Below are 141,537 nucleotides of genomic sequence, written 5' to 3'. Positions count from 1 at the left end.
TAACTAGTAACTGATTTAGACTTTGAATCATTACCAAAAAAAAGATTTGGATAAATCTAATGAACTCTAAAAATCAAATTAAATTAAAAAACTACTCATTTCTCAAATTTGTTCTATTTTTTTTTAATTTTTTGTTTTTAGTCTAAATTATAAATATCTTTTACAAAAAATAATTTTGTTGAAATCATATAGAAATACTATGAACTAAAAACTCTTTCACTTAGATATTAATCAAATATATATTTAGAACGTTAGATTACTGAATGATTGGTTAAGTTGAAACAACCAGTGTTTGTTGATAGACACAATCAACAATTTAATTTTTATTTGTTTAGCTACACAGTATACTATACAACCATATAAGTTTTCTTCTAAAAAAAGAATGATTGTGTAAATTAGTTAACTCAAACCTTGATTTGATTTATACATGATGTTTTTTTTTTGTTTAAAGGGAATAATTATCACAACTAATCATCGAAATCTCAAATATATTTTTTAATAAAATAAATATATGAAACGAAATCACCAAACTTATTTTTTATAAGGTTAGTTTAGTTAAATATAAAACCAAAAAAAAATGAATAAATATATTTTAATTGATTTATTTCTTTTCAGTCTTGAAACAAGCTAAGCTGATGATTCACGTCCTTAATTATTTCCTCCTAAAGTTGCAAGTGAATTATTAAGCCAACTAATAAATGAAAAAGTAACTTCCAAAAACACAACTGAAATTTCCCTTCGCTTTCGGCCCCTAATGTGAACGTTGCGAGTAAAGAGAAGACGTTCCAGAAATGACGAAACAAACACGAACTAGGACATCTAGAAATTGAGTTTGAGTATCCCATATTTGAAAATTTGGTAATTCTATTCGGAAGTGTTGGGAAACAGCAGCACCATTTATCCTCTCTCCTCTCGGTACAATCAAAAATAAGTTTTGGTTGCTTGGCCAGTAGTTTGTTATCCGAAAAAAGAAAGAGGTTTAGGTCTTTTTAATCTCAAGGTCTGGAAAGCGCTTCTTTCCCGTATTCTGTGGGACTTTCATTGTAAGAAAGATTCTTTATGGGTTCCGTGGGTTCACCATTACTATTTCAGAGGGAGCGATGTGTGGAATTACAATACTTCTTCATCAGATTCAGTTTTGATAAAGAAAATCATTCAAATAAGGGACTTTATTATCTCTAAAAGCTAAGTACGTAAGAGGTCAAAAAGAGGATTCAATCTTCGAGCACCAATGAACAATTGCTTGTTGACAAAGTCTATGAATACATTAGAGGTGTCAAGCCTACTATTAGTTGGTGTTCTGTTATATGAAACCCAGCAATCCTCCCTAAGATGTCTTTCATTTTGTGGCTTGCTAAAAAGAACCGACTGCTTACTCTTGACAAAGTTACTTTTTTGAACAAGGGTTCCCTCTGTCCTTTATGTTCAAATGAGGTCGAGTCAAATGCTCATTTGTTCTTTTCTTGCAGGAAATCTCTTCAAGTTTGGGTTCACATTCGTGATTTGGCTCCTTTCCACCGGCGTTTCACTTCTTTACAACGCATTACTGACTCTTTAATTAGGGACACATCCACATCAGGTGTTCAAGGAAAATTACGTTGTCTGGCTATAGCAACTACAAACTACAGTCTACTGAACAAGCTGATTTTTGAAGATTATCAATTTTCTGTAATAAAGATTATTAGCAAAATTAAGTTTCTTATGTATAGACAAGTGCACTTGTTGCATTTGTTTTAACATCTTGATATAGGTCTTCTTGTATTAGGGAGACTTTTGATTTTCTTTAACGGCGGGATATGCCCCGTTTATTGTTGTATCATTTTAGGTTTAATATAATTTACATTTTTCCAAAAAAAAAATAGGCACTCAGCCGAAATAGAAAAAAAAACAAGAGTAGAGAATAAAAAAATAATACCAAGAATTTTTTAGGTAAAAAATTGTTAAAGGTAAAAATTACCGAATCAAATTCATAAATATCTTTATATTTACAATTAAGATTATAATGTCTCTCTTAATACAAGATAATATCTCTCAACCTCACCCAATAAGAATGATTTATAATTTTTCTCAACTCCTATCAAGTGTGGTAGAAATTAGAACTTTTTTTCTTACTATCACTCTTATTTTGTTTCTCTTTAAACGAGATGAGATGAAATATTCAAACTCTTCACAAATCTTTCTATTTATAAGAGAGAAGTGTGAATTTCTTAAAGAATAATAAATATCAATAAATGAGTTACATGTGTAAGTGTCAAGGTTAGAAAAATCAATTTCAAATCTTTGAAAAGTGTTCCACAACTTTTTATGCTTTTCAATTTTTTTATGTATTTGAATTTGTATGTTTACCGACGAAGAAATTTCCAACAAGAAGATATGAACCTAAACATCTTTAGGCCATCTAATTTTTATTTTAACATGCAGGATATCCGGTTGATGTTGTCAACATTCGTGAAAAACCTAAATAACTAAATCGCCATCCGTATGCGGAAAGCACGGCCAAGAGAGCTAATTTCCAAGAAAATACTTTGCCCCACAAATGACCTTTCCTCTGTGTATATATAATTTATAGTTTGTCTTTCACTTATTTTTTTTTTCATATGTATGACCCAAATATATTTTAAATGAAAAATAAGACAACTTTTGTTTGTCCCATTTTCATGTTATTAAGTTTTCCATCATATTTCTCCTTGCTCCTGCGTTAATTCGCTGCTTGATTTATAAGGTCATAATAGTACGGCAGTGGAACTTAATTAGCTGATAAAATTCTCCTTAGCATAATTAAACTGATTCTATAAGTGCTTTAATTGACAAGAATAGACACCGTTGTCATGCCCCGTCAGGTTTGCTCGTGATTGGATGTCAATTAGGGCGAGACGTGAAAGATGAGTTACAGTACTCACATGGAACGTGTATAATTAATGAACCATGTGGCTACAAAACCGCACTTAAAAAACGTTGCACTTAATTGTCAGTACTGTCTCATATATAGCGTTTAATTACAAAGTCAAGATTAATTAACGTGAACACAAAAGGCCCTAGTCAAAATTCCATGACCTTGCATTAAATATTGTGTATCGTGTTCATTCGGCAATTGTAATTCATCTTATAATCTAATAATTCAGACTGAATATATTCTCGTTTGAGTGTGTTGGATTTAAGTTGAGAATCTCCAAATTACGAATTTTACCAGTCAGATCCACCAAATACACCCTAAGTTGTCGTGTCGCCTTGAGGCTGACGATAATTAATGTTTAAGCCAAAATTAATCATGAGATCACTTGTTACAGAAAAATTCTAGTTACCGAAAATTTTACTAAATTTTAGACAGATGTGCACGCGTTTTCATGTGTACATTCGAATTTATAAGTTAACACTTCATTGAAAATGACATGTTTTTCAAATTTGGATGTAGTTTCATGTTTATTACTCTTTATCCTTAATTAGATCATTTTAATTTATTTATGTTTTTTAAGAAAAATAGTTAATTTAATTAATTACATTAATATATTAATTAATTGTATTATATATTATTCTAAAATTATCTTTTTTTTATTTCTCTATCTATCCACGTAGGAAAACAATTAATATATCTAAAAATTATTTTTATATAAAAATAGATAAATAAATTTTTGAAAATAATTTTATAATCAGGGACACAGGAGTGAGTAAATGAATGAGGACTGATTGGGATAATTAAGGAGAATGGATTTGTGATAGCTAGGTGTTGGAACTATTCGTGTCATTCAAAGTATAGGTAGCAGTGTTAACAGGCTAGCTAGGCTCAAGACTTGGATGGGAACAGGGATTTAAGTTTTTAAAATTGAGCGGCGCAGTTTTAATGGACGAGATATAAATTACATGCTTGGAATGTTGAGGGTTTCTGTGTACTAGCTCCTTAATAAATTGGGTAAGTGTGTTATATAGTAGTAGTAGTATTGCACAATTTTTTTCCTATCAGTAGTATCCTTGCTTTTGTGATATTTGAATATATATAACGTGAGGTGGCAGTGTGTCATGCGGCTTGCAATGAGGCTTATAATCCAAAATAAATTTATGAGATCTGAAGCCTATAAATTAAGTATATATTCTGGTCTTGCTAAGCTCTATATTGAACTTCAGGTTGTGCATTTGATTTCTAAAAGACAATGGCATTTCAACTTTAGTTTTTCCTATTAGTTCAATAAAGAAACCGGAAGACAAAGCTAAAGGCTTACATTTATACACCAAAAAAATTTAATTGTACATAACATAGAGTCGAAGGTGGGTATTAGTATTTTTCATTTTGTGGGCTACTTGTACTTGGTGTGAACCAATTTAAACAATTTAATTGTAATTATTAGTATTACTTTTCTGTTATAAAAGTTAGTTAGATCTAACTAACTTCATTAGTTATAAAATAGAAAGGTGTGAATAACATAAATACAGTGAGTATACATCTTTTTGTACAAAAGCCTAAATCTTCTCTCTTTCTCTCCATAACTTGTTCCAGTGATTGTGGGTTCCTACTATCAATAACTCTAACAAATTGGTATATAGAGTCTAGGTTCAAGTGCAAATTTGTGTAGCTGTGAAAGAAAAGTAAAGATCACAGTAAGGAGCAACAATGGTAGGCAACAGTGGTGTTCCGGAAAACCTTCTAATTCTTGATGGCAAGAATTGGGATTGATGGGTGGCGTAGATGAGAGTCTTGTTTAGATTTCAAGATGTGTTTGAAATTGAAATTGTTGAAACTGGAATTAAAGAACCAGGTGCGTGCAGGTTCCATTGAATCACGGAGAGTAGAGCACAAAGAAGCAATCAGAAGAGATGAGAAAATGTTGAGTTAGAAGTATGAGGTGAAATCTCACATCCGATAAAAGTGAAAAAATTAAACAGTGAGGAGAAGACTCATAAACCCGAACCTTAAGGTTTTGTAAATAGTAGAGCTCTAATAACAAAAAAGGTATGGGAAATATTCTGATAAAGAGAAAGGATGATTACCTTGAGTTGTATGATCAACATCAAAGATTGATGCTTAAGTCTCCACTATCTAATAACAGAATCTTTCAAACTACAATTTGACCTGTAGAGGTGAAGTGTTTAATTGCAACTGAGGAGATCAAGGAGAGCTGGCTATGGCATCTCGGGTTTGATCACTTGAACTTTAGAAGCCTTAATCAATTAAGGTCTAAAGATATGATGATAGGACTGCCAAGGATTGTTGTACTAGAAAGGGTGTGTGAATCATGTATGATAGGCTAACAATCTAGACTCAGCTTTAATTCCTATTTGCTCACTTAATTAGTTGCAAGAACATTTTAAAAAAATAAATTAAAATCTTGATGAACGGGAATTAAAAAAAATGTTTTCATGTGTTTAAAAGTCCAATGCGACAATCTTAATTAAGTGGTGCAATCTACTGCAATATGGACGAACTGCACTTGTCCTTTCTTTCATTATTTGTTGGTTTTGGTGCAATCTAGTGCAATCCTGAACGCTTTTCTTTAAAGCGACAATATTGTCTTAACAACTCTAGATGTTATTATGTTACTACACATATAAGATGTGGGCACTGAGCACACTTGTTTGTTACTATTTGTTAAAATTTACTAGCAATTTTATTTTGTGTTTCTCTTGCAGTCATATCCTTACAGAAGCATGCACTTCCTCTCTCGGCCAGTGACATATAGTAGCATTATATTTGTACGTAAAAGCTCGTTAAGCAACTCAATAATGCTCTTTTAATTTATATATAGCCCATGCTGCCCATCAGGTAATACGAGGTAATTAATTAAATTGCAGTTCAACACGTTGAACGTGGCTATATCCTTGTATTCGATCTTAATCAATTATGCTATTTTATTGTCCTTGTTCCCACTACTTTAAATTTCTACATCTAATGCTTCTGTGCCTCGCTTTAATGCTGTGGCACTGTCTATCGAATTCTGGCTTGATTAAGTTAGGTTGAGAAACCGCTCAAACTATGGCTAGCTTTTTGAAGCACAAATTTGTACTCTTCCTAAAAGATAATTAGTAGTATTATTTTTAACGAGTGATTTTTAGGTGTAGGAATTAATTAAAACATAATTACATGAACATGATACAAATCAGTGATTAAAAAAAAAGAAGCAAAAACAAAAAACTAACAGTGGAAAATATTACGCAAGTTGTGGAGAGGTTATATGTTCTATATATAATTAGTGGAGGGTGGTGGGTTAAATTAAGGGCAAAAATTTACTGGCGGCGTGTATTACGGTTAAGTAGGTTAAAACAGAAAATAAAACATATATGCATGGCATGGTGATAATCATGACGTTTAACATTCCTTTCCACACTCATTTCGGGCTAGAGAGATGTTTCACCCTTCAACCTGATCTGTTTCATACTTTCCCTATATAAAAAAAGTTTTCTTGGAGTTTTTGAATTTCAATTCCTCTCTTTCTCTCTCTTCCTCTTCGGAGAAGAGAGAGAAAAGAGATAATTAAACAACAAATACATTTTTCTTGAAGAAAAAAAGGATATATATATATATATATAGGGTGATTATATTGATTAGAAGGGAGAAATATATATAAGGTTACCCATCATAAAGAGATGGAGGGGATCCAACACCACTACGCTCGATCCTGCTCCTATCTACACAAGGTGAATGTGAAGAGCATGAACAACGACAACAAAATGTGGGTTGCGAGGAGCACCACTACTCCCTCAGCTTTGTATTCCAATGAAGTAGCATCTGGAGAACATTATGGCCCACAAATGGCGGTGACCAAGCCATCGAGCACATGGTGGTGGAATGAGGCTGAAAGGAAGAGAAAGCGTAGAGTGTTTAAATACAAGTTGTACGCAGCAGAAGGCAAACTCAAGCATTCTGTCAAGAAAGGGTTTCGCTGGTTAAAGATCAAATGCATCAAGATCGTAAGCAATCTCTAGGTCTACAAATTGAGCAAAGGGGCAATGAAATGAAATGCATGCATGCATGGGATGGGATGGGATGCAATAGGAGATCATCTTTATCTTTGTGCATGCATATTTGTTATCATTAAGAGATATATATGGTGGACTCTACCATATGGTTTCAAATGATGAAATACAAATTCAAATGTTCTTAATTTATTGCATGCATATGCTTGTGTTATCTTTATGTACATTTCCCCTCCTTTTGAATTAGCTCTTCCAATTAATTTGTATGTTTTTCAGCTTCTCTTCCTTCATTCAATATATGATCCCTTACATCTCATGATGATATATATATAATTTATCTGGGATTGATGTCGAATATTAACTTTATTGATATTGATGGGATTCAGAAAATTAATCTGACTGATTCTGTGGGACATATATATATGACTCTAAGATTTTTCATGCCAGAGCATTGCGATTGAAAAGTATTTGTATATTACTTTTTCTTCATATTATTGGCAGTTTTTTTTTAGCTTATTGGTGGCCTTCTATAGGTCAAATTTTAGCTTGTCAATATACATTATTATAATTGTTAACCAATTAATGTTATAAAGGTACCGATTAAAAAATTAAAAAAATTATTATATAAATCATACAAAAACATAAAAAAAATTATAGAGAACGAAATTTTTTGTTTCTCAATAATTTTACTTAAATTTCATAACCAATATTTTTAGAATAATGATTAGTATTTTTCATATATTATGGGTCTTATCTGTTGATACGATTATTGGTGCACATCTATACGAACATTGGGACTTGTTGTTGTTCCAATCTATACAAATGGCATTCTAGATTTTTGGAATAGGCTACGAAAGGTTGGAATGAGATGTCCAAATCCACAAGGAAAATCGGGCAAGCCCAAATTTAACTGGCTAAGAATGTTAGGGTGTGTTTGAATTCGTGGCCAAGTCAACTCAGCAGTGACAATTAATTACTTCTATGGTAAATTCATCATGATTAATTTTCTACCACTAATTAGCCAAACACACTATTAATAAATCAAGCCAAAGCAACCGATGAAAAATGACTTTTCATAATGGATAAGTAAAAATTAAAATAATATTTTTTGACACATGCATTTAGCTGAAGTTATAATGGTAGTTACCCTGCCACCCTAACATATTTTACCCATTACTGGTTGGGAAATAATTTATAACTATTAATAAAGACAACTGTTCCTTTGGTGTACATATTTTTTTTTATCTCTAAATTACTCCTTTTATCTTTCATAAACTTTTAAAATATGAATGCTGTCACTTTTCTTAAAAAAACTATTATCATTATTTTCTTTAACTATTTTTTCGTTTTTTTTTTCTGTTTATTTTTAAAAATAAAGATAAAGGCACAAAATATTTCTCTTTCAACCAATAATTTGTAATTAGAAAAGGTAAAAACAAGTGAATTTGACGGACAATTTATAGTTTTTAGAGGCTAATTTGACATTTTAATAGTTTTAGATGTTAAATTAATACTATATATTACAATTTTAGAAACCAAAATAACTTCGTTTCTTGTAGGAGCCTCTATAATTGTCTTCTAGCCTGGGATTCTGTTGGTACTTTCTTCTAGCACAGGGGTTTAGTTTAGTCAGAAATTTGCTTCTCCTAAAGTGAAGGATATACGGATCCCATGAAGTTGGAAAAATAAATGCAGGGGTGCAGATGAATCTTATCATGATTTTGTTTTTTTGTTAAAATATGATAGTCTTTATACTTTAAAATTCCTAGTTTTAGTGTCTGTATTTCGTTATGGTCATTTTGATCTCTTGAACTTTACTTTTTAAACAAAGTGTTTTAATTTAGTCTTTCAGGATAAATACTATCAAGACTTTTTTTTTAAAAACATTCTTTTAAAAGTTTAGGAACAAAAATATTCAATGGTGAGTTCAAGTACTAAAATTAAGAATCATACATAATTTTACAAAATAGCATAAATATATTTCCACTTTTTTTTTTTATCTAGCCTTATTATGTATATTGAACGCAATAACTAAAAAAGTATGTTTAATTTTTTATTTCTTAAAGTAATCATGAGTTTGGGTCCAAAGTACTCCGTGCTCATATATGTAGACACTAATAAAAAGGTTCTATAAGAACAAGCTAGCATTCAAAGTGAGTAAATAAATATATTTTATTTTTAAATTTAAATAAATCAAAGTAAATTAAGATTACAATACACTTTCTAAATGAAATTGAAAATAAGTATACTCTTACTTTAAAACAAACGTATTTTTTAAATGCTCGGAAAGTAAATTTTATTATCTATATTAATCCTACATAATTCGACCAAAATTATTTTATGTTAAAAATAGTCGTGATCATTGAAAAAGCATAAATTTTGTAAAAGCATTATTCGTAAATGATTGATCACACTTTGCCAGCTGTTTAATTGACTTAAATAAGTATATCATATCGTAGTCAACAGAGATTAAATATGAAACACGAATCTAATCTTAAATTTACGAAATCATAAAGGTACAGTTATAAGAATATACTAACATAACACGCGATGCAATCCCTCTAGTGGTACTATTTTATTGCAACCATTTTAAAGAATGATTATTCAAAATAAAAATAAATCAAATATGTTTCTCAGGTTAAGTTACTACGTACCCTACTCCATCATTAGGCTGACGTTAATGGGTATTTGTGTTTGGCGAAATTAATAAATAAATTAATTAAAAATTACAAAATTATTATTTTTTATTTGTAGAAACCATTAAAGAAAATATCATAGATTTACAATAACTTACATATCTTATTCAATCAATTAATTTAACTCCCTTAACAAATTATAAAATTAATTTAAAACAAGACGTTGAAATGTTGATATATTAGGTAATTAAATTTAAAATGCTTGGTAAAACTAGATACTAAACTAACTGATATGATAAGTGAACAAGTGTAAAAAAAGACATTTGATTAATTGACCATAACTTAAAAATGGGTAACTATATATATGTATAATTTTTTATATTTTAAATTATTTATCTTCTTAAAAATTAGGATATCAATGTTTTCATTTTATTCTCATTTTAAAATATTTTTAATAAATTAAATGAGACATTATAAATGAATTATATTATAATTTGGATGATTTATGCTATAAAAAATTATATTTAGTGAGAAAGAGGCTGAAAGAGTTTTAAGGATTTTTAAACATAAAATAATAAATAAAGATTTATAATAAGACTGTAAGGATAAAAAATAAAAAAAATAAAAGCTCATAAGTTTAAACATTTTACGAAATAAAAATTTAAAAATACTACAAATTAAATAAATAAACTTATTTATCAATTAAACATTTTTCTTACTTTAGTTAAATAAGTTAGAATGTGATTACTTATTTATCCTGTGAAATACACTTGTACACTCTCCGGAGGGTTTGGTTTAATTTTTTTTCAAAATTTTATTCTTTTCAATTCAATTTTTATTAGAATTAGAAAAAAGGTAATTATTTAATGATTATTCTCTTGGATAAAAACCGAAGCAAAACTTTTTTATCCCTCCATTATTTGTTTGTTTTTAATTTGATCCCTCCACGAAGACCCAACCCAAGTGGCACACCCCTCTCTTTCGCTCTCTCAACAATCGCAGATTTTTCATTTTTCTCCCACTTTTCTTGTATCTCACTCTCACTCTCAACTCTCAGATCTTCTTTACATTTCCATGCTTTAGTTATTTTCTCGGAGGAATAGAGAGGCAGAGCAACTAAGGGTTGTGTTGCCCCTTTTCAGAAATTGTTGTATTAATACCAAAAAGTATGTGCATTGGATAATGGGTCTATGAAAATAACTCAAAAAATTGTTACTTTCAACGCAATTGTGGTTGCTGATTCTCGTGCAGCAAGGAGCTCTTTCATTTTGAAAATGGGGCTCTGATGTCTGGTAAGATTTCGATTAACTGTTCTTTATCGCTAGTTTCTTTCAAAATGTTTATTGATTTTGGGATTAGAGAGTTGGGTTTTGGAGTTGAGGGAACCTAATTGTGAAAAAATGTTAACTTTCACTGGTAACTCTATGCGGGTTGATGATGTTGTTGTGTTTTGCCTGTGATAGGAAAACGAGAAATGGAGATGGAGAAAAAACGTTCCAAAGGAAGCTTCCTCAGCTTGTTTGATTGGAACTCCAAATCTCGAAAGAAGCTGGTCTGGAACGATCCTGGTAATATTAATGCTCTTTTTTTTGTCATTGTTTGCTTGCCATGTCCACCTATTGAATGAATGATGAATATTCTTCTTCAGTGCTTTTGTTGCTCTCTTATGTGCCTATTTTAAATGTTTCTGTTGCAATAATGTAGAGGTTCCAAAGCAAGGGAAGGAAAATGTGGAGAACTTACCGAAGTCACAGCTCACTAGGGTGTGAATTTCTTCCACTTTTTGTACTCTGCTTGTTATTTGTTTTAATTTTTACACTTTGGTATTGTTTGAATAAACTTCTCTACAAGTATTTATAGGAGAAGAAAATAAGAAGGAAAAATAAATTAGGCTTTTCTCATAATAAGTTTAAATTAACTTATGCACCTCAGCTTTTGGAGAAGTTAGACAAGAAAGCTTCTATAAAAGTTAAGTTTACATGTACTTGTGAAGAAATTTATCAAAACAGGACCTTTATGTGTTGGATTATTTGATATTAATTTGCCTTTTGATTTATTGCAATTGTTTCAGAAAAAGGTGGATGAAATTGGAGAAAGTCCAAGTAACATTCAAAGTTGTGATTTCGACAGCACCCTTTCAATTTGTAGTGATGAAGGATGTGGGAGTAAAGCCCCTGGGTTAGTAGCAAGACTCATGGGTTTGGACTTGTTGCCAGCTGCGGCAGTCACTGAGCTCTCCTGCACTTCATTGTATGGCTCTAAATCTCATGGAGCTTCTCATTGTAATGAGGGTGCTCTTCACTCAGCGGATGACTTTTGCCCTGCAGACTACATAAACACACTGCTTAAGCCAGAGAAGTCTTCTTTGGATGCCATGGAATCAAGGGCACGAAAAGTGGAAAGCCTTCCAATAAAGAGATTTCAAACTGAAATGTTGCCTCCAAAGTCAGCTAAAACCATTCCAGTTACTCACAATAAACTGTTGTCTCCTATCAAGAGTCCTAGTATTCTGCCACCAAAAAATGCAGATCACGTAATGGAGGCAGCTGCTAAGATAATTGAGGCAAGCCCTCGGCCATATTTGAGGAATAGAACAACATCAACCGAGCCTTCATCTGTTCCCTTGAGAATTCTCAATTTGAAAGAGAGATTTGAAGCTGCACAATATGCATCCATGCCTGGAAAGCTTGTGAATCTGAGCAATGCCTATCCTGCAAATGGCAGGCTTAGTGAGAGGAACAGTAATTTGTATAAATGCACTTCAGCAGTCAAGGGTTCAAGAGGTTCAGAAAAGAATAGTTCTTGCCATTTAGCCAGTAAAGGAAAATCAGTTTCACTTACAGCCAAAAACAATGCTCATAGTAGAGATACATTGATTTCAAATGATGATATTCCATGCATGAAACAGAAAGAGAAGAATGAGATAAAGTCAAATCAACTCTCAAGGAGCCACAAACCTAGTACACAAAAAACTATGCAGCAGAGGCCTTGCTCAAGCCGGAATAGCAATGTGCTTGGGCAGAACAATCAAAAGCAAAATAGCATGACTGCCAAGGGTAAATCAACTTCAAAAATAGATTCTAATAAGCTAACAACACGAGCTTCATCTTCAGAAACTTCTGGAATAAGGAAGACAACGAACAAGGGTACTATAACTGCAAATATTCAACCTAAAAGGTCAAGCACTAGGGCAACTGACAACCAAAAGCAGTTTTCAAGATCCAAAACAGTGAGTATTTCCCAGAAGAAAAAGATTAGCAAAGATGTTCATGAGGGAAGAGGTCCTGATAATGCAGTAAATAATTTTGGAAGTAAGTCCATTAAATGCAATTTTACGACGGATGGAAGTTTTGATCAGGATGCATTTAACATGATAGAAAGCAAGGATGTTATTTCATTTACATTTACATCTCCCTTGAGGAGAACTATGCCTGAGTCATCATCCTCTACCGAGCAAGTGATGGGAACCAGAAATAGAATTGATGTCAACTCTCTTGGGCATAGTGATAATCTTTATCCCAAAAAATTATCATTATCTCCGCCAGGGCAACCTATGATAGATAGTGATGCTTTAAGTGTCCTGTTGGACAAAAAGCTGCAAGAATTGGCATCTAGAATTAACTTACCTCAATGTACCTTGGCCAGAGAGGGGTCTTCTACTGGTTTGAGATCTAGTGTGCAAGATCAAGTTCCCAGTGTGTCAAGCACCACGCCTAAGGAACAAAACAAAAGCTTTTGCAGTGACCTGTCTAGTGATAAACTGGATAGCATGCATAACTCTCATTATTGTTCAAGTGATGATCCAGTGCTTAACATGAATCAGCAACTGCAGGTATCTCATTTCATTATGTTTTCAGCTTCATCTATTACAGTTTTCAGTTCAAGTATTATCATTGATATAGCATGTCAATTATACCTGCCATCCATTAGTCAAGACAATAATATGTTGAGGTTGAGAAAAGGAATGTTGGGGATGCAGATCACAAATTTCCGTTGATTTGTTTGAGATGGTCCTAACATAATTTATAGAAACTGATTTTACAAATTAGGTTATTTGCTATTTTAAATAATCTTTGAACTGAGAAGAATCCATTTGCTTATCTTTGTATTCAATCACTGTGCAGACATCAGAAGTAAGTGAAGATCCTAGCTGCAGTAGCAACAGTGAAAGAGGAAATGATCTAGTTTGTTGGCATTCCACTGCTGTTGCAGGTTTTGAAACTCCTTTTGTCTGCGAAAGTTACTTGGATAGTGAAGACAGTGCATATGGTAATGTTTTAATCTTTATCTATTCAATGCTGGTGAGCAAAATTTGTTGCAATCTTAAAAAACAAAACAAAACAAAAAAACTCACAATATGTCTAGCTTTTACTTTTTCAGTAAGAAATTTCATCAAGCTTTCAAAGAATTGAGGAATTATTTTTGCTTTTTGTGGGGAAGTGGGTAACTCTTGAACGACCTTTGCAGATGGTGTGGAATTATTCTGAATTAATTTGGAGTATTTTATTATTATTCTTTTAGAATAAAATGTCAAATATCCTTTATGCTGTGTGTGTGTATTACAAATTTGTTATATATTTGTCATTCATCAATGTTGGGTCATAGAAACAATTTGTTGCATTGTCTCAGCATGAATGCACTTATCTATGAAGTTGTAATGCCCATCAGTTTCTTCCCTTTCTCTTTTCAGGCAGCACAGTTTATTCATCCACACAAGATGAAGAAGTATCTAGTTTTTCCCAGATAAGCGAACCTGTATCACTTGAAAGTGAGGTGAAAGGGTCAGAGGAAAGCTCTTCCCCATTGGGGGGCGGAAAAATGACCATCAAACAAATAAGTGAAATATCAAATTCTGTTGATTTTAAAAGATCAAGGAACACGGTACTTGAATACGTACATGATATTCTTTGCAATGCAGAGTTCATGGCAGAAGAATTTGTCATGGGTCAAACAAGTGCACTCATAATGCCAAATGTCTTTGATCTGTTGGAGAATCAGCATTATGGAACAGAAAATTTCGGAGAAGAGTACTCTATGCTTGAAAGGAAGGCTATATTTGACTGTGCGAGTGAGTTGCTGGAGTTGAGATGTAAGGAAGCTTTTGTTGGAACATGCAAAGCATGGTCTGGATGGATGATGTTAATTCAGAGGAAGAGCTGGATGGCAGAGGAACTGTACAAGGAATTGCTGGGTTTTAGAAGCATGGAAGAGGTAATGGTGGATGAGCTTGTCACCAAGGACATGAGCTCTGGATGTGGGAAATGGCTTGACTTTGATGTTGAAGCATTTGAAGAGGGTTTAGAGATTGAGGGGGACATACTATCTCATTTGATTAATGAATTGGTTTCAGATTTGTTACTTGTCTAAACCCCTCCCTAAGTGGCTTCCATTTTTTGCAATGTATATCATGAGTGTGAACAAAAGGATTGGTATCATTAAAATTCTTAAAAAGAAACGCGGAAGCGTCCGTAGAATATAATTTAATCAAATCCCCTTTAGTGTTTTCCATTTTACAGTAATATTTTTATGACTTTTTAGCAGTAGAATTCCTGTTGAATGGTGAGTGTTATTGCATTGGAAAATTTATATGCTGAAAGTTAATGAAGTTCCCTTTTCAGATGTCTTGTTGAAGTATTTACACAATTATTTGAAAAGATTGATAGTTTGATACAGGATTCATAGTATTGACAGAAAAAACAGTGTTCGAGAATAATGAAATACAACCAGGGGTGCAAGGGAAATGAAGTGGAGATAGTTAGATATAAATGGTAAAAACCTGTGTGAATATACGATGATATTCGTGGATGAATTCTAAACCTGTGTTTATATATGTCAATACGTGCAGTTTCGATTGCCAAGGGATTCAATCGGTCTTGTTTCTAATTGTGGCCATAATTTGTTGCTAAGCCTCAAGCTTATGGTTGTATACTCCCTAGTACTTATATAAATGAAAAATATTTTAATTTAATTAGGCAAAATCAAATTCACTTAATAATATCTTCTGAATAGTTCATTTTGTTTACACTCCTTCACACCTATTGTGAATGGTGTGAACAAACTATTTCTCTTTATATCCTCTACATTCTGCCTTGTCACTGCTGCAGCGAGTAAAAGACAAAATCAAAGTAGGACTAACCAACCAACATATCATGTTTCCAAATGGGCCCATGGCTCACTTGGCCTCAAACATTATTAATAATCACATTATTAAGCATATGAAGGGTAAGATTTTATTTTGATCGAAAATGACACCATAGATGGACCAATTGGAGCACTTGGCACATGGCTTCTCTCGTGTGAGAAAGAGCCGGTCTTCTACACTTTGATGTTTGTATTGAGTGGAGTAGAGTGAGGATGGGAAATAGGTTATCCACGTTATTTCGTATATAATTGGTATGAGTTTCATTGTGTGATGTACAATGTCATCAAGCCTCGTATGCCATAATTGTGTGTAACAACATAGCACGTGGTTTCTTCATTATTTCCTTGTTTCAACCTTGAGCCTTTCCCTTTCCCTACTTGTAAGTTGTATCATGATCACATCGGTGTTACTTATACACCTTGATCTCTCGCTTTCCTCTTCTCAAAATCACTCATTGCTCAATGGAAGAATAGTAAGATTAAACTATCTTGAACGAGTTGGAGTCACCATATAATATATACAACTCCAAACAAAATGTAATATTTTTCATTTTATAATTTTAAATAAAAATTTATTAAAAGATAATAAGATTTATAAATATATATTTTCTATTTAAATTTTATTGAACACAATTTTTAAAAATTTTAATTTAAAATTTTTCAAACATAAAAAGTCAATAACTATATATGAAAAATAAATTTGTACCAAAAAATATACATAAAACAAATAAAAAAAAATCAAGAAAGCTAATATTCTCCCCCATGCCTTCAGCTTCAATGTTTTGAAATTATCTAAAGCTTGCACATACTATAATAAGCATACTAATACAATTAAATTTTGGAATTTCATTTGTTTGAGTTTCTTCCATCCTTTATTTCTTCCCAGTTTAAGTTTGATTCGGCTGGTATAGATGTTAGGTTTGTTTTGTTTCTTTTGGGCTTGTTCCGCTTTGCATTTAGAAGAAAATTACTGTGAATGAAATTAGTACACATTTTGGGCAATTGCTTCCTGTGCTTCTTTTCTTGCTATTTCCACATCCATTTTTCGAATATTCCAATGCTGTCCACCATGGAACCTCCGTCTGAAAGTCTAGGCCCTCCTCCATCACCATTCACCGCAGTTGCTTCTGCCACCATAGGTGCCCTCCATAGGTCACCGTTCATTGCTTTTGCGTTGAAGCAATTGTTCAAGGTAAGTTCCATTTTTTTTTAGATCTGGTTATAATTCCAAATTGAAGAATCCGGAATAAACAACCAAATTGAGCACTTCTGGATTGCCCATTTTAAAATTATGCATACATAATTTCGAAACAAGTGATTCCGGAACCAAAAAATTAATTTTTAATAAGTTAATTTTAGAAAGCAAACATTGTAATAATTTAATTTTTTTAAGAACTAATTAAATAATTAACAATTTTAAAGTTCTAATAATACAATACATATAATCTAGGTGGATAAAATTGAGAATTTTCCTGTTTATAAATCACTATAATAGTAGTTGTTAATTCCTCACTTACGAACAACTTCGGCAAAGGATGATAATCGTATAGTTGACTTCTTATCTCAATTTCGATCTATTTTATATTTGTATTACTTCACTCCAGAGAAAAAAAATTATAATAGAAGATACATCAATATCAAAGTCAACATCATAAACATAATTGTTTTTGGTTAGAGTCCAAATCAATTAATAAAACTTTCACTTTTGTTTCACATCTATTTGTTTTTCCACTAATTAGCTATTTACGTGAACTGCTTGAATGAAAAATAAAATTTATAAAAACAAACACAATGAAGAAATAGGAATATCGATAATATCAATAAATAAAAATTTAAACAGGACGTGAAAATTCTAAAAAGTAGTTTGATGGACGATAATTTCCAATAGTTTTAGTTATATGCATTTTTAGTGTTAATTTTACATTATTGATTAAATAAAAATTATAAAATTATTGTTAATACAATTTTAAAAATAATTATTATAAAAAGTCAATAAAGTTGTTACACAAAATAGTTTATAATTTGTTGCAACCTCAAATTTTTTTTATTTTTATGGGTAAGAATCCAACTTAAGTAAAAAAAAAATTACAATAATTCACATACATTACTTAATTAACTTATGTAGACTTCTTTAATTTTTAACCTCATGTCTATTATCAAACTAGGATCACTGCATTTGAAAATGTTTATAAATTATTTTAACTTCAACACTTAAATAATCTAAGACTATTTTAGTGTATCGAAAGTAGTTCCTTAATACGTTAATACGAGAGAAAAATATTTATAACCTATTCGTAACCTTAATTCGTAAACCATGAGAAGCATTTTCGATGTACTAATACATAAGTTGAAGGATATAACTCAATTTCTAATTAATTGACTTAATAAAATGTACTCTATTACACACAATGGCATTGAAGGATATAAAACAAGAGTAGGAAGGGTAGTTTAGGGACGTTGTAATATCTGTTGTTGTGTTCTGTTAATATTGTTATAGTATTTATTTATTGTCATCGTTATTTTTCTGCACTGGTCGTCGTTGCAGTTGCAGGCTTTTGCACCTTCCTCTCTCTCGGGACAAGAGAGCAGAATAATGGAGGAGCTCCAAACCCCAAGCTATAATGGCCAAACCGAAAACCCAGACACTCTCCTCTTCGAAGACATTGACAGCACCTGCTCCACTCCCTACGTCAGCGCCCCTTCCAGTCCCGGCCGGGGACCCATCTCCGCCGCCGGAGGAGGGTTCTTCTACAGTGCTCCGGCTAGCCCAATGCACTTCACCATAACCGCCGCTTCCACTTACACACACTCAGCCTCTTCTTCCTCGGAAAAAAACTCTGGTTGCGATTTTGAGTTCTCGGCCCGGTTCGTTTCTTGCGGGTTTACTGGTTCCGGTTCGATGAGCTCGGCGGACGAGCTGTTCTTGAACGGTCAGATCCGGCCCATGAAGCTCTCGACCCACTTGGAGCGGCCGCAGGTCTTAGCTCCCTTGCTGGATCTCGAAGAAGAGGGCGAAGAAAACGAGGAAGTTGAAGCCGGTGTACGGGGTAGAGATCTGAGGCTGCGCGACAAATCACTCCGCAGAAGGACCAGATCCCTGTCACCTCTTCGGAACACGCCGTTAGAGTGGACGGAGAACGAGGAAAAAACGGAAAAGAAGGAAAACGTGGACCCTTCCGTTTCGAGCGGAAGTGGAAGGAGTTCCAAGAGGTGGGTTTTCTTGAGGGATTTCTTAAGAAGCAAAAGCGAGGGAAGGAGTAATAACAAGTTCTGGTCCACTATTTCCTTTTCCCCCGCCGCAAAGGACAAGAAGCCCCAAAATCAGGGAAATGGGCCGCAGAAGCCCAAGAAGGTCGCCGGAAAGCCCACTAACGGCGTCGGGAAGAAGCGAGTGCCGGCGGCGTCGCCGCACGAGTTGCATTATAAAGCCAACAGAGCGCAAGCGGAGGAGTTGAGAAGGAAAACTTTTTTGCCTTATAGGCAGGGCTTGCTTGGGTGCTTGGGATTTAGTTCCAAAGGTTATGGTGCCATGAGTGGCTTTGCTAGAGCCTTAAACCCCGTCTCTTCCAGGTAAAAAAAAAAAATGTATAGATATCATTGTTGGTGTTATTTATGTTTCTTCTATCGTTTTTGGAAGCTTTACGATTATCACTTCATATTGTATCTTCCATTCCACGCGGTGCATGAAACGTGAGGTTTCTTTTTTCTTCCTTTATGATCCTTGCGTAGATGCTCATAAACAGTGTACAATTTTTTAAGGGTACTCGCAGCATGTTATTTTTCTATTTGCGCTTGCTGTGCAGTTACTCCACTCGAGTTTATATGTATTCACACTAGCTAGCCATTTCTAGTTTTGGAGGAACTTGAAATCTTCCATTTTGATATCTTCTCAGCACTTGAGAAAAAGAACTTGCTCAGTTTTTATTTTCTATTATTTTAGTTATGCTTACAGCGTGTACTTGTACTATCACAAGAGAAAGAGAAGCGTTACACTAATAATAGCGTGAAGGGAAGGTCCCAGAGGAACAGTGTAAACACAGTTCAAAGATGTTTCTAGTCTAGCTCTAATAAGCAGACCCACAATTGATGAAAGATGGTTGTGTTTGTTTGCATCTTTCGTGTCCTAAACTTTTTGTTGCTTACGCAAATTGTGTATCTGTCGGGACTCGGAATAGGGTAAACAGAGGAGATGCCCAAGTTTGCCCCTTATAGGATTATCTGGTTGGGGTGGTTGGTGGGCATAAGGTGTTGCAAGTAACACACTATACTTATTATGGCCTTGTGATATTTGACGTAATTCTATTGGGTTCGGTTAATAAAAATAAGAGGTTGCAAACCTATGTGCGACAAGGTGCTTCTTAAGATGCGGACATAAAGTAGATTGAGATTATTTCATAATGAATTGCCAATAACTTTGAATGGAACCCATATAATGAGTAAAGGCTAACAGATGTATATATTTTTTTCTATATTGTCTTTTTTATTCTACCATTCTGATGTTTGTTTCCCTCAGTTTTCTTATTCAAACATATTAGTAGGAAAAGTGAGAGTGAAGATAAAATGTAGTTATAACGTACGTTAACTTTTCCTGCTAGTCAGCTACCAGTACCATCAATTATTTAGATTAACTACCAAGGATTATTGGGTGATCGGAAGATTTAGAAATGAAAGTCAATGAGGCCGGGCCCAAGTACTTGATAAGCTTTTTTTTTTCTTTCTTTGATGTCACTCTCGATCCATTAATTTTTAGGCTTATTTTATTTTGATACATAAGTTTTAAATATATAATTTTAGTCTTTTATATTTTTTTAAATTTTATTTTAATATTTTTTAATAAAAATTTCATCAGCTAACTTTCAATTTTAATTTTCAAATTTAATGTGAAATAATAACGGTTAAAAATGGTGACTATCTTTATTTTATTCTTTTTTTTTTAAAAAAAAACCCACTAAAAACACTTGACGACACCACTCACCCACAAAGTTCTCTTTCTCTATACCAGAATTTTTCAATGCTAATTACTCCTCTCTTGCCATCTCTAATATGTCACTCATTTCACCACTTTCCCAACCCCAATTCCTTCATGTGAAATACTCTCATAAGAGCCTAGGCGCACGCACGAAGCACCAACATGGAAAAATTCCTTGAAAACTGTTGGATGAATTTGTGGATAAAGATGGACGATTTCATGATCAGAGTTTGTGTTTTGAATTCAATTTATGAAAATCTTATCTAATCTTCATTCGCCATGGGTTCTAATTTTTTGATTGCACTGATTTTGCCAACTTTGTACTATTCCAAATACGGTACGCTTTCATTGTCCAACGTTACATCTACTATACAGTGTCGAATATCCTAACAAACAATAACGCGGGAGAAAACGTGCTTCCCACCTAAATCTATCTGTTCATCTTAACGTTTCCTTTGAATGACCTACCGCTACCAGCCTTACCTGTACCTAGGATTCTTGTATTCTGCCAGTGCCTCCACGCTCATTTTACCCCCTTCCCTTTATATATATATATATATATATATATTTGACAATGTTTAAATATTTGTCTATAATTCACTTAATTTTTTTTCTAGTAACCACAAAATAATGATCATTTATAAAAACACTATTTTTTCATCCCGTCTTTTATTAAAAATCGAATCATAACGATCTATCTATCGAACAACTAAATAAATAATATCTTAAATATAAAAATCCTAATGATGTCAACCTAGATCCCAAATAGTTCAAGTTTTTTTTTTTTGAATAACAATTTTAGCTCGGGTGTTGCTAGGTGCACCCGACACTTAAAGTGAAATGACAAAAAATACTCTTAATCCGTAAGCCATTTAAGTTGATCCGTAAAAGGCTTACGGATCAACTTGATTCGTAGAAGTCTTAGCCTTTTACGGATCAAGTTCATCCGTAAGACTTCTATGGATCAAGTTGATCCGTATTGTTCCGTAAAAGGCTTACGGATCAAGTTGATCCGTAAGTCTTTTACAAATCAACTTGATCCGTAAGTCTTTTACGAAACAATACGGATCAACTTGATCTGTAGAAGCCTTACGGATCAAGTTGATCCGTATGCTTAATATCAACATACAGATCAACTTGATCCGTATCAACCTTACGGATCAACTTGATCCGTATAATTTACGAACCACCCTCACACATACCCATCACAAATGCAAAAAAAGCGCAGGAACAACAGTTTTATTATTTTTTAAAAATGTTGGGTGCACCTAGCAACACCCTTTTAGTTCTTATACCTTTAAAAGTATATATTTTAGTCTTCATTTGGGTTTTAAAATAAATCATAACGGCTAAAATTATATTTAAATCCTACAATAACTTTTTGTTTGGGCAAAAATGGGGTTAGTGTCGCAAAACACGGACTGTAGCCGAAACCCTCGAGATTATGGTAGTAGATCTCTTTTTGTCTGTTTGCGGGCAATAGGGGAAAGTGTAGTGTGATGTTGAATAATATCATAGCATAATAAGGTGGGGGGCCCTCCACTTCAACCTCCTCTGTGGGACTTATACCTTATAGAAACAGCACTAAAAACATGGTAACGTACTAGTTCAGTTCAGTATGATTGGGATTTGGGATGAGATGAGATGAGATGGATAGCATGTGAGTTTTTCCTCACCCCAGGGCCAGCTGGTACTAGGCCCTAGCCATGTCCCAATATACGTAATTTTACTTGTAATTACTGTATTTTTGCAAACAAAGACAAAATAATGGTGCCAACGGAATAAGAGAGGTAGCCCGCAAAGCTCCCCAGCCCCAAAAACTAGTGGGGCAAAGAGGAAATGAATCCAGTATTGTAAAAATGTCAAATATTATATTTTTCATTTTCTTTCAACAATAGATGTTCCCAGTAAGAATCTTTTTGGATCTGAAATACAGCGAAAACGAAAATCCTTACATTTGATTAACATTGAGGATCAATCTCACACACCTTAACACATTTTTTAATGTAGTGACTGGAATTTATTCAAATTCACATTTTGATTATTTAAAATTAATTCTACCAAAATCTTAGCAACTGCAAATTGTACGACAGCTGCTGATATTGAAGCACGAACATGATGGAATTCAAATGCAACGGCAATGGTAATTTGTAACCTATCATAAATAACAAATTGTATAGGCAACAAAAGTATACATAAAATATATTGGAAGCCCGCACCCACCCTAGGGAAACATCTCTGGAGGCCAAAATTTGTTTTTACATTATAAGAACCAAAAAAATGACTAGTTGCTATTGACGTCTAATACTAGATGCTATGAGTTTAACCTAGCTATCCAGGTGTTATTAACTTCATCTCCTTGATTGACTGGTTCATAACATAAAGACATGCTGGCAAACAAGATTTCTGCTGTTTGATTTAGGGAATGAAAATATTAGAATTAAAATCCTATGAGACTCACAAAATTTCTTTCCTTCCTTCCTAAACCAAACACAACCTTTGGATAAAGAGAGTTTTTCTTACATGTGGGCTTGTAAGAGTTTTTTGACAAGGATAATCACATTTCAAGACAAATGCTAGCGATAAAACCAGCTCAACAGAATCACAAATGCCTTAAAAGCATTAGTTAAGAAATTTAAAGTAAAAATGTTTTTATTAGGAGACAAAAAATTGTATTGTCCATGATCTTTTTTACGCTCTCCTATGATTTACACAATATTTTTTCCTTTTAGTTTCTTAACCAATGTCCTAAGGACACTAGAAAAAAAAAAGGAAAAGAAAGGGCTATAACAATCTCTAAATTAAACTTGAGCCTGAAGTCAATATACGTTTTGAATATGATTTCTCAGATGCTACTTTTGCTTTAGTTTTACGACTCAGTACATGATCAGTGCAAAAATGCGCGTGAAAGAGTGCATATTTATAGGAAACGGTCATCAAGAAAACTAGGGTGATAACACCTAGAAACTCAGGAATTACAAATCATATCTCCTCGCTGAACTGAAAGAAATGGCTCTTCTATCACAGGAAGATCAAGCAAAGATAGATAAGATGTTCTTCTTGAGAGTGAATTCATCTGCTTTTGCTGGGCTGACTGACTGCATCAGAAGACAAAAAAATTCAAACATGGATCAGACGAGTAATCCAAATTACTATGCTAAAAATGAAAGTTTTTTTACTTGTGCTAATTGATTACTTAGAATGTTATAAAACCATCAGACCCTTAACTAAACCTTAAACAAACAAAAATTACGAGAACAGTGCCATCATTTACATACATCATCACAAGTAGCACCGTACAATGAAAGGATATATTCATTGCAAATTGAAAATTTAATAAGCATTTGGAAAATTGAAATCAAGAAAATTGAGTACCTAAATCAAGAGACCAGCTTATAGTATGTATAATCTGATATTCATAAACCTAAAGGATCGACTTTGGTCCCAAGCATCTTATTTAAAAAATATAGTGAGTTGTAGAAAGTTACATAAAAAAAAAATCATTATCTTGTTGCTACACACAGTATATAGTTTCTTGTTGGTTCAACAGAATTAAAGAGCAAAATATATAAGAGGGCATGCCCAGAAACTTGCAATCATAAGATTTGATCTGTAACTAAAAAATTTGCATGTTCTTCACTAGAAAAATACTGAATTAACACAACTATATTGTTTTTAGGCGGTTGCTTCATGGTTTTATGTCAGTGGACATGGGACCTCCCATCCCATGGAGTGGAACCACGGTCCAATGAATCTGACATGATGATATGCACGTTTCAAGTGATCATAGTAGTCTCAGATACATTTGTGATATTTAACATGAAAATGTGATAAATTACCTTCTCAAGCATGCGCTCAAGACGTTGAATTTCATTCTTTGCATAGTCTGCACCCTTTTCCATACCCTTCTTAGCAAGTTTTAAGTAAAGGTCGCCATGTCTGGTACAAACAAAAAAGACATCTAAGAAAATCATACAAATAAATATTTATAAATTAAAGATAGACGTGTGGGTAAACAGTTAGGGCCTCACAACACAATTCAAAATAAAACCTAAGCAAACCATAAAGCCGTTCAAACCTGGCAGAAGAACCTTTAAGCTTCTTAACTTCCTCCTCAAGCCGGGAATATACTGCCTTCTTCTCATTACTGTCGGCACTCACAAACTCCTTCACCAAGTCATCCAGAGATGCTATTATACCAGCCTACACAGAAAGAATAATTCAACCATTCAGATATGAAGTATACCATTATGGTTTCTATGATTAGTAAACACATGTTTAACTAACTTTAGAAGTAAGCTGCCCCTTCCCATCACGGTAGGTACCACATTTCTCATTGATGAATGCTACAAAATCATCCAAATCACGGCCACCGTCATAATTTTCACCAGCTTTGTTGCTCTTTGGGAAAAACTTCAGTGTAGGATAGCCACTAACACCATATCTGTATTGGCAAATTTTCTAAATTAGGCACATGCATTTCTTAAATATGATACCAACCTAGTTTAACTAGAAGATAAATCAAAATATGTCACTGTACTCACTTCTCAGCCAAATCTTTATACTTGTCGGCATCAACATTGGCTATAACTACATCTTTATCCAGGTTAAATGCTGCAGCAACTTTTTCATAAATCTGAAGAAACAGTATAAACTTTATAAGGATAGACCTTGACATAGTTACAATCACAAACAGGTGAAACTCTACAATAACCATAAGCTATAATAGAAGTCTAAGGACTGAAGAACATCCTTACAGGGGCAAGGGCCTTGCAATGACCACACCTGGAAGACATAATTAAATTTATCAAGAAAAATATTGAAAAATTTGAAAATGAAAAAAATCTAACTATATAATAAAGTTTTGACAGATCTCTATGGTTTATTCTATACTTACCATGGTGCATAGAATTCCACCAGAACATCTTTTGTTTCATCGAAGACAACCTCATCAAAGTTATTTGGAGAGAGAACTACCACACTGGATGCAACAGAAGCTATCTTCACATTTGTACCTGCATTAACAAGATGTTTGATGTCAATGCCAAATCAACTTAATATTATGCAAAGAAATCTTTGAAGAATTGAGAAACACTATAAGTGCTAGAAAAGTGCTAATAACATACTCTCCATTCTCTAACTGGAGTTATAAGGTTGGCTTGGTGGTTGGGAATGGGGGTTTAAGAGTTGAAGGGAGAAGGGCTGAAGAGGGGGAAGAGGTCATGGGTTTGAATCCCCCCCCACCAACATTCTAACAAAAACTAACAACTAACATTGGCTGATAAAGAAAACATATTCTCTAATGCACTCCTCATACACTCTTTATTATTGACTAAAATTTATTAAAAACTATAAAATCATAAGTGAGACACAAAATTTTGTTCAAAAGAGAGTGCTAAAGAATGAGTTGCTAGAATTTCTCAAAATGCCCTGCAGAACAAAGAATGCATGACAAGCTATCATGAGCATATTACAATAGAGACACTGAACAGGGTGGCAATAAAAGAGGAAAACAACATGGGATGGTTATATTATATTTCCAATTATTAGGTACAAATGCATGAATGCACCTGCATCATTTCGTTATAAATAGATGCAAGGGGATGCAGGTTAGCTTTCCCAACACGAGCACAAAAAAATAAAATAAATAAAACCTTCTCTTCAACATTCTTGAAAAACATTTATAAGTTCAACATTTCAGGGAGTGCATGTTTATTGATACTCCTCAAATCTCCTCACCAAATAAAAAATAAGTAATTCAAAATATGCTAAAGTCACAAGCTTGTTTCAAAATACACATATTGACATCATGCAAATTGGCAGTACAAGATAAACACCTGCTTCAATGTTCACAAACGCAGCAAGGGCTTCTGCAGTACGTGCACCTTCATACCTAGAGAATTCAATCAAATGTGGATATCAGATGCAATGAACAGCTACAAGTTAAGAACAGGAACACATTTCTAACATTTTCTATGGTACAAAAAAAAAGTGTGAAAGTAAAGGAAATGGGCAAAGTGCTCACTTTTTAGGTTCTAGAGATCCCTTAGGAAACCATTGAATGGTAGGGTAACCAGATACCCCATATTTACCGCAAACGCTTTTATGTTCATCACAGTCCACCTATCAAAATATCCTAAAAATATAAATACACTTTTGGTCCTAAAATAAAATAAATTACATTAAATCTCATTCAAAAAACGACAGTGACCAACCAACCTTGGCAATCAAAACGGACTTCGTTTTCTTAAAACTCGCTCCGAGCTGTTCGTACTCCGGGGCAAGCCTTTTACAGTGTCCACACCTGAAACGAACAAAAAAAAAAAAACAATTTGCATTTCATAATTCTTTGTAATGGAAATAATAAAATGGAGGCGCGTGAGATGAGAGCAACGCGATTCGCGCGTACCAGGGAGCGTAAAACTCAACGAGAGCGGCGCGATCCTTGCCAACCTCGTTTTCGAAGGTTTCCTCTGTGAGTGCAACGACGTCGTCGGCTGAAGCCGATGAGAGAAACATCATCAGAGCAATGGCTGCAATGCCCAGCATCATCGTCGTTTTGGAGCTCCACATTGTTCGCTTAGCTTTTTCTCGTCGATCTCTGTCGATATTTTATGTGAACGATCCTCGCCTACCTCTCTCTCTCTCACACACACACACACTACTCTTTCTTCAGCGTAAAGGGAACATCAACGCAATTAGATCAAACCCGTAAAAAATTAAGATGAAGTCCAGTAACACATTATTTTAACTCACTCTTTTTAACGTTTTTTTTTTTTTACTAACCAAAACAAAACAAAAAAAATATGAGTGAAGTTTTTTTAAATAAGACATAAAGATTACATATTTTTATAAATTTTAGTCAAATTTAATCAATAAAAATATTATATTAAAGTATAGACAATTTTAATTATGAATTTTCAAAATATTAAATACATTCATTTTTATATCTGATATTTATTTTATAGAATAAAATAATAAGAAATTATATAATATTACTCGTGTCTTATTAGTTACTATTTTTCAAAATTAGAACTGAGAATTAATTAAATGGATTAATTGTTTCCAAAATGTATTAAAAAAAAAAAACTAAGAGGTATATGCAATTTCTATGTGGTGCCTAACAAATCCTCTTCCTACCAAGTTGCGCCAATCATAAACTATTTTTTTCTTCAAAAAGTTGAAATGTGGTTAAGTAAAAAATGGTTTTAAGTAATAAAATGATTTTTTTTTTATCCCTATCAATCAAACTCAAGTATCAAGAAATTAATAATAACTTACACATATTATTTAACTAATTAAGTTAAATTCCCTTGAGAATAATTTTGACATTGTGTTTAAAGTCAAATTAAAGTTGTAGATTTTTCTTGAATAAATTTCTGTATAAGTATTTCTATAAAAAAAACAATAAGAATAAAAAATATTTTTTCCCATAACCTAAAAATATCCTATGAGAAAAACTATTTTTTATCTACAAGTACTTATAAAAAAACTTATTCAAACAACAGTATATTTCTATTGTGATTAGTTGTTTTTTTACAGGATGATTAATTGTTAATTAGAGTGGTATTTTACTTACTTTTTTAAAGTTATTTTAAAATTAAAGTTAAAAAAAAATCAAAGAATTTTTTTATACATGTTTTAAATACAATTTGATAATTAAGATATTGTTTAGCTTAAAAGTCATTGTTCAATAAAGTTAAAGTCTGAAAATATGTGAATGTGACATGAAATTATTTATAATCTTTGATATTGTCTTATGCTTCGATTCAACGACAAATCTTGCATCTGAAACTCCAATACAACACCAAGTTTATATCTACCATTACTAAAAAAATTGTAGCATCAATCATTCACGTCGAATTTGATGAAAAGGAAACAAAAAAATGGCATAACTCAATGTAAATTCTTATTCGATGACTTTACTATTAATCTCAAATAAAAAGTTGAACACACACTTGTCAGCCTTCTGCAAGGTTTTTTTGCCTTTTGGGTTTACTAGTCTCTAATGTTGTGATTCATCTAGAAAAGAGAAATAAAATAAATAAAAATAGAAGAAAAATATTTTTTAAAAAAATAGAGTAAAAAAAATAATATATTTTATTATTTGATTTAAAATAAATATGTGAAAAATATCGTGGAAACAAATAAATAAATAAATAAACTAACTAAAATATCATATTGCCCTCAAAAGTTATGCGATACTTAAAAAATAAATTCATAAGGACAAAATGGTACATCTATTGTTAGGAGACAAAGTTTGTACGAGACTCACCACATTCAAACTTAACTCTTTCACTCATCTCTGGAACAAAACTATCAAGTGTTATTTCTATCTTTTAAAAAATATTTTAGATTCTTGTACCGAACACAATCTAAATAGGCTATAAGTTATCTACTATGTAGGACCGGATCAAGAAACCTATTAAGGGGATAACATTTTTCTTTTTCTTTTATAATTATTTAAATATCTAACTTAAATAAATAATATTTTTTAAAAAAAAATACTTACTATTTATACACAAAAATTAAAACTATTATTTTTAAAATGATAACAACCCTTAATTGCTACCATAATAACAGTAAAAACACAATTCATTTTACATAATTCTACGGTAATTATCACTTTAGTCATCTGAATAATAATTATTATTATACTAAATTATACATAATTTTATACTAATTCATTTTAATCATTAGTATTTATACTAATAATAAATAAAATACTTTCATTTATACAAATTTTATTAGATATTTTACTCTTTATTAGTTTTTAAATTTTTGTTACTTCTCCTAAAAATTATCCACTACTCTCATATCCTTAGTTTATTTTTTAACTTCTAATTTTTTTCTTATTTATTTTTAATTAAAATAGGTAAAGACACGTATTTTATTGATTTTTTTTCATTTGTTACTATATACAAATTTGTACACACTACAAATATCAAGAGAATTTAGTATCCTTCTTTTTGTAATTAAAGTGTTATATGTAGTGTCTAAATTTTTATTTAGGGGACATTTGATATATGAGAAATTTTTAGTTTATTAGGAGTTTTAAATTAAGAATTTTAATTTCTCATAGTATGTATTTTAAAAAGTAGTTTAACAACTATATACTTGAGGAGTTTATAAAATTTATTAATTATTAGTATATAACAATTTTCCCTTTCCTTAAAAAAACAATTTTTTTTCTTTAAAAAATAGCATTTCACTAAGACTAGCAAATGAAATGTACTTCGTCGGAAAAAAAAAAACAATGAAATGCACGTTTATAAAAATAACAAAAAAAGGGGTGTTGCGAGAATCGAACTCACGACCTCTCGCACCCGAAGCGAGAATCATACCACTAGACCAAACACCCAATTTGTTCAATCAAAATTTGTAGTTTGTAAAATTCAATAAATATTTGTGAAGCCTTCCTCCTTCTCAAGTCTTCAACTAGGGTTTCATATCAGGCTCTGAGTGTGCCCTTCATTCCTATCAATTATCAAACAGCTTCGGTGATCATCGTAACTACCTCTACATTTGTTTGTTTATCATTTCTTTGCTCGTATCAATGTCTAACACCAGCAACAATGTAAGTTCAGAATTTGGAATCTACCCCCCTGTTTCATCTCCACCATCCCTCGATGGTTTTGGAGAATTCTTTTTCTTTTTTCAAATTATTAACATGATTAACTTGAATCAGGTCGCTGGGGTCGACAACACGTTCAGAAGAAAATTTGATCGAGAAGAGTATCTAGAACGAGCACGGGAGCGCGAGAGACAGGTGCGTTGTTAATGTTCCTTCTATTCCCATTTCTGCTTCTGATTTTTGAATAGTTTAGGTTGTTTGATTTTTCTTGTGTGTGTGTGATTTTGTACAGGAGGAGGAGGGTCGAGCGAAACCTAAAGGTAAATCACCCAATTCGTGATCGAATTGGAATTGTGTTTGCTTTGAGTAACAACTAAAACCGTCTTATTGGTGCAGCCAAAGGTCCTCCCGTGCAGAGGAAGCCCTTGAAACATAGAGATTATGAAGTGGACCTTGAATCCCGCTTGGGCAAGACTCAGGTATGCCACTAAGCTCGATGCTCTAGTAGCTCTAAATGAATGCCAAACATCTATAGGATTCTGAAAAATATACAAGCATTGAATTTTATCCCATGATTTTGCTATTCTTCTGTACTGATAACATGCAATCTTTTGCAGGTTGTTACGCCGGTTGCACCACTAAGTCAGCAGGTACCTGTTTTTTAAGTTTTTCATATTTGTTAGATTTCTGGTTATCACTAGTTATTGTATTCAGACACTTTTTGGATTAGAAAAATGTTGTTCTTTTCTCTTTTTGACTTCTTGTCAAATTTCAAATTCCTGTGGATGACCTTAACTTCTTTTGTCAGGGGATGTGTTAGGTGTGATTAAGTGTTTAGGATGAGAGTGATGCAATCATGCAGTTACACATAGGGACACTTCTTTTAGTGAATGTCAAAGTTTTACAGATTCATTTTGAACCCTAAGTGATGCAGTTAATCAAATATTTGTTTCATTCATGTCTAGTCAACTATTGCCATAATTCTGGCTATTAATTTCCAGGAGAGGAGACCCAAGACATTACTGAACTCTCCTTATTTTAGGCTGGCATTTTATAGTATAGCACTGTTAGAAATGCATATTGTCAATGTCAATACCCATGAACGTTATCCACTCTTTTTCCTGTGACCCATGAGAATGCCTTTTGGTGCACAATTTGCATACAGTTCCCAGGTTCAGTTGAATTATGGCTTTAGTTAGTTTTGAGACCCCAACTGGACTTATTAGTATCTGATTTTAGTGAGAGGTTAACTGAAAGTAACTACACTACACAACACATGAAATAAGATGGAAGAGGTAGAGACCCGGAAATTATCATTGTTGCTGCCTCTGGCTTGAGGAAAATTTTTCAACCTTGTTGGTGTGTGAGCTGTGTATATGCACCAAGGAGTACTAGGAATTGGACTTATTAAATGATTTCACAGTTTTTGTTTTTGCTATCTGGATGATCTTTTGTTACAAATATCATGTACAAATTTTGGATTTAAGTATGTTTATTGCAGGCTGGATACTACTGCTCAGTTTGTGAGTGTGTGGTGAAGGACTCTGCAAACTACTTGGATCATATTAATGGAAAGAAACGTATGTCTTTTTGGCATTTTCCTCTGATTTTTTCTCTGTAGTTTCTATAATTGCTTTTGGTTTGCTCATATTCATTCTTATGTTGTCCCTTAGATCAAAGAGCCTTGGGCATGTCCATGCGAGTAGAACGTGCTTCTCTCCAACAGGTGCAACTTAATATTGCCTTCTATTTCTTATGAAGTCAAATGACAGATCCAATACCTTTGGCATGCGTGCATGACTGTGCCTTTGTGTGCCATTTAGTTTACATAGTTTTATATGTGCCTCTGCATGACCAGTAAATCGTTTGATGAAACACAGGTTCAGGAACGATTTGAAGTTCTTAAGAAGCGTAAAGATGTTGGCAGCTTCACAGAGCAAGGTAAAGCCTTGTATAAGAGAAGGGGTTGGCTGTTATCTTCGTAGAACCATACAACTCTCTCTTTTTATATATATTTATATATATTTAAATAAGTATTATATGATTCCTTAATCACCCAAGTAAAAAAAATTAACTATTTTCATGGCTATGTAATATTTTGATTATTTTAGGAGAGTAATATGTCTTTTTTTTTTAAAGTATTCATGTGGAATTTTAAATTTTTTGGCATCCTGTCCATACCAAGATCCACCACTGTTTAAGCTGAACTTGGTTCTTGAAAATGGAAATTAACTAGTATTTTTTCACAGATCTTGACGAGCGGATTTTAAAACAGCAGCAAGAGGAGGAAGAAAGAAAGCGACTGCGTCGAGAAAAGAAAAAAGAAAAGGTAGTGTCTGTATAGTCGTTTAATTTTAGTTAGAAATAGGCAATAGGTTTGAATAAACCTTTTTTCTATCCTCCCTTTACCTTATCCCACTACCATCAAGTACAATTAGTTTTTTTAATGTTATTTACTTATTATAACTGCTAATAATTGCATCCATCTTTCTAAAAATGATTTTTAATGTTATTTTAATAAACAAAGATTGCTTTTGTTTTTCACAACTTAGCTAATAGCATGTGTTAAATTTTGGATTCAGAAGGAGAAGGCAGTTGAAGAACCTGAAATTGATCCTGATGTTGCTGCCATGATGGGGTTTGGAGGTTTCCGGTCATCCAACAAGAAATGATAGCATTCTGCATGCGGAATGAACTGCGTATGAAATTTTGGAACAATTATTCTGCAATGATAAGCTGAAAGATTATTCTGTGGAGAATCGTTAAATAGTTGGGCTGCGGTATCTTCCAGCCTGATTTTGGGTGTGGCTTAAAGATTTTTCTGTGGAGAATAGTTAAATAGTTGGGCTGCTCAAACAGTAGTATGGGTGCTGGTGCATTGCGTTATATTCAATCATTTGATTCGGTTGATTCATGTACATTTCTTCTGATAGCTAACCTGATGTATTATTATACAAGCTTGATATTTGTAGTCTCTACTATGTTTCAAGTAGGAAGTGACAACTTGCCGTACCTAATGGAAACCAATTATGAACATTCGATACAATTCTATACTGGGATGTAGCTTTTCGTGGGTATTGTCATTTTGATTTAGAAATATGACTGCAGTAGGCTTCCTTCTGAATGATCGTTCGATTATACATGCTTAACTCATGATCAACATTGTTGCCAGCCAGGATACTGGAACATGCATTTGTCAGGGTTATTCCCTAATTTTTTTTGTACATCAAAAGAGAGACAACTTTTCTTGTCCCTTTCGATGCTGGAGAACATTTTTGTGTCTTTAGTAAATATCTCTTTTAAAATATCTCTAATATATTAACGTGACCAAGTGTTACAAGACTTGTTTTTATTTTCTGGAATATGTTTGTCCCTAATATATTAACGTTACAAGATACATGCACTTAGTGCCTTAGTGGGTTTTTATTTTCTGCACGTCGGAAGAATTTTAACAAAGTGTGACATTTTTTCAATTTTTTAAGCTACTGAATGTTGGATTTGTGCTTTTATATATATAAGCACGAGAAAAGCATTTTGCCTGGATATTACAACAGCAGCATTCCTCTAAATTTTCTTTCTTCCTGTTCTTATAAATTATTTTTTGAGAGAAGGAGCATTGATTTTCAGAAAATTCAAAAATTCTTTTGCTGAATACGATCATAACCAATAGATTGTCGTATCATGCGAGACTAACACAATCAAATTCTTCTATCAATACAATGGGAGATGTTTTCTCTCTAAGAACAAGACTTGCATACTTCAATCCAACTTATTTTGAAAACTTCTTTGTATTTTCTTTTCCTTTGTGTTTGTTGTATGCATTGTTGTACGTCAAACTCTAAAATTGTATTGTTATTATTGTTCGTTTATTTAGTTTGAGGTATGTTTGTTCTCTCTTATTTTTTTCTAACAATTACCTACCCTGCTCCCACTTGGTCACGTGGTATAGTATAGCTCAACATCTGGAAGAGAAACAAAATATGAGACTCACTGATTTCAAATTTAATTTCACTCAAAACCAGCTTCACCATGTCAACTTATTTTCATCTGCGTCCCCTCCCTTAAAATCTCACTACCAAACATAGTGTAATAAATTTGATCAGAGGAAAAATATAACCTGACTTTCATCCATTGTGAAATGCTAACAATTTTCTCTTTAATCTGATATTGGTTGAAATTTGTTATAAATTACAAATTTTTGTAACTCCCACTTATAAATCACATGAAATAGTTATTAAATGAGAAATGAGACTAACAAAATTTATAATTTTCAATAAATTTTAGTGAATAATAAAGAGAGTATTAAAAAGTGTGTCACCTGAAAATGTAAATACTATTATTCACTGCCTACTTTAGGGAGTTCGAATCCTGTCCTGTATTTCCCACAAAATTAGATTGTTTGTTAGTATTAAAATTTTGATTGTGCTTTAGCAGCACATTCTCTCTCCTTTCTGATTGCTATTCAATGACCAATCACCAACTACAGTATTCCAGGATGTTTGCTAGACGAAAAAACGAGAGGTTTCCAGGTGGGATAGAGTTCCAATTCTCTCCTGCAGGATTTTATTTGCAGCTGAAATCTATCACATTCTCTCTCTCGTCCATTTTGATGAAGACATGGTTGAGCAAATTGGTAAATGATGCTCATAAAGTTGTTGACTTCATGAACAGAGAACATAACATTATTTGGGTCTTCTTGGACCAATAGCTAAGATCAGTGACAATGAAAAAAAGGAGAGAGGATTTATTCTGAAGAATAAAAATGCATAATAAATTATAAGTGGAGATGCGGGGTATCGATCCCCGTACCTCTCGCATGCTAAGCGAGCGCTCTACCATCTGAGCTACATCCCCATGTGTTGTTTGAACACGAAATATAATATTTTAATAGTTCTTCATGGTGATGCATAACTTGCCACCAAACACGCTCAAACAATTTCAGGATTCATTCACCTGCTTAAAGTTTTGTTTATTTTCCCAAATATTTGTAAAACAAGCTCTCATTTTCATGAGTATAACCATTGGCTTTTGGTTTTTTTAGGTGGGAACTACATATCCTTTTGCTGCCATACTATATTTCAGGTGATAACAGTCGTACAATTTAAATTTCAATAATATACTGATGTTCATTCAACCCATTTGGGGATAAATTGAAATAGAAATAAGAGTTAAAAAATGTAATAAATGATATGTACAAAAAAGTATACCAATTCTTTTTCTTCACACTCGTATTGCGGTTGTCTTCTGATTTGTGTAATCATTCACTCAGTAATAAACAAAAATAAAAAAGCAAGTGACGTATTATTTTAATTTTAATACCTAAAAAATGTGAGAAATTGAAAATAATCGTACTCTATTTTCCTACTGTAATAATTCAAATCAACTAAAATTATTATTGAAAGTCGCTTAACACTTTGGAACCCAAAAGAAGAAAGCATTCGATGACTATCTTCTAAATTAAAAATTATGCGGCAATAAGAAACTTTCAATTCCAACTATTCGTATAAAGTTTTTTAGTCAAGATTAATTATCTACTTAATGATGCTTTCAATATTTTGGCATTCATTTTATGCACCCAGCTCTTCATTGATTTGATCATTTGTCTCAAATCTCAAACAAATAGCTAAGCAAGGAAAAGTTGTTCTTTTTTTGTTTCGCTGACGTAAATGTAGAAATCAAGTTTCAGCATGCCTAATAATTCGGGCCACCTCAATTTTTCACCTAAAAAATCATCAATCACCACAAATCAACTGAAATTTGCTCAGCACATCATCGACAGTGTAGGAGGGTGGGGAAAACAGGAGAAGGTTCCCAGTCATTTTATATAAATAAAAGTTGAAATATACTGCAATTTCTTTAACAGCAATTTTGTCCCAACAACACCTCCAAATCTCAACTAGAGAAACAAACTTCTAGAAATGAGGTACCAAGCCATCTCTTGCTAAGGGACTATTTGATGTACTGGGAAACCCATTTGAAACCATCCCCATAACCCATTTTCTTCACAATACTGCACATGAATACCTCCATGGGACGGACATTTGAGTCGGCCAAGTTTACCTTACCCTTGCCTGTGGTGAAGTTAGTCAGGCCCAAATGGTAGCGCAATTCTTCTTCTGAGGCAGCATATGGAATATCTATCTTGTTCCCAAGGACAAGAAAAGGGACACTGGCTAAAGATTCATCAGAGAGTAGAGCATCCAGCTCTTTTTTTGACTCAGCAAATCTCTCCTTGTCATAAGCATCAACCAAGTACACCACTGCATCCACCTGAATCAAAGATAGATTCAAGTTATTCATGATCATAAAAATTAAATAAATAACAGGATAATAATAGATCTCGAGCAAGAAAAATTGGTTTAGTTAAAATATCACATAATACTAAATCAGAAACTGCTTCAGAAATCAGAAGCAGATATGTTTTTATCAGAATATCAGACACTTTAGCACACCCTCTTAAGTGAAAAAGGCGCTATCAGCAAAAGCTATCACCATGGTTTCTGCCACATATGAACCAAATAAAGTAATAAACATTGTTTTTTAATATATATATATATATATATATATAATAAGAAGGCATAAATTCTTTGGTTTAGCTCTAGTCACATACATATTAATCTTTTAGAACATTCTGCAACAGAGAGTAGTTTTTACTTTGCAATTAATCACTGTTTTGTCAATTACACTACTGAACAAAAGATTAATTTTTTTTATCTAACAGCTAGAAGTAGTTCACAGATTCTAAGTGAAACCCCTCATGCAGCTCTATACCTGCAATCACTACCAACACATATTAGCATGTCTAGCTATGTAAACAACAACAACAACACCCTTATCCCTTATGCAAGGTCAGCCACATGACTCACACAACACCGTTTGGCTCAGTTAAAGACCAAATCATGTCTAGCCATGTAAACAAGAGAGGGAAAAAAATTGTATTTGGGGAGCAAGACTAAGATCTTAATATATCTAGAGAATGCCTAGTGGCATCCAATCATATGTTCTCATACAATGCATGGTTAAGATAATCTCTCTCTGAATCTACACTCGCCGCAAACCTATACAACAACAAAGCCCCATCCCACTAGGTGAGGTTGGCTACATAGATCACATGACATCATTTGGTCAGTTAAAAACCAAAACTTCAGAAATATTATACCACTTGCCAGAAAACTATGTTAAGGGCAGAGAGAGAGAGAGACCTGGGCATAGTAATCTTTCCAAACTCTTCGAGCAATCTGATGACCCCCTAGATCAAAAGCTTTAAACTTGATCTTCCCAATACTCAACTCCTCCGATGTAGGATACTGGGTAGGCTGATGCTGGACTAATCTCTGCAAAACCAACTCTTATAATAATAATAAAAAAAAAAGGTAAACGATTGGGGAAACAAAAAAAAAAAAAAAAAAGTAAAACAAAACCTCATCTTTGAGCATGTGAAGCAAGGTAGTTTTGCCAGCGTTATCGAGGCCCAAGAATAAGATCTTGGCCTCCTTCTGCCACAGCCCGAGCGACGCTAGAATCCCATAAAACCAATCCCACAAAAACATTGCCTTTGGTTTCTCGTATCTTCTATCGACGATGGACCTAGATAAAATATTGATCTCCGCGAACTGAAACAGAAATTGAAGTTTTGTTTTGGGTAGGAAGACCTAATCTAACCCCAAAACCAGAGGAGAGAGAGAAAAGAAGTTGGTTACATTTGATGCAACTTGCAAATATTAATGTGTGGGTCGGGTCTCAGACCCGTCACTGCCTCACCCGGTTCGGTTCAGAGTATTATTTATTTAATGATATTTTTATTTATTAATAATTTAGTCTCATTTAAGATATAAAAAAAGTGTTAGTTTTTCTTCAAATAGAAAGTATTAGTTAATTTTTTTTAATAATGTTTTTATTTATTAATTCAGCCAAAAGATAATTATTTTATTATGAATTTAACTTTTATTATAATAAATAAAAATATTTTAATCAAATAATGTTATTCTAGCATGAAAGTTAAAATAATTATTTATTTTTTAGAATATGTATATTATTTTAATGATAAATAAAAATGAGTCAGAAAAATACTTCTGTTTTTTTTTACCAAAATGGAAAAATACTTCTTAAGCTATTCATTATCCAATTAAATCACAGGTGAATTCTACTTTTTTTTTTCTGCATAACAATAGATCCTACAATCAAAAGTTATGAGACTAATTCCTAAAAAAATAAAATATTAGTTAATGTAAAACTTTTTTCTGCACATTGTTCTATTTACACAGTAAAAAAATTGAACTCTGATATATGCTTAAAGATCAAATTACTTGTCACTTATATTACACCTTGTGAATATTTTAAAGTAAACATTTTGATTAAAGTTAATTTAAAAGTAGATTTTAATGGCAATATATTTTTTTCTTGTACTTTTGGTCAATTTTTTTTTTTATTTTGATTTGGTTTTGAACTTCCCTACTAACAAATAAGGTTAACATTTAAAGACCTAATTAGTGTAACTGAAATCAAAATAATTAAATTCGCATAATTACAATGTGAGAACAAAAAATATAATTAAGTCAAAGATAACATATCAGTGTTTTTTTAACTTGGAGTATTCTTTGATCGAGAATTAAGCACTAATTGGAATATTCTTAATATATAGTTTTTTCACTACACAACACATGAAATAAGATGGAAGAGGTAGAGACCCGGAAATTATCATTGTTTCTGCCTCTGGCTTGAGGAAAATTTTTCCACCTTGTTGGTGTGTGAGTTGTGTATATGCACCAAGGAGTACTAGGAATTGAACTTAAAGACTGAAACTCCTAAAAAAATAAAATTATTTGTCAGTTATGACATATATAACATAATATGATATAAAAATTGTGTCCTATCTTATAATAATAATATCAAAATGCCCACCGCTTTGAAACAATAAAAACCAGAAGCCCAAACCTTGACACCGCCAACAGATTCTACCAAATAATAACCCCTCCATTTCACTGCTCAAGTTGGCCGTAAACCACAGGCCAATTTCACAAGCTATTATTAACACGAAGTGTATACAACAAGTTTTATAAATCAAGAGAGATGAGAAGATATATATTGAATGATTTTATTTTTCTGCACCAAAATAAATTAGAGTGAGTAATGTAATAAAATATAAAGTAACAGTAAATTATAAAAATGTTATATAAAGATTAGATTTTAATAAACATTCAATTACATATTATGTTTGCTAGTTTTTATAATAATATCTTAAAAGCAACTATAATTTTTAATTGATTAAAGATAAAATTTAGACCAATAATTGGTTTGTAGTTATCGTTACTATGGTAAAAATGAAGTTATTCATATACCATTACACTAGTCAAAGCGTAACAGTGGCGACTCACTTATATTTATTTGTTTCTTCTTTAAGTTAACAACTGAAGCTGTGACAGTTTCAGATGAGTGAAGCAACAACAAGAAACGAACGGCGGGTTCTGGTGGCGGTGGACGAAGGCGAGGAAAGCATGTACGCTCTTTCTTGGAGCCTCAAGAACATAATTTTCCAAAATTCCAGCGATACCCTTATCCTTCTTTACGTCAAGCCCCCTCATGCCGTTTATTCCCCCTTAGATTCCACAGCCAGGATAGATCATCCTGAAACTCCAGGTATTCTTTCTGTCTCATATTCGAATTTTAATTATTTAGTTGTATAGAATATTTTTATTATAATAATTTTATTTGTTTCAAATGAGATTGTCTTGTCCTCTCTCTCAATCTCAATAAAAATTGTTACATATTCATCTATTTGTTTAAGGATATTTGTTTTCGTCGGACGTAAGTGCGGCCATCGAGAAGTATGGCCAAGAAGTGGCAGATTGCGTGTTAGAGAAAGCAAAAAAATTGTGTAAAGATCTCCAAAACGTATGTGGCTTTGCTTCCTTCATATGCTCTTCGAGATTCAACAATTATCTATCTTATTCTTATCATCGATCATACTCTTTCTCTGGCTAGTTCTAGTTCTGACTCACTTACTTATGAGTCTTGAATAGGTCAAGGTGGAAACCCGGGTAGAAATTGGAGACCCAAGGGACGTGATCTGTGACATGTCTCAAAAGTTGGGTGCTGACTTGTTAATCATGGGTAGCCACGGCTATGGAGTTGTAAAGAGGTAGGTACCAAGTTACTTTTAGAAAAATTAATTAAAATTCATGACTGAATAATTTACATGTTATTTTTTAAAAGTTTGTCACTTAATTTTGTGATATCAGAATTAATTAGCAAGGGAAAAACATTTTCCATTACTAAATTTGATTATTATTATCATTAATTTTAGCAGTATATTCCAAAGTATCCTTGTTTGTTTCAGAATATATGTGTGTGAATATATAATACAGTGAAATGTGTTTTGGGAATTACATGAATTACAGGGCTTTCCTTGGAAGTGTGAGCAATTACTGCTCACAGAACGTGAAGTGCCCAATTTTGATAGTCAAGAAGCCAAAACCATCTGCTGGTGCTGGAAAATGATCTGCCAATTCTGTTATTTTTATGTAGAATTTAGTTTTGTCAGTCACTGTTTTGGGTATGTGTTGTTTTTCCCTGTAGTGTAGCTAGTTCTTCTAGGAGGATCTTGTCATGTGGTTGATATTAAAGCACCAAGTAGAGGCTTTCTTTTCAGTCTTAGAGAAGATCTTTGAGAATTGTGGATGTCCAAGTGCGTAGTGTCTCAATTTGGGTCAATTCGAACTCATTGTATCCCGAGTTAAACTAAGCCTCTTGCAGTTAGAGTTAGAAAATTATCGAGGTAACTTCAGATAAATAAATAAGCATACTAACTCGTATTTCAGATATTTATTGACATAATTAGATTTTCAAAATTGTAAATTTTAAAAAATTTGGCATGCATCTATTTTCACCTCCCACCCCCCTTTTCTACTAATTTGGTCCAACTGATCTTTTTAGTTAGTAGTCTTTTAATTGAAACGTTTTCCAATGTGGTCATATCCACTAACACTATCAAAAGAAAATGCAAGCTTATATAATCATTTGCCAAGAATATTCTGACGTGTTTTGTTAGCGTGTTGCTAGTGCCAATGTGCGTGGTTCTGGAATTCCACATAGAAGGCCTATTTTACCATCTCAAATGCTAACATAGAGATAAATGAAAGAGAAAGAAATTACAAGTTCACGTTGATTTTATGATATAAAATATGGATGAATAAGTATTTTATTTTCCCCCATTCAACTTGATTCCACGGTTTCACCATTCATTTATGCAAAGTTTATATAAGTTTTTAAATTTTTTGATATTCATAGACCTTTTTTTTTCTAATTATAAAGTGTTCAAATTGCAAAAATTAATCTAACTCCTACCCTTCATTTTGTATGATTTTTTTAACTCTTTATGTAGCGTGTACCTGAATTTCATGTGGTAAAAAGAAAACGTATTTATTGTATTTAACGACAAATATATCTAATGTTGAATATGTTTTAAAATAAATAAGAAGTTATTGCAATAGTGTTCAAACTATAGATATAGATAAATTATAATGTGGTCTAAATACCAAATTGTCTGTATTATCCTTGTTGTATTGACAAATTTTCAAGGATTTTTTTTCTCTCAAAATAACCTCCCAATTAACTTTATTGTATAAGATGACAAGGAAGTTAAATTTTACCTAAGTCAATTACCAATAAAAATAATAATATTGATGCAAGCATTATGATTTTTTAATTCTCCTAAAAAAATATTTATACAAGTAAAATATATTTTATATTTGCCTCATAATTCCAGCAAATACCTTTTATTTTTGTTTTAAAAAAAACTCATTTTTATTTTTTTTAAACACCACCTTTTTCTGTTGGTCTGCTTTAAAATATTTGACAACATTAAATTTGAGTATATTGTTGTGAGGGGACTCTCATTCACCTCACTTATCTATTGAGATTTTCGTAGGATTCAAAGGTAAATTTTTGCTTAATTCTTTGAATGCCAAAGAGACATACCGTGTTATTCTAGGTTGCATCAGAAGATCTGGATTGCTAAAAAAAACTTTACTCATGTTATTGTTTTTAAAATCATTAGATATTGTTACACATTATTCAGTAATATAACTTTTAATGTAATAAATCTAGACACATCCAACATCTCATGCATTTAACTTAAGTTTTTGGTTATTTGTCAAAATGAGAAAATTAGGTATATGCTGCCTACATATTGGTTTGTTTGAAAGTAGATGTGTTGAAATTAAACAAGGTTTTTAATTAATTCGATAATAATGTTTTTTATAAGGTAAAAAATATTTTCATTGAATTTCGAACTTATTGCTCACACTTGATCATATATACCATTGTGCAAACATGATTTTGCATTGTTAAATAATAATAGATGTATTATTTTTACAATATGTTCACATGCTACACCAGAAAGTAACAAACATGTGTTTAATTACTTTAAAGCAAGTAAGGGAAAACAAGAAACTTTAGTTATGGGTAAGAAATTTAACCATTGATACCTCAATAAATGCGTAATTTTTATGAATATGTACATAATAACTTTTGATTTCCTCGTCGATCAACATTACATATTTTACCTATTCTAAAGCAAAAAGAAAAATCCATAGATCAAGAGTGAAAAACTCTACTAGAAAAATGGAGTCGGGGAAGAAGAAGAAATCGAAGACTTAAGGTGAGGAAAATCATGGGGTAGGAAAGATTTGAAGTGAGAGACAGTGGGGGTGGGAGGAAAGAGGAAGGATATTGAAAAGGAAAGGAGGAAAAAGGAGTGTGATGTGATGAGATAGTTGAAAAAAATAAAATAAAAATTAAAAGATTCGAGAGTGAAAAAATGAAAAACAAAAGAGACGTCAATAACTATGTATTATTAATAAAGATAATTATCTTTTTATATTTTCTATTTCAAAATTATCCTTTAACATATGGAATTATTTTATTTTTTCATAGACGTTTAAAATGTAACTGTTGTTACTATTCTTTCAACGGCTTTTACTTTTTTTCTTTTTATTTTAAAAAATACATATAGAGACTAGTAAATACATAAAAGCATATGCATCCCATGAATTGCTTCTTGCACTAATCAGAAATGTAAAAGGTTACAATCCGAAAAGCTAATCCAAAATATAATATTACATTTTTTTCAAAAAGTAAAAGAAGTGCAGAAAGCAATGTATTAGGTGTAGGAAGCAAAGAAACTCCCTAAATAGAGCTGTTAAACGGGCCAGGCCCGTTGGATAGTTAAACTTGTTCCATTGCTGGCAGCTTGAAGCATAAGCAGCAGTAACAAGTAAGCATTTTGGTCGTCTTCAATTCGAGCTGAAGGTGGAGTACCCTCATAGAATCCTTGTTTGCATTGTTTTGTCACACGCGACAGAGCATGTCCCGTTTCCTAGGAAAATCCCTTAGGACTAAGGGGCCCTTGTTTCTGCACAAAATTTTGGGAATCTCGTCCGAGTCGCATAACATCCTGGTTTTATCAAGGTATCGCCGCCACTTTTCACATTCCCTTCCCCACAATACTTCAAATTTGGTTCCAAGTACCGGGTCTCTCCAAATTCGGTTCTTTGCCTCTGAGGCCGCTGCTGCCACCACTGAACCCTCAACCTCCGATGGGCTCACGGTCCAAGGAATTCTGGCCAATAATTGGAACATTCTCGACGAAAACGACGGCGATTGGAAGAGTCATGCCACCGCCATAGCTCAATCTATTCACTTGATCAAACGCCGTTTACATGTAAAATACTTTTTTTCCTCTTAATTATTAAGCATGCTTTAGTTAATTAGTACTGATTGGTCTTTGTTTTAGTTCCAAATTTTTATTGTCTGTTTCGTAGAACTTGATCAGAAGTTTTGTGGTGGCAGTGGGAAAAATTGAAGGTGAGGTTGGATATGTTATCATTCCAGCTGAGTAAGGAAGACCTTTGGGATGATCCGGTGCGTGCAGGTAAAATAAGCCGAGAGCACGGTTCGCTCTTGGGAAAAATGAAAGAGGTAAATGCATTTGAACAAGAGTTGCTTGAGCACATTGACATGATAAAGCTTGCGCGCGAAGAGAATGATGCGGATTTGGAATCGGTGGGGACTCACTTCATCTTCTCCTAGGCATGTATTTATCAGTTTTGTTGCTATAATCTTACATTGAAAGGATTGCAATGCTTAATAATCTCATTCATGTATCGCTTTGATTGTTGCTATATTCTTACATGGAAACATCGTATTGAAATGTTAGATAATAGATAGGGCTCAACATATTACGAGGTAGATCTAATTGAGAAGAAACGTGTGTCATAGTTGGAAATGCCAAAAGCTTGCTCAAGATTTGTAGAGTCAGATAGATCCTTTCTTACTAGTAGATGCTGATTTATATATTCATGCATGGAGTGTTTCCCTTTTCAGGAATCACTGAAAGCGTTGCTTAACATGAGAAGAAATGCAAAAGAGAAAGAGCTAGAGGCATTGCTTTCTGGGGAGCAAGATTCTTGTTCGTGCTACATTGAGGTCATTGCCATAGACATTTAAACGTTTCTGTTATTGCACAATTGGTACTTTAATCTTTATTCATGGCCAAGCCAGCAATCTAGGTCTAAGAACATAATGTTGGCATGCTTCACTTGAATATATTGTTACTTCATAATTTTTTCGCTTTCCAGCATTAGTAAAGCAGTGAACATGGGCTGTGGTTATGTATGTGTGTGTCTGTTGAAGCTTACTGCTTTATAATTTAATATAGGTTCAAGCTGGTGCTGGGGGTACTGAGAGCATGGACTGGGCTGCGATGGTCATGCAGATGTATAAGTCATGGGCACAGCGACGTGGATATAAAGTAACTGTAGTGGATGAAATGCCTGGTGAGATTGCAGGAATCAAGGTTCTTCTTCATACCATCCTTCATAACTCATAAGTTACTTTAAAACTATTTTGCAATTTTTCATATAAGTCTTGCATGCCTGGATGCATGACCCATGGTTACCTCCCCTAAGGTGACTGTTGTTTCTGATTTTCAAATTTTAAGTTGCCTAACTTGCATAGCATTTAAACTTCAAGCAAAATTACCATTAGGATTCCATTTCCATTTGGAGCCTCTAGTTTTGCCTTTGAATCTCATTCCCTTATATCGAAGGGAACTTCTAGTTTCTGAATATATGGGCCTATTTGTTTTTCAGCGAGCTACCATCAAAGTAGATGGTGAGTTTGCATTTGGATATGCCAAAGCAGAAATAGGAGTGCACAGGCTGGTGCGCATATCACCTTTTGACAGTAATAAGCGCCGGCATACTTCATTTGCCGCTGTGGCAGTGATTCCAATCCTTGGTGATGGATCTACCCATGTACAAATTAATGAATCTGATCTTCGAATTGAACGATTTCGTGCTGGTGGTGCTGGTGGCCAACATGTTAACACAACTGAGAGTGCTGTAAGAATAGTTCATATTCCTACAGGAGTTACTGCAACTTGTCAGAATGAAAGGTATGAAATATGTGCACTAATTCATGTATTGATTGAGTTGTGTTATTAGATTTTGAATTTGGGTATTATTGAAAACAGATCGCAGCATCAGAATAAGGCTTCAGCAATGGCTGTACTTCAGTCAAGATTAGACCAACTGGAGATGGCACGCCAGGCACAGTTCAATGCACAACATACACAATCTCTCACCGACATAACATGGGGCAGTCAGATTCGTAGTTATGTTCTCCATGTAAGTTTGAGATTGTACATGCCCCCTCCTTTTCTGGCAGGTTTTGGCAACCTTAAAATTCTAACATTAATTATAATAATAATAATCACTAATATTATTTTATCTATGATGCAGCCTTACCGTATGGTGAAAGATCTTAGAACTAACTATGAGGTTTCAGATCCTGACTCTGTCCTTGAGGGAGATCTAGACAGTTTCATCTTAAGCTATCTGTCAGCTTCTTTGGATAAAGATGATGATGCTTAAATCATTCGAATTCTCAATCTATGGCAGCATATTGTTTATTTAGTGCTGTAATGGGTATATGCTTGTGCATGTTCAGCGTCTGAGGTAAAGTCAGCCGTCCTTTCAGTTACTGCCTTTCCTCATCAAGGCTTATCATAATATAAGGAAGCCTATTTGGCTTGCTATGGTATTTTTTGGGTGACAAATAAATGAATGCATACCATTGAATTTTGAATATGGAATTATGATGCTTAAAAAGCTTGATTTTATTTGGCTTGCGCAGTCAGAATAACTTCCCTATGACCTCTGATGCAGCTGACCATGATTATTGTTCTTTAAGATTCATTTATTTGCATATAGAACTCGTATAGAAGGTACGTGAGATTCGTATCCTTTTTATCTCAGGAATAAACGATGCAAATAATAATTGAGGATGGCTTGCCAAATCTGCTCTAGGAATTAGTGGATAAACTTTTTGTAATTTATTTTCAAAATCATGACTCTCAGACAAAAAGAAAGCATCTAAATCTGATTAAGAGCCCATGAATATATGGATGAATTTGTTTTTCTGTTGTTATACTAATGAATCTAACGGCAAGTATCTTTTATTTGTTTATTTTTCCCCTTTAAACTGAGAAATATCCACAAAGTGGCCAAGTGGTTAGTAATCTTAAGTTAGTGGTTAAAGGGGTTTATGTGATGTCAGGAGTTTGATTTAGTGTGTGTCTGGGAATGTGTTGCGTTTTCTGTTTCACGCTTTTGAAGACAACATTCCATTTTACCAAGCAGTGAACATGACTGGAGGAAAATGTAACTTACGTTCAACGGGCATATAACGTGAGTACAAATAATGTGTGTTTGGATTACAGTTACAAAGTTAAGTTCAAGGACCGAAATGTCCGATAATTAAAGTGGAGGAAATCAATATTGTATAATCTCAATTGGAGAAAATTTAGAGAAGTTATTTTCGACAAAATTTTAACAAATAATCCTAAGGACAATTTTTTTTGTTCTTTTTTATGTTTAAAAAATTACGTCACAAATTTCTTTTTTCTAATACAGCCGTTGATATTGCAATCAGAAACAAACATCGTATTGAGTTCATCCATGAACAAAATGAGTAACGCATGACTACCAAATAAAGCAAAAACAAATGCCTTAAAAACATGTCAGTTAAATATTTTTTAAAAGAAAAAAAGAGAAAATGATATCACCATGAGGTTGATGGAAAGAAAAGGATGAAGCTGAAACTTTTATAAAAGAAAAAAAAAACGGGTGACATTCGTATAAAGGTTTAAACATGTGTTTACTTTTTAGTAAAAAAGAGTTATATATTGATAGTGTGAAAATTTTTACATAATTATTTAATCATAAATTATCGTGTATGATAAATTTGTTGATTTTTAAAATAATTATCTAAATAATTTAAATGATGATTTGTGATTAGATGATGTTGTAGAACTGTTTTATATTTTCAATGCATTGATGTTAAACTCTTTTGAAAATGTCTATTGCTTATTTTAATTTTATGTATTTTTTTTATCTCTACATTTAATAGAAATAGTTTGTTTTTATAAAAATGAAAAAAATATTTTCGTATTTTTAGAAACTAAAAAATAAATAAAAGCACACCGACTAGCCCAATTTAATACCAAAACAAGCCCATTTTCAACACTCCTATTGGGCCATTGAACAGCCCATTACAATGTATTGCATTTTCACAACTGTCTTGTCTTCGTTAAACCAAGAATGTTTTGTTAAGATTCTTTCCTCTCATCGAAGCCTTCAAGGCCTCTTTATCTTTAATTTATTATTGTTTATACTTCATAGCTATTTATAATTCGGTTAGATTCAGTTTTACCGTTATTGCCATCTCATGGATTTCCAGAAGAAGAGGGTTCAGTTTCTAGCCTTTGTCGCTGCCATCATTGCTCTTAGCATCACAGGTACCTACCTAACTTTTCATTGCCTATTATTCAATGTATTATATTTATGCAGTCACAATTCAATTTCCTTTTTTTCCCCCCACTTTTTGAAGCATTTGACATTCATGTTATCTAATTATAGACATTAACCAGATTCATAAATATAGCAGACATCACATGATTTAACTCCTGCATCTCTACCCTGTTTAGTTGAGTAGAAAATAAGGGAAAGAGAAAGACCACCAAAAACAAAATTCGGATCCTTTTTTTATAGTTCGAATGTTAATTACTCGTAATCTCGCACCAGGCTCGATTGAACAGTGAACAATATAATTGCTTACTTATATTCGTATTATTTTTTTGGGATCAATTAATGACTTTAATTTGGGGGAGTTTGCATAATCAGGTTCTTTTTATTTTTAGCAATATCTAAATTATTTGCAAATGTTGTTGGGTGAAGTAAGGAATCAGTTTTCTGACCATCAAATACGCTGTTTTGTTATCATTCTGGGACTACCATGATTGTTCCCATCTTGGTAACATTGCTTAGAGGAAAGTTTACATACAAAGACTTCCCAATTGATCGAGGACACAAATCTGTCTTTTCTAGAATGGATTATTTTGAGATTGTTTTGTGTATATATATTTTGTTTTTATTATGTCATCATTAAGATGACAGATTTGCCTCCACTAAAGTAATAGGGTTAAAAGATTAAAATAAGTAATTTCAGTCATTGAAGACAAAATTAATAATTAATAATTAATAATTAATATTTCAATGCATTCATGATTTGTGACACGAGTACAATTGTACATGTAATGTCAACACTTAGAACAGCCAAATCCTAATATGGCAACTTGTTCCTTCCTATAAATTTAAGAATTGAAGTACAGTTGTTTTCGTCTTTAACTGTGGAAGCCCTCCAGAAACAGTGTCTGCTTATTACTTGCATATAGTAAGGTAGCTTGTTGCTCAAGCCTCAATGCTCATAACTATGCAGCTGAAAATGTTTATTTGTATTGCTTATTATTACTCATGACAATAAACACTTATGCTGCTATTTCAGCTGAAAAATGCAGGCAGCTAGTCGGCGAGAAGGCGTCATCCCAGAGTGGAAAGTTTACATTCCTAAATTGCTTTGACATGACTTCTGGAACATTAGCATGTAGTGTGAAGGAAAGTGTGAAGTTATACTGCTACAATATTAGAGCTGCTCATGTTGAAGGAGCAAGGCATGATGCAATGAAGTCTGCCCTTGTTGATGCTTTGAAGCAGGGAATGTCACAGAGTGCTTCGGCAAAATATGCTAAGAAAGAAGGTGACAAGGCAGCAAAATTGGCTTCTCGTAAAGCCAGGCGCATTATAGGTCCCATCCTCTCTTCAGGGTGGGATTTTTTTGAAGCTGTGTACTATGGTGGTACTCTCACTGAAGGGTTCCTCAGGGGAAGTGGCACTTTGTTTGGTACTTATGCTGGAGGCTTCCTTGGGGATCAAAGGCTTGGGAGATTTGGTTACCTTGTTGGAAGTCATATGGGTAGTTGGATTGGAGGTAGAATGGGGCTAATGCTATATGATGTGGCTAATGGAGTCCATTTCTTGTTGCATTCTGTTCAATCACTTGGAAGTGAAGTTCAAAAAACTTCAGCTGACTATCAAGAAAATTAATCCTGAAGCAACTAGAAGTTCCTTTTTACGTGACACTTCTGTTTATGTTCAGCTCTAGAGGTTTGAGTGTTCTTAAATTTTGAACCTACTGTCTTTCATAGCTACGAAACATATGAAGATTCTCAACTGATAATATATATGAAAGAGATAAGTTTGCACTTTACAACATTGTCATTTTCTTACATTTTGATTGGTTGTATATGTAATTTTACAATAGTGTTTATAAATTGGATTTTCTTCAACTTTTCTGCTCAGGTGTTATATATAAAAAAACACGCTTAATTCATTTGAAAAAAGGGTATAAAACATTCTTTTGCCTTCTTAATTTTCAAACATATAATGCATATTTCACTTAACAGATTTTCTTTTCTACATGTTATATGTCATTGCTTCTCCTTTTCTCTTCTTGGCCAACCTTCCATCATTACATTTCTTAAATTCAAATATCGGAATTCTTGGTAAGTAATTTTTCAATTAAATTGTTAAGGAAATGATAATATTTATATGTAAGAGAACTTACATCGTTCCATACTCTTGAATAATAGTAAGATACAATTATATTGGAGAGAAAAAAATTGTTATGAGATGATTATGATTAATGGGTAGCATTTGACAAGAGAAACGAGTCGAGTATAGTAAAAGGGACATGTTTCTCATATAACAAGGCCAATCATGTTTTGAGTTTTAAATTTCTTATGAAATGTGTTTATATTTAACAATTGACGATATCTTGAACAAAATTATTTTTTAAGAAAAATATTATGGGTAACTAAAAATAATGGTTGGATTTGGTAACTTTCTAAAATTGTTTTTTTCTCTCTCTTTATTTTACCATATTACATTCATATTATTTTAGAACCATAACTGATAAAAAAAGTCAAAAACCATAAACAATTAGCAAAGACAAAGGAAAAATGTGCGTTAGCAATCCCTTTTAAAAATACTTGTCAATATCTATAATATATACAATACTTTTATATAAAAGAAGACTTTTAATGTCGATTGATTTCGATTTTTTAGATTAGTTTTGGGGATTTAGAATTGGTTGAGAGAAAATAGGTACTTTTTAAAACAATTTTGAAACCATTTTTAGAAACTCTTTTTGTCAGCTTGTGGGCTATTCAAACATAATTACAAGATCACATGACTACACTTTGACAAATCACATAATTAAAATCACTTGCTACACATTTACAACATATACTATCATATACATATAGATATATGTTGTCATAGTCAGTTTGACAAAATCAATTCATAGAATTATACTTACATTAATTGCCACATTTATATACCGTGATAGTTTAAGTAATCAATAAAAAACAATTAAATATCTAAAACATTCTAATTAGGGTGAGGTGGTAGCGGTTATGAATGAAGTAACTAGGTAAATAATGCCTCAAAAGACTCAAAGTAATATCCTATGTAGAAAAGGAATCTAGATTGTCAAATCTTTGCAATTTCAAAACCATAAATTTAAAAAAACTATAACACATGATTCAAAAATATTAATTAGACAAAACTAACTATTTAAGTTGTGAAAGAAAATTTACCTCTGCAAAAGAATCAATAATGGATACACAAGTGATGTTCATCATGTGTCTCATGACAAAATAATCACACTCATGATTGTCTCTTTATTTACATCCTATAAATTAACACAAAAATAACCAATAAACAAAAAAAAAAAACAAAACAAAAACTCAAAGCCGACCCTGGTCTTGATTGGAGGGGGCGATGGCGGGGTGCACATGACTAGAAGGAATCCATTCTTAAAGTATTTTACATAGTTTTCATAAATAGATTAAAATTATTGTTTCATTTTATATATTTTATTATTCAAATTAAAATATGGCATGTAATTAGACAAAATTATTCCTTTGACTGTAACATTATAGTGAGAGAAAAGAGGCTTAATTTTTAAAATTCATGGTACCAAAAAATTAAGAGCTAAAAAATACAATTTAGTGCTCTATGAATATCGTTGACTAATTTTTTATTATACAATACTTATTATCTCTTATATTAATTGATTTCTCCGCTTATTTCTCAATGATAAAAAAATTAATCTCTCCGAAAATATACATTAATTAATTGTTAAGGGTGTAATTGGAAAAAATATTAAATTGTTCAAAAACATTTATGTTGTAAAACGCCAATCAAAATAAAACAAAAATAAAGAGACCAGAAAAGAAGTTGCTAACAAAATATAAAAGTATAAAAATAAGTGGTTGGAAATAGGGTTGAATGCCCATGAAAAAACTAATCCCTACAGTTTTAAGCTGAGTTCATCTGCCCCACCTTCATCCAACGTGCATGAAAATGGTCAACACTGTGTACAGCGCCTGCACGTTAATGCGTTCATAGATGCAAAATATTCAAACCTTTGGAAAATTGCTGTCCCTATTAGCATAGAAGTCTTTGACTATAGAGTTACAACGTTAATTACAAGATTGCTGCTAATTGTCGTCGTTACGTATCATTTTTTCTTCCTACAACAATCCTAACTCTAATAAGACAATTTTAAACTTAATTATTTAGTTTTTTTAATAAGTAAATGATAATTTAGTAGTTTTATTGGAAACGCGAGTTGAAAAATTCGAACTTACGATCTCTACATCCTTATTTCTTTTTTCTTCTTCAATTGTTAAACCAAGTTTATATTTTTTTATTTCATTATATGATGAGAAACTAAGGGTGTTTATTTTGAGTTTCATGATTTCATCCAACTGAACCAACTTTAACTCAATCCAACGCTCACGTTACTTCATTCTCCATTTCTACATTGAAAAATGCAAACGGATCCAAACAAAACCTAATTCATTTCACAAGACTGAACTTGGTAACGCTGCGTGTTACTTTATATACGTGGTTAGTCCTTGAGACAAATCAATGAAAAAATGTAGTGGTTACGTGTCATTTGAGGTTGCGTAAGTAATTCTTGAAACGAATATGAATGAATCAGTATGCCGCCAGGGCATCATTCTCAGGAAACGTGGCTCCGTTTGGCACACGCCATCTTGTGGTTGGCACGCATCTGTCTACATAATACAAACTATCAAAGTATATTTGACTTCATTCATGGCCAACCAACATGCATGCCACAATCTTTCTCTTACTAAAGCAATAGAATTGGAATGGCACAAGCACAACCGAAAGCTAGCTATGTGAAGTCAGGAAATACAGTCAAAAGGAACAAGAATAATATTTAAGTTTTAGGATGGGTTAGTTTAGATAAACTAAAAAAAAAAAGAAGGAATTTTATGATTTCTTTTTCTTTCTTTTCATTTTTTAATTTCTAAAAAATATTTTTTTAGTCTTTTTTTAAAAAGTATCTAATTATTATAATATATTAAATATTCTTAATTTATAAAAACATTTTTGTTAATCAAAAAGTCATTGATTTGAGTGGCACTCAACCTCTTTAAACAAAATTTTGGATTCAAATTTTGTAACTAAAAAAATATGATTAAAAGGAAGAATCTACTAGAGATGTTTAACAGATTATTTATGAAAATTAATAAATAAAATTAATAATAATAAAATTAATAAATACTCATAACCAATAACATGATAAAAAATTGTTTTTATTATATATTAAAAAAATAAAACGATATGAGTGTTTAATGTTTTGTTAATTATAATTTTTTAACAACACCCTCTTGTAGCTTTCATTTTCTTTGATGTTCTGCCCCACCTCGTGCAAAAGTGCCTTTGCGCATTCTCCTCTAGTTTCAGCGTCGAGTAACTGCATTTGGTGCTGTTACAGCGTTACTGGTATCTTATAGTGGAAAGTGGCCAGTTTGGCAGCCCATAATAATAATAATAATAATAATAATAATAATAATAATAATAATAATAATAATAATAATGGTGAACAAAAGTAACTTTTGTTGTTCATATCTCTAATTGATGCACATTCCCAAACTCTATTCCCATCCCGGACATCTAAATCTGATGTATATATATTAGGAGCCACTTCCTTCAGTGAGTCCAGCTTTCAATTTCTTAAGAGCCAGAGGTCCCAAAAACTCATGGATAGTTTTCGGAAGAATACAAGGATGATGCATGATGACTAATTAGTAACTACACATTATGTATCAAGCCATGATGAATAGTGTTGTAGCTGGTGGACATGGAAGATAGAATCTATATACATAAAAGAAAAATTACCACGACGTCAATTGTGTTATTATTATTTTTCCAATAACTTAGTTGGTGGGTTTTAATTATTTGATTAAAAAATGCTTCTTCATTCTTTGTTCAAGTAAAAAAAAAAAAAAAGAAGAAAATCTCATTTGTTTATTTCGTGTAAGCTAGGAAGGCAATATGAGAGAAATCTTCAACCGTACAAGGCAAAGCGTCTAATGAAAATTACTTGCACGAGATAAAGGGAATGAAAACGTCTCATTCGCACCATTCAAATGGAGGGGGAAAAGAGAAAGGAATCAAGATTACGATAAATTAATATCTTTGCATGATATGTTGAATGTCAACATGATCAGATTCACGTATTGTCGTTATTAGTTCCCATACTGTGTCCTTACAGCTTTTGTAAAGACAAATTCTGTAGCAGTGGGAAAAAAATTGACCAGAAATGAAATAAAAAACGTAATGAAAATAGAATATCAAAGTGTTCGATATGTGCTTTTAAGTTTATTCATTTATTTTGTAATGGCATCCAGCTTAAGGCAGGGTTACTCATTTTAAGGCTGAAGGACCTAAGGAGTATTTATAAGATTTTTTTTTTAATCTTATAAAAGTTATTTGTAATGGTTTTATAAGAGTATTTTGAACTTATTTCAATAAACTTTATAATAATTAAAGTTAATAAATAAGCTCTCATTTATAAGAGTCTATTAAATCAAGGTTGAATCAAATTATCTATCCAAACACATCTTATAAAATCTAGTGACCAAGTAAAAGAAAGAGTAAATAGTCATTTTCATCATTAAATTTAGTCTCTCAAAGTGAAAAAAATACGACAAATTTATGTATTTGTTCTTTTATTCATTATCGTTAATAAAAAAGTATACGTTACACATTCAGGGAAGAATTTGTCAACGCTCATACATTCAGAAATGAAAATAACTATTTACTCAAAATATATATAATTTAATATTCACATTTTCTCCTTTTTTTAATTGTTACAAACATAACATTAAAAAATAGGAAAATAAACATAAATTAGAACAAACGTAATAATAAGCATAATATTAATTAATAGGTATAATTTGTCTGTTGTTCTAAAATTTCTATTATAACAACATTAAGTAGTTACAAAATCAAGTTTACTCTCATTTTCTTTGTAAAGATTAACTTAATAGTTGTGTATTTTTGTTTGAGTCTTATATTTTGAATAAGATATTGTCATATTAAAAATTTCAAAACAATAGACAAATTATATTTATTAATCAATATTATGTTTATTATTATGTTTATTTTAACTTATATTTGTTTTCTTATTTTTTTAAGTATTTATTATAATGTTATGCTTTCAACAATAAAAAAGGAGAAGATGAAAATTAAATTATATTTTAAGTAAATAATCATTTTTATTTGTGAATATGTAGAACATTGATAAATTTGTCCCTTTAATGACTAAATAGTCAACCAAGAAGATTTTTAACTCCAAATGGTTAACATACGACTTTTTGAACTTCTGTATATAGGAAATCACCCTATCTTGTAAAGGAAATCCTTTACGTTGATTGTAGATATATTTGAAGAAGTCTCCCAGTTTAGGTCAAGGACTTTTTGGGTCTTTTTCCTATCTTCAAGGATTAATAACCTTCCTGACTTCTAAGTTTTATCTAGTGTTGATGAATAAATAGTGTACGGCTCAATTAAACTAGTAGATCGTTTTAATTACGTACTTTTTTAGGGTTTTTAATTACGTACTCAGTTCATAATAATCACATCATAAAATTATAGAATCAGCTTCACATGGAATCTTAAGCTATATATACAACAGCAAATTGGAGCGGGGGAAAACTAGACTTTATGATCTGATTTTTTTTCTTTGCATATATAGCCTATCCTTTTTTAAAATTTAATATATATGCATGTGTGTGCGCTCGTGTGTATAGACATTACAAATCTATATATATTTACCAAATATTGCATTAAAGAATTTGTTGGCATACAAAAATATATTATATCAGTACATTAAGTTTTAGCATAAATTTATACTATATATACTAATAATTTAATTTCTGTTGTACACAAAAAAAAAGGTTTAAGACAAATGTTATACTAACTAAAAGCAATCTTAATATTTAACATTTTTTATGCAATAGTAAATTAATGAGGCATCAGAAATGCCAATGAGGATTACAAGCATAGACCTGTATATCGAGTCTTGCTATGAAATTAATGTGAGCTGTTGACTGACACGGTTAGCAAATATTTAATTATGACATATATGTATCATAAAATGAGAGAAATGTATCTTAAAAGTGTAATGACATTGTAATTTATTTTAAATTTTGACTTCTATTAAGTCAACTAATGTACAGTGGTATTTTCATGTTTATAATGAAAATGACAACCTACTCAAACTTTTGATTAGGGGCTCGACTCCTTATAATGAGTTAACCAAAAAACAACTGTGACAGTGTGAAACCAAAAGCATTTCGGAATCAAAGGTTGAGTCAAATTTCGGAACTGTAGCCCCATACCCATACTTTTACATACATATAAGAGTATCTATTATTTATTAATAGTGAGAACTAAACTGTTTACATTTCATTTCTCATGAGAAATGACTAAATTGTGAAAAGGATTACATAATAAATTATATATTTACTCTTAAAATCTTAAACTTAATTAAAATGACTCAACTTAAAAACACAAGTTTCTTACATATATAGATCATATATGTTTTCTTTAAAAAAATGTTGAGTAGGCATGAGCGGCAACTTGCAAATCATCATGATAATGTGTTCCCTTTTTGTAAGTTATTGATGAAGGGTATACTCTTGCGTCTCGATAGTTTAATTAATTTACTGCTGAATTTTCGAATGTCCAGCCTATACTTATATAGCATGCTAATCAACTACACTAAAAAAAGCCTTCTATGACTATTATAAAATACTTTTTTTAAGAATACTTAGAATGTTTTATTTTAAAAAAAAAATTAAAGTTGTGTGAAACTAATTGAGATGGAGAAAAAGAAACTAATTGTTTATGTGAATGAAAAATAATACACTCTTACATCTTTTCATCCTTTCACATGTTCATACATAAACACACAAAAAAGTTGTCAAAATTAGGAGTGATTTGAAAAGAAAAAAAAATTGCTTATTGAATTCTAAAATGTTACTAATTAAGACGGGTCTAGTAGTGATAGAGGAGTTGGATAATATGAATGAGGTCTTAGGTGGATCCTGATTGATGCCATTATACAACCAAAAAACTTTATTGAATTCTAAACCTATTTCATAGTCTTCTTTGTTTTCTGGACCGGACATGCAACGTTTGAGATTTGATATGATTAAATACAACAGTATGTTGTTTCTATTTTCCTTTTTTATATACTTAATGTTAATTTTCCATCATATCAACATTTCTGGGTACCTACAACTTATGAAGTATAGGGTTTCTCTCAAATTCTAGTTTAGAACGTACATTGTATTTTTCACAATATACCCATATCCCTGTTGGTATTGAAAAGTTAAGTTCAAAACAACATAATTGATTTTGGTTTAAATAATACTGTATTTTTATAGGAAAAAACTATTAAAAAAGTGAGTACCTTAACATAAGATATGCATATCGCCTCTCCCTCCCTCCCCCCCTCTCTCTATATATATGTGTGTTTCATCATATGATATTTAGTGCGTGCGGGTGTATCGTTAGAACTTGTTTCCTCTCTTATATGTTTAACAAATTTTACAACAATAAAAGAAAAAAGAAAAGTATAAAAGGTGATGAGTGACATGCCGAAGAAAGATAGAGAAAAAAATATTATTATATAATTTGTTGTATAAATAACACAACTGGTAAAAATAATAAACAAAAATTACGTAATCTGTCGGAGATAGAGTCTAGCGAGTAATTTTCAGTTAGTAAGAAACTAGGTTACAATCTAGATAGTTTTAATGTTCACACTTTTTTTTAATATATGTATTTTTAACACCAAATAAATTACATCATCAATATTTTATAAATTTATGAACTCTTGTTTATAAGACCTATAAACTCTCAATGATAATGTTAACAAAAATCGTAGAGCAACATATATTTGGCCGCAATAAAATAAATAAAAAAAAGGCAATTCCAAAGCCTGAAGTGAGTGGACCCCACAGTTGGGCTTAAATATTGATATCCTTCAATTCCTTTGGGCATTGAAAAGTGTGTGCTATCTATTTGTTTTCTTGAGACCGAGTCTCTGGCCATACCATATCAGTAATAAACCTCATAGTGTCGACATGGTTTGCGAGGAAGAATTGTTGATAGAAAAAGTGTGCTCGCTCTATGAACAAATCTCAAGCCTCGAGAGTCTCAAACCTTGCAAGAATGTCGACATGCTGTTCACCAAACTAGTCCTGACATGCATACCCCCAAGCCCAATCGATGTCACAAAGCTAAACAAAACCGTTCAAGACATTCGATCCCACCTTATAAAACTATGTGGTGAAGCCGAGGGACACTTAGAGAGCCACTACTCAACCATCCTAGGCTCATACGACAAACCCCTTAACCACCTTAATATTTTCCCCTATTATTCTAACTACCTCAAACTTGGTCATCTCGAGTTCACTATCCTTAGCCAACACTGCACCCATGTTCCCACCAAAGTTGCCTTCGTGGGCTCGGGGCCCCTTCCTCTTACCTCAATTGTGTTGGCATCGAACCACTTACCTTCCACCACTTTCCACAACTATGACATGGACCCTTTAGCCAATTCCAACGCTATGCGCTTGGTTTCCTCTGACCCTGACTTGTCCAAGCGCATGTTTTTCCACACCAACGACATATTGGAAGTGTCGAACGCTTTGAAGGAGTACGAGGTTGTTTACTTGGCAGCACTTGTGGGCATGGACAAGGAGGGGAAGAATCGAATCATTGATCACTTGGGCAAGCACATGAACCCTGGGGCACTTCTTATGCTCAGGAGTGCTCATGGGGCAAGGGCTTTTCTCTACCCTGTGGTTGAGCCTTGTGATTTTCGAGGTTTTGAGGTTCTCTCTGTGTTCCACCCCTCCGATGAGGTCATCAACTCGGTTGTCATAGCACGTAAATTATATCACTCTCTTGAGCAAGGCCTTGTTGGCTCTATGATCCTACCTAACAAGTGTTCCGAGATTCAAGCCTTCAACCCTCTCAACCATGGGAACATGATTGAGGAATTGGCCGTTGAGGAGCAACTCTTGTGAATTATTGCTTCTTTTTTTTTTTATCTATCTCTACTCCGTCTCATGCTTTAGATGGGAGATTATTATTGGGGTCATGTGCGGTACCAACTTATTATGTAGTTTACATAATATTTCCACTTAATTGTGTCCGACTGTTTTGTATCACATCGAGTAAAGCTTAAGTGTTTTACACTGTGCTGTTATTAAATTTGCAATAAATATGAAAAGAGATCGATTATGTGTTGTAAATCGTATCTTCCTCAAGCAATTGCCATAGTGGCATGCATGCTAGCATGGTATGTTTTTTACGGTTTCTCCTCATTTTCCTGTACACTTTTTTCACTAATGTTCAATTCATTGTTCTCGTTAAGCAGGCTAGTAACGTCGTGATTGACATAAAAGGATATGGTCATGGAATTGCAACAAGAGCAGCTTAGAGTTACCTTGATTTAAAGTTTGGTTGACTTAATTTTGAATCAAAAAATGAGATTGAAATGCATATTTAAATTAATATATCTGAATCACATTAAAAGGATGGTCATGGAATAGCAACAGCAACTTTTCCTTGGTTTGGGTTAAATTTAAAGGTTAGTCGAATTAGTTTAATTTGAATCATTGAATGTGACTGAAATGTATGTGTAAATTAACCTGAATCATATGTTTATATTAGAATGTGTGTTTTTATTTGAAAGTATAATTTTTTTTAAGACCGCAAATTTTTTGAATGGGAGACAATTTTGTTTCAACTGAATAAGATTACTATAAAACAAAACTTCAGTTTCAACTATTTAATGCAACTATATTTTCAAGGTTCAAACTTCAAACTACTAAATTGGAACAAATCTACACCAACTTATTCGTGTACTTTGTAAATTTGTTTTCTAACTTTAAACCAAGCAAGTGCTTAATTATACAAGATTCTTAACTAATTTTTCCTCTTTTGAATATCACAGAGCTAGCTGCCTTCGTTGCGCTTTTACTTCATTATCCCCTAAATCGCAATCATTCAAAAAGAGAAAATCCTCCAATTCCTCTCTTGCATATTAGCAGATATTGCCTATCAAATCAAAGATTACTTTGCTTTTAAAGGATGCCTACTTATCTGCCTTTTTTTTCCTGTACTTGATCAATCAAAGTTTGTCTTTGGTGTAATACTTACCTATGCTGATGATGACATTTTCAGATACCACTTTGACATGAGAAAAGCTAAGAGAGGAAACAATATATAAGCATATATATCTTCACATCACTGTACCTGATCATTAATTAACGAGGCATATATATATATTCCATAATTAAGATACGAATTAATGTTTTTTTTTCTTTGGGTGGGGTACGGTGGGGTGGGGGCTGGGATTACAATTTTTTTTTATGCTGGGGGGATTGAAATTTGAATTTATAATCTCATAGATTACTCAATTCATTCTGCTAGTCCAATACTATATGATGGCATACGATGTCAATGTTAATTATAAGGAAAATTGACGAAGAATAAATAGATATCCGCATAATTGGAAGGACCGAATGAACTTTTCTTGGGTACTAATCATGTATGCCTTTTGAGTTTATCAGAAGACAATTATGAAAGTTATTCTTTTTGTAACTGATTCCTTTTATCTGTTTGGTCTATTAAATAGTAGAATTAGAATATACGACCCTATGGTCGTTTAGTTGTCCATATGGACATACTTCAAAGGTGAATCTTGATGATATTTTCTCAGTTGTTGGCCCCCTTTTAACAAAAAAATCAAGCCTGCAGATGATGGCAATGTTTTATGTCAATGCTTAAAGAACACATATATACCTCTCAGGGCATCCAGATATTAGATGTGTGATTCAGATATAAGTTTTGAAGTTATTGTAAATGTTTCATTACTTCACACATATATAGTCAACCTTTGACATGACAAGGTTGTGTCAATATGTGAAATATTTTCAAAACACGAAAAATTGTATAGTTTCATTTAAATTAAAAGAGCTATTTTGTTTTATTTAAAATAAAAAGTTGCATGTATTCGTTCGTTCATTCAATTTTGTAACAAAAATAAAATAAAATCATTCAATTTGATGTGTTGTTTTCTATGTTCCATTTAAAGAGCCGTGTAGATTCACTCTAATAGATATATAATGTTTTATGCAAATTAGTTATAAACGTGTAAATCAAAGAATAAGTTCTTACATATGTAGATAAAAATTGAAATGATGTAGGCATTCATGATAGAAACAAATTAAAATAAAGGGACTCTTATTAGATACCGTGTGAAATGATATGACTAGCCATTAAATAGACACCATTTAAAATAGAATAATTGTTCATGTAATATATATATATATATATATATATATATATATATATATATATATATATATATATATGTGTGTGTGTGTGTGTGGGGGGGGTATTAACATAAATTCATTTAAAAATTAGAAACTGTATGTTAATATCTAACACCTTTTTTATTAGAAAAAAAAAATTATTCTTTCTTTACTTATACCAATATAAATTAAAGGATAATTATGTAATTTAATTATTTAAAAAAAACACAAATAATCTGAAATATCTTTTTCTCTTTCCAACAAGAAGTCGTCTTCTTTCTTTTGCAAAACCATTAATTATATATCTATTATTTTAATTATATATATATATATATATATATATATATATATATATATATATATATATATATATATATATCTACTGACTATTGTTTTTTATAATTTTAAAAAATATACATATGAATAATTTTATAAAATATTTTATTTTATTACATATTGTTCTTAAAATATTTATTAAAGCTAGTATTATAAAATATATATAAAAAAAAAAACAGGATTTTTTTGTAAAGGGCCGAAAGACCACATCCTTCCAGCAAACTTTTTGTATTTACTAAATTAAAAAATATTTTTTAAAAAAGTAATAAAAAAAATTGAAAAAAAAAAACTGCTAGTTAGATCTAACATGGCCGAAGCCCTTTTTTTTACATTTAATCGTCCGTTATTTTTTCTTCTAATTATATATAAAAATATAATTAAATAATAATAATAAATACTGTAGTGATAATATTATAAAACATTTTCCCTTCTTCTCTTCTTCAACCTACAGGGCCGAAAGTCCATACCTATCCTACAACCCATCCTACTCAATTTTTTTCATCTTTTCATTTGTTTACGATAAAAATCAATTTTAATAAAACAATAGTGTTGCAAAAAAATAAACTTGTTACTTTTTAATAAATCTGTTACTTGTTTTTTTAAAAAAGAAATCCTTTTTTCTATTTTTGCATCCCATGTCCCTTCTAAACTGAAGGGCCGAACACCGAAGCCCATACAAAAACAACCATCAAATAGTTTTTTCCTTTTTGTTCAAGACCATATTTAAATCACCATCAACACTTTTAAGACCATATAAATCTAGCAAAAGGTGTTCAAACATCTAAATAGCAAGACCAATCATAAATAAATAGCAACCATTGAAGAAATATTATTTTCAAATCATAATTAAATGGGAACTTAGTCTTTTAAATGGAAAAATAGGACAAAGGAGGGAGACAAAAAGAATTGGAGGTTGGAGTTTTGAGATGGGGATGGGGAGTGGAAAAAATGAGGGTGACCAGAAAAAAAATTAGGGGTTGAGATTTTAAGATAGGGGTGTGGGATTAGAGAAAGGTGGCTGAAAAAAAAAAATGGGGGAGTGGAGTTTTGAGATCGGAGAGTGAGGCAAAGAAGAGTAGCTGGAAAAAAAATGGGGGTGAGAAAGGAAGAAAGAGGGTGGCCGAAAAAAAATAAGGAGTTGAGATTTTGAATTGGAAGAGTTGAGGAAGATGACAAATAAAAAAAAAACAAAATTAATTTGACACCCGTGGCAAGCAATTGGATTTTGTTGATCAGAACTATTTACTTTATGTTTGGATAGAGGATTTAAAAATTTCTAAAAAATTCAAATACACAATATTTTAATTTTCTTAATTTAAATTTATTTTATTGTATAAATATTTTGTTTTGATGAAACAATTCAATTTTTTGTATTTTAATTTTCTTGTTTAGATAAAGTAATTCAATTTCAATGAAATTTAAATTTTCATTTTAAAATATTTATTTAAAAATTAAAATTTCAATATTAAATAAAAATAAATATTAGTAATTTTTTAAATAGTTAAATAAGGTAGAGCAAGTGGTCGTGATTGCAGAAAAGAAAGATTTACATAGTAAAGGAATTAAGTTACAAAAAAAGAATTAAAAATTAACTAAGTAAAAGACTGATTTTACAAGAGAGGTCAATGATAAAAAGTAATTATTTAATACACATCATTATTTTGCTTGGTGCCCCAAATTTTTTGATATCTATCTTTTACCCTTCTCTCCCAAATTCCACTAACAGTGGTGTCAAAGCTGGAAAACAAGGACACGATGCAGAGGAGCAGTGATGTCTAATGAAGGAAGCGGTGTACGCTGGTTGTCACCACCAGACCGCAACTCATTGTGATTACTGTCGATCCCTACGCCTCACTAACTTTGTCCTCTCCACCTTTGTCGCCGACGAACCCCTCTTCGTCCCTGACAACAACACCACACCACACTCCTCCTTCTCCTTCTCCTCCACCACCACCTTTCAACCCTTTCCTTTTTGCTGCCGAAACTCACCCCCATCCGACCCCACAACCGTAAGTTGCCGCCACCAAAGTTCCCCCACATCCTCTCCAACTCAAGCCCCTTCTCCACTCATCTCTCTCAGCACACCTACTTGTCGATTGAGGTGATCGTGATTATAGAGCAAGTGATAGACGCCAAGGTGTGCTGAGAGAGAGAGAGAGCGCTATGGAGAGTGAGCGTGAGCGTTTAGTATTTTGTGCAGAGTGAGGAATTTTAATTCTTTTGTTTTTGCTGAGAATTTGAAATTCTGTCAAGTTAATATATTAAACAAAAAGGTATTTTAATATCTCAGATGAAATACTTTACCTGATTTAATTTCTCTGTCCATCCAAACATAAGGTTAGTCTTTAATTGTCAAATGAAAATTTCTTTTAGTGTAAAAAAAAACTTGTAGTCATCTATCCTATATGATCATTAGTATCTTTATACAATTAGTTAATGATTTTGTAGCAAAGAATGCTCCAAACTCAACTCGATTTTATAAAGGGCGAAGGAACTGTAGCAAAATCGGTTGTGCCTCAAGCAGCAACATCATCTATGGAGGTACATCGATAAAAATTACAAAACAAAAATTATAAGATTGATTTAGTGATAAAAAGAGAATGAACAGAAAAATATCTTGACTTGAAATCCCTCTGCTTATAAAAATTGACAACTAATATTTATTGATAAAAAAAATATTATAAAAATAAAATATATTTTTGTTCACTTTAAAATTCCAAAAAATTATTTTTAATCGTTCTAAAAAAATTTCTTCCATTTATAGTTCCTCTAATTTTAAAAAGTCAAGGGAAGAAGATCTCCATAAAATACTTATGATTTTGTTATCAGTATAAATTATCCGTTCCGTTACCGTCTTATGTTTTAGCTGTGTCAGTGTTTTTATTTATTTATAAGGTAACCTAAGCCAGATTACTGTGTTAGTGCTTCACGTTACATTGTAAAATGTAGCCAAGACCCTACCCAACTTTAATCAAGAGTAGCATTACTGTACTGTATGTAAAATCATTTATCCCCCAAGAATTAATAATCACTAAGCTCAGTAATAATTTTTGCGAAAATGAAAGAGCAGCTAACTAGAAGAAGATCCATTCTTTTCTTTCTTTTTTTCTATTTTTCTTCAGCACGACATTGTTATAATATAATCAAAGATTCAGGAATACTGCATAACAATGGCGCATTACACTACTATAACTACAACTTTGACAAGTATATTAGCTAAACAACAGTTCAGTCTCTAAAATTTAGTATATATATCATGTGTAACAGGAATGCAATGCACATACATTGCTCCTGCAATTACGAAGGGTACAAGTTCAGATCGTTGAGGAGCACTTCCAGAGCTAAAACAACATAGGCCCTCCTATGCCGCCGCCACCGCCGCCTCTTAATCCGTCCATGACGGCAAATCGCATGTCCTCGGTAGGTTTCCAATGCCGTTTTCTCTGATTGATGAACCAATTATTGATCTGCTTTTGATCCAGACCAGTAATTTCTGATAACTTCACTTTCTCCTCCTCCTGTATCATTGATAACAAATAGGCTGGGTCTTTTGCTTAAAGAGAAATGTTAATTACCTAGTCTTTGTTATAGAGTGCAATTTGTGAGAATAACTAATTAAATCATGCGATTCCTATTCCTTATAACCACAAGAAATTCATTCAAACAATTATAAAAATGTTAAAAACAGTATTTCAAAAGACATCGCTGTAGATAGTTTAATCATTTATTTGATTTCTATGCCTATAAAATCCTTGACATTTTAGTTCCTATACATAAAACTACTCATTTTAATCTTTATACGTATACTTTTTTATTTGTTTTAATCCTGGTCTTTCAAAATTGTCGAGACTGAATTAGATTATACGTAGAAAATATAAAATGAATTAATTTTTTTATATAAGAACTAAAACGAGTATTTCTAAGTCTAAGACCTATAACATAAACATATATAGTGATCAAATAAATAATTACATTTATTAGGTTAAGTACTATTGTTTCTCTTATTTAAAATAGTACCTATGCTTGCTCAATTATAGACTAGTAGTGAGTAGTGACTTAATTTGCAAGTGCACACGACCGGTAGACAAAATTTCAGGCATCTTGTAGTTTGGTAGGTAAACGTAAGTAAACATAAAGACATGGTTCAGATGAAAAAGTACTGAAAGGGCTCCTATCAAATTTTCTAACACCATGTCCCCAAACTCATCATTTCATTTCACCCCTATTTTCTGTAGCAAGCATAGTTGAGCCCATCCTACCACACAACCATAAGTCCTAATGTACGATAAAAAGGGGGGAAAATACTGTAAATGAAGATCAATAATTTGCTCACGCACACAAATTAATCTGGACTAATTGAAGGTAAAGAGGAACATAATTTTCGTTTAGACATAAATATGTTACATTAGTGTGCTTTATGCATGATATTAAATGCAATTACCGTAGGATAAGGCCATCTATGATGGGTGTTCCACCAGCCCATGAGTGCCATCCTTGCATCCTTTGGTAGCTTACCCTTTTTTCTTCGTTTCAGAAATTCCTTTCTCAAACCGCTAAAATGGCCACTGTATTTGCGAAGGAGCATCTCTTTAAGCCTTTGATCACTTGGACAAGTTACTGAAGATACATTATCTTCAAATGCTTCCATCTCCCCACAACTTAATTCCTCTTCTGATGCCCCACTAGCTACCTCGTCTGACAAAAATACAAAGCAAAAGGAAACTCTAATATATATGCCAAAAAGGATGCTAACACAAAATTAGATTTCCACTGATTCACAACACATACATAACATACAAGTACGAAGTATTTGTCGAGAACAGTGTATATGCTCCAAGGTTATTTTTTTTAATTATTAAGGAGCTTAATTAATTGGAGGGAAATTTCATACATATACAGACAAACTTGCTATTTTCCTCAACTCAAGTACAGGGATGGCATGTAGTACAGAAGAACGTATTGTTGAAGTAAAGGCAAGGCTTGAGGTGAAAGAGATGACCATGTACGTCTAAAAGTTTAGCTGTAGTAACTATCGTATACAGGGAAATTATAAACCCTATTATTATTACATGCTAAAGTCAGGCTTTAACATTTTTTTTCTCCTTTTGTTACTTCCTCATAGCATCATGACAATATTGGACTAAGATGGTTCTCAATATATGTTTTTAACTATAGGGATCTATATATGTTTTCTTAGGACTGACTCTCCGCTAGGATACAATTGATATTGAGAGAATATCTAATGTAATTATTTTCACACCTAATTTATCATATAATACCCTTGGATCCAGTATTGGATAAACTACTCTATAAATACTTATGACAAAATAAAATGAATTAAGTTTTTCTTATAATTAAATTAGAATCAATTTGTGTACTATATTTTTATAACGAACTCAATCTATATATCACACCATAAGGTTCCTTTTAATAATATTCTTGGTATTCTTTTACTTTCCAGGAGACTAGCAACCATGTAATATACTCTTGTTAATATATCTAACTAATAATCTTCTTTACATCTAACCACTTTAATAGATTTCCTATATTTTTTCTTTGACAAGCATCCCATCAGTATTTTCATATATTCATTTTTTTTTTACTATTTCTACCTTTTCATTTATTGGTCCCTTCAAAGCCCAAGTTTACTGCCTTATAAAATATAGTTGCTGATATTTTATTTGTGGTATGATACAATTAACTTTTCTTTAAACTTAGAAAATACTTTGCAATAACAACAAATCCTTAATGTTGTTTTCCATTTTGATCACCCAACTTAAGTGACATCTTAAATAACTTCTTTATCATTTTCTTTGCAATGCATATATACTTCATCTATTCCTACTCAAGTAAAAATCCTTTGATTCAATGTTTGTGTCCAAAACTCAAGTTTGGAGTTAACTTCTTGCCTTATTTCCTCAATCAGAATTCTATTATAGGTCAAAAGCATGCATTTATAGATTTTTTTTATATCCCAAGGAAACATATCTAATACTATCTATGGTTCAGCCCTAAGTAACACAAAAATATATACCCTTGTAGAAAAGTCTTTATTGTTTGCGCTTAGAATTCTCAAATTAATACATACTCCATCATACATGTCTTATAAACCTCGAACTTAAGGGTTTCTTTTACCACTCCAAATTGAATTCTACTATAGTAAGCTACATTTTGTTTGTCTTCTTGAATTTCTAATACTTTCACATTACAGGGTTTTTTTTTGTCAGCTTATATATCTTGCATTTTTCGTTCTTTCTTCTAGATCTCGGTAAAATACCACAAAAACTATCGTATCCAATTCACAACTTTTCTCATCTCATTTTCAACCTTCCAATACCTTATCCAATTTCTAACATTATTGCACTCGTGTCATGTAGACATTAAAACCCTTCATATTGTTTCTTACTTTTTACTTTTTCTTTTTAAGACTTTCAATTAACCACCAAGATATCTTGTCTCTCAATCTAAAATCTTTTAATTCGTGAAGACTGTTTTAGCAATTTTCCCTAACTCCTTAAATATCTAATCTTAAATGAAATTCTAGCTTAAGATCTCCAGAACCAAAATTAATGTCTCACTAAGAAGATATTATCTATTTAGATTGATGCCTATGGGTTGTGTAAAGTCTTAAATAAAACTCGTCTAAAACTTTTTCTCAAATCAAAACTTAATAAATGTACTATTTATATAAAACTTTTTACATCATTATCTTTTCTCTTAATTAAATTACTGATCCTTATACTTATACAATTTTTATATTTTAATTTCTATATTTAAAAATTATTTTTTTAATTGTTACACATATACTTTTTAACTCGTTTCAGTCTCTATAATATACACTCTCTAATCCATTTTGGTCATCACAATTTTGGACACCGAAACTAAAATAATTTTAAAAGTAATGCATGTATAAACTAAAACGAATTACTTGTAAGTGTCTGAAGTAAAATGTAAAATTTTTGTAAGTATAGAGGTTAAATAAGTAATTAAATTTTGTTCTTTTATCTCTTTCAATCACATCAATTACCGTTAATGCTGTATAGCCATGTTAGCTGCCTTTCAAACACTTTTGTAATAGTTTCAGCACTCTGGTGCATTTAATATAATATATTCATTGCTGGAAAAAAAATCACATCGATATTCATATGCTTAAAAGATTATATAAATAGAATTACTCTTAAATTTAATAGGAGAGAAGCGGGGGTGGATGCTCAAATTAAATATTTCTGAATCTGCTATATCTTTAGCGTACAAAAAGGGGCCATCTATGGTCAGAATTCAGAAAAAAAAAAAAGTAATAACAAAGAAAGATAATGGGGTCATGTTCAGAATTTATATATCAGAGTATTAATCTAAAACCAAAAAAATATATAATAGAGTATTAAGTAATTGAGAAAAAAGCTGCGCTAGCTCCTTGTTAGTTTTTAGAAGCTGAGTTTCATATAAAGACTAACTTCACTAGTCACTGATAATATATAGCAGGCATACACCACGAAGGAATAAACGTGAAATACAGTATGTACCGGAGCGGTTGTTGTTATCCGATGACTTTGTTAGTGTTTCATTACAAAGGTTGCTGAGTTGTGATTCCATGTCACCCAAAAACAAAGTCGCTTCGTTGAAGGGCCTGGACAACTCCTCCTTGTATCTATGAAGAACTTGGCAGAATGTTTCCTTTCAGGTAACAACAACCACAATTTAAATCTTTCAGAAACACCACAAAAATTCCTAGATGACTCACATATATGTAACTATATCTATATTTAGGAAAAAGAAGAGTAAATTCCTAGATGACTCACATATATTTAACCATAATAAATAAACTGTCACTGCGATTTCACCATTTTCTTTCAATCTCTAGCTATTATTTGGAAACAAAAGCGAAATATAAGTAGCCGAAAAAGTAAAAGAGAAATTTAGAAACATACATACCATGAAGTGGTCAAGTTCAGGGCCCTCCCCTATCTCACGGCGAGCATTCATGCGGTGGCTTTCTCGGCCTATTTCTTCAAGAAGGCATGCCAGTTCTGGCGGTGCTCCAACCTTAGCTTTCAAAGCAATTTCCACCATTTGGTATTCAATTGTTCATATATATATAATTAGGCAAAGAAAACTAATTCTATAAAGTATGTAGCTATGTATGACCTTTTGGCATTCAATATATGCAGAGAGTAAATCTGGATAAAGAGGGTGATTGGCGATCTGGATCTTGATTATCCGATCCGACATATCTGATGATGAGTCGGTTACATTATTATTCTCTTGAGGTTGAGGAGCTTCTAGCTGCAGGTAACAATTAGCCGTTGATTCAAGACGCATCTCAGAAGTGGTAGCGTTCCCAACTCTAACCACATCCAAAAGAGGTTTCAACCTGTAAACTGCTTCCATCACTTCCTCAACTCAACTACTGGGGTCCAAGCAAGTAAGTTTTAGGACAATATCCTAAGCAAATAAATAAAATATGTATATCTAATTCTAATATATAGTACGACCTATATAGTATATATGTAGCTTTCTTATTAATTAGTACTTAAGCGTGTTTTGTAAGGGGCAATGTTAATGTTAATTTATTTACTAAAACGAAGTTTCCTTTGAAGGTGTGCGTTAATACGAAATTACAGATGAAAATGACAGAGGAAGCAAAGGGAGATGGAATTAATTGGAGCATGAAGGTACCTGCACAAACCCAAAGACTTTTTCTTTTCCAAGAAAGACCTGGCTGGGGAAAGGAACAAAAGAAAGAAAAAGGAAGGTGAGAGAGTGTGGGAATCTGTAAGAAGTGAGTGTGTGAAGTGTGAACACTGAACAGTGAACAAGTGTGGGAAGTCAAGTCATGTAAGTAGGTGGTGTCAGTGTAGGTCGTACGTATGTGTAGAACACTGTCTCAGTGACTGAGTGAGATTCTCACTGGAGAAAATCGCTCACTGCAACGTAACCTTCTTTCATTGGCCAGCTTTAATACGTGGGTCCCTACAATTACAAACGAGGAAAATGAATTCACAAAGTTTGGCTGCCACCCACACTTATTAATCTTCAAATTTTGCTTCATTTTCATCTTTACCAACAACTAAATTTAAAAAGATATATACTCTTTATTTTTTTAGGAAATTAAAAAAATACTTTAATACTTTAAGATAAGCTAAATCAAACGTACGTACACTGAATGGGTTAAAAAGCTATCTTTTATTTGTACTTAAAAGTTTGCTTTTAGTTTAATTTAAGCTACTTTTAGTTATTTTGAGGTTAAATATTATTTTTGAAGTTTTCATTTTGTAATTTTTTTACTAGTATGAATGACTTTGGTTAATAGTATGTTTGATTTAGAAAAGTAAGATGAAATAAAAGAAAAGATAGATTTTTTTCTTTTCAGTTGTGTAGTTTTTTAGTTAATAGAAAATGAAATAATATATATATATATATATATATATATATATATATATATATAATGATATAAATAGATATTTTGTCTCTATATATATAAAAAAATAACTTTTTCCTCCTTTTTCATTCAAATTTGGAGGAAAGGTGTCCCTTAATGAGACCCACATACGTGTATTTTTTTTTTTTTTTCCTTTGTTGACAATTCCAAATGATTAAAGGATTTATATTTTTATTGTTTTCCATCAATCCACGATCGATCCTTCTCTCTTTAACTAAATCAAACAAACCTTAAGTATATAAAGTAAAATGAAAAACGAACATTGAAGTTGAAGCTGTAATGCTTTTATTAAGTGCTTGTTTGGTCCTTCTTAAACGTGGTTTTGTTTTATACTAATATGTTTAGCAATTTATGGAAATTTAAGTTAGGGCTTTGAAACGTAGACTGAAATGGATGTTTTTGCATCTCATGGATGCAAGTTCCTATGAGATAAAAGATAATATTTCACATTTCATGATAATTGATTTCAACATGTGTCCCTCGGGATTTTGAGTTTTAACACGAAAACGACAAAGGTTACATATATTTACAATGAATATAACTTACTGAAAATCGTTAAGGCTGCACTCGTTTGTGGAGAAAAAAAGAAGAAAAAAAATACTAAAAATGATGTAGGACTCGCACTTCTATATTCAACTTTAATTTAAAATTTTCATTTCAATTCACTTTCTTTTCACTCTATCAAATGGAGCCTAAAATTTGTGATTAACTATTAAGTGATTTACAAAATAATAGTATTTTTTTGTTCAATAGGTACGTATTTGCATATAATTAGCGATATCTTGAAATTCCCGAAAGCTAATATCAAAGGAAAAATTGTCTGATAAGAATAGTTATCCGTTTTGAAAGCATGCTAATCACTTTGAACTTGAGTTAAGAGCTTCAGGAGACGGCTTCGGTGTTAATTATAGATATATATATTCAGTGAACGCAAAGCTCAATTATATGTTTACTTGGGATATTAAAAAGGATGGTGGAGTACAAAGATTCTAAAGAGGCGCCTAATAAATTCAAAGCAACGACAAAGAGTTCCCCACTTTCTAGAAAACAATTGTGATTTTTTCGTGATACAGTAATGCAAAGCCATACGCATGCCAGTCTATTATTTTCCCTCGTTTTCCACTTTGTCGATCAAAGGTTGTTACTTCTTGCACTTCTCAGGTTGTTTTCTGCATTTTCTCCATAATTTTTTTTTTACCTTTCAAATTAGTTATTTCAAAAGTTAAAAAAGGAGTGCATTTTGTGTAATTTTATATTCTTGATTGGTCATTAAAAATAATAAAAGGGAGTGCATGAAGCAACTGAGAGATGCAGAAAGCAATAACCGTCCATCAACTTCTCAACTGCGCTTTGGGCTGGATAGATCGGGCCCAACGTGTAAAGAGAAATGAAAGTTAAAAGTTAAAACAAACAATCCCGATCCTTCCCCATTTCTCTTCTAAAGAGAATACATGTGAGAGGAAAAAATATGTTGGTAATCGTGAAAAAATTTCATACAAAGACTATTCTTGAAGAGAATAACTAATCAATTTAGAGTGTATTTACTTAAACTATGGAAAATTATTATGGTAATTTTTTAGAGATTTATTTTTCCACAACTTTCTCTTTTCATCAGAAAAAAACATTGATTTTTAATTTTTATTTTTTAAAAGATATCAAAAGATAAACAGAATTTAAATTAAAAATGCTTTCTTCTCAAAAAGGAAAATAGAAATAAGAAGACCCTATATGTTAAATGCTTAATAATACGCAAACAAACTTAAAACATTGAAATTAGTTTTCAAAAATCAAGATTTTAAATCAGTTGCAAATATAATTCAAATAGACACTATTTATCAGCACTAAGTTTTTGAAGACGTGGGTGGGTCCTAAGCCTAGTGAAAATTTGGAAATGAGACAACTCTTGCAGGATGAACAGTTGCTACTAGGTCCCTATTTATGGACTTTACAGACATCTTTTCAGTAATTTGTTTTGGGTAGGCATCCCTTGTTTATGAGGTATACTGAGTAGGTCGCCTCCACTTAGTTTCCTTGAATACATTATATTATTTTGTTTATTTGGTGTGTATATTCATATATGTTTGAATTAACATTGCAAGGATAATGAGATTTGGTTCAACTTTGAATCACTCTATTATCATTGAATTAATTTGAGCACTCGTCTCCTACGCGTGAATTTTATAAAATTCCAAGCAAAAAGATAAAATGTATATATATTTAAAATTGAATTTTTATCATTAAGGTTTATGTGACTTAAATATAAAGTGAAAAATTATATTTTACTAGATGAAGCTTATTTGAATGGATGCATTAAAAATCATTTTTGTTTTAATTTTCAAAATAACTTATTTATTATAGTTGGTCGTAATTTTCACTATAAATAGAGAAAAAAATTAGTGGAAAAACAAAGAGTGTGAGAGAAAAGTGTGTTTATACTTATCATTTATTAGAATCATTAATGTGATACTCGGATTAGAGTAATACACTATTTGTGATGAATTAAATTCTTGTAATTATTTTTGTAATAAAAAAACTACTTTTAAGATCGTTTCATGAAAGTAGGTAAGAGGTGTTTAACCACGATATTTGTTATTATTTTTTTTATCTTTTAAAATTGTGAATAATTTTTGTTTGTGGGAACATTAATTACCCAATAAATCCTTCAACAAAACCAAGCCAAATAATGCTGAAGTAATTTTTTGTTGTCTCTGCTAAACGTGAAGAGAGAATAAAGACGTCTATGGATGATTAGGTTCCAAACCCGCACTATAACTACTGACTTGAATTCAAGTCGTCGATAGAAATAATTAACAAATAGCAATTTGTATTACTAATGTTCAGAAGATTGAACTAATGTCAAATGAATTTATAAAATATTAAATTAATAATTTAGTTTAAAAAAATCAAGCTGTTAAATTTTAAGTTAAAAAATCTATGTACATGTTATATTTTTCTTTATGTTATGATAATCACATAAGAAATTTTTAAAAAAAATACCCTAAAGTTAATAAAAAAATTATATTTTTTCATCAATGAAGGAAAAATAACAACAAAAACAAAATTAAAGCCTAACAAAGGAGATGTCTAAAGTACCAGCAAAACAACAAGAAGATAGTTGATCGTGAGGAAGACAGACATTCCAAACTTTACAAAGATCATGAGAAGAAGCTTTTTCTTTAGCCAACTAATCGGCACATTAATTGACTTCTCTACAAGTATATTGAAAGGAGATATTCTTGTCCCTAACTGCCATATCCTTTATGCAGCTAACAAGAGAGCATGGTAAGGAAAAAACTAATTATATTTAACTGTATATGTAAACAATTTAATTAGTGTAAGAGGAATATGTTCTAAGTTTGTATTAATTTGCAATAAATAATTAACAAATTCGATAAATTATTTATAATTTTAACCTCATAAAAGTATTAATTAGTTTGAAAAGATACTTATTATATAATTATTTATATTCTAGAATCTCAAACACTAGCTATCATAGTAATAACTTTATATGGTATTTAGTAAGGAAAATGTTTCCTTTTTACTGTGTTTTTTATTCTATTCACAAAACAAGATTTGCCAAAATAGACATTATAGTTGCTTAATTAAAATGTTTAACTCAAATTTCGAATTATAACCACATTAGTCTCTTTTTTTAAAAAAAAAATTGAACAGTTTAAGAGGTAAGTGATGTAACTATCTTTAAATTAAATATTACAAAAATATTACTTTAAGGATAACCAATCAACGGCATATGCCAAACTAAGTATATATATCCATAAATATGTCAGTTACATAAACAACCATCATTTAAATTTATTAAAAATAAAATTAGAATAAACTTGTATATTTTTTCATGAAAAATTAAATAACTCAACCTTATTGATCTTTATTCTTGTTATAAGTAGATATTTTAAATTTTAGTTTGATTTCAATTTATTCTTAAATTTTATTTTAATTTATAAACAGTTAAATTAATTTTAATTTTATCTCAGTCTATCTTTAAACCTTTTTTATTTGCAAAAATAGACTTCTTCAATTTTAATTTTGCTCTAGTTAATCTTTCAACTTTATTTATATTACAAATGTTTTTTTTTCTTGAATTAACTTTACTTGTATATTATAATGTATATGCTTAAGACTCCATATGAGTTGATAATTAGAAAGAAATCAAGTTTGAAGCATTGAACCAAGCAACCTTGAGGAAATAGTCAAAGGGGCTAGTGGGCTAGCAGTTGTCAGCTTCATGGCCATGGCCAGCAATGGGTCCTTTGGTAATGCAGCTACTTGGGCGTGCCCAACACCATTTGCATCCTACAAGGAGTTAAGGATAGAAGGTCACATTTAATAGTTGGATTTATTTGAAACTGACCCAAGAAAACTTTAAATATTAAATTGCATTTTCCTTTTTATATTAAGGTAAACGTGTAGGGTCAATTGTAAAATGCCTTATCTCATTCTATCAATTGTTTGTCACGATTTATTCCTATCTCTTGGACTCTAACAGGAATTATTGGACAAGCCCAATAAAAATACTTTTAATAGAACAAATTAATTGCTGGACTCCGAAAATAGAACTACAGAGTGCGGACAAGCCTAAAAGTTAGATGTTTAGGTTAAGGTACCGTTCGGTTGAGGAAAATAAAGATGAGAACTTTAAATTAAAATACAAGATAAAAATGTCAGTTTTGTCTTACTTTATTATTCATGTTTTATTTTTTCGTTCTCTATTCCCGCAAATGAACGGAATTTAAGTAAACTTTATGATTAATGCATGGATCGTGCCACTAGACCAGCTATCTCTAACACCTAAAAATAAAAACATAGGAATCACAATGAAAACCCACTATGGCCCACAAACTATTCAAGGGTTTGAGTGTTTTCTATTAGGCCATTTTAGCCTGGTTACAATCATTATATACTAAAAAAAACAAATGCCAATTAAATTAAATATTCATCAAATGACAAACTTTGATAATTCAGCAAGATACTCGAACTTCTTAATCCAAGGCATCTCTTCCTCCCCAAACCAAAAAAATACTGGCTACGCAATTATTTTTCATGGGCATTGAAAAATTTCATTAGAACCAGGAAAATTACACAGCCTTCCATTAGTTAGAATTTTATATGGTCAGACTTTGCGTCGCAGCAACTTATGCTTCTCCCATTATACATACATGAAGTTCTTAAATGCTGATAACATGAAGCAAAGAAGGGAGGGGATGCAACCATGCAAGCATGTTTGGAATAAATTGAAAGAGGTAAGAAACAAATTCTTCACTTCTTGTATCAACTTTTTGGCTTCTAAATTTGATGGAAAATCCTACATAACCAACAAAAACGAAAGTACTGATTAATGTATGGCAGGTAAGTCAGACCCTTCACTTAATTATTGTGGCTGCAAAAGAATCCACATGGATCCAGTGAAGGAAAGAGAATGGGAAAAGGTGGGAAGCTTATGATATCTCACACATCATTATAGTGCCATGTGAGCTACCCCATTTTTTTTTTCGGAAACATTCTGAACTGTTACTGCCAAATTCAACTATGACAAAAGCACAGTACAAGGGAAATGCCCTATGGGCACCAATCACCAGTTTAGAAAAGACAGCAAGTAAATAACATAATTTTTAATTTTTGTATATGGTGACTATGAATGAAGTTTAAAGCTACTAACTTGTACAAAATATTCAGACTTCTCACCACTAGGTAGGTTGATTTTAATGGGTAAAGAACATTAAGTTAATACTCAACAGAGATAATATACGTTCCGAATCATTTCATTATTTAACAGAATCCAACTAGGACAAAAAAATTCACACAGGAACTGCTCAAAATGGTTCCAATCACCCATTTAGATATAATGAGGATGATTTTAACAAAGATAAGTCCCCATTTAGTGCACTGAGTCCTTGAATGCAAAACAAAACCATGTAATTCTGATAAAGAATCAACTGTGGACCAAACAAGAATTTTTCATCTAGCCTGAATGTCTCTGACAGCAACGTATCCAAGTAATCTGCATCCAGCTTAAAAGGCAGAAACAGGAAAAACAGAAAGTGAAAATGGCAGGTTATGCACAAAAATCAAAATATAGTCCCTGAATAAAATGCAATACCTATGTGGTGCTAGTTAAATTTTGAAATAGGTCCAACTCTAAGAAGGTTGAAGATTGCTTTTATACATACACAAAAAGAGGCAGATGAGAATCGAAGTGAATGAAGTCTTTGTGAGCAAAGCTCCTCAGAAGCTGGACAAAAGTCACTCCAAAGGAGCTTTGAATGTGAAGATGTGAATTTAGGTTTAATTCAACTTCCAAAAACTAACTAATTCAATGTGAGAGTTGTCCTTCACTTATATATTCTAACTTAGACTTTATTTTTGGTAGATGTGAGACTTGAATTTTTTCCATTAATAATTTCTTCTTAACAAATCAGATGCTTATATTTTTAAAAAAATTTTGATTAAGAGTGTTTAACTCGGCTTCTCTTTTTTATTTAAGAAGAAAAACAAAAAATAAACTAGACCAAATATTACTAAAAAGTAGGATATCTTAGGGATGCTTATAAATTTTTTGAATTATAGTTATTTACTGTGAGACATTTTTTATTATGTTAAACAATTTTAATCTCCTTTTATGTTTTAAATTATGTTTGTTTGTATTTTTTTTATCGTTTATACAATTCATGTTTACAAAAAAAATTCTTTTTTATATATGTATTTTTTTTTAAAAAAAATATATTAACATACTTGTATCTTATTGTTTAGAAAAATCTTGTATCCCTGGCCGTTCCCATATCCAATATTAATACAGTGCCCGTATCCATGCAACACAGTCCATATATAAGAACTTGTATATGTAACAACTGGGCACGAGATTAGATATCTAGATGGACAATTGGGTCATGGTCCAATCAGTGTAAATTGAAATACGAAAATAGAAAAAGAATAGCAGTAAATATAATGGTAAAAAAGGGAATCCGGGGAAAATGACCGGAGCAAGAGTCGTGGATGATTGGAGTTAGTTGAATAGTGGAGGGGTGGTCTTGTCAACATGATTGCAACTATGTTTTTCTTTTCTTTTCTTTTCTTTTCAAGAGTTTGAGTGAAACACTCCTCATGCGGTCTCGTTGTGGCCTTTTCTTTTAGTTTATGATGTTCACTCACCCACTCAACCTCAATCTTAAAAACTCACAATGATTCACTCAATCAATCACTCCTCACTCATGACTCACCCCCTCTTTGCTTCCTTCACTGCCACCACTATCACCCACCAAAATATAATTTTATATTATTGCCAACCATTTTCTTATATTATATTTGGTTTTTTTTTTTTAAACCCTTTTTACTTACAAGTTACGTAAGAATTGAAGAACAATTCTAACAACTAAGTATTAGTCTGGATTCAAGTTTACAAAATTAAAATTATTTTTTACTTAAAAATAAACAATTTATTAAAAGTATTATTATTTTATAAGTTGTATTTTTAATCCTTCTTCTATTATCAGTTGAAAACGTCAAATTAATTAACAAAAAATTAAAAGTTTAGTTTACCAAAAAAAAATATACATGATTATTTTATTGGACTTGACAAGTCTTTGAAGTATCAAAGTCATTAGGTCATCAATCGACATAAACTAAAAAAAGAGTTAGAAAAAAATAAAGAATATTAACCAGACACAATTTACATTAGGATTAAAAGTAAAAGATTTAAAATTTTTAGAAATAAAAAAGAAAATGAGATTTGGTAAAGGAGTGAAAAGTGATAAAAAAAATGTGAAAAAATGAAAATGAATGGATAGAAAACATAAAGTTAAGTTATTTGATTGAGATAAAAAAAAAGGTAAAAAAGATAAAAAAAAATAAAAAAAAATTAAAATAATAAGTAAATAAAAAAAATTAAACTAATATTCATTTTACTCCCATAAAAATAACATGTTTTCTCAGTGGAGTTTTTTTTTTTGATTGAGATAAAAAAAAAAGGTAAAAAAGATAAAAAAAAATAATAAAAAAATTAAAATAATAAGTAAATAAAAAAAAATTAAACAAATATTCATTTTACTCCCATAAAAATAACATGTTTTCTCAGTGGAGTTTTTTTTTTACAAATTATGAACATATAATTGATTTAATGAGGCGCAGTGTGTATTGTATGTATCTATCCGTAGACGTGGCAGACAGATGAGACAAGTGACAGTGTGGCCCAATTTCAACGTTAGAAGACAGAGCGACAGCGTCCCGCGGGAAGCACGGGCGAATTTTTCTGTTGTGAACTGTGCCCGACTCACCCGCCCGCTTCCTCTTCAAATCCTTCCTACCCTGAAAACCTATCTAAATATACAAATCATGTCTCCAACTCTATCTTTTAACAAACACTTCTTTTTTTTTATTTTGTTATAAACAATATAAAATTACACAATCCATTAAATTTGTCAGTTTTAATTCATCTTCACTTTAATTCAAAATATTTATTTACTTTTTTCAATTATTATTTTTTTCTAATATAATTTCTTCTTTTAATACATTTTTTTATCTGTAAAATTTGAATTTAAATTCTTATTTAAAGTGATCAAATTCAATTTCATTCGAATAACAATAAATTTATATACTAATTAACACATTAGTGCCACCACGTGTTGTTTCAACTGTTTTAGTTGACATGACGCTTTTGTATGCTAAGTACATGGAGCACTTCTTTATCTTTTTTAACTGTAACAGTTTAATAACTGTACCTTATAGGCCGGATTTTGAGTATTTTCGGAAGCTATTCATCCACGTTGTGCCCAGAATGCACCCATATATTGATCGATGCATTGTAAGTGATGAGGATGAGAGCATGTGCTAAAGTTAAATTATTTTTAAAATTTGTGAAATTTAATTAACACATAAATGTGTCTCTTTTCTATAAACTAAAAAATCATGTATATTTCCTCTTTTCGAATACAATTAAAACCTACTGGATCCAAATTCTATATGTTACACTTTATGCCCCAAACTTGTTTGTCGCTTTATATCTTAAGTCTTTTCACGTTACTTTTTGACATGAGAGGTCATGTTCAATGAATCCATGCTCTTGAATATTTAATTTGCTCATGTATAGAGAATCCTCATAACTTAACACCATTAGGAGGAAATTATCTTATTAACCATTATCATCATACAAAAATCTTCCCATTTCATGGGAAGAAGACAGGATTACACTGTAAAGCGAAAATCAAAATATTATACAGGTAACGATTGATTCAGGAAATTGATAACCACTCAAGTACGTAGGGATAATGTCCGAAATTTACATAAACCTTATTTTCTTGGCCACCTCAATGTTTTACCTGAGGGTGTCCACTAGCAGGTCCTCCGAGGGTTAAAACCAACCCTTGAAGGTCACTATTGATTTTATTCTCCTTGGAAACAACACTTGGAGTGCCTCGAATGATTGGAAATGGTAATGCCACTGGCGTTTGCCATGAACCATGGCATGGCTCTGCATGCAAACGAATAGGTGCTTGTTGGGAAGCCGTTAAATTACCCACATGATTGGAGTTCAAATATGCTTGAGAGGAAAAAGGAAAAGAACTTGTTAGAGAACACTTTGGTTCGACACTGCCCCCTTTTGAGACAACTCCTGCTGCTCCCTGATGCAACTTTTGTTTGTTACTTAAACTGGTTACAACATACTATAAATTATATTGATCATAATGTGACATGTTAAAGCACCAAAGTTTAGAAGCTTACAGGTGAAAATATGACCCCCCTGAAAATCCTTCCATTCACAGCTGCAGGAGAGAGCGAAACTGAGTCAAAGGGTCCATCAACTCTCCCCCGAACTTCAGCACCAATCTTGTATTAAAAATCAAGAGTGAAAAGAATGAGCAAGTTTTCAAATAATAAGAAATTATTGCATGATCATGTACCACCATGGCCACGATCAATCTCTGCGTGACACATAATAAATCTTATTAACTATTTCTCTTAAACTAAAAAACTCGGCTATGTGTCAGGTGATGATAGAGTGGAATTCTAAAACTATTGAGGCAAAGATTCACCAGGTGTTGAATTGGTCCTCGCCCCATGGATTTCTGCTCTGCAGCCTGAAGTTGAGCTCTTTTTCTATCCTCACGAACATAAAGGCAATGTTCTTGTTTTAGTTGATGTTGTAGGAAATGAACATTCTTCAAAGTTCTCTTATAATTTGAGCCATTGTTGTATTGGCAAGTGGATGGAAACAATGTCTTTGCTTTTTGACTTGGGGTCTGTTCTTGATCGGATTGACATGGAAATGAATGAAGGGACAATGTAAGAAAGTTTTCTTCTTGTTCTGATTCAACATCGCACACCTTTGCAGCAGCAATTCTCCTCCTCTTCTGTCGTGAAGTATCTACACATAATCATTTATACTCAGTCAACCAACCCTTTTGGAGTCTCCATTTACACCTAAAGAAGCATAACTTCTCAATAAACACTTACAGGAATACCTACTAAGAAGTTTATCCAAATAAGGCATAAAACTCAACCCACCTGAATCAAAGTGATAAGGTGGCAATTTTTCTGATGCAACTTCATAAGCTCCTTTGCCAAAAGCTTCCACGTTATTCCTCACGAGTAAAGTTTTCTGCTTCAAAAATCACTGTCAGTTCTACTTTTGGTGAAAACAAACAAGGTAATTGATAATGTGGCATTGCTACATGAACTTCTGTACCGAGTTGGCATCTGCTTCTCCTGGGATAATCTTCTTTTCTTGATTCCAATAAGTTCCAAAAGGTTTGCACATGGGAATGTAGTAAACTCCATTTAAATGCTCTGCTCCAACCTGCAACACTAACAATTCATTGAGAGGACGTTCATCTTCACCACACCTGCAAACAGAAAAATAAAAACTGCATGAGATAGAAGGGCATTGTAACATTGGTTAGGAATACTAAATTCGTAGATAGGATCCTACCCGCCATATATTGCAATATCCATGCCAGCAGCAACAGCTGTATGAGAAAATCGCCCTTGTGGCTGGTGAAAACGTATATCAAGTTGAGTCCATGAAAAATTGCATATATCAAAGATCCAAACGTCATTATAGTAACGTTTATCTCCAACTCCTCCAATGATATAGACCTGTACATCATGCACAATTAATATACCTCTAATACTTTCTTAATAAAAATGACTAACAAAGAAACTGAGCATCTTAATATGGCTCTATTTAATAAGCTAAAAATCCATGAATGCCCTGACAAACTTGACTATTAAATACATTAGAAGAGCTACATATAAATTTAGTATGGAGTTTAATTTTTATGTGACAACGTAAAAATTTTTACAATGTGAATCAATAAGAAATCATTGCTGAAATGAGTTTTAAAGTAGTTTGTAATTGGATGGTATAACATTGTCTGTAGATATACTACTTACTCTTTAGTACTAAGTAGGTCTTAATAAAAATGAATATCACTAACATAACTTGCCTTGGTTCCAATGTTCACTGCAGCATGACCTGCCCTGACTCCTGGTGGAGAACCTTGAATTGACAACTGTCATTAAAATGCCAAGATTAGAAAGCTGTTACGAAACCCTTTTTAGTAGAAAATATAACATTTCACCCTCTCCAAACTTTCAATAAAATTATTAGCAATTATCAGAGAGGAGGAGGGAAGAGCATACTTTAGACCAAGTCATTGTTGTCATATCAAGCATATGAACATTGCCATGATACTGATCACCGGAGTCTCCACCATACACAATAAGCTTGTTCCCAATTGCAAGTGTACTATGACTGTCCCTAGGGATAGGCAAATCACCTTTCAACTCAGGGGAAGTCCAACTCATGGTTCGAAGATCAAGAATATGCAAATCGTTTAAATAGTTAGCATGACCTTCTCCACTTCCACCAAATATCACTATCCTTTCATCACCAACAAGTGTGGCAGTATGGCTTTCACGAGGAGAAGGAGGATTCCCTTTACACTCAGGTCGAACCCACTCTTTGGTAACAAGATCAAGTATATGAATGTGATTAACCTTCTTGAAGCCATTTGTGCCACCAAACACTATCATTTTATGCCCCACAAGAACAGCACTATGGCTATCTCTAGGCCCCGGCTTTTCACCTGTGGTAGTAAGCTTGCTCCAAACCATTTTGTTAAGGTCCAAAGTCAGAACATCGCAAAAATGCAGTCCACCACAGCAACCCTGAAATAGTAGACGCAAAAATGCAGCCATACTGCCAACCATTAAAGCTTACCAAATTCACAACTTTAATCTGTAAAAGTATATAAAATATTTCATATTGTCCACTATTTGCAGTTTGCAAGGCAATGTGACAAGACAAAACGTGCTTGCATAGAAATGCAAGTGATAGAGCAAAAGAAAGGAAATGTTAATTATGTTCTTGCATTTTCTAAACTGGTCTAATGGACCAACCGATCTCAACCCAAAAAAATCAGGCAAAATAATGTTTTTTTATGTTAATCTCTTTATGATTCATTAATTGTGCTTAAATTTTTGCAATATGTATTAAGTGGCAAGAGAAAGACAATATAGGCAATAAAGTAAGAGGTCTCATATTACCAAGACAATGAAGCAGCACAGTTTCTTTTTAGGTGCATATTTTACAACGCAGGGAGGGATGAGAAAAGCAGAATGAAAAAATGAAAAAATGAAAAATGTGAATATTGCTATATTAAGAAAGCAGAAAGATGTTGGTAACCCAAACTCGTATTGTCACACTAATTACAGTAAGAAAAATGAATTCAGTTAACTGTCTCCAAGAAAAACAGGTGGTAAAAGCGATTAGGAAAAAACTATAATTCAGAGAAGAAAGTGCTTTGGATCTTAGTCATATATAGATAGCAATAATTCGGTGAACTTGAGAAAGAAAGAAGTAGTACTAATTAATAACTAGAAAGTGAATAAATTAATGAGAAAAATTCCCAGAGATGAAGAGACATAACTATACAGAAACAGCATCATTAGGAAAGCACAGCTCCAAAGAATTACTACTACAACATGTGGGAAGCAGTGTCTGTCCAGACATCATTAATGAGGACAACCCAGCAAGGATAGATGAGATTAAGAAACTAACCAATGGTTATTAATCACTACATGGAACTAAAAACTTGTTTTGTTTTATGAGTAAAAGGGATTCAAGTTAATTGATACATACCCCAAAGACATACATAAGCCCCTTGGAGAAGCAAGCAGAGTGGCCCCATCTTTCAGGAGGATTAAAACCCAAAACCTTGGGATTCAGCCACATTGCTTTGTTCTTGGCAACTTGAGGTAGCAAAGAACTCATCTGTCTTCTATGTTGTGAAGTGTGAAGTGTGAGTGTGAGAGTGTGATGACGGTTGCTTAAAAAAGCATAAGGGTTGAACACAGATGAAGAAACAGTCAAGGACGAAGAGTCGTATGGAAAGAGAGATTGATTCAAAGAGGACATCAACAAGCCAAGTGATGCATCAACAATCAATATCAATAGACATGAAAAGATGGGCGCTTTCAAGTCCAAATCACTGTGGCAACCAACAGCAAGCGATGGATGTAGTGAAAACATCAATTTTTTCTCTTCCAAACCATTAAAGTTCTTATATTACATTCTACTCTATAATATTCCAACAAAAAATATACCGAATAATAAATTCAATTGGAAAATGCCAAAAAGGTTTATCAAGAAACAGGTTAAATAATTACAATTAAAAAAAAAATTATTGAAATGTTATATTGATATTCTATTTTTTTTCTCCCATTATATCGACTTATTTCAGTTTAATAAGTAATTTTGAATTTAAGTCTTAAATATATAATTAAAATAAACACTTCGAGGTAGAAATTTAACTAGCGTAAAATTAATTCAATTTAATAAGTGATTTTGAATTTAAATTTTAAATATGTAATTACAATTGGAAGAAGATGTTTATTTATAGTAATTTTTTCTAGTTTGAACTGAATTATCTTTGTTGAAAAATACATGCTATTTTTTTATAAAAAAAGTTATATTATAAATTTAATGTATTTATACTGTGATTTAAGTTAATATGATTAAAAGAATACTTATTTACAAGGCATGCGTAATAATTAAAAAAAATATATATGGAACAAGACTTTCGTTAATGTTGACCATTGGAAACAATACACATACATGGTATAGAAATACTAGACACGGGTGGCGTATTAGAAACATGTACTTATAAAGTATCGGTGTTGCCCTGCTTGGTTGGATAAGCTTGACGAACGTGAACTGGTGATGTAAAATCATGGAACATGACTTGGGAGGAGAGAGAGAGAGTTTATTTTGTTAATGAGTATTTTATCATGCTTATTAAAAAATATTTTTAATTTTTTAATGAGTTAAATGTTTTTATTTATTTTATATTTTTAATTTCTTAAGATCTATTTTGGGAATACTTGCTAATAAAATGTTGTTTTAAATTTACTTTTTCAATTCAGTTTTTCTAATTGGCTTCTTTAAATAATATATAAAGAACATCAAATATATTATATTAAATATTTTTAGCTCTTTGAAAAATAAGTATGAAACTGAGTTTTATATTTTTATTATTCTTTTTAATACACGTACAATGCACATTAATACAATAAATATTTCCAATAAATGATAAAAGTATTCATATTTAATGTTTAACGGTATTTCAAATAAAATTGCATAAAAAATAATACATGAACAAAACCAATATATATATATATATATATATATATATATATATATATATATATATATATATATATATATATATATATATACACACATTTGAAAAATGATTTTTGAGTAAAATACTATTTGACTCAATTTTTTTTCTTCTTAGAAGAAGTTAAGTCACACTTTTTAGAAGTTTGATTTTAAAAAGAATATAAAAAAGTTTAAAACTAATTACAGTCATTTAAAACTACATATCCTTATCTTCTTTTTCTCTCATTACGAACAAATTGATATAAAAAATGAATAAAACTTTTAACTTAAAGAGACTTTTAAACTAAAACTATTAATGTAACGAAAAAAACTAAAACTATAAGACAATTTATATTTTGTTTTAAAGTGTTTATTGTAGACTCAAACTTAAATATAATCGTTAAGAACCAACATTATGTTGGTGCAAGTGAACTGCATTAGAATCTTTTAAGAAAAGTTTTGGATTTGAAATTTGTAAAAAAAATTATAGTAGTTAAAAAAACACTCCTTTACTAAAATTGATCAACCAAATTTTTTTTACAAAAATGAAACACCAATAAAGTTCAAAGTAATTTACAGTATAATAACATAGTAAAAGAACATATAATTTTTAAAAAGAAAAAACTGGGCAAACATAAGTTTGTTTTTCTTGCTTTCATGCTTTGTCTAACTGAAAATGATGTAGGGCAGTGGCATTGGGTTGTTGGAAATGACGAGGAAGTTGTTTTGAGTTTGAGGTCCTTTGGCACTTGATAAATGGCAGCAATAGGTCCTAGGTAGGTCATAGACTCAGATTCAGAGAAAAGGCACTTCTGGTTCTCGAGGTGTATCCTCTCCAATAGAAATTGATTTGGAGAAAAATTAGCAGAAATAAATCTAAGTGTCATAAAAAATACTCCTGTTCTCTTTTCTAAGAAAAAAAACATGATATTTTTTTATAAGTAAATTTTGATTATTTTTATTTTATTTAATAAAATTAGTTTTAAAATACATTTTATTTAATTGAGAGTTTATACTTAATATTAAATTTTAATAAAAATAATTTAAGAAAAAATTATTTTTTAATTAAAAATAACATCATTTAATGAAATTAACTAATTTTATTAATAAGTATGAAATTATTTTTTTCCTTACAAAATAAAATGGAAGAAGTATAGTACTAAAACTATTTAAAAAGTTTATATTTATTTCTCTCTTTATTAATTCCATTTCTTCAAAAAAAAAATATTTAGAATGTTTACGAATATTTTCTCCCTTGCCTTTTTTACTTTTATTAATGGGTCCTTATAATAGAAACCGAAATAACAAGATCATTGTATTTAAGTTTATCGTTGGATCTTGAAATACAAGAAAATTAGTACTTCTACTTCATAATAATCATTGCATAAAATATATTTAAAAATAATTGTCATTTTACTTTTTTTAATGTAATATTAATTATTTTTTTACTTGTATTTCTTATGATATTAATAATATAGATTACAAAATTTATAAACAATTAATAATAATAAAACTAATTTCATAGAATTATCATTTTTATTGGTGTAAAATAATTCAGAATTATAATTATATAAAAAAAAGTACGAGATAAGATTAATTACTTCTTTTATGGATTACTAATACACCTGTCCAGTAATTAATTACTTACCTGTCCTCTTATTCTCTCACGGTCACCCAATTCTAGGTGGGATGTAAATCTAGAAACGTCTCTTTTCAAGGTCTTGGGGAAGAGTGGTGCTCGGTTTCGTGGGAATTCTTTTTTAGTTTTGGGAATTGGGAATTTGTAAATAGTAGTAAAAAAGAGTACATTATTTATTTTAAGAAAAAAAATTGGTTTAAAATATTACTCCCTCCTATCACCCATTATAATATATATTTAACTAATTCATATTTTTTTTTAAAAAAAATTAATTTAATTAATCATATTAAATATATTAATTATTAATATTTTTATTTTTTATTTTTTTATCCACTTGATTATTTTTATTAGTATTTAAAGAGAAAATAATTAAATAAAAATATATAAAAAAATAATTAATATATCTAAAAATTAGAAAAATATCTTATAAAAAGAAACAAATAATTTTTTGATAAAAATCTTATAATTAAAAAGATTACAAAGCCCTATTATATGAGTAATATATTTTATTAATTGTTTAACCAATAATTTTAAAGACTACTCGTAATTAAGAAGATTTAAATATAAAAAATATTAGCTTTTTAAGTTATAATTTTAAGATAATAATTAACAAAAAATTAAGGGGAAAATGATTAAAAAAACATACAGTAACTTTTTTATTTTAAAAATAGTAATACTCCGCTTATTTTTTAATAATTTTTTATCTTTATATCTTTTACATACGAATTTGATTTGAACTAAAACGTTAAAACAAGTAATTCTAAAAGTTGATATTGAAAGTATAAAAGTAAAAATTATTAAAGTAAATAAATATTTTGATATGATAAATATTTTGGACACAAAAAATTGTTTAATTATTTTCTTAACATTAACACTATATAAAATTTAAAAATATATAGATTATAAAATTATTAAATAAAGTACCACGGTAAACTGTCGGTGTAAACTACTACTAAATTAATACAGTACACTACTATAAAATTAATAATATGAATAATTACTCTTAGATTATTAATGGTCCGTTATACAAGTACTGATTGATTGAGCAGTGATTACTGTGATTAGCGAGTAAACTGAAATAAGATTAATAGTACGTGCGCAACAGTTTTGGTGTATACAGCCATGTAGATAGGCATGGCGCCCGCGTGGACAGGAAGTATTATCGTTGCTCGTCCCCGAACCTTATTCTGTTTTTCCTCCCATCTCTGTTCTCACGGTGGGCTAATTTTTGCTGCCCTGTTTCCTAGAAGGTTCGTTTTATATTAAAAAAATATCAAAAATTATAAAAAAAATATAATTTTTTTGTTTTATCTCAATTTTTTAATAATATTAAATTTAAGGTTTAACTTTAAATTTAAAACATGACTAAAAATACTAAAATAAATCAATAATAATAGTAATAAAAACACACAAGAATAAAAGTTTTCACGAGTTCATTGGTTGAAACGAACAGTAAAGAGGAACTGTGAAACGAACAGTGAAGAAGCGAATAAGTAAAGGGGTAAAGAAATGAAGGTGAAGCAGTGAAAAATGAACAAAGGTGAACAAGGAAATAAGTCTGAATGAATATTTTATGTGGTGTCTTAGGATTTGAATAATGCTGGTATTTTTGTGTCTTGTGAGATATTACTTATATATATGATAATTTTATTTTGTATTTTTTTATTAGTAAAATATATTAACTCTTATATTTATGTTATATTTTAAGTTATGATGATATATAATAAGGAGGAATCATATGGAAAGTATAGTCTCCGTCCCTAAATTAGTTGCGGGAAGGATTTTCATTCCTATCCCCATGAAATTTTTTTTCCCGATGACTCTGAATGGGGCAATTTCCGCCAGAATCTCCAAGTTATAAGAGAAAAAGCAAGTTCTCTTCAAAATGCCCATTAACTTCGTTCATAGTTCGTACAGAAGAACCAAATGGAATGGCTGCTGCCTGCTGGTCTCAATTCATAGATAAAGAGATGCGGAAGAGAAAGATGAAAAAATTCATCCATGCTTTAAGCTATAATTTTAGATTGAAAATTTCAAATTGTCAAAAAAAAACTAAATGGGTAAAATATATGTATTGGTTTATTGTTTGCAGACGAGAGGAAGGGCTGAGTTTAACTTCCATTTAAGTCTGAAATCCAAACACACTAATGGTATGTTTGATTGTGGAAAAATAAGAAAAAAAGGAAGATTTTTTTTTTTAACTTAGCGTGAATTTCACACCTCTTTTTTTCTATTTTAATTTAAATACTTTTTATTTCTTTCTCTTCTCTCCAACGAAATCACTCATAAAATTCTTTGTGCATGTTGTTCAAAAATATATTTTGCTAGTGTAAATACATGGGATACAATCATACAAGTTTATGATGAATAAACGAAATTTATCAAATAAAGGGGTAGAAATTACTGTAAAAATGTTTTAAAATATATATAAAGAATATGCTATAACATTTTTCTTACAAATATAAACAACAAATATTGAAGGAGAGTTTATGGTTCATAAAATGATATAAGAATGAGGGTTAATTAGTCAAATATGATGAGATATGAGAAGACATAATGAACTAAATTATGGATGTATTTGGTTGAGAAAATGACAGTGCACTCTCTTTAAAGACTTTTTTTTTACGATTGATTGAATTTTTTTGAAATTATCAATTTTGGTAGATTTTAATTTTTATTTAATATAAATAAAGAAAAAGAATTATTAAATAAAAAGAAAAATCCACTAAAAGCAATCCTTTTTTTAATAAATTCTAACCAATAATTTTTTTTTTAAAAAAAAAAGTATCAGAGAGTGCTATGAATATTTGTCATGAAACATATCCTACTATTACCGGTGAGAGACGTAGATTGCACGCGACGCGACAAACACGGGAGGGTATTTAGTTGAAAATCTAACATTGTTGCTGTGGTGTGGCTAAATGTAAGCTTGAGACAACCTTGGTAGTTGCTACGCGAAACATGTCTGCATCTTATAACTATAGTAAGCAGATCTAACCTCCCAACACACTATTTTTGTCACTAATCAAATAAAGGCAAGTGTTAAAAAAAATATTAAAACAATGTCATTAATACTGTATTTCTATTGTGATTTTTTAATATATTTCTAATGTGAATTTCAGCAAAAACTTTCTATTTTCAATTTCTTAACATGTATCTTTGGATATTGATCGGTAAGACTCTAAAATAAAAATAATTATATATTTTTAAGGTATGACATGCTCAATTGTTTCTTTTTTAAAATATTTTTTAAAAAAAATATATTTTTTGTTTTTTTATATATTTGTTTTAGTTTTTCAGTATAATTAGTAGTTTAAAAAAATATCATTAAAATTAAAAATTATTTAGAATAGTTTATCATAAAATCAGTTGTTTCTTTTAAGAAAAATAATTCTTATGATTTACAACAAACATAAATTAGTTTCTATTTTTTTTAAAAAAAATCTCTAAAAACAATTACTATAAGAATCTCTAAAAACAGTTACATGGAAGGAAGATAAGGAAAAAAATAAAATTTTAAAATTTGAATTGGAAAGAAAATAAAAGAAAGGAAAAATTTAAATTTTTATTGTTAGAAGTCATCTTATTCTTTTATTTTCTTTTCAATTAAATAGAAAAAAAATTGTAAGTTGTGTTTTCTTTTTTCTCTTATTCTTTCATTTCCTTTCATACATTTACCCGGTTCAGTGGTTGACGACGGTAACGCACTAATTCCAAAACCTGATAAGTGACGGCGTTTACAGTTTACAGTTTACAGTTTACACTTGATGGCAGAGACACCGGTCTTTGGTGTTTTCCTCTACAGTTCTTCACCTTAAAATTAAAAACAGATAAAGTCCTCTATTTTTCTAGCTTTAAAACTGTGGGCCTCCATCACTCAATGGGGCGCCTTACAGCTAATGCCCAATAAGCCCATTTATGTTGCTCCTGCTCATCTTTTCCCAAGTATTATTATTACAAATATTTATTTATTACAAAAGTTTCTTATATCTAATCCTTTATTTTATTTATTTTTGTCAAAAATAAATAAAAACATTCTTTTAGAAAAACTATGTCAACCACATACTTATTATAGAAAATATATTCTTATTCTTTATGCAGTAAGAATACATCTTTACAAATGACAGAATCCACTAATAAGAAATCTGTTTTGTTAAATTTTACTCTCTCTTTACCCATAAATATCTCTAAAACTCTTTCAGAAAAAATAAAAAATCTTGTGAAATATTCATATATTTCAGAAGATGCCAAAATCTCTCTGTCCCTAAATCCTTTGTTGAGCCCCTACAACATATTTAAAAGACATCATTATTCTTTAATATCTATTACCAGTTTGATTACCACTAGAAGACCATATATGAAGGAATATGTCCAATCTTCAAGAATGGACTAGTGCTCTCTGAGTGCTACTTCTGAGGAGCAATATGTTAATATTGAGATTCCTGAACAACTAATCAGAGGTTGGCAACACTAGGGATATACTTATCTTCACTATGGAGCAATTAGACTAGTATTATCCTTACATGGCAAAAGAGGACTGCCTGTAACCGCCAGAGTCTCTCTATTAGACTCCAGTTACATCCACTATGAAAATGTCGTGATCGAAACTGTATTAACTACCCTCCATGCTGGAAGTGTAGTTCTCACCATTTTCCCAAATTACAACGTCAATTTGAGAGATCCTACTCTCCCACAAAGGATGGAAGTTCAAATCTAGATCAATGGAGCTGAACAAGAATCTGAATCCCATTCTGCTACCTTGCATCATCAGATCATATATAGATTACAGAACCATGTTGTTAATCTATCTATGCCTACTAGCCATGATAGTGCTCTCTTTATTTTGGCTAATAGCCAAGAAGAAACTTCATCTATTGTCCAGATCCCCAGAAACATTTTTAGAAAGGAACTCCAAGAGCTGATCCCTCTTCAATGGGTGACCAGTTATGAGAAGTTCAAAGATAATACTAAACCTCTTAGTACCTCTCAGGGCACTTTTAGAAGATTTGTAGATGGGCTTGTGACCACAACCTTCAAGAGACTAGATGAAGCCAGTAGCAACAACTCTTCAGAGGTTTTTCATTCTTTAATGATAAAACCTAAAGTCAAAGATGACAACAAGATGTCAATATTTATAGTCAAGGCAGATGGAAGAGTGATATATTCAGATAAAGTAAATTGACACTTTATTTGAGATGTTGCCCCTGAAATATGTGATTCAGACTGCTCATATGATGACCATAATGGAGACACAAATGATGAAGATGAAGGTGAAGATGAGTGTATTTCTTGATTAAATACATTTTTATAAAATATTTTTAAGAAAAAAATTAAATAAAGAATATATTTTTATAATGTATTAAATTATTTACACATCATAAAATTCTAACATTATATTGTTTAAATATAAATTTATAGCCAATAGAAAATAATGTATTCATTCATAATATAAAATAATTTTATATAGCCATTTAATAAAAAATAATTATATATGATATTTTTTAAAAAATTTATTATAGATATCTTGAAATTCAAATTACATTGTTTTTTTATTAATTAATAGTATAAATTTTTAACCCATTTCAAGACTATTAAATTACATCTTTTTTGTGAATTTTTAGTACATATTTTATCCTTATAAAATTAATATGCGTCATTTTTTTATCAATTATACGCAAAATAAATATAAATATAATATTTTTTACACCAATTATGCATATATATTAATGTAAAATGTGATATTTTTTATATTAATTATACATATAACCTATATAAAAAAGTAACACAAGTAGGTTTGAATGTCTAAACCTTATAGCAAACTAAAAAATGACAATTTTAATTTTGTGAGGATAAAACATGTATTAATTTTTTTTTTTTAAAAATAACTTTTAAACATTTTTATATTTATGATAATAAAAAACATATTGTATCCTATAATAAATTTCTTAAAAGTCAAATTACATTAATTTTTTATTAACCAATGGTATAAACATTTTACATTAACATTGCATAACTATTAAACTATATTCTTAATTTTTTAAGTCAAACCAAGTAAACTAAACTATATATTTAACTTATGTCGATGCCAAATAGATTTTTATTACTAGAACATCAGTGCATACTATTCACTAATTTTATTAATAATTAATCATTGCTAAAAAATTTGTATGATCATCTTTGATGGAATATCACTTTTCAAACATTTTTTTTTCATTCATAAAATTTGAACTAAAAATTTTAATTAAAAAAAATCAAACCCAATATTATTCGAAACAACCAACTCTGAAACAGGCTTTGAGCTAACGGAGAGTCACAAGATGCATAAATGGGCAGAAAAATTCCACATAGAATGGAGAAAATAAAAAAAGAAAAAAATGCATGAAAGGAAAAATAAAATGTAGTGGTGAAGAAGTGGATAAGGTGACACATTGGATGATTTTGGTAGCAAATTACAAATTAAACCCCGTCCCCGGCACTCAGAAACAGAAAATCAGTTGAGTGAAGCAGCGTCACTGCATCAGCATGGCCATGGCATTTGAAACGACTCATTTTTTACTATCGCGCCCAACCGCGTCCACCTCAACGCTCTTCTTATTCTCTTCGAATCTCACACGACCCAAACCTGCTTCGCTTCCTTCTCGATTCTTCCATTGCCGATCGAAACGCCTCGTCTTGACGCCTCGATTCGCCGTGAAAGCCTGCGCGGTGAACGTCGAGGAGAAGAATGTCGCCGCAATATCGGGAGAGTGGGGTAAGGTTTCCGCGGTGTTGTTCGACATGGACGGCGTGCTTTGCAACAGCGAAGAGCCTTCTAGAAGAGCTGGCGTTGATTTGTTCGCCGAGATGGGCGTCGATGTCACCGTCGACGATTTCGTACCGTTTATGGGAACTGGTACTTCTCTAGTTTTCTGAATTCTCTTTTGCGCTTTGTCAGCGATCATTTATTTGAATGTAATTTCCAAAGCGAGAATCGCATAAAACAATCTCAATGCAACTAAGAATTGAAGAAACGTTGCTCTTGCTCATTTTATCTAAAGACTCTCAACTTAGAGCTAGGTGATGGGAATTAATAAACCCGTTTACGTAGAACTTTGTTGAGCTTTTGTGTCATGGATCAACTAGGTGATACTGTGTATGAATTACAGTCTCTAGGAAGATGGGCACCATTTTGTTTTGTTGAGCTGCGAATTTGGCTATTCAGCTTTTATATTATTCATTGTTTTTTCCTTAATATGATAGGAGAAGCAAATTTTTTGGGAGGTGTTGCTTCTGTTAAGGGAGTTAAGGGATTTGATCCAGAAGCTGCAAAAAAAAGGTTTTTTGAAATATATTTGGATAAGGTATTTATATTTCTCTTGATGCTACTTTTTATTTCTTCCATTCGATATTGCCTAAAGTGTTGTTACTTGTCTCAGTATGCAAAACCAGATTCTGGAATAGGATTTCCAGGTGCTCTTGAACTCATTTCTCAGGTATGTAAGACTAATCACGATTAACGTGGTTTGATTTTGATTGCTTTGCTGTTTCATCAAGTAACTAAGAAAGGTCATGGTACCGGATAACAGTGTAAAAGCAAAGGGCTTAAAGTGGCTGTTGCGTCTAGTGCTGATCGTATAAAGGTTGATGCAAATCTAGCTGCTGCTGGTTTACCATTGTCAATGTAAGCCAACATTCTGAGTGATTTGTTGAATGTGCATGGAGATATTCGCTCCCTATACATATATTTGGAATTTTTAATTTTATTTCTTCAGTTAGTTATAACCACATTAAGGTATTAAGCCATAACCCAAGATGTATTGTAGTCCACTGCATATTATATGCTAAGCTGTAGGATGATTAATTTAAATGAGGTACAGACAACATACATTTGTTCTTACATCTCATGCCTGATTTCATCAGCTTGAATTTAATTGCAACCTGCACTCTATAAAGTTTGTTCTTAATTGTACAATTGAATTTGTTTTATTAGGTTCGATGCAATTGTGTCTGCTGATGCTTTTGAGAATTTGAAACCTGCTCCTGATATTTTCTTAGCTGCATCAAGAATATTGAATGTGCCCTCCAATGAGGTATATGCTGCAAGATTGAGCTTATCATTAGAGGCCTAAGTTGTATTTCTTGGATGATTGACTTTGTAGAGTGGTGGTGTTTTGTTGTTAAAGATGTAATATAAAGCCAATCACCTGTCTTCATCTAAAATCATAAGCTTTTGGGATAGTTGGTCTATGACATGGTATTGGAGCCTCTAAGACCAAGTAGTATAGAGTTTGATCCATCTTCCTTCCATTTTTCTTATAAAGTTGGATTTTAGCACAAGGTGGTTTGGCCCTATCATTCGTCCATGCTTAGAGGAGATGTGATAAAGATGTAATATAAAACTGTTCACGTGTTTTCACCTTACAACTTTAGCTTTTAGGATTGTTGGGTTTGTTACAATGGTTGTTAATTATTAGGATAACAAAAATATGCAGATTGTTGGTTACTATTTAAGGCTTTTGATATCATAACTAGGGCTTTGATTTGGGATTTTATCTTAATTTAAAGTTAGTTAGTTTATTTTATCTTCGGACTTGGTTATTTTTATGCTTTTATTATGTTGAGGTCGTAATGTATTTGAGCTTTATTATGTTTGAGCTTTCTTGGCTGATATATAGTCCTTTGCTGTAAACCTTGAGTAGCTTTGATTACTGAATAATATTGAATTTTCCTTTTAAGAGAATAATTGGAAGAGAAATCCTAGTAACACAATTTCTTTTCGTCACATTCCCTCCTATTGGGTGAAATTCATGTGAGTCCCATTCCCCATTCGATGTGTCTCATTCCCAAACTAGCAGGATCCATAAAAATTTCAGTCAATAAGAGAGTGTTAAAAAGTGTGTTGTTATTTGAAATTTAAGTTGTATGAGTATTTTGTACCCTGAGGAGTACTCTAGGTTTATTAGGGGAGTACCATGCCAAGAGGAATACTCCTGAATTTTTTCCCATTTGTTCCCCATCAACAATCAGTATCAATAATACTTAACAAACATGAACCTATATAAGAAAATAATGAGACAGGTACTTTGCTTTCGGGTGATAAACTTCTTTAATGTTTGCTACTAAGCAAAAAGTTATCTTGAATTTTTTCATGATAGCTTAAAATTGTTTCTGCAATAAGATGCATCTAGAGTTACTAAGGGGGTGTTTGGTTGAAGATAGATTTTTTCATGCCCGAGAGTCATGATTATTAGGAATCATGAATCCTGGAAATCATGAATTCTAGGGATTAAAATTTGTTTGGTTGTCACAAACATTCTTGGGAATGTTTATACATGTTTTCTCAGAATAAAAAAAATATTATATAATTGTATTAAATGAGCTAATAAGGGTAGCATGGCATTTCTAATATAAAAAGGGTAACATGTCATTTTACAGCATCAAAATTTTTCTTCCAACTAGGAAAAGTTAGATTCCCACCTTTCCATGAAAACAATTTTGTGGGAAACATAACTAATTTTTTTTCCACGAAACAATATTTCTTGGAAATGTTATTATTTGAACAATAAATCAAACATGAGAAACAAACATTCCCAACTTCATATTCCCTAGGAAACTAAAAACTTTCCTGTGTACCAATTACCAAACACCCCCTAAGTGTGTAAACTCCAAGTTTACTCTCATAAGTAATGACTATAACCATCTATTAAATATTAATGCAAAGCTTAGATCAATATACCATTGAATTTGATATCCTTATGTAAAAGGATGATTGTATTTTCTCCTAAGCATCAAAAAGTAATCTCCTTAAATGTATTCCCAGTGCATTGTTATAGAAGATGCGCTAGCTGGAGTGGAAGCTGCCAAAGCTGCACAAATGAGGTAAGTTTTGACTTGTGTTTCCTGTATTAAAAAAGAAGATTAACAATGATTGCTAACCCTAACCAATTTCTGCGCAAATGTTTATGTATTTCAAATGTAGACATAAAAAATATTTACATGATTGTTTGCAGATGCATAGCTGTAAGGACCACATTATCAGACGAGGCTCTAGAACCAGCTGGCCCAACACTTATCCGAGATAACATAGGAAGTGTTTCGCTTGATGATATTCTCAGTGGTGGCTCTGTTGGATATAGTATGTAGTCTTGGGAGTTTAATGTAAATCTATCTTTTTCCTTTAAATTGCCTACGATGTAGAATGGTAAAGCCACATTTGTTCCATAATTTAAGAGTTCTGAGCTCTGAGCTCTGAGTACTTCGTGTATTGCAAATCCTTCTCACTTATTGCAACATGCACACTTTAATACTTGGTTAATTACTGTATTTTGTAAAGTTGTTTCTTTTATTAGAGTCTACCTTTTAATTAACATAGTTATTTTTCTGACAATTATTCTTGGATAGTGCTCAAGAGTGTAGATATTATATTGCATGAGGTCTTATATAGACATGCCATTGCAGATAAGAGGATGCAGGGCTCTGAAACACTAAATGATTTTGCGGAGTCTTCATCTACTGTGCTTGCTGGAGGGTAAGACCGTTTTATGTTGGTATTTTTTGTTCTCATTCTCTCTTTTGAAATCTAAAGATTTTCTTCCAAAAGTAAATTTGTAAGCTATGCAGTCTTAGCATCATTTACAATCTAAGTCTTATCAGGGTGTTGATGATGATGGATAGATAACTACTACCTATAGAGAATCAACACTTAGATTGTAATTCAGTACTATTTCTATTAACCTTTTTTGAGGGTTTATATTTTTCGTGGTCTTCAATTCCTTAAACTTTTAAACCATTTAATAGTAAATCAATAATGTGCCTGCATTTGATGCATAATTAGAAAATTCTGTTTGCATGGCTATTGGTGGTGCAGTGGTGATAACGGGGATTGATTAGGTCAATTTCAGATTTTAGCTCATGTGTTGAACTGGAATTGGCTTTTAATATATATTTTTTCGATTTAAAAAGGAAATAATATGAAAAAGTAATAAGTCTAAGGTTCACTAATTGTAAAAGTTGAACAAGTTGCTACTGCAAGGTAATGTTATGTAATGTAGATCTGTTTGCTTTTATTCACAATGTGTAATTTTATACCATGAAATTATCCCATATGATGAATAATGGCTTTCCCAAATGTGTAATTTTATACCATGAAATTTTTTATTGGTCTGGTATTTTTGCCGTGCTACAAGCAGAGCTTCTTGTTGATTTGATATTATGAGGGTGCAGAAATAATTTATGGGCAGGTTGCAGGGTTCTCGGCGAGATATACTGAGATTTGGAAGTCTGGGAATTGCTATCTCTTGCCTTTTCTTCACCATAAGTAACTGGAAGGTACAATGATGTTGCACAAAATTTACTGTAAAGTATATATACTATACATTTTTGGTTGAATCTTAGCTCTTCAAATTTTAATCTTTTTGGCAGACAATTGACTTGCAAGTCAATCATGTGTAACTAGCTGATTGCTATACTGCAGGCAATGCAATATGCTTCCCCTAAAGCAGTTTGGAATAAGTTGTTTGGTGTTACCCAGCCACCCTTGGAGCAGAAAGAAGGTAATGAATCCATTTTATGCTGTTATAGACTTTCACCATTTTTTGTATTTTCCCATCTCCTATGTCATGGCCTTTGTTGGTGCTATATATAATATGAATATAAAGGACTACTGAATTTAAAACTGCATGTTAGATAAGGATAAACGATCTCATTTCTACTCTGGGTGCCAAAGTCAAACTTTGGACCATAAAGTGACTGAAGCTTTATGGTCATGTCAAAGAAACAGCCAGCCTGAAAGCTTAAGCTGCTATATAGGACAGATGAAACCATTTATCTCATGATTATTGCTTAAGTTAAATCTCTGGTCAAGTATGCTGGTGTAGCCTCTGGCTTTTTTTCTTTTTTTTTTAGTTATACTAAAAAATAAAGTAAAAGCCATAGAATTATTGCTTTTTTGTTCTCAGATAACTCAAGAGATGATAGGATCCAGCAATTTGTGAACTACATATCTGATCTGGAAAGCAGGTAATTAATGATTTGTTAAATTTATCTATTTTAACCATTTTCTCATGGTTTTAACCCTTTTCTTATTTTATTAATATATATTTTTCTCAATATTATCCAAAATATAGCTTGAAGAGAATATTTTCTATTGTCAGCTGTGTGTAGAATTGTAACTTGTATTACCTCCTCCTTGGAAAAAAAAGCATAGATTGAACATTGAAGCTTGGTACATCCATGAGCAACTATCGAAGTTGTTGTTATTATTAATATATTATGATCAATTTCTTTTCACTATTCAAGGGGAAATGCTCAGATTGTTCCAGAATTTCCGTCTAAACTTGATTGGCTGAATACAGCTCCACTTCAGTTTCGCAGGGTACTTTTATCATATCTGAATTATAATCTGATGAAAATATCTGCAATAATGTACTAGGTTTTGATTCTATCTTTTGGCAGGATCTGAAAGGAAAAGTTGTATTGCTGGATTTCTGGACTTATTGTTGTATAAACTGTATGCATGTGTTGCCAGAGCTAGATGTTTTGGAGAAAAAATACAAAGATATGCCGGTAATTTCTTTTCATCAACTTCATATATCTAAATGTTTTAAGTTATCAAATGTGGCATAAAGTATGGCTCTGCTTTACACAATTTTGTCATACAATTAGAAAGTACTATATAAGCTTAAAATTTTCAACATTTTCTTTTTATTATTCTACACTCTTCTCCATGAAAAGTCATTCAGTTGTCCAGTTAATATTTGATTTGAAAAATTGGGTTTGTTCCCACCGTCAAAAGGGGTTAACATGTATTCTTTGATGTCTGCTTTTTTCAGTTCGTTGTTGTGGGTGTTCATTCTGCAAAATTTGATAATGAGAAAGATTCTGAAGCCATTCGCAATGCAGTTCTACGCTATGGCATTTCTCACCCAGTAAGCCTGAATTTGGAATTCAATCATTATTTCAAAGTATTGTTTTTTTCTTTTCCAGAAAAATTTAACACTGGTAAGCTGGTTGTGGACCTGTGGTCAGACGTTCAGTTTATGAAAAACCAATACTGTTTTGATCCGATGGTTTATTCTGTTGACATTTTGTTTGTCTGATTGTGTCATTTGCTTTGATGTTTAATTTTGTTATGATTTGAACTCTTGCTTAATAAAGCATGCTCCATCAATTTTTTTTTTGTTGCCTCCTTTAAGGTTGTCAATGATGGAGACATGTATCTTTGGCGGAAGTTGGGTATAAACTCATGGCCAACATTTGCTATTGTTGGCCCCAATGGTAAGGTTCTTGCACAACTTGCAGGAGAAGGTCACAAGAAGGTACTGTTGACGGCTTTTAATATCCTCCTCATGTATTTTATTGTGATAGTTTTAAATAATGCTAGATAATTCTAGGATTATATGTATCTCATGTCATGCATAGTATGACTTTTGCATTGTTGTTACTAGTTTGTGTAATGCCAGAACTGTGACTGTTGGTATTAGAAATTTAGTGTAGATGAAGAGGAAAGTGCGACTATGCTAGATAGCTATATGAAAATTTTTATATTTACATTTGTCATACAAATGAGCTGTGCATGGGTAACCATTTTTTGAGATCGATGATTTTGAACACTGTTACTCATTGGCAAGTGCACCCGTTTGTCCAAGTAGTAAAGTAAAACGGAAGTCTGAGTGTCGAGTCCACAGAGACTTTGTTTGTATTCGGAGTTGTGTCTATCCAATTTTCAAGCAATTAATGAATTGATTTAAAGAGTTGTGATATGGAGCATTAAAAGTAAATCGACATAAAATTAAACTAATTATCTAGCACGTGCAAGGCGAGAAAAACAAACACTTGGAGTGATGAAGCGACGGTAGATGCAGAATACAGATATGTTGGGGCTTAGCCTTCCGAAACTACTCTTGATGAAATATTAATGGTTTTTCTCTATTTAATATTATTCCAATTACCACGTATGTCTACTCATATACTCTAGCCATGATTCCTTACATGAAAGAGCCTAATTTCCCTAATTCCTCTCCTAATCCCTTTAAAGATAAACTAGTTAAATTACATTATTATTGGAGATGCATACAACAGGCTAAATAACACCATTCTATCCCTAGAGATGAATTATTTAGATGTCCTTTTTTCAGTTCTTAAGAGATAGACATTTTCCAATGCCTAAACCCTAAAACATAGCATGAATATGGGTGATCGAACCACAAGCATGAAAATAAGCACAGAAAAAGACAATGAAACTGAAATAACATTAAATAGATAGTAGGAGGCATTACATCAAGAGTGTTTGGTTGTTAAACTCACAACAGTGAGTGATTTAGCGTTTTGTCATGAGAGTCTTACAATTGCAAAGAGGGTGAAGAGGGGTGAAGGAAGGGGAGAAGAATGGAGATGGAAGGAAGGAATGACTCCTAATGGTTGATGTTCCTTCTTCTTGCACGAACCCTAGCCTATTTGCTCTCTGTGAGGGGCTGAATAATAATGAATAATACCTTCCCCCTTCCCTTTTTTTCCTTTAAAACGCAGCTCTGTTCTGTTATTTTTTGCAACCTTGCGCTTAGCGCGACTACGCGCTGAGCGAGGAGTAAGTGGTCATGTGTTAAGCGCGCCTTCACGTGATATCAGGCTTTTCATGTGACTTCTTAGCGCTAAGCGAGTGTTGCCCGTTGAGCGATTGTGTCATGCTGAGCGCATATGGCGCGTTGAGCGAACATCTCCAAACTTTCAACTTCTCTTCCAAGCCTTATTTTGTGTTTCTACAAAAATTACACTACCAAAATAGTATAAATTTACCAGTTTAAGCACCTACTAGACAAAAACTCAGATGGTGTCAAAATCCTAATAATTCACACAAAAAGAAGCAATAAAAGAAGAAAAATCCGATAATTTTTATATAACTTACTTACGAAGTATACTTATGCACAACAGTTATCAAACACATGCAACTATCTCATTAAATGATAATACCATCTGTTTAACAAGAGGTCTTGTTTCGGAGCCTGTAACTATCTATTGCACAGCCACAATGTAGCTATTGCCTTCGGGCCATGAGTTTCTATTCTAACTCATTTGCCTTACCACCAAGTAGCTTAATAGATTGGAATGAAGGACTAATGTTCTAAATAAATATTTAAATATAGCATGATGAAGCATGTCAACTTTAAAATTATTTATTTTTCTTGAAATATATTATGACAAGACAACAATAAATTTGTTTACGGATCTTTTAAAGATTTGTATTGCTATAGCTATTGATTTAAAATTTGTTTTTGGAATAGTGTTCAATTACATCTATTGATACATGTAGTTATTGTTGTTATAGCTATTATTTTCTCTTACAATATGGTGATTAAAACAAGTGTTGCATTGTTCCTGTTCTGGAAAGGATCTAGATGATTTTGTGGAGGCTGCACTTCTGTTTTATGGAAAACAGAACATGTTGGACAATACGCCAATTTCATTGAGTTTGGAGAAAGATAATGATCCTCGCCTTTCCACATCTCCATTAAAGTTTCCTGGAAAGCTAGCAATTGATGTCCTTAATAACAGGCTTTTTATTTCTGACAGCAACCATAACCGCATAGTGAGTTCTCTACCCCCCCAATACCACATGGTGCATAATTTATTGTCCAAATTCAATCATAAAGATGGAGATATCCTAATCAAACTGTTGAGATATGATTACATATGTACAGAATAATTAAGAGGAGAAATTACATTCTCCTCTTAATTATATGATATTCCAAGAACCAAACTACTATGCCTAAAATTCCTAAATTATTAATAATGACCATGTGTTTACAAATAATACAAATTAAGCTTTAAATCACTAATTGGCATACTACATTCTGAGTTCAATGCATGCAGCTATAATATTTCTTCTCTTTATTACTAAGCAAGTTGTGTTTGTGTATTAAAATTATCAACAAGTCATATGGCCATGTTTGGTATTCAGGTGGTTACTGACCTTGATGGGAATTTTATTGTACAAATTGGGAGCAGTGGGGAGGAAGGTTTGCAGGATGGTTCCTTCGATGATGCTACTTTTAACCGCCCTCAGGTACAAAATAAAGTAGATCACGTTTTAGCTTCTAATGTATTTAGTTCTTGCTTAATTGTAGCATTTCATCAATATGAGGTACATGTTTTTTTGTTTTCTGTAGGGCCTTGCTTATAATGCAAAGAAAAATATACTTTATGTTGCAGACACCGAAAACCATGCTTTGAGGTACATGGCAGCTTCAGAAAATCAGTAGTCCAAATTTCATTTTTATGATATATGTGACAGCATCTTGTGATGGTAAATTCAATCATAGAAAACAGTTGAAAGGCTCTTGCTTTGTGAACTATATGCCATACCTGCTTCATAATATCAACATTGATCTGCACATAATTTCATTCTTAAAATGTTTTAAGAAAATATTTGTTTGATTTGATAAAAAGAACTTTGATGCTGTATTCGTATTGAACTTGAGTTAAGCTGTTGTATGTAAGTTCAATAGATCAATTTATTAATTTAAAATACAATAATAACTCTGTTTAATATCTTCAATGAAATAGTTTCTTGCTGTAAGGTTCCTGACATTTTTTTTTTTACTTAAAAAGGGAAATTGATTTTGTTAACGAGAAAGTGAGGACTCTTGCGGGAAATGGGACCAAGGGCTCTGATTATGTTGGAGGTGGAAAAGGAGACTCTCAGGTAATAAAATTGATTAGTAAATGTTGAGGATGATTGGCCTTTGCGATGATATATAGCTAAGAATCTAAGATGAACCACAAAGTTAGACTCCTTAAGTTTTTTCAATTATCATCTTTTCATTAAATGTGATTCTGATAGCCTCCTTAATGGATCAAAGTTAGACTCCTCAATTTTCCCTTTTTTCCAGCTCCTCAATTCCCCTTGGGATGTATGCTTTCATCCATTTGACGAAAAAATCTATATTGCCATGGCTGGCCAACATCAGATTTGGGAGCACAATTTATTGGATGCAACTACAAGAGTATTTAGTGGTGATGGCTATGAAAGAAATTTAAATGGATCAAGGTAGGCATCACATCAAATGAAAATACCCCCTCCTGACGTCAAACTTTATTTACATTTCAGTTGTTCTTCTGTGGATTCTATTATAGTAACCTATTAATACCATGATGCTCAGAATATGTTATTATTTTACAGTCATTATGCATATCTGTATGCTATATTACTACTATATGATTTGATATCAAATTTATGGTTTTCAAAAACAATCTTTCTGCATCCCTCTTGTATTGTCTTTAGATTGTTTCTCTAATATTTCTATACTTACCTCTTCTCTTAGGCTATCAAAATTGATTCAACATTTTTCACTCTGATTATTTTCCAATTACTATTTTATAATGTATTTAGCATGAATCAACTGAGAGCTTGGCATTGTTATTTATATTTGTACTGACTGTGTCATGATTTATTTGCTCTAAATTTTCATTTGATTGGTGTTTAATCTGTTGGGAATGTTGGTGTTCTTTCCTTCAAGCACTTTCAATAACTTGGGAGTTGAAACTATGATTCTAAGAAATGGCTGTGGCCAATCTTAAATATGACAGTGAGTGATGTGAACTAAGGCCTAAGGGCATATTTGTCTGCTTTTTAAAGAATAGTGTTTTTAATTAAAAAAAATGTTTAAAAATTATAATAATTAATTTTTTTAAAAAAGGAAAAAACCTAAAAAAGTTATTTTAGTGCTTTTTCTGATATGCTAAAAATAGTAACTTCTGGAAAAAACTACAAAATAATTTGTTATGAAAGTAATTTTTTTTCAAGCTTAAACAAACTGACGATTGATGGTTCTCTTTATTTTTATTTTTTTTCAAATTTGAATTTAAGTCTGAAGAAGGGTCAGTTCGGCTGGCATGCCCTTACAAGCTAAGGTGAAAATTTTGGAAAAAAGCTTTATGTGAAGAATTGTATGAAAAGCTCATTCCTGAAATTTTCACTCCTCAATTTGGCCAATATAGGGGGATACGAAACTGGTTAAAAATTCAGGGATGATCTTTAAATGAAAAATTGGAGGAAAAAAATAATCCCAGGATTTTGTCATGCTCTTTTAATGGGACAGTGGAACTGATTCTAATGTCAATGATGACTAATAATCATTTTGCTAGGACATGTATGTATTTGTGCTTGGTTGGACCATGGTTTACAAATTCTTGGTTACAGTTTATTCCAAGTGTTCTGGTGATTTTTTGGCTAGAAACTCTGAAAATCTTCTGATTAATACTTATGTTTTTGACTGAGATAGTTCTACAAGCACATCATTTGCCCAACCTTCTGGTCTTTCGTTGTCTCAAGGTAACATGTTGCAACAATTCAATTGAACTTGGGTTTACATCAACCGTCATTTGTAATAATAAAAATTTCACTTGACTTTGCATGATAAGATCTAAGGGAGATCTACATTGCTGATAGTGAGAGTAGTTCAATTCGAGCTATGGATCTGAAAACAAGAGGATCTCAGTTGTTAGCTGGTGGTGACCCAATGTTCGCTGACAATTTGTTTAAGGTAGTTTTAATATAATTTCAGAAGCCAATTTCATAGATTTCCTGTTTCATTTTGCCCTGCTAATTTTTCTTCAACAATGAAGTTTCTTTACAAGAAGAGAAAAAACATTACAGTAGATGAGGTCAAGTGTTTCATGATACAAATGTTCTCCGATTTTCAAACACAGAGCTACACAAATCTTTAACAATTAGTGATATATCATATATTTATAACCTTTCTCTTTAGAATTTTTTCTCCTCATAACCTACCTTTTTATTCTCAAACCTCTGCAGTTTGGTGATCAAGATGGAATAGGCTCTGAGGTACTTCTTCAACATCCATTGGGAGTTGTGTGTGGAAATGATGGTGAAATTTATATTGCAGATAGCTACAATCACAAGGTAGACAACTCACTCAAATACTTTTGAATTGTTATGGCTCTGGCATGCAGTATATCTTACAGAGAAGAGAGGGAGAGTTTTAGAATATTTTACATGTTCCTTTTGTTTTTACATACATTTCCCTATAGAGCGAGGGAGAGCGAGCAAGAGAGAGAGTTTTACAATTTATTACATGTTCCTTTTGTTTTTACACGTTTTCCAATTTTCTGTCATTGCTGAAGTTTCCAACAATTCTCTCCTCATTCTCGATGTATTGTTCTCGTAAGGAAAGGATTGACTGGTCACCCTGCTGGTTTACTTAGGAATCAATATTTGGTGTCATGTAAACTCCTTTAAACATCAGATAACTATAGTAACCTTTTTATGTCAAATGTTGCGAAGGTAGCTAATTCTTTTTCTACAAACCTGGTTAAGGTCTTACACACTGGTTTAACTCTGAACATTTGTGCATAGTCAGATTTATGTCATCAAATTTATCTCTTGGAGGCTTGGAAATTGGATTCATACATGATATGATACAAGTCACTTACAAAGACGCTAATTATTGGATGACCAGACTTTTGCTCCATTATCCTCATTGACTGAATTTCCTATTTTCATTCTCTTTGTTACGTTTCAAATTATCAGATCAAGAAGTTAGATCCAACCAGTAAAAGAGTTAGCACCATTGCGGGGACCGGAAAAGCTGGTTTCAAAGATGGAACAGCTGTAAAAGCTCAGGTTGGTAAAATATTCTGTTCTATTTCCAAAAGGGTAAAATATGATTTTGGCCCCTTTAAAAATTTTCAAATTCAGTTTTAGTCTTCCAAAAGTTTTCTTATTTTTGTCCCTCTAATTTGGAAATAGTCCCTCAAAGTGTATTTTTTGTTAATTATAACCATTTTGAGTACCAAAAGTGGATTATTTTGAAATTAGAGGGACCAAAATAAGATAATTTTTGGAGGACTAAAATTGAATTTGAAAAATCTTTGGGGGCACAAAAAAACATATTTTACCCTTTCCAAAATCATCTCCGAGTTGACATTTGTTAGTTTTATATTGTATTGGTTTCCTCTAGAATTATTTTTTCCTAAAAAGGGGGAAAAGGAAAAATTTATGCTATTTGTTAATCTGACCTAGTCTTGTTTCCCGTTTGTTCATTTTGTACATCTATTATTTGATTGAAAGAATTCACATATTTGGATGCTTTTTTTTCTCTGACTCATCCTTCTCACAAGTCCATTTGAAGATAAAACAAGATGCTTCTTATGTTCTCAATATAAATGACCATGCAAACAAGCTGAACCGAGTAAAACAAATGAAAAGTCTTGCTTACCTAGTAGCCACAGATTGTAATATATATTTTGTCATTTTTCTTGCAGCTCTCTGAACCATCAGGAATTGTTGAAGGGAACAAGGGTACTGATCTTTTCTACTGGAATTTAATTCTCTGTTTTTATTGTTTGCATATATTGCTCTTAAAGAATCCAAGACAATAGAAACTTTTACATATATGGATATTGTCAGGGTACATATCAAGTGAGAGGAGTACATGATTATGAGAGTGAGAGAAGTAGATCATAACTATTGGATTATTCATGTATGGTCAAAATTGGAATTCAAAGTCATGTGACCTTTGAGTAACTTCTGATCTCAATAACACATTCACTAAATCACTAGTAACCGTATGGGAAAGTGCATGATTTGTGTGTGATTTGAATTGCTGAGTAGGGTACGTGAACTACAATGGACATAACTGTCATCTTTATGCATGGTTGTAGAATTCATAAGCAACCTTTTTGTTGTGCAAGTTCATATTTGTTCGTTTTGGGGTTGTTGATCACTTGATCCAATTATTTAGTCTAAACTGAATTGAATTTAAATCAAGTTTAATCTTCGAAATATTTTTTATTCACTTTTTGTTTTCAGGGAGATTATTCATAGCTGACACAAACAACAGCTTAATTCGATATCTAGATTTAAACATTAATGAAACTGAACTCCGTACGTTGGAGCTCAAAGGAATTCAGCCTCCTAAGCCAAAATCAAGATCTTTTAAACGTCTTAGACGACGAGCATCAGCTGACACAATGCCAATTACCATTGACACCATTTCATCAAATGAGGGAAACTTGTCTATTAAAATATCATTACCAAATGAGTATCATTTCTCAAAGGTCCTCATCATCCCCCTTTCTTTCAAACACACTGTAATTCAATTCTTGGCATACAGGCGGGTTTATATATTTCATTAACTGTTGTCCTAAAATTCCATTGCAGGAAGCACGCAGTAGATTCAGCGTTGATATTGAACCTGAAGATGCTGTGAATATTGATCCACTCGATGGATTTCTTAGTCCAGAAGGATCTGCAACTCTTCACTTTAAAAGATCCTCTAACAATGCTTCAGTGGGAAGAATTAATTGCAAGGTATGCTTCATTATCGAATGCAGAAGTTGGTTGGATTTGGAAATACTATAATTTGCTTCAAGCTTTCTAACCTTTTCTTAAGTGTCAGATCTTTGTTTTTCTAGTTGAATGACACCAAGTGTAAAAGGAGGAAGAAAATGTTAATTAATATTAGAAATATCGATAGAAACTTTGGCAGTTTCTCTCTCTAATGTTGGAGGTTTAATTCTAAAATGACTGACTTTCACCTCAATTTTTGTCAGCCTTTTTATGTATTCAACTGCTATGATTATAATAAATCCACCTCATATAGCCTCAGTGATGGTAGACCACCCATCGAGCATCAATGTAAAAAAAATTATATTCATTCTTTACAGGTTTACTATTGCAAGGAAGATGAAGTTTGTTTGTACCAGTCTTTGCTGTTTGAGGTCCCCTTCCAAGAGGGAGTTTCTAACCCTGCCGAAGCAGACGTCACTCTTGCACATTTTGTGAAACCCAAAACTTCAACCAGCAACTTCCTGCAGTCAGTTGCCCCTTAAGTCCGTGGGACCGTGGCACCTTAAACCAGGTTCTTCCAGTGCTGCTTTTTCTTGCTCATCTTTTGTTTATTTTTCTGTATATACTAGTAGTATTCAAATGCTTGAGAGTCATGATCTTTCTTCTGATACAACCCATCGTAAGTTCATTACTAACAAAAATTAAGGTTTTTGTCTACCCTTCCTCGCTTCTTTGAAGATGTGGTCATCAATCATCATTGTGTAATCATGTTGTATAATTTATTTTATTGGATACATATTTTCCTATTCATTATTATAATGTTTTGTTTTGTGGATAAGCAAGGATGGATTGTTGTCTACCAAGTCGAACACTCGTGCACAGCTATCCTATCCATATTATGATGGTTTGGTGGTCAATAATTGAACATATTTTTATATAAAGCAAATACTGGATGCTTAGCATGTGTTTTCGAACAATGACTTGTGAAAAGAAAAAGAAAAACAATTTATAATGTGTCTTGTGAATTATTTATTTTTCTGGTTCTTTGTTTCCCTCTCCAACCTGTTTTGCTCTTAAAAACTTCGGTGGCGAATAACGGCAATATTTTTTTTTAATTAATTCTTCGTAGATTCATGGAAGTATGTCAGGTCCTTACATAGCTAACAAAGCAATTTAATAGTGTACTGGTTAGTCTTAGTTGGTAGAATATGGATTATAATATTAAACATAAGACAGTCAAACGTGTTAGTTTCACCAAATCCCAAATCAAGCAGCCGCTGGCTATGAAAATGTCTGGTAGTTTGGTTCGACTTTAAAGCACGATTCAGTGAGTTCATTTCAAAGCCTTGATTATCATCTGGGTATTCAGATTATTAGAGAAAATCCACCTTAACAGAAAACAATTAATATTAAGTGTAGAATATCCCATCCATAACCCTATTCTCTTAACGCATATGGGACTTCTTGTAACCTATCACAAATATTAGCTAAATATTTAGTATAAACAATATTTATTAATCATCTTGTATAAGATGAATTTCGACGAAGTTTATTGTTGAATCGGAAGTTTTCATTATACTTATCATTCTTATAAAATCTGATTAATTTAAAATTACTTTATTCTCTACTAATGTAATGTTTTAAAACAAATAAAATTATCTATAGTTTTTTTTTATAATTAATTCGAAATATTTTGTTAGTCATATGGAAAGGACTTTGTTAGGAGATAAAATTTAACCAAGAATTCTACAATTCTGATTGTCGACCTAGAAATATGCTCTTGTATATATATATATATACTTACTGCTGATATAGGATTTAGTAACTAAAGAAGTTATGTCTTTGTTTAAGGGTGACATTATCAAAGTCTATCCTTCATCAGTATAAATATATCTTTTTATATGATGTATTTATTTATTTATTTCCATTCTCATTTTGAGTTTTTATTCATCCAAACAACTGTAGAGAAATTTCTCCATTATCTAAAGAATACATCTTTTCTATTCTAATTCACTTCTATTTTTATCTTTTTATTTTATTTTTCTTATCCTTTTTTTTTCTCTATTTCACGTTAAGAAAAAGAAAAAAAAAACAGAGTCTAAAGTGAAGGGAGAGTTCCTTTTCTTTTCTGTATAGTTGTTATAAAGGTCACATGGTTTTATGGTGTAAAAAAATAGATAATTTCATGTTAAGAAAAAATGGAATAAAAAGTTTTTTTTTAAATTTAATATTTTGAAAATTTTTAATTATAATTTAATTTGTCTCTATTACACTCTCTTCCATCTCAATCAAACAAATTTACTTGTGACTCTTTAATCTCTTTTAATTCATTTTCTTACTTCTTAACTAAACATAAGCTTAAGGCATTTTTGTATTGCCATTGTACTATTATATTAGTGTGAATTCCAATGCACCTTCAAGTAACAAAGGAGATCATTTTAGAAAAATACGTTATAGGCCTCTAAACGACAATACAATCATGCCCTTAGTGTTAGTGTGTGTTTGGAGATGTGTTTGCAATAATGATACTCATACCAAGTGTGTAAAAAAACACAAAAGGTACATTTAGTAGCTTTAGTGGAGACATGAAATATCACGTGAAACACAGATTCAAACGCGTAACTAAACTTAAAAGATTAGGATCCAATCCATGAAAAAGTAAAACATGTTGTCTTCAAAGGGAAAATACTAGATATAGAGATGGGAGAGGAAAAAAAATTAAAGGAAAAAACATAGAGAGAGAAATTTAAAGTTTTTACTTCGTAGAGTTTTCTTACATCTATTTTTTTTTTCATTTTCTTTTTAACTCAATAATAAACATTTTAAAATTTTAAAGTTTCTTTCTCCTCTTCTTTTTCCTACCATGTTTAAGATAAAGATTCAAACGCAACATGCAAAAGGTCGTCTGGACAGACAGCAGTCAATATGGTGTTTAAAAGCATATCTGGTTTTGTTTCTCGACCATGAGCTCCTTAATAGGACACTTGTATTTTAAGGGTATCTTCGTCACTACAGCAAAAAGAATTATATATATATATATATATATATATATATATATATATATATATATATATATATATATTATTTTATAATTTATATTTTTTTTAAAATTATATTCATATACGTGAGTCCCTTACATTAACCATGTATGTAGTCCCGTGACATGAATGCAACAGTTTTCTTTTTATGATGATGAAAGCATACTGTGGTTATTTATTTCTTAGCTAAAGGCGAAAATCATTGTACGAGACCAAGTTTATTGTCCAACAAAAAAAAAAGAACCAAATTTATTGACTCGTGGAGAGAAGAGAATAGACACAAGACAGTAAAGCATGTCTCTTTCACGGAGGCAAAGTTGTCTTGCATGTCATTTGGATAGATTCGTTTCTGATTTCCCATTTCTGACTCAGCTTTTTTTTTTTTTTCATTTTCTAAGCTAAATAATAATAATTCAGTAATCAGTACTATTATCTTCTCAAAGTTGTACGAGTAATTAAACTAGGTCGTCGCCGAAACGTAGTGTGAACCAATAATGCATGATTTATGCACAGAACAAATGAACAATCTTCTCCGGACGACAAAGAGAGATTTGGGCCATGTGAATGAAATCTGGCTACGCCGGTTTGTTTTTTTTTTTATCAGCAATAATATATAAAATAAGGATTGCACCAGGGGTGCTGAAAGTATTACAAAGGGGCATCCCACATAGCTTAAAAACAAGGAAGCTTAAAGAAACTACCCCACATACCAATAACGTATATTTAAATAGTGGAATGTCTAGAGACAATGTTAACTGTTAAGTGGACATTCTCATTAATGAGTAATTAACTATTGATATTTATGTTGGATAACAAAAAATATTCAATATATTTATAATTGTAAACTTACATAACAAGAATATAGTTGGAAAAAGTTGTAAATTTAATATGGAGTTTATAAAAAAAATCTATAGTTTTAGAATAAAATTAAAATATGTATAATTTTGAAACAGAAGAGAGGCCCAGGTGATAGAAAGTGGGGGCATGCGTATGTTGTCTGTAGCATGTGTGTGCATCCCCTCTAATCATTGTCACGTATAGGAACAAACAAGTCTGACCCCATTCACAGAACCATTGCCATGTCATAAATACCTTCAAAAGCCACCACTTTAGCTGCCAAAGCATGACCAACGCCATTTTTCTCACAAAAATTAAAATGAATTTCAAAGTGTGAACTCCTAACCCTTGGAGGTAAAGGTAGGAAACACACTGAATCTATAACTTTTGGCACATGCCACCGATTTGTCATGGATTCAATTCAATTAGGCTTTTCGTTCAACCCCCCACCCCCCAAAGGTAAAATCGATCAAAAGAGAGATAGCAACGACCAGCAGGCACTGTTTGATTGGAATACTTTATTATAGTTTGAAGCCCGTTGTTTCTTTTCTCCTAAGGGGCAATTAAGTAGTAAACCTTGCATGTGTCATGTAAAAAATGCTTTTATTTGTTTGTGTGTAACTGAGATACAATTTGAAATAAAGTTTACCTTGTAAGGTCACATAGGGCTTAAAAAATTACATAGCAATTGCTTAATTATCCAAGTATATATATATATATATATATATATATATATATATATATGATAGAATTATATTATTTAGATTTATTTAATAGAAAAATTCACGTTTGATTGTCTTTGTGTGAAAAGTTTCTTAAATTAATAATAATTATGCACCATGAATGAGACTATGCTCTAGTTGTAGGTTAAAAGATACTCATAATCTTTGACATAAGATAAAAAATGATATATTTTAAATAAATATACAATTTTTTATTCATAAAAATCAAACTCACATTAAAACTTTACAATAACTTATGCACATTACGCTGAGTAACTAAGCTAAACTCTCTTAATATGAAAATAAGGTTATAAGTGTTCGTTCAAAATTTATTGATTTATATCTTAATAAATTATAAATTTATTATATACGATTATATTTTATCACAATATTAACCATTAATATTTTATTAACAATTATAAATATACTTTATCTTCAAAAGTATTTTTCTCTCTTTAATAGAGTCAAAACCATTTAGTATTAATCTATACTATATACATAAAAAAACATTTTATAAAAGGAAAGTATACGTGTGGCAATATAAAGAGCTATATGCAATAAATTTATTTGAAATAATAATAATAATAATAATTGTAATTTTTATTTTAAATTATAATAATTAAAATTATTATGATTGATTTCTAACAATCAACTTTTAAATAATAATTCTTAATTAGCAAAATTTGTAAACATTATTCACCTTTTAAATTGAAAATAACTTTTAGAGAAAAAAATTGACAACTCCAGAAAAATGAATTTAATTTTATTTATCATTACTAAACATATTGATGACATGTTTTTTTTAATTTATAAATGTAATAAATTTTTAAGCAAATTCATTGTCGAATTTATATCTAAGGTAATAATTAAGATTATTGATTTATTCAATAAATTATTTATCAAACATTTGATTATTGATTGCAAATTTATTCATGAATATAGCTTGATTAGTGTCACATTCAATTAAGAAATATAATTTAATTTGAAATCGATTTAAATAAAATACAAATTTCAGCACCAACACTATACAATTTAAACGGAATACAGAATTACATACATTTGATATCAATTTAAGAATTATATTCTTACATACTAATTAAAAACGTTAGTTTTGGGACAAAAAAAATTAAAAACTTAGCATTTTCATCCTAAAATTTTAGATAAAAAAAATGAAATTGAAAAAAGATAATGAGATGGTGATGATATTTGTTAGAAAAGTAACCGCTAAAATTTTCATCCTAATTTTTATATGTAATGAATTGACATGTAAAGAAAAAATGAAAAGTTATAACTAAACTGTAAAAAATGAAATTTGACATCATATAATAATATAATATGTTATTTAATCGTAATTTTAATTCTTCTTTTCTCATATATTATTAAAAAAAAATATCTGTGAATGACTCGGATCCCTATAAAATTACATTACAGCAAATGAAAGTTAGAACAGTGACTAGCATATAATAATGTTCTAAGCTTTTCTCTTTTTCTTAACCTCTCTTTCTCTCCTCTTTCTGTTGGTCCTATCTTTGCAAGCAAGTTAAGATGATTGACCCAACATGGGAGATCTTATCCATAAGATGTACCAAATAATAGACTAATAGTGATTAGATACTAGCTTTGAGAGGGTAAGGGGCTCAAATTGAAGAAAAAGATCATAATTTGGTTACGACTCCAGTAGAATATCATATTTTAATGAGGCAAGTTGTCCGCTATTTGTTAAACAAACCTAAAACCTATACTTTATAGTAAAAGAAAACCCTATATTTTAATGAGGCAAGTTGTCGATCCAGTCAAATAAACCTAAAATTTCCTCGTCGAAGGTGGCATGTGTCGTCACTATCTTCCTCTCAATTTGTTATCGTAAATGTTTAACGTACAGTGTTATTCATTAATATTCATCTTGTATGATGGATGGAAATTCAAAAGTGAGAATAGGAATATTTATTTTTTTTAAAAGGCAAATGAATTATTCTTCTTTTCGTTTGGCATAGTTATATAAAAATGTAAAAATGCATCTCTTTTTTGTTTAGTTTTACGAAAGGAAAGAATAAGCATATATGTAATTGCAAATAAATAAAAACAAACATAAAATCATAATAAAGATCACTAAATTATTGTTTTCTTTTCTTACAAAAAAGAAATTAAAAAACGACAAGAAAATGGTGAAATTAAAAAAAAAATTATCACCTCAAATCGTTTCCTTCCTATGCAAAATGTACGTATTTCAATTATTCTCTTTCCTTTTCTTGATAAAAAGCTATACCCCGTATATACTAGCTGCAATAAGCACAGTCTTCTAAAAAGGATAAAACTTCACCTAAATATGCAGAATATTATAGATATTTTTTTTTTTTATAATTTTCAATAAAAAAAATTTATAACTTCACCTTAATAACCACGACAATAAAGTCACCAATTAAAAGTTCATAAATGTTATCAAGACAAATTTTTAATGATAAATAAAAAATAATACAAAAAAAAAATCTCTGTTATTATACCTATTTTTCCCCTTAAAATAAATCCTCCCTTACTGATCCATCACCGATTAATTTAGTTGTCTGCTTAATTAGATAGAGAAACATAGACATGAAGGTGTAAATTTGATAATTGAAAAGTTTAATGTGTAAACTTTTTTTATAATATGATTCAATAAAATAAGACATATAGTTAAATAATAATATATTAATAAATGATTTTTAAAAATAAATCAAAATTGTGCCTTTAAAATTTTCAAAATCATGACAAATTTTAAGTGGTCATAAAGTAATTTTAGGGATTTAATTCAATTATAAAAATTTGACAAAAATGAAGTATCAATTTGTAATTTTTTTATTCAAGTTACAAATTTTAATTATGGAACTAAAATCTAGAAAGGAAAAAAAAAAAAAAGGGAGAGAGAAAGAGAGAATGGGCGCAACAGGCAATAAATATAAATGTGAGTAACAGAAGGACGCGTGGATCGTGGTGAATTCTCTTTCTCTTTTTTATACTCTGAATTCTGAATATCATCATCTTCATCCTCGTGGAGTAGTATTTTCGATCAATCAATCTTCTCTGTTTCCAAAACATTCCAATTATTTCCCTTCATTCACACATCATGGACTCTTTGTCTTTGCACTCAAACCTCCATTCCGTTAACAATAAGCGCCGCCAAATCACACACCAAAACTCCTTCGCTCTCACTCCCTCCTGGACTTCCCTAACCGAACAGCGCCTCTACTCCTCCAAGCTCCTCCACTCGCTCCGCCGCAACAGCAACCCTACCGCCGCCCTCGAAGTCCGCGCCTCCGCTGACCGCGTCCTCGCCGCCACTGCCAAAGGCCGAACTCGCTGGAGCCGCGCCATTCTCTCAAATCCGATCTGCCGGTGGAAGCAGAGACACCACAAGAAGGTCAAGAAGTACTCCGCCAACAAATTCATGAAGAAGACGACGCCTGAGATTCGGAGAAGCTTGCCGGCTGTGCAGAAGAAAGCGCGCGTTCTCGGAAAGTTAATTCCTGGTTGCCGGAAGGTGTCGTTCCCGAAGCTTCTAGAAGAAGCCGGTGACTATATTTCGGCGTTGGAGATGCAAGTGCGAGCCATGAAGGCTCTCGCCGACCTCCTCGCCACCGGTGCTCCGCCGCCAGCTCCGATCGGTTTGAGTTGACCGAAGTTGTTAATTCTTACTATTAGGTGTTTCTTCATATATCGTTTATATTAGTTTTTAGATTTCAGTTCCATCTTCGCCACTTATTTTTTTTTTCTCTTCATTTTTTATTATTTCAGTTAAAAAAGTTATAATAGACAGTAAGATATGTTCTATATTGTTATATTACATAATAATATAAATGATATGGTATATAATTAGTTTACACATATAATTGTACTAATATATATGATATGGAGTATTAATTTTATTATATTTTCCAAAAGCTTGTTATTATCGGATACAACGTCTGAAATCTTATTATATATAGTTCATAGATTCACCACATTTAAGGCCTTATTTCTTTTGATTTTTGAGATTTTTTTTTTAAAAATATCTCGGTACATAAATTTAAAGAAGATGTTTATAGATTATAATTCAGCTTAACATTACTCTATTTACCAACAAAAAAACCTTAACATTTCTCTTCTAAATAATGAGACCTTTATATATATATATATATATATATATATATATATATATATATATATATATATATATATATATATATATATATATATATATATATATAATGTAACGTTCATTTTTTAATAGAAACAATTAAAACCTCACTACTAAAAAAGTGATTTTTTACGACGTACTTTCTAAGGCGGTTATCCAAAACCGTCTTAAAATGTGACGCGGTGACAGTTTTGTAATTAAGAAAAATATTTTTTTTTATAATACACATTTTAAGACGGTTTTACGAAACCGCCTTAAAATGTACTAGAGGGAACAATAATAACGACGGGTTTATATGTAAAAACGTCGTTGTTTTCAGCCCATTTATGACACCTTTTGCGTTCTCGTTCTCTCACACTCTTCATCACCCACACAAACAACAAAACCCTATTTTTTCTATCCTTCACCATTCCTCTTCTCTTTCTCTTTCCCTACCACTGAACTCTTCACAACTCAATACTCTTCTCCTCAAAACTTAAATAAATTAACAAACAAACGTTGTCGTTCGATCTCACTTAAGATAACGTCATTTTCATGCTTTTATGGATTTACGTCGCCAAGAGGTTTTGTGATTGTCAAGTTGCGAAGCACGTTGCGGATCTGTAATCGGAAATACTGGATTGTTCCAATGGCTAGGAGTAACGAGCTTAACCCCAGCGATTCTAAGGTGAACGCACTCTCTGCATCGTACTTTTTGATTCAAATATGTTTTTTTATACAACTTTGTGTTGTTGAACCGTACGATGTTTCGTGATTGCAATCTTTCTTTTTTCGGTTCTGATTGATTCTCTTTTCTCTTTTGTTCTGTTTTTTTTTTGTATACTATATTGCATGACTTTTTGTGTGATTTTTTTGTTTAAATATCTTTTAGGTATAACTGGAATGAAACGAAAATCACTCTTGTATTGGTGATTCTTCGTCATCGTTTTGGGATTTGAGTTTGGATATGTTTTGGTTTCATTGAAGAGTTGGTTAAGCTTTGTTCTGTTGGTGTAATGGTTTTCAATTTTGGTTGGATCAATTTCTGGTTCTACCTAACACGGTTTCACTGTTTAGGGTTTGTTACTTAATGTGGTGGTTTTGGCAGTTTGATTCACCAGTTTCCCCCAAACTATGGGGTTTTTTTGGATTTATTCTCTAATTCTAATTTTTCTCCGTTTTTTTTTCTGGTTATTATCCTCTATTTTTCATTTAAAAATGAAATGAAATTTGCTGTTGATGGTGGTTCCTCTATTTTCCTCAGTCCTCTAAACACTGGGGTTCCTCTATTAGTAACCGTTGTCGTAGAAAGTCATTTCCAAAAAAAAAAACTCAGGAACACTACGACGGTTCTTATCTGACCGTCTTAGTATAGTAGACATAATACGACGGTTGTTGGGTAACCGTCGTAGAAAGACACGTCACCCTACAAAATTCTAAGACGGTTAAACTTATAATCGTTGTAAATTGAGATGATATATTATGTCGGTTATATAATAACCGTCGTAAAAAGTGATATATGCAACGACGGTTTCAATAACCGTCTTTATAGTTTTTTCACCTTTTACGACGCTTCCATTTACGACGGTTTAAAATCGTCGTAAAAGGTGCGATTTAACCGTCTTAAAAAGTGGTATTTCTAGTAGTGCCTGCAGATTTGTCTATAGCAGCCTTCTAAAAGGAAAAAAACTTAAGCATGATACTTTTAATAGATTTTGCGCCTAGTTATAATGAGTGTTATTTAGATTGAAATTTATAAACGTAAATTTGAATAAACTTATGTTTTAATTGCTTTCATTTGAAATTTGGTTTAAAGCTGAATATAAGTGTGTAAAATTCCTGCCCTGGAAACTAAACATATTACTAAATTGAGTTTAACAAGACAAATGCACATTCAAACCAGCAAAACAGAAAGCAAGTATAAACCTGAGTGTTTAACTTCTGTTACTCGCACATTAAAAACTTGATACTACGGTTTTTGAAGTGAAACTTTAATTAATTTTAACCGGAGAAAAATTATTTGAAGTCTTGTAATGTCTGGAAAGATTGGATATTTTTAAAATGATAACATGATAAATCTCTTGCTACGTACAAACATAGATCACAAATTCGATAATAAAAAAATTATAATCCTTGCTTATTCAGCCTGCACTCTCCTTTCGCTTTCGGCTTGCCATGATCTTTAATCAACTACCAACCAACTGAACCCATAGTATACGGAAAGAACAGTTGATGTTTCGAAAATTATCATGCATTTTTTTATTAATAGACTATTGATTTGATAAAATAAATTATAGCGTGATTAAAAGGATGCAATTGAAGCAATTTCCCGACCAAATTACTTATCGAAATGGACAATGAGTCCAACTTGAGAGACAACAATGATCCATAAAGTGAAACGTTGGTGTTTGGCTCAACTAATATAGTAATCCTCTCCATCCTCATCACAGCTTCGCAATTCATCTCCTCATTTGGTTGTAGAATAACGACATTTTGCTTAAATTACCTAGTCAGACCAAAAGTGATGAAATGTCATTAACTGACAAGGAAGGCTTTAAATATTGTCTTATGAATCGTGTTTAGGCTTTACTACTATTCTGTCCTCTTGACTGAGCTAAATAAAGCTCTAACAACAGCTATTAAGGACCCCACCAAATGGTAATAAAACATGGCTGAACATGTCTCGGTCGTCTTCTTTTTTTGTGTGCTTTTAGGTGTGTTTAATTTGGGTATTGGAATCTCTTGAGGGGTGGTGTATTTTTAAGACTACACTATGAAATCATAATCGTTCATAATTAAGACTAGACTTATTATTTATAAAGTAAAACAACAAATTTAGGGTCCTTTTAGTAGAGTGTAATAAAATAAAATAAAAATTTTAAGAATCTTTTGGGTTGGGTTGCATTCTATGTGAAAATGGGATAAAAAAAGCTTCACGTGCCATTTTAAGAAGTAGAATGAAGAATAGATGTTGGCCTTTTGTATTTGCATCCACATTGTTCTCCTTGGAACAGACAAATATGGGTCAGATCCTAGACAATTGGGATGGGGCCTACCCCACCTGGCCACCACTCAACAAAACTTTTTCCTTATTAAGCCCTGACACGCGTGGAACCTCCACAATACAACTGTCAATTTTCTGATAGTGACATCCCACGCCATGTGGCAAACTCATCACCCTTCGTTTCCTTTTGCCAATTACTCCCATATGAAACAATAGTTTTTTTCCCCTCACCATAGCTCATCAGATAAATATTTTTTTTATATTTAAGGGTCTATAAAAATTTAAATTTAAATCTTACTTTACTTGATTAAAAAATATAAACTGTTATAATTTGTGTGAATTATTATATGTAGCAACAAATTCATATATTATGTTGTATTCAAATTAAATAGACTTAATATATATGAAAATATGAATTTCATTTCATACCTAACATTAGTATGGTAAACTGACCACGTTGTTTCTACATAATTACATTCTTTGTGCGCTTTCATTTGTTCTTTGTCGTTTCCCTTAGCCATCACATTCCACATGCATCCATGTGCTTCCATTTAAGGGGTTTTTTTTTTTTTATTATTATAATTGATAATTGATATAGAGAGAATCAGGGATGGGGGTGGGGGGGGCGGCGGGGGGACAGAGTCGGTACAACGTGTCTCTAATTTTTCTATGGAGAAATTTTGTCCCTTTATTGTTAATTCAAGATTCTTTTTTAATCCTTCATCTCATCATGTGAAGGAAGATTTATAGATCGTTAACTCCCCTTATAAGAAATATCAACAATTTTATGGCTGAGATTGTATTGCTATCAATTGCTTGTAGGGAGAACAAATAAATTAAGTTTCAAGATAATCAGAAGGAGAATGGTAAAATATCACCTCAAGCTGATATTAAGAAGGTAGCAAAGTGTTTCTTCTGTAAAAAAAATGAGACACATGAAAAAGAATTATCCCAAATTCTAGAACTAACTTAAGAAAAAAGGTAAATCAATTTCATTAATATATTATAAATCTAATATGACTAGTGTTAATATTAACACCTGATAGATTGATTTTGGATCTACAATCTATATTGCAAATTCTTTACAGGGTTTGCAAAACCTAAGAAAATTAGTGGGAAGTGAGCAAAACATTTTATCAGGCAATAAGCTAGGCTCACCTATAGAGGCTATTGGAACTTGTATTTTAACTTTAAGTAGTGGCTTTATTTTCAAGTTAGAAAAGAATTTTTATGTGCTAAGTTTTTCTCAAAATTTGATTTCTTTTTCTATACTCATGATTTTTGGATATTCCTTTAATTTTAAAGACATGTCATTATTTTATAATTCTAAATGTGTTGGGAATGATATCTTATCATATGGTCTTTATCTTCTTGGTTTACAAACTGATGCCACTTATAGTTCAATACATGGTCAAACTGGTATTAAAAAGTGTAATATTAATGAGAATTCCTCTATGTTATGGCATCGGAGATTAGAACATATCTTCATTGAGAGGATTAAAAGGTTAGTGAAATACGAGGCACTCAATACTCTAGAGTTTGCTGATTTTAACACTTGTGTGGGTTGCATTAAGGGTAAGCAGACTAACATGTCTAAAAAAGGTGCTAATAGGAGTTTAAGCATATTAGAAATAATTCATACTGATATTTATTGTCCAAATATGGACGCACGTGGTCAGAAATATTTTATCACCTTTATAGATGATTATTCACGATATATGAGTGTTTATTTGCTTCATAACAAAAATGAAGCATTAGATGCCTTCAAAGTCTTTAAGGATGGAATTGAAAACCAACGTAGCAAGCAAATAAAAATAGTAATATCAGATAGAGGTGAAGAATATTATGACAAATATATTGAGAATGGACAAACACTTAGTGCCTTTGCAAAGTTTCTTCAAGAACATGAGATTGTTGCCCAGTATACTATGTTTGGTTCTCCAAATCAGAATAGTGTTGTAGAAAGAAGGAACCAAACATTATTGGACATGGTACAGAGTATGCTTAGCAACTCCAATCTTCCTAAATCCTTGTGGCCTGAAACATTAAAGACGATAGTGTATATATTAAACTATGTTCTAACCAAAGTTGTCCCAAAAACACCTTTTGAGTTGTTTAAAGGTTGGAAACCGAGTTTGAAACATATGCGTGTTTGGGGTTGTCCGTCTAAGGTGAGAATATATAACCCACAAAAGAAGAAACTTGACTCGAGGACTATTAGTGGATATTTCATTGGATATGCCGAAAGGTCTAATGGTTATAAGTTTTACTGTCCATATCATATTACTAGGATTGTAGAATCAAGAAATGTCAAGTTTCTTGAAAATGACTTGATCAATGGGAGTGATCAATTGAGGGACTTAGGTTTTGAAATTGATCATATAGAGTCTCATCCTTCCACATCAAGTGAAAAATTAGTTGTAATTTATACCTCTCAAGTTCAAAGGGATGATGAACAACAAATGACTGGCATTTCACAAACTATTGTTGATAATTCAGTAGATTAAGTTGATCATCAAATTCTTGGAAATGATGAACAACCAACTGAACAACATAATCCACAAGAAAATGTTGATGTAGCATTAAGGAGATATACTAGAGTAAGAAAATAAGCTATTCCTAGTGATTATACTATACATTTGCAAGAATCTAACTATAATATTGGAGCTAAAAATGATTCCGAAACTTTTGATCAGTCATAAGTTATAAAGAGTCAAATTTATAATATGATGCCATGAAAAATGAGATGAATTTTATGTAGAGTAACAAAGTTTGGAATCTTGTAGAGTTACCTAATGGGGCAAAGACCATTGGCTATAAACAGATCTTTAAGATAAAAAAAAGACTCATTAAACAACATTAAGAGATACAAGACAAGACTCGTTAATAAGGGTTTACTCAAAAAGAAGGAATCAATTATACAGACTTTTTCTCTTTTTAATTTTATTTTATATTCAAATTTCTCACTTATTATGCATTAACGATCCTTGTAATAAATCAGCTTATGCTTATCTTTCGTAGAAAAAAACTAATTCTAGTGCATGACTCATCAAATGTTGAATTACCTGTGCAAAAACTAAAATCATATTTATATATTAGTGTTTTTCTCTAATTTTGCAAAACTATTTTTGAAAAACTGTAACTATTTCAATAAAGTTGGGTGTTCAAAAGAGATGCAATTTGTTGTTGGTGATAGAAAATTGGGAAACCTGAAAAAGATCAAAATAAAAGAGAAGCCCATAAAAGTTGGTTCAATGGGTAAAATAAAAATAAACTCATCCTAAAAAGATATAAGTTCCATTCTTCTACGTATATTTATAAGTATTCTTTGAAGATTAAGGCCTATTCTGATTCTGATGAAATTAAAAAACTCAAGTCATCTAAATTTATTTTCTGACAAAAAAAAAAAAGGAAAAACAAGACACATAAACAAGGTTGTCATAAAAAAGAATTAATACAAATGCAAAAATGGACTGGGCCAAAAGTTTGAATTACCACACGTGGCCTCTTCAGAGGAAGGAGAACGACATAGGGTATATAGGCCCGGATATTCAGCATGAATAACCCACCACTTTTTTGTAACATTTTGAGTCATCTTTCTTTGCGTCTCTATGACACTTGGAGAAGGGAAGGGCCAACCATGTGGAAGTAATACTCTTTTCTTATCATCTTTCTCTCTTCACTCTCCAGGCTAAAGTTGCATCCATTCCCCACCTTCCACGAAGTATTAAAAGAAAATTATAAAAATTAACCTTGTCGGCGTGAAGCTTGAATTAATTCGTGCTGGACAATGCCCTTCTTATATATCATTCGACAGATTATAAAATAATTATTAAAAATGTGCATTTTCACTCAAAGTAATAAAAAATAGGCTTTTAGTTAGAATCCACAAATAGTATAAAGATCTTTTATATCATCAACTAATTAGTAAATAAAATATTCACTAGTTAGAATCAATAGAAAAAATTTGCTTATAAAATATAGTAAATAAAGAATTTGATAATTAAACTATATTTTTTAACTTTTTGATTATATACATACATAGAAATATGGAAAAAGATTCAGGATGTAGATACTTAAGAGAAAAAAGATAAGAAAATATGAGAAATAAATAATTAATATAATTAAGGGTAAATTATATTTAGAATCCTATCAAATTTAAAAAATATTAATTTCATTTTCATAAAATTTTTCATATTAATTTGGTCTTTATAAAAATAAAACATATTTTTATTAATTTTCAATGAAAACTCTACTAGATGATAACTTGACGTGACTATCAGACTTACACATATAATTTGATTACAAATTAATTAAATAATTGGTTGTCCCCCTCCCCAAAAGAAAATGAATTGAACAATTTCTTGTTACTAAAAATTCTCTAAAATTACAATTTTTTTATTATTTTTTGAATGATTTTTTCATACTTGCTGATGAGATTAAGAGGGAAGATGAAACAACAATGAGTTTTATTATTTTTCAAGTGTGTTTGGAAAGATAAAATAATTAAGCCTATTAGTTACATTAGAGAATTGTTTAATGAAATTATTACTGAAAATCAATAAAAATATTTTATTTTTATAGAGACCATGTTAATACGAAAAATTTTATGAGGACAAAATCAATATTTATCAAATTTTACAAGGATCCAAAAACATATTTTATCATATGATTAATGATGTAAAAATAAAAATATTAATTAAGTGTTTACGATATATATATATATATATATATATATATATATATATATATATATATATATATATATATATATATATATATATATATATATCAGAAAATGAGGACTCTAGAAATATATAAATACATTATCTATTCTAATACATAAATGTTTCAGCTGACTAAGGCTAATGTTAATTCTAAATCTCTTAAAATGAATTATGAAGGGATGCTGCTTCTTGTACTTTCACTATTGTTTCCTGCTTCGTCCTATTATATTTTAGAAAGTTCAATTTAAAATTCAATTTGTATTTTGGACTTGACTTTTCGCAATACAAGGATGGATGACAGTTATAATACGCTGCAGGAGTGGCGGGCTACGTAATGGTGGACTTTAGCTATTATAAGTTGCAGGTCATTCCTTCTTGCACCCCATAGAAAACTTAAAAGTTAAAACAATCTAAACAGACAAAAATGCCCTTGCACGCCTCCTTTCCCTTTTCCTCCTCCTTTTCATCTTTCTGTGCTTTAACCATCTGTGCTTGTATACAACAATACATAGTTATATACGATCGCAACTGCACCTTTTCCATTTAGAATTGGGACAATAATTTATTTATTTTTGGCAAAAAGTAAATATATTTATTAAAAACTGGTTATTAAGTGTAAAGAACCATACACATAGAAACATGTTACAATCAAGCAAAAACCCAAAATAATGGATATAACTACATTTCATACCATCCCACACCCCAAAAGATTCTATGCCTTTTCCCCAATGAACTCGATACACATATTTTTCACGCCACAGCCATACATTTCCATAACGTTAGCTATCGCATAGTTGTCTTGAATTGCAGCAGCGATGAATAAATAAGCAGTGCCTTCAAATTCCACTTGTGAATAACCTCACGGGATTAACTTCTAACCTTCACTGAATGCATCAGGAGGAACACCACTATAATATGCTATTATTGCATTGGTTCTGGAGCACTTGATCCGGTATTATTTTTTCATTTCCGGAGCCACTAATCCCGAACGATGTAAAAATCAAATCTGGATTTCAAAAACAAAAAAACTTATGCAGTTTTGGATTGTACATTCTAGAATTGTGCATACATTGTTTAGGAGGAACAAGTAGTCCATAATAGATAGATGTCGTTTTTCGGGTTACTTATTCTGAAATTATGTATGAATAATTTTGGAATGAGCAATTTGGAAAAGCACAAGTTGTTTTTGTTTTTCTTGATTCTTAAAACTGAATTATAACAATATTTGAAAAAAAAAAAAAACCTGGAATAGTTCTTTGGTGGTGTCAATCTCCTTACACGAGTAGTTCCTAATAATCTAACTTGCTTTTTATTCTTATGAAAAAAAAAGAAACTATTTCTTGATTTAGTGTATTAAAAATCATAATTACACCTCAGATTTTACATATATTAGAATTTTTTCTATCCCTTAATAAACTAAACTAAACTAATTTTTGCTCATTAAACCTATATTAATTCTCTGTTATCAATCTAATAGGCTCACTAAATTAAATAAGTTACCTTAAATCCATCTAGATATAAACAATAATATAATATATAGTTGATATTAATTAATTAAAAATTATAAAATTGTTAATATTCTAACTATGGACTCTCGGTCATGGCACCTCTCAACAATATCCAAAGGCCGGCCTTGCATGTGATCATGGAGAAGTAGCTATATATGGATTAATTTCGGAAGAGTTTAATTAATTGTAATGTATCGTGACACTTTATAAATCAATTTTATTTTGGAAAGATGTTTGGGTAATTTTTCTTGTCTTGCTATTAACAAGCTATCGATCACAAATCAAGTATCAATATATTAGAAACACTTATTTCGAATGAAAGGTTTATTATGACTTCGCTGTTATATATTAATTTTTTTTGAAAATTTCAAGACTTTTATAGTAAAATCTCAAATCCTTAAATATTACTACTAGTTTTAATTATTTTCATTTTTATTAACACTTTTTTTATTTCAAATATTAACTATTTATATTTTGAAATTATTATTTTTAATTTTTTAGATTTACTTTTTTTCTTCTAAAATCTAAACTTATATTTTATGTAACAAAATAGAATTAAAGCTATTTTTATTTTCTGCTCCAATTAAAATAAATTGATGTAATACATAAAGAGAATACAATAACTAATGGCTAACGTCTTGTTTGAATAAGTTTTTTCGTTTATAAACACTTATAAGAAGAAAATAATAAAATAAAATGAAATAAGTTTCTCACATAAATTAAGTTTGGCTTATGTATAAATTAAAAATATTTAGTTTTTGAAGAAGCTAAAATTAGCTTATGAAATGAAGAAGCTAATTATCATTGTTTTCTTCTTATTTTTTTTTCTCTTGGAAATGATTGGAGAAATTTATCAAAAGACAACCTAACTTATTTATATTGAAATCCACTTGGGTTGTTTGGTAGTGGATATTTTAGTAGATTATACGAAATTTATTATCATTATTCAAAAGACTTAATTATATTGATTAATTAGGATTCAATGAAAATACTATTAAATAAACAGATTTTATCCCTGCAATCTCTACATTTAAAAAGGGATTTACATGTCCAAAAAATAATACTTATATTAGTAATATTTTGCTTTAATCATCTCTTGTACTCCACCTTTACGTGTTGATTTTGTTTCTTGTTATCATTATACTTTGGCTGCATTACTTTACCTGAAATAAACACTTGTTTGAATCCTAAGCTGAAGTATAGCCTTAGCCTTACCTTACGTATGAATTAATTAAGTCCCCGGATTATGCCGTAATAAATGAATATATGCCACATATACCGATCTAAAATAAGCATATGTAGTATTAAACTGCATCTATACTACATATTAATTGATAACTGGGTTTTGCTAATCAGTACAAGTATTGATGATGATTTCATTATTAAGCAGTGCATGTAACATTTTATTAAAACACGTTTATTATTTTAAAAAGAAGTAGTAATCATTAAATTCATTTCCCGTTCATAAACATTTTTTCATTAGAAACACTTTCTATTTTTTTCTTAATCAGGGTTCCAACACTAGTTAACATTCTCTTTGCATTGATAATTTTCTCTCTCCTTTCACCACGTATATGTAGTGACAAATTGGACGCGACGAGAAAAATAGTTAATGACTCTTAACTATATATATAGAAAAGTTTGAAATCTAGATGGTTAAAGCAAATGTCTATATATTGCATTAAGATAGCATTACAAAAAACGTTTATTCAAAATTAGGAACAAACTTATCGGGAGGGCAAGTGAAGGTGAATATGATAATATAGGGATGGAGTAAAATCTAGAAAAACCTTGCATTTTGAAAATTAGCCTAGTTTAACTTCAAAGCCATCTCCAAATAGGCCCTTAGATTTGGCTGTATGAATAAAAGAGATCTGCACAGTCATAACTGTAACCTGGAAAAATTTACTTCACTTACATTTCCCAAGGCAAAGAGTTAAATGATATCATAAATTGTAACTAACCAAGACCTTGAAAATTAAAGGGTACCTGAAAGTGGAACTTCCCTCACTCTCTCTAGCTATTTTTATTTTGAAATGCTGCTTAATTCAAGGAAGAGAGAAGCACATGAAGCTGTATATGCAATGTGTTGCAACGTGGAATAACAAGCCTGGGGTAGGGTGAGACTTGTGAGAATGCATGGCCCTACAACGAGAAGTGTGATGGGTCCCTTGATTTATTGCTTTTGTTGACATGCACATGACTGGAATCAACTAGTTATAAGTTACTTCATCACTCTAATGAATATTGAAAGCTACCAAACCCCGCAAGAAATACATGGAAACCGTTTCTTTTGTGTAAAAATAAAATTAAAAAAAGATCAATTGCAGCTATTGTTGTCACCGTTTCTTTAATTTGTCTCTTACTTCACGCAAGTTGTTCACGGCTCCTCTTTATATGTACACGTACTATCTCTCATGCATTTCATTCATCACATACAACACTCTCTCCAAAGTTCAAATTAAGACTGAGGGGTGAGAAAGAGAGAATTGATATGGGTGCCGGTCTAGTTGCGTTCCTCTTAATGGTTCTTGTGCAATTGGTCTATGCAGTGATGAACATTACTTCAAAGCTTGCAATAGAATCTGGAATGAGCCCTCTTGTCCTTGTTGCTTATCGACAACTCTTTGCTACTGTGTCCATTGCTCCCTTTGCTTATTGGCTCGAGTGGTAATTATATATATATATATACCCTTTCTGGTTTTGTTTTATTTCATATATATACACAATGCATGCATGAAAGGGTTTGATCAACTTTGAAGCACCTATAACATTCTCACTTTGAGTGTCACCGTCGATGTCCCTTTTGTTTTGATTGATTCATGATTGTGTTATTTATCTGTCTATCTATTTATATATGTTTGCTGTATATAAATGGAGTAGAGAGACACTCAAAAGAAAAATGCTACATGTTGTTCTGATGATTAAGTAACGGACTTTCCATTCATATTAGACAAAAATAATAATTAGAAAAACAGTAACGGATATATTTAGCATTCTTCTTAAATAAATAAAAAAAAGAAAGAAGTTGTTCTACATGATTAGCGTCGTTGGACTCTATCATACTAAAACGTTTTCTAACGGTTGATGAAACTGGTGAAAATAAAAATTCATGAATGAGGCTTTTTCTTGCCTTGCTGAGAGTCTACAAAAGAAGAAAATGCATGAAGAGAAGGAGAGAAGATCACAAAAAGGTTAGCAACAAGACAACAACCATAATCATTAGTGGCACAGTTAATGGGGAAATTAAACTTCAAGCTTGATTAAATAATGAAGACGCTAACGGCATGCATGTAGGACGCGTTATGAGTCTCTGGGCATGTTACGTGCCAGCAACTTTCTATTCTTAAGACAAATAGTGCAACACGTTTCACGGAGTTTCTTATAAAAGGGTATAGAGTCATAGATTTATAGTAGCGCGTGACTTGAATATTGCAGTTTCATTTATGGCTTTCTCGTACTTCTACGAGAAATAATCTCGGTGGAAATTGTCAGGTTCTTGTTGCCGCAGGCATATTATTAACTTTATTTATGAAGACACAACAAAGGACTAGAGTGAGTGAATAGAGACAAGACAAAGAACAACAAAATTACCCTGATCAGTAAATGCATCATGCATGAATGAATTTGATAAGTCAACTTCATTTTCTTTTCTTTAATCTCTCCTTTCCTCTCAGGAATACGCTTCCCAGGATTACACAGCGTCTTATGATTCAGATATTATTTTCGTCCCTGACCGGGTAAGCTTTTGGTGTAATATCTTTTATTTATTTATTTTGGTTATCTCACGATAGATTTCTACTTTTTTGTGTGAAATAATTCAAAAAAAAAAAAAACAAACAAACAAACATAAAGCCATTGATAACTGAATAGCCAATTAGTTCGAAAAATAAATTAATAACCCGAAGCAACATCAAAATGCAGAAGTATACAGATAATAATTTGTTCTGCATGCTGACTTCTTCAATCTACTAATTAGACCATATTTAAGACTCTGCATGGAATTCCTGCCAAAGATCCATTCCAAATAACATGAACAGAAGTGGAATAAGATGAAAAAGTATACACCTGAAAGTAATAGGGGGATTGGAAAATCAGCTATTTAGACTTTTAATTTTTTAAATTATTTTTTCAAGTCACTATTTTTAAACCTCTAGTAGATAATATAGTGAAGATCATGAACTATCTCGTTTTCTTGAGCATATATTGGCATTTTAATGACACAACTCAGCTTGAATATGCAGAGTTACAGGAAATCAGATGCTTTATTTTGTGGGGCTGAAATATTCATCCGCTACAATTGCATGTGCACTGACAAATTTGCTCCCAGCTTTCACTTTCATCCTTGCAGTTCTCTTCAGGTTGGTAGCAAACAAATTGGACCTATCGTTTATTTCCACACCAGGCCTTCCAAATGGCCAAAAAAGAAAGTTATTGGTATTTGACTATGTTTTATTGTTTTATTTTGTATGGTTAGACAAGAGAATTTGGGAATCAAGAAGAGGGCTGGTCTAGCAAAGGTATTCGGGACAATATTGTGTGTGAGTGGAGCCTTGCTTTTGTCATTTTACCATGGAAAAACCATTGGTTTAGGCCAATCAAGTATTCACTGGAGATATGCTGAGAAAATGGAAGGAACTAGCTCTTCTGGCAAAGGAAACATGTTCCTAGGCCCTTTGGTCGTAATTCTTAGCACCCTTGTTTGGGCAGCATGGTTCATAATTCAAGTAATTAAGCATCAATATATCTTAACTAGTTTAATTTTCCTCTTTAAGAGAATCATTATTATATCATCACGTTTTTCAGAAAGACATAAGCAAGACATTTCCAGCTCCTTACACGAGCACTGGCTTAATGTGTTTCATGGCAAGCTTTCAATGCGTGATCATTGCCGTGTGTGTCGACCACAGGGCCTCAGCTTGGTCACTCCACAATGCTATGAGACTTTCCTCTGCCCTTTATGCGGTATGTGCATTAATTCATTACTTACTAGTTACTACTACTAGTATTTTTAATTAACCTCGTCCAAGAATTAAATAATTTCTTATAATAAATATATGCTAATGTTGGTTCCAGGGAATATTTTGCACTGGATTAGCCTATTGCCTCATGTCGTGGACCATTGAGAGAAAAGGTCCTCTTTATGTCTCTGTATTTACCCCTTTGCAGCTTGTCCTCACTGCCATTTTGAGCTGGGCTTTGCTTCGGGAGAAATTATATGTTGGAACGTAAGAAATCACCTGCACTTTAGTATTTACTTACTTATCTATAACTAAATAAACTATATATGCTGTCTTTCACAACATATATAGTTAATTAATTTAGTGTCCTATGATTGACCCAATAATTAAATTTGACTCATTTTTTTTATTTGGTTTGTATATAGTGCCGTAGGGTCTCTCTTGATAGTTTTGGGACTCTATTCTGTTCTCTGGGGAAAGAGTGAAGAGGTGAATAAGGGAGACGGTATTGAAGAAGATGCAGTTAAAGAAGCAGTCAAGGATTCGAAGAATGACATGGAATTGCAATCATATGTGCCATCCAATGGTAATAATGGTCGTGTTATTGCATGAAGAAGGGACGCGGCAGAGTGAGATTCCTCGCAAGATGCTAGTAGCTAAGGATTGAGAAAGTTTCGGTTATTTGTCTTTATTCTATTTTTGCTCCCTACCAGTAAATTTGAATTTTGATATGTGTAATCTTGTGTCACATTTGAAAGTGGTCCACAACTCTTTGCAGTTGCATTGAAGACATGTATTAATATTATTATTATTATTATTTATATATTAATAAACCCGGAATCAGTTATTCCTTTAATATGTGTCATCAATGTTAAACTATGATTTCAATTCGAATCTTACTGTAGGGTACTTTTCAAAATTTCCATTTCTTTAATACGATTCGTTATAAGATTATAGAACTAGCTAAAATATTGATACAAATGGTCTTTGCTAGAATTTAAATATAACGTTTTCCTTACGCCACAACTCTCAGTCTCCAACATGCTCTGTTCTAAAACCAGAATAGAATCTGATTCTTGCATTAGATCACTACTTCCACACCACCATTATCAATAATGGGGAGACTCCAAAATCTGTTATGAAAGTCTGAGTTCACTCTTGGCCACACCTCAGACTTTTTATATAGCTTGATAGAAATAGAATCACTCAAAGTTGCCACTTACCCTTCAATAAAATGAATAAAAATTGTGAATTTTAATGGTACTCTTTCTTTTTATTTTTTGAATATAAGTTGACACTTACCTTCCAAGGAAAAACGTGGTCAAGGTTTCTATATTTCTATATGTATAAATTTGGTCATCAATGTTTATAAAAAAAATGTGGATTTAGTCTTTTTTTTTTACAATAAAGAGGGACAAGATCTGTATTTTTTATTTTTTTTAAGTTTGAGTACCAAATCCATCCATATGAAAAGTAAAGGTATCTTGATCACATTTAACTAAAAATATAGGACTAAATACATATTTTTATGATTGGTTTCATTTATAATTGGAGTCCTAAAACAACTCTTTTATGATTATTGCTGCAGGTTGTCTTTGATGCCAATGTTATTCCTCCTCTTGTTCAAATTCTTCAACATTCTGAGTTTGACGTCAAGAAGGCGGCTGCCAGGGCCATCTTCTACGTGACTTCTGAAGGATCTCAAGACCATATCAGGTACATATATAATTATATATTCCTTTTTTCATGATACTCAAAGTATATATGCTTTGATGAAACTTATTAATTAGGTGTATGTCTATGATGTAGGTACCTGGCATATGAAGAAGGTTGCATTAAGGGACTATGTGATCTGTTGAGCTGTCCAGACCCAATGGTTGTGTCAACTTGTCTTGAGGGGCTGGAGAACATTTTGAGGGTCGGAGAAGCTGACAAGGAAATGGGTGTCAATGTTTTTGTTCAAAGGGTTCATGAATATGAAGGATGGGATAAGATTGAAATTTTTATGAATCATTGGAACAATGAGATTTCTCAGAGAGCTGTGAGGATTGTGGAAGAAATGAAGAATGATGCTAGTCCGTAAGATTTTTCTTTCGGGGATCATAACTAGTGCCTAGTGAAGTATACCTGATCATTACATTTGTACTTAATAACCCAGATTTTACTATTCCACATGCACATGCACATGCACGGTGGATATATATAGTTGTATGCCATATTACTAAAAGTTGTTAACCCCGTTACATGATGATACAGTCATATCAGATTGCTTTACTTGTTTCTCTATGCTTCAAAGAAAGGAAATTAAAGAAAAGTTGTTCAAGCATGTGTCTCGAGTGCAAGGAATCCATTTATGGTAACTTCTATAACTTGCATGCATCTTCTATTGGCCAAAATCGAATTACGCATATTTAATTTCTGTGGATCTTGTGTAAAATTTTCAACACAAAAATATCCCAAAATTTTTATTTTAATAAAAAGTAGAAATTAAACATAGACTGACAAATTAAAAGAGATGAGCATAGCAAGAAAAAAAAACTAATGAGGTGACTACTACTAGAGCATACGATAGAAGCGGTCAAGAGGAAGAAGCTTCTTAAAGAAGTGATACAACACAAGTTCCTATATATTTGTGTGAATAAAACAAAAGGTGAAATATTTTTCTTTGATTACGAGTATGTCAGTCAGTGATATGCAAGAGATGAATCCAATATTGAACAGAGACCAGAACATGATGTCTGTAAGCCAAATTAACCCAAGTAATAACTGTTTCTCTTTTTTCATAATTAAACCTCATTTAATTTGGTTGTTTTTATTTAAAAACCCATCAGTAACATTTTTAGCAATATTTTTTGTTTTTATGAAAAATAAAAAGAGCAAAGTAAACATGCCTTAAAATTTCATTTAATAAAATTAAAGATATATCCACAACTCTTGATCAATGAAAACAAATTAAGTAAAGGACTCATAATAAAAGGTCCTCTAATTTCTTAATAATAATCAAAAGCTGTATGAGATCACATGTGGCTTTGTATACAAGAAGGTCATCCAAATTAAAACCATAGACGTTGTTCCTTCATATATAAGACCCAAAAACGAAAAAAAGCAAATAACAATACATATACTTTGTCGTTAATTAACATTAATTTGTAGCTGTAAATAATAAGCATATTAGGCAGCAGAAGGTGCTGGCACAAACTGAAAGCCCCCAGCATCCAATAGTGCCGATGTGAAACGTTCCACGTTGACAGAGTTGTTATTGTAGTCCAGTGTCTCATCTTCATATATGTCCCACCACTTCTTCACAAGCATCTTGATATCTTCCCTATCCATGTTCTCTTCCTTCCCAGTGAACCTCCAAGGCTTAGACCCCTATAGTGTGTAACATAAATGAAAAAACAAACATTATTACCAAGTAAAAATCAAACAAAAAAATTTAATTATTCAATGAATCTATAGTGAGAAGGTGAACACTCACAGCAGCACAGTAATGAACCACTTGAACTTTATCAAGTTCAACATTTTCAGGGTGACGCCACAACATGGCCAGCACAAGGTTGTACATGTTCGGTATTGGCTTGTACTTGTCCTTGAAGTACATGTTGAGAAAGTCCTACCAACACATGAAAACAAATTCACAATTACACTTTGAAACTCATATATGCTAAATTAGTTTTGGTTAAATATTTAATTTTTTCGTTATATGTATTACAAATTCTAACAAATTCTCAATTTAGTCTCTGTATATCAAAAACTAGATTATACCCATCCCTATTATACATACAAACGTTATAACGCATATCCTTATACATGTAGTATATTTTTAATTTGTTTCCTGTATGTATAAATTTTTTAATCCAATCCTTACAAAGAGAGACTAAATTAAGAATACACTATACTTATGGAACTAAATTAAGAATACACAGGAGGGTTAACAGTGCTAAGGACCAAACTAGTAACATTTATCCGTATAAGAGAAATTTCATAATGCTAGACATGCTGATGGACTAAATCATATGTTTAACTTTTTTTTATTTTATTTTCTTTTAATGTGAAGCATGCTATTAATTGAGCATATATATACCTGCTCAGCAAAAGAAGTGGGCTTGGTGAGTTGGACAGTTTGGAGAAGATCACGGTAGGTGTCGAGATTAGGCTCATAAACAAACATGCCAGCATTGAAATATAGAGGAGGTTTGGAACCAAAGTGAGAGGGCCATTGAACCTTATCAGGGCACTGTTGGCAGTACCCAATCTGGAACTGAGGGGTGTGGCTCCAAGTCTTCTCGCAGAAACAATCCATCACCGCATAGAAATAATTATCAGGCAGATCAAACAAGTGGTCTATGTTTCCAAATACTTGGATGTCACCGTCTAGGTATATCGTCTTCTTGTACTCCACGAACTACAAAAATTTTCATTCACAATCAATTAAACAAACCCATGTTAGAATCTGTCATAATTAAAGCAAAAAAATTAAAACGAATATATCAATTATCAAGCACGACAAGTAAAGTGGGATTCCATTCGCACTTTTTTTTCCCACTACTCCCCTTCTTTTTGGTAAACTATATGTTCCAAATATTAATTTTGGAAAAATGTATTTTTGAAAAAACAAATACAAAAACATGAAATACAAAGAGGAAAAAAAAAGGTGAAAATAAAATCCACGAAAACAGTTTGAGCCTTTAACTTTTAGGTTCAGAAATGATCTTGGGCTATAAGCGTGTACTACTATTGTTTTAGTACAAAAATGATATTCCATCAAATTCGGAGGGCTAATGAAATATAGGTTTCTTTTTTTGAAACAAAAATATAGGCTTCTCACTCATTTTGTCCTGCATTAATTTGTTCTTTCCTTATAGTTTAAAAATATCATATTTTCGTTCTTATAATTACATTTTTTTCGTCCTCATAGTCTATAATGGAATGTTTTAAATTATTAAAATTAAAAATAAAATTTATTGTAGCTATAAAGATTAAGTAAGTAATGTTAAAAAAGATTTAACGAGTGATTAAATAAATAAAAAATACAAAATAGATCATTAAAGGGATGGCGGGGGCATCACAAAACGGTTTCCACTGTACCAGACAACACAAAACAATAGAAAAGGTGACAGAATCCGAACCTACAATTTAAGCGACCAAATACATACTACGTGTAATCCATGCAACCATAAAAAACCAAACCCACTAAGTAAAATTGCAAACTGATTTACGGTAAATTTATTAAAAGTGATACTAAGATTAATTTTTGGATGATTATTTTTTGACAATAAAAAATTTTAAACAACTAATCAATAATTTTATTTTGTTTTCATATTTTTCTTCCTATTACACTAATGGATCAAATCAATCAGTTATTTCTTCTCTCTTTCATTCTCTCTCAATTTGTAAATAAGTTAAGATGGTCTAACAAACATTTCTCTTAACATTTAGCCAGTTAAAATTGTATAAAAACTTTTATACTTATATATATATATATATATATATATATATATATATATATATATATATTTGTGGTGTACTAAACTAAAAAACAAAAGAGTTAAGATATGTGTATACCTCCCAAATACGTAGCTTGGAGTAATTGATGACATAATAGGCCATGGCGAACTGGGTCTGGTTCTCAGGAGGGTACACAGGTTCAATCTCCCTGACAATGCAACCTTGGGATTTGAGAATCTCACGATGTTCTTCAGGAACATCTGGTAACACAGCAACCACCAAAGGGTACATGCTTTTGGCCTTTCTCAGTCCTTTGGCCAAACCCACGACACCCTTTACGTAATCACCGTTCCCAGCAAGAAAGGTCACGAAGGCACGCCCACTTCCTCCACGAGCCTTGGGTAATTGCTCGGTGGTGACATTGGCAACAACGGTGGTGATGTTAGGTGGCATGATTTGAAAAGGGAAATAGCTAGAAAGAAAAAGGTTTTGATTTTGAGGGAATAAGAAATGGTTTAGCTTAGTACTAATCAAAGATCACTGAAGAGGTTGGTTGTTTTCAATTGCAGTGTGTGAGAAATGGATGAGGGTGGAGGCTGACTTATATAGACTTTTTGGCCTCATGGACTTGGAGGCTGTTTCTTCTGCTAGTGTAATTTCATCCAACGGTTAGAGAGATGGTCTCGAGATCCTACGGTGACAAATGGTTTTCGTTGGATAATCAAACTTTTGCTTAATTAATTTATATTATCATTTTAGTCCAACTTTTAACGTTTTCTACCAAGCTATATATATATATATATATATATATTCAATGTTGGAATTATACTTCGATCTCGAGCACAGTAATGAAATCTTTATAGATTATATCAAACTTGCGGTCTATAGTAATTAAATTTCAGAGTATTTTGGTACAATCTTTGATCGCTTGCTTGCAAAGAAAAGCTTAAAATCAGCAAATTTCTTGATTTCGTTATTTTCATGCCACTTATCTGTCCATTTAATGTTAATTTGAAATAAGAAAAGGCATTTTGCATCCTATGGAAAAGTTTGATTAAGTCCTAAATATGAATCAAAATAATCATGGTACGGTTGAATTGCCATATACGAAGATATTCGCTATATTATTGTTGTGTTCGTGCTATCTTGAAGATATGATTTTTTTTTTTTTTTGTGTGTGTCATTGAAGATATGAAATATAACGAGGTACGATCTTCTTCTCGAAAATAAAAACGAGGTATGATCTTTATTTTAAAAAATAAATAAAATAACGATGTATGGTCTATATATTTTTCATGTGTTCGTAAAAAATCCAATACTTCGCTTAATCATGATTTTTTTAATTTGTTATATAATATAACTAAATTAGCAAGATTTTTAATATCTTTTTATTATTAAAAAATAAAATTAGTAACGGAACAATTTATATATAATTTTTAAAAAAATTCGTCACTAAAATTTAGTAACCCTGAAATTAGCGAGGTAAAAACAAGAAAAAAATCTATTGACATTAATTAAAATATATTTGTATGGATTTATGTATATTAAATACAAATACTAATAAAGACAAGTAGCATTAAAGGTGTTGGCTTTGAATTATTACAATATAATAAGTATAGCATACGAAGAGAAGAAGTTGATTAATTATAATTTAATTAATCCATGAAATTAATAAGTTTTTAGAAAAATAAAATCTCCCCAAATTATATCTACATGCGATGAGATCCCGCAGGGACAGTACCATATATAGTAAAATATAGTGATACTAGGCTAGATTTTGTAACTTTCACTGATATTAAATATACATTTTATAATTTATAAGAATAATTTTTAATATATTATTAATTATTTTTTTTAATTTTCATAAATGTATATTATATACTAGATATGTCAATAAATATTTAAATATATTTTTATGTACACATATTTCAAAAACTTATTATTATTTAGAGTGTTGTCTCAGGAAAAATCAATTAAAATTGTCCTTAATTATTACTAATGAAATTTTTTAAATTTTAGATGTGTATGCTTTATTATAGAATAAATTAGTATATTTTAAAAGATACCTCTAACTCGATATTTTTCACATTTTTATGTTGATAAAAAAATATATCATATAAAATAATTTTTATATCTATTATATAAAATTCAAAAAATAAAATAAATATATAATCTTAATATTTCAATTTATATATAGGGATATTCAAGTAGACTTCAAGTAAAAATAGGGTTAAACATCCCATATTCAATAATGTCTAATAAAATTTAGATAATTATCTTATTTTGAATTTAATCATTAATGTTATGACGGTTCCATTTATTGCATCATTTTTAATTTTTCTTTCATTCATTGATGTGCAAATAAAGACTTGGTTATACCCCATACATAAATATCTGTGTAATAAAATTATAAAATCTTAAAATTTTAATAATTATTTTTTAAATTATTATATTCTTTATTCACCTTAAAAAAATATATATGGCTGGAATTTTTTTTTAATTTGTATCTATAAATTTTTAATTTCTTTTTATCTACAATTTTTAATTAAAATTATAATGAAAATGTTGAAAAATATTCCAAGTATTATACTTGGAAGATGTAAATTAAATGAAAAATATTTACCTAAAGTTTGTTTTTTATAATAACTATTTATCTAAAGTGAATTAAAAAAATAATTATTAAGATTTTAATATTTTATAATTTTATTATAATTATAATTATTAAAATTCTATTAATAAATATAAAGTTTTAATTTTACATATAAATGAAAGATGATACATTAAATGTAATAGTCATAACATTAATGATCAAATTTTAGAATAAGAGAATTATCTAAATTCTATTGGTTATTTAAGACAGAATTGTTTAACTCTATTTTACTTGGGGTCAATTAAATAAATCTATTTATTTTATTCATGTTGAGTTACTAATAATAATCTTTGTGTTTTTTTTAGGCTATTGACATAAAAGTGTTATTTTTTTACTCACATATTTAGTATACAAACAAATATCGATTGAGTTTATTTCTACTAAAGAATGTGAACATAATGTCATTGATTTTAATACATATTTTATTTTGTTCATGTGACTCTCAAAGTAAAAAGGTGACGACTTGCACATTTATTGTGCAAATAAACATCAACCAAATTTACGAATAAAAAATGTAAGCAAAATGTTGTTGGTGATGTTATTATAAAGTTTAATTTATTTATTTGACTCTTAAGATAAAAAATGTCATTTGACTCACATATTTAGTGTGAAAATAATACCAATTGAGTTCATACTTACCAAATAATGTAATCATAATGTTGTTATTGATGTTATATTGTTGATTTTATTTTGTTCATTTGACTCTTAAAATAAAAATTTCATTTGATTCGTGTATTTAGTGTGCAAACAAACATCGACTAGGTTTATATCAATCAAATGATATGAGGATAATGTTGTCAATGGTGTTATTATAATTTATATTTTGTTTATTTGACTCTTAATATAAAAATGTCATTTGACTCATGTTTTAGTGTGCAAACAAATACTCATCGAGTTTGTATTCACCAAATAATATGAGATTGATGTTATTAGTAATGTCACAATTTTTTCATCTTCTGGTTCTTAATGTTAAAAAATCAATTGATTTAACATTTAGTGTGCAAACAAGCACCAACTAACTTTACCAATCAAACAATGTGAGCACAATGTTGTTGGTGATGTTATTACAAAGTTTACTTTGTTTATCTGACATCAATTGAGTTCATACCTACCAAATGACATCTCACACGTATATTTAATTTGCAAACAAACACCAACTAAGTTTGTATCAATCAAATATTATGAAAATAATATTGTATCAACCAAATAATTACAAATTTTATTTTATTCATCTGTTTCTGAACATAAAAATAGCATCTTACTCATGCATGTATTTAGTTTGCAAACAAACATCGGCTGAGTTTGTATCCACTCAAATAATATGAGGATAATGTTGTTGTCATTGATGTTATTACATATTTTATTTTGATCATCTAACTCTTAAGTGTAAAAATAGCATCTGACTCACGTATTTGATGTGCAAACAACCATCGTCTGAATTTGTACCCAACAAACAAAATGAGGATATCGTTGTCTGTAGTGTTATTATACATATTTTATTTTGTTATCGTAGTAACCCTTTATTTCTCTTTTCTTCCTCTCTCTCTTATCTTTTTTGCTTAATTCTTTTCTACTTTAAAATTTAATGTTGTAAATGTATTTCTGATATTATTTTTATTATTGCAGTAACCTTATATTTTCTTTCTTTCTTTTATCCTTTTAGGATTTAACTTTGCGATATGATAAGCATTTACCTTGAATATCATAATTTTTGTTTATCTCTAATTTAAACCACGTAAGTT

The 141,537-nt window shown here is 31.3% G+C and overlaps 15 protein-coding genes and 2 non-coding genes across 22 annotated transcripts; 10 read left to right on the top strand and 7 right to left on the bottom strand.

Annotated features, from left to right (window-relative positions):
- The first annotated feature begins 10,472 nt into the window (after positions 1–10,472).
- On the top strand, positions 10,473–15,158 carry LOC114400622. Its single transcript, XM_028363159.1, has 6 exons — positions 10,473–10,831; positions 11,003–11,107; positions 11,244–11,302; positions 11,611–13,371; positions 13,664–13,808; positions 14,230–15,158. Exons 1-6 carry the CDS (start codon positions 10,825–10,827, stop codon positions 14,904–14,906), a joined length of 2,754 nt encoding a protein of 917 aa, XP_028218960.1. The 5' UTR covers positions 10,473–10,824; the 3' UTR covers positions 14,907–15,158.
- Positions 15,159–18,122: 2,964 nt separating this feature from the next.
- On the top strand, positions 18,123–19,538 carry LOC114398103. Its single transcript, XM_028360247.1, has one exon. The coding sequence runs from the start codon at positions 18,274–18,276 to the stop codon at positions 19,252–19,254; it is 981 nt and encodes a 326-aa protein (XP_028216048.1). The 5' UTR covers positions 18,123–18,273; the 3' UTR covers positions 19,255–19,538.
- Positions 19,539–23,430: 3,892 nt separating this feature from the next.
- LOC114398435 (probable protein disulfide-isomerase A6) lies at positions 23,431–27,360 on the bottom strand. Its single transcript, XM_028360631.1, has 11 exons — positions 27,059–27,360; positions 26,869–26,953; positions 26,675–26,772; positions 26,487–26,542; positions 25,547–25,664; positions 25,407–25,434; positions 25,194–25,285; positions 24,937–25,093; positions 24,728–24,852; positions 24,489–24,588; positions 23,431–23,747 (listed from the first exon to the last, which is right to left on the bottom strand). The coding sequence occupies exons 1-11, from the start codon at positions 27,220–27,222 to the stop codon at positions 23,682–23,684; spliced, it is 1,089 nt and encodes a 362-aa protein (XP_028216432.1). The 5' UTR covers positions 27,223–27,360; the 3' UTR covers positions 23,431–23,681.
- Positions 27,361–29,938: 2,578 nt separating this feature from the next.
- TRNAP-CGG lies at positions 29,939–30,010 on the bottom strand. Its single transcript has one exon. It is a non-coding gene; the product is annotated as a tRNA-Pro (tRNA).
- Positions 30,011–30,060: 50 nt separating this feature from the next.
- On the top strand, positions 30,061–33,300 carry LOC114398363 (zinc finger matrin-type protein 2-like). Of its 2 annotated transcripts, none has more exons than XM_028360553.1 (10): positions 30,061–30,226; positions 30,338–30,418; positions 30,516–30,547; positions 30,624–30,702; positions 30,841–30,873; positions 31,725–31,803; positions 31,897–31,949; positions 32,104–32,164; positions 32,473–32,552; positions 32,806–33,300. In XM_028360553.1, exons 1-10 carry the CDS (start codon positions 30,206–30,208, stop codon positions 32,893–32,895), a joined length of 609 nt encoding a protein of 202 aa, XP_028216354.1. In that variant the 5' UTR covers positions 30,061–30,205; the 3' UTR covers positions 32,896–33,300. The 2 variants fall into 2 exon arrangements, with proteins under 2 accessions (XP_028216354.1, XP_028216353.1); XM_028360552.1 differs by having other exon boundaries at positions 30,065–30,226; positions 30,516–30,543; positions 30,620–30,702.
- A 1,704-nt stretch (positions 33,301–35,004) lies between these two features.
- On the bottom strand, positions 35,005–35,077 carry TRNAA-AGC. Its single transcript has one exon. It is a non-coding gene; the product is annotated as a tRNA-Ala (tRNA).
- Positions 35,078–35,938: 861 nt separating this feature from the next.
- On the bottom strand, positions 35,939–37,916 carry LOC114400725 (GTP-binding protein SAR1A-like). Its single transcript, XM_028363332.1, has 3 exons — positions 37,645–37,916; positions 37,426–37,557; positions 35,939–36,493 (listed from the first exon to the last, which is right to left on the bottom strand). The coding sequence occupies exons 1-3, from the start codon at positions 37,771–37,773 to the stop codon at positions 36,173–36,175; spliced, it is 582 nt and encodes a 193-aa protein (XP_028219133.1). The 5' UTR covers positions 37,774–37,916; the 3' UTR covers positions 35,939–36,172.
- A 1,657-nt stretch (positions 37,917–39,573) lies between these two features.
- On the top strand, positions 39,574–41,043 carry LOC114399015 (universal stress protein PHOS32-like). Its single transcript, XM_028361110.1, has 4 exons — positions 39,574–39,859; positions 40,008–40,114; positions 40,243–40,361; positions 40,621–41,043. The coding sequence occupies exons 1-4, from the start codon at positions 39,652–39,654 to the stop codon at positions 40,718–40,720; spliced, it is 534 nt and encodes a 177-aa protein (XP_028216911.1). The 5' UTR covers positions 39,574–39,651; the 3' UTR covers positions 40,721–41,043.
- Positions 41,044–43,474: 2,431 nt separating this feature from the next.
- Positions 43,475–46,750, top strand: LOC114398440 (peptide chain release factor PrfB2, chloroplastic-like). Its single transcript, XM_028360635.1, has 7 exons — positions 43,475–43,943; positions 44,072–44,284; positions 44,606–44,707; positions 44,940–45,077; positions 45,373–45,677; positions 45,756–45,909; positions 46,024–46,750. The coding sequence occupies exons 1-7, from the start codon at positions 43,587–43,589 to the stop codon at positions 46,153–46,155; spliced, it is 1,401 nt and encodes a 466-aa protein (XP_028216436.1). The 5' UTR covers positions 43,475–43,586; the 3' UTR covers positions 46,156–46,750.
- Positions 46,751–47,767: 1,017 nt separating this feature from the next.
- LOC114399919 lies at positions 47,768–49,973 on the top strand. Its single transcript, XM_028362141.1, has 2 exons — positions 47,768–48,080; positions 49,127–49,973. Exons 1-2 carry the CDS (start codon positions 48,011–48,013, stop codon positions 49,723–49,725), a joined length of 669 nt encoding a protein of 222 aa, XP_028217942.1. The 5' UTR covers positions 47,768–48,010; the 3' UTR covers positions 49,726–49,973.
- Positions 49,974–58,077: 8,104 nt separating this feature from the next.
- Positions 58,078–59,333, top strand: LOC114399003 (nicotianamine synthase-like). The gene has a single exon (XM_028361101.1). The coding sequence runs from the start codon at positions 58,158–58,160 to the stop codon at positions 59,103–59,105; it is 948 nt and encodes a 315-aa protein (XP_028216902.1). The 5' UTR covers positions 58,078–58,157; the 3' UTR covers positions 59,106–59,333.
- A 5,474-nt stretch (positions 59,334–64,807) lies between these two features.
- On the bottom strand, positions 64,808–70,553 carry LOC114400887 (homeobox protein knotted-1-like 1). 2 transcript variants are annotated; one of them, XM_028363549.1, is made up of 6 exons: positions 70,413–70,553; positions 69,882–70,143; positions 69,669–69,779; positions 69,260–69,410; positions 66,178–66,431; positions 64,808–65,254 (listed from the first exon to the last, which is right to left on the bottom strand). In XM_028363549.1, the coding sequence occupies exons 2-6, from the start codon at positions 70,122–70,124 to the stop codon at positions 65,078–65,080; spliced, it is 936 nt and encodes a 311-aa protein (XP_028219350.1). In that variant the 5' UTR covers positions 70,125–70,143; positions 70,413–70,553; the 3' UTR covers positions 64,808–65,077. The 2 variants fall into 2 exon arrangements, with proteins under 2 accessions (XP_028219350.1, XP_028219349.1); XM_028363548.1 differs by lacking the exon at positions 70,413–70,553 and having other exon boundaries at positions 69,882–70,213.
- A 9,716-nt stretch (positions 70,554–80,269) lies between these two features.
- Positions 80,270–84,719, bottom strand: LOC114399119 (rab9 effector protein with kelch motifs-like). 2 transcript variants are annotated; one of them, XM_028361232.1, is made up of 9 exons: positions 84,326–84,719; positions 82,825–83,352; positions 82,629–82,694; positions 82,112–82,278; positions 81,869–82,025; positions 81,688–81,781; positions 81,216–81,547; positions 80,905–81,009; positions 80,270–80,804 (listed from the first exon to the last, which is right to left on the bottom strand). In XM_028361232.1, the coding sequence occupies exons 1-9, from the start codon at positions 84,713–84,715 to the stop codon at positions 80,490–80,492; spliced, it is 2,154 nt and encodes a 717-aa protein (XP_028217033.1). In that variant the 5' UTR covers positions 84,716–84,719; the 3' UTR covers positions 80,270–80,489. The 2 variants fall into 2 exon arrangements, with proteins under 2 accessions (XP_028217033.1, XP_028217034.1); XM_028361233.1 differs by lacking the exons at positions 80,270–80,804; positions 80,905–81,009 and having other exon boundaries at positions 81,216–81,603.
- A 9,223-nt stretch (positions 84,720–93,942) lies between these two features.
- Positions 93,943–109,783, top strand: LOC114399673 (protein SUPPRESSOR OF QUENCHING 1, chloroplastic). 2 transcript variants are annotated; one of them, XM_028361881.1, is made up of 28 exons: positions 93,943–94,377; positions 94,725–94,825; positions 94,901–94,957; positions 95,051–95,145; positions 95,455–95,554; positions 97,285–97,343; positions 97,475–97,599; positions 97,923–97,992; positions 98,705–98,792; positions 98,938–99,016; positions 99,422–99,482; positions 99,762–99,837; positions 99,918–100,028; positions 100,295–100,390; positions 100,658–100,780; positions 102,850–103,047; positions 103,420–103,524; positions 103,628–103,692; positions 104,070–104,163; positions 104,351–104,508; positions 105,743–105,792; positions 105,882–106,003; positions 106,267–106,383; positions 107,011–107,103; positions 107,745–107,781; positions 108,292–108,539; positions 108,643–108,792; positions 109,149–109,783. In XM_028361881.1, exons 1-28 carry the CDS (start codon positions 94,008–94,010, stop codon positions 109,311–109,313), a joined length of 3,213 nt encoding a protein of 1,070 aa, XP_028217682.1. In that variant the 5' UTR covers positions 93,943–94,007; the 3' UTR covers positions 109,314–109,783. The 2 variants fall into 2 exon arrangements, with proteins under 2 accessions (XP_028217682.1, XP_028217683.1); XM_028361882.1 differs by having other exon boundaries at positions 93,944–94,377; positions 106,276–106,383.
- A 6,526-nt stretch (positions 109,784–116,309) lies between these two features.
- Positions 116,310–117,224, top strand: LOC114399238 (transcription factor bHLH149-like). The gene has a single exon (XM_028361379.1). It carries the CDS (start codon positions 116,469–116,471, stop codon positions 117,015–117,017), a length of 549 nt encoding a protein of 182 aa, XP_028217180.1. The 5' UTR covers positions 116,310–116,468; the 3' UTR covers positions 117,018–117,224.
- Positions 117,225–129,038: 11,814 nt separating this feature from the next.
- LOC114399379 (WAT1-related protein At1g09380-like) lies at positions 129,039–132,553 on the top strand. Of its 2 annotated transcripts, none has more exons than XM_028361568.1 (7): positions 129,039–129,406; positions 130,414–130,476; positions 130,981–131,097; positions 131,214–131,463; positions 131,543–131,701; positions 131,813–131,964; positions 132,123–132,553. In XM_028361568.1, the coding sequence occupies exons 1-7, from the start codon at positions 129,231–129,233 to the stop codon at positions 132,307–132,309; spliced, it is 1,104 nt and encodes a 367-aa protein (XP_028217369.1). In that variant the 5' UTR covers positions 129,039–129,230; the 3' UTR covers positions 132,310–132,553. The 2 variants fall into 2 exon arrangements, with proteins under 2 accessions (XP_028217369.1, XP_028217370.1); XM_028361569.1 differs by lacking the exon at positions 129,039–129,406 and adding an exon at positions 130,156–130,291.
- Positions 132,554–134,639: 2,086 nt separating this feature from the next.
- Positions 134,640–137,733, bottom strand: LOC114399000 (galactinol synthase 2-like). The gene is made up of 4 exons (XM_028361100.1): positions 137,263–137,733; positions 135,782–136,102; positions 135,176–135,310; positions 134,640–135,069 (listed from the first exon to the last, which is right to left on the bottom strand). The coding sequence occupies exons 1-4, from the start codon at positions 137,596–137,598 to the stop codon at positions 134,869–134,871; spliced, it is 993 nt and encodes a 330-aa protein (XP_028216901.1). The 5' UTR covers positions 137,599–137,733; the 3' UTR covers positions 134,640–134,868.
- Positions 137,734–141,537: the final 3,804 nt, after the last annotated feature.

This window comes from Glycine soja, chromosome 19, assembly GCF_004193775.1.
Source record: "Glycine soja cultivar W05 chromosome 19, ASM419377v2, whole genome shotgun sequence".
Lineage (NCBI taxonomy): Eukaryota > Viridiplantae > Streptophyta > Magnoliopsida > Fabales > Fabaceae > Glycine > Glycine soja.
The sequence above is the reverse complement of the archived record's forward strand: the minus strand, read 5'-3'. Positions and strand labels throughout refer to the sequence as shown.

Excerpts from the sequence above, each read along its gene's own strand:
- LOC114399238 (XM_028361379.1), top strand. The coding sequence starts at position 116,469 with ATGGACTCTTTGTCTTTGCACTCAAACCTCCATTCCGTTAACAATAAG.
- LOC114398440 (XM_028360635.1), top strand. The coding sequence starts at position 43,587 with ATGTCCCGTTTCCTAGGAAAATCCCTTAGGACTAAGGGGCCCTTGTTT. Across the intron at positions 44,708-44,939 it reads CTTGTTCGTGCTACATTGAG|GTTCAAGCTGGTGCTGGGGG; the intron begins GTCATTGCCATA and ends AATTTAATATAG. Across the intron at positions 45,078-45,372 it reads GTGAGATTGCAGGAATCAAG|CGAGCTACCATCAAAGTAGA; the intron begins GTTCTTCTTCAT and ends TTTGTTTTTCAG.
- LOC114400725 (XM_028363332.1), bottom strand. The coding sequence starts at position 37,773 with ATGTTTTTGTGGGATTGGTTTTATGGGATTCTAGCGTCGCTCGGGCTG. Across the intron at positions 37,558-37,644 it reads TTCACATGCTCAAAGATGAG|AGATTAGTCCAGCATCAGCC; the intron begins GTTTTGTTTTAC and ends TTGGTTTTGCAG. Across the intron at positions 36,494-37,425 it reads GGAAAGATTACTATGCCCAG|GTGGATGCAGTGGTGTACTT; the intron begins GTCTCTCTCTCT and ends TCTTTGATTCAG.
- LOC114400622 (XM_028363159.1), top strand. Across the intron at positions 11,303-11,610 it reads CGAAGTCACAGCTCACTAGG|AAAAAGGTGGATGAAATTGG; the intron begins GTGTGAATTTCT and ends CAATTGTTTCAG. Across the intron at positions 13,372-13,663 it reads ACATGAATCAGCAACTGCAG|ACATCAGAAGTAAGTGAAGA; the intron begins GTATCTCATTTC and ends ATCACTGTGCAG.
- LOC114399379 (XM_028361568.1), top strand. The coding sequence starts at position 129,231 with ATGGGTGCCGGTCTAGTTGCGTTCCTCTTAATGGTTCTTGTGCAATTG. Across the intron at positions 130,477-130,980 it reads TTATTTTCGTCCCTGACCGG|AGTTACAGGAAATCAGATGC; the intron begins GTAAGCTTTTGG and ends TTGAATATGCAG. Across the intron at positions 131,702-131,812 it reads TTTCCTCTGCCCTTTATGCG|GGAATATTTTGCACTGGATT; the intron begins GTATGTGCATTA and ends TGTTGGTTCCAG.
- LOC114400887 (XM_028363549.1), bottom strand. The coding sequence starts at position 70,124 with ATGGAAGCAGTTTACAGGTTGAAACCTCTTTTGGATGTGGTTAGAGTT. Across the intron at positions 66,432-69,259 it reads GGATAACAACAACCGCTCCG|ACGAGGTAGCTAGTGGGGCA; the intron begins GTACATACTGTA and ends TATTTTTGTCAG. Across the intron at positions 65,255-66,177 it reads ATAGATGGCCTTATCCTACG|GAGGAGGAGAAAGTGAAGTT; the intron begins GTAATTGCATTT and ends TCAATGATACAG.
- LOC114399673 (XM_028361881.1), top strand. The coding sequence starts at position 94,008 with ATGGCCATGGCATTTGAAACGACTCATTTTTTACTATCGCGCCCAACC. Across the intron at positions 94,378-94,724 it reads CGTACCGTTTATGGGAACTG|GAGAAGCAAATTTTTTGGGA; the intron begins GTACTTCTCTAG and ends TTAATATGATAG. Across the intron at positions 97,600-97,922 it reads TGGTGGCTCTGTTGGATATA|ATAAGAGGATGCAGGGCTCT; the intron begins GTATGTAGTCTT and ends ATGCCATTGCAG.
- LOC114399919 (XM_028362141.1), top strand. The coding sequence starts at position 48,011 with ATGGATTTCCAGAAGAAGAGGGTTCAGTTTCTAGCCTTTGTCGCTGCC. Across the intron at positions 48,081-49,126 it reads CATTGCTCTTAGCATCACAG|CTGAAAAATGCAGGCAGCTA; the intron begins GTACCTACCTAA and ends CTGCTATTTCAG.
- LOC114399000 (XM_028361100.1), bottom strand. The coding sequence starts at position 137,598 with ATGCCACCTAACATCACCACCGTTGTTGCCAATGTCACCACCGAGCAA. Across the intron at positions 136,103-137,262 it reads CCAAGCTACGTATTTGGGAG|TTCGTGGAGTACAAGAAGAC; the intron begins GTATACACATAT and ends AAATTTTTGTAG. Across the intron at positions 135,070-135,175 it reads TGGTTCATTACTGTGCTGCT|GGGTCTAAGCCTTGGAGGTT; the intron begins GTGAGTGTTCAC and ends TACACACTATAG.
- LOC114398435 (XM_028360631.1), bottom strand. The coding sequence starts at position 27,222 with ATGTGGAGCTCCAAAACGACGATGATGCTGGGCATTGCAGCCATTGCT. Across the intron at positions 25,665-26,486 it reads GTTTGTGAACATTGAAGCAG|GTACAAATGTGAAGATAGCT; the intron begins GTGTTTATCTTG and ends TTGTTAATGCAG. Across the intron at positions 25,435-25,546 it reads GTGGAATTCTATGCACCATG|GTGTGGTCATTGCAAGGCCC; the intron begins GTAAGTATAGAA and ends TATGTCTTCCAG.
- LOC114399003 (XM_028361101.1), top strand. The coding sequence starts at position 58,158 with ATGGTTTGCGAGGAAGAATTGTTGATAGAAAAAGTGTGCTCGCTCTAT.
- LOC114398363 (XM_028360553.1), top strand. The coding sequence starts at position 30,206 with ATGTCTAACACCAGCAACAAT. Across the intron at positions 30,874-31,724 it reads TTGCACCACTAAGTCAGCAG|GCTGGATACTACTGCTCAGT; the intron begins GTACCTGTTTTT and ends TGTTTATTGCAG. Across the intron at positions 31,950-32,103 it reads AACGTGCTTCTCTCCAACAG|GTTCAGGAACGATTTGAAGT; the intron begins GTGCAACTTAAT and ends GATGAAACACAG.
- LOC114399119 (XM_028361232.1), bottom strand. The coding sequence starts at position 84,715 with ATGTTTTCACTACATCCATCGCTTGCTGTTGGTTGCCACAGTGATTTG. Across the intron at positions 82,695-82,824 it reads CAACAATGACTTGGTCTAAA|TTGTCAATTCAAGGTTCTCC; the intron begins GTATGCTCTTCC and ends TTTTAATGACAG. Across the intron at positions 82,279-82,628 it reads CAGTGAACATTGGAACCAAG|GTCTATATCATTGGAGGAGT; the intron begins GCAAGTTATGTT and ends CATGATGTACAG.
- LOC114398103 (XM_028360247.1), top strand. The coding sequence starts at position 18,274 with ATGGAGGAGCTCCAAACCCCAAGCTATAATGGCCAAACCGAAAACCCA.
- LOC114399015 (XM_028361110.1), top strand. The coding sequence starts at position 39,652 with ATGAGTGAAGCAACAACAAGAAACGAACGGCGGGTTCTGGTGGCGGTG. Across the intron at positions 39,860-40,007 it reads AGATCATCCTGAAACTCCAG|GATATTTGTTTTCGTCGGAC; the intron begins GTATTCTTTCTG and ends TATTTGTTTAAG. Across the intron at positions 40,362-40,620 it reads GGCTATGGAGTTGTAAAGAG|GGCTTTCCTTGGAAGTGTGA; the intron begins GTAGGTACCAAG and ends CATGAATTACAG.